The sequence below is a fragment of the Notothenia rossii genome, assembly GCF_949606895.1.
Source record: "Notothenia rossii genome assembly, chromosome: 5".
NCBI classification, from domain to species: domain Eukaryota; kingdom Metazoa; phylum Chordata; class Actinopteri; order Perciformes; family Nototheniidae; genus Notothenia; species Notothenia rossii.
In genome coordinates, this window is record NC_136903.1 from 62933814 (window position 1) to 63065072 (window position 131259).

Sequence of the window (131259 nt, forward strand, 5' to 3'; positions counted from 1 at the left end):
AAGTGCAAATGCAGTGTTTGTATATAATAACCTCACATATTTTTTGCTGTTGGTCGTGAAATTGCTACTGCTGACTTGAGACAACCATTTTTTCCTCCGCTCTGTGTCATTGGGGAAGCCGTACATTCGTACTCCTTTCTCGGAGCGATTTGAGCATCCCCAGGCAGCACAGCAAACCATGGTGGCGACTAGGAGGCAGCACAGCAAACTGAGGTTACCTACTGTAACCCCAGCTTCTATGAGTAAATAGCGCAGCCCTCTAAGGCTATCGCTATTGGGTAATCCCCCTGCGCCCCCGCGCAGCACTGAAACACTTGTAGTCCACGCCCACCCGCAAGGTGGGCCCCACCCTCGGGCCTCCTTCCGGTATAAATAGGAAGGTGGCCCGGCAATCTGCTCCCATACAACATAACTTTTCTTCAGCTATTCGTAGAGCCAGTGGGGCCCCGCACTTAGAGGGCTGCGCCATTTACTCATAGAAGCTGGGGTTACAGTAGGTAACCTCAGTTCTATTTCGTATATGGCTTCGCCCTCTAAGGCTATCGCTATTGGGTTAAGGGCGAAGCATGCAGACATACCTGCTCAATAACACCCCCCTGCCTGATGTGCCATGCGTAATGGCTCATCACCGTACCTGGAACATAGCAAACATGCCTATCTTCCCGACGGGGTGAAGGCTGGGAACAATACATACCGGCCGCTGTGAGAAAGTAGAGACAAAAGTCCCACCTCGTCCTGCGTCATCGTAGTGGGGGAACAGCAGCTCTCTGCGTGCAGACAGGCAGGAGAGCGCACAGCTGGATCCCTGACGTCACTCACTCTGACCAGGCACTCCGTACACAGTGTGTTAGAGGAAAAAGGAACATCCCTCCTATAAGAGGGGAAATGGGCCGCTCTCCGCGTGCCAAAAGGCAGGAGAGAGGCGCACAGCTGGCTCCCTGACGTCACTCACCCCGACAGGACACCCAGTACAGGGTGTGTCAGAGAGGAATGGGAGACATCCCTCAAATAAAAATGAATAAATGAACAGGGGGAAGACCAAGATGCAGCCGTGCAAATATCTTCCACTGACATTCCTCCGTGCAAAGCCGTGGTGGAGGAGGAAATTCCTCTGGTGGAGTGCGCCTTGATGTTCTCCGGGGGCTCCACCCCAGAGGAGACATATGCCTGTGACACAGCCTCACACAGCCAGTGTGACAGCCGTTGTGCAAACAGAGGTTGCCCGATCGAGCTCTCTCTATAGTGCACGAACAGGCGCTGAGAACGGCGCCAGGCCGCCGTGCGCGCCACATAGCAGGACAGCGCGCGCACCGGACAGAGGAGATTTAGAAAAATAGCGGGGGTAAAAACCGCGCAAGACACTGTTCCTGGGATGACAGGAGTGTTTCTTGTATCCCATGGAACTGCTGGGGGGAGAGGCTTCTCTGTGAAGTGCCGTAATGGTCTTCATGGTGACGAGCCACGCCATCACCGCCGCTGCCCGTGAGGCAAAAGGGCTGCGAGGGAGTTTCCACACGCTGCCTTTCACTCCGTCTCTCCTCATGAGGCGCGTACACGCCCAGGGGATGAGAGGTGTGTGCATGCTGTCCACACGAGGCGTTATAACGGTGGTTATTATGACCGTGTGTAGGAGGCATATCTGGGACAGAGGAATGCCGCGAGTTCTGCAGTTTATAAACCAATAGGTTAAAACAGCAGGCTTCTGCAGCGAATGAACCACCTCTGGAGTGTCCCCCTGTTGGAAGAGACTCAGGGGGATCATCACGTGACCAGCTGACGCCAACGCCGAGCAGCTGCGTCATGGAGATGGCTGTGTGGGTTGTGACACGCCGGAGGAGAGCTGTCAGTTCTTCCCCTCATTGCCGCGAGAGTTGCGCTCTCATGCTGGCTGAGTTTAACTCCACTCCCAGATAAACGATTGTCTGAGAGGGAAGAGGACAGCTCTTCTTCCAATTTATTATGAAACCCAGGTTTTGACAGATGCGATACGAGATGTACCGTCTGTAAAGCGACTTCCTCTCTGGAGCGAGCCAGCACATAGCAGGTCGTCCAGAGAAAACCAGACTCTCATCCCTCCTCTGTGTAGTGGCTCCAGCCTTCTCTACACAAATGCGAGGAGCCAGGAAATATCCGAACGGCAGACGATTGTCTGGTCTGATATTCCCTGAATGGAAAACGCAGGAATTTCCTGTGTTTTGGGATGATGGGTACGTGGAAGTATGCATCCTTCAGGTGGAAGTGAACCAGTCGTCCTGGTGAAAACATTCCAGCACCTGTTTGATCGTCAGCATGTGGAATACTGACAGATCCAGGATGTCTCATTCCCCCAGTCTTTTTCGGGATTAGAAAAATAACGGGAGTGAAAACCCCTGATTTTCCTCCCTTTGAGGAACCCTGGAAATATCCTCTTTCAACAGGAGTTCCAGCAGCTCGGATTGGAGCGCAAGACATAGCTTCTGGGAGGACAGGAGTGTTTCCTGTATCCCATTGAACTGTGGGGGTGGGGGAGAGGCGAACTGCAGGACGTATCCTCTGCTGATCAGCCTGCTCATCCATCTGTCCATCAGACACACGCGCTGCCACTCTGAGAAACACTCTAAGAGCGGGCGCACATGCTCGAGATGTTCTGTGGTCGTCATGGGAACGAGCCACGCTAGGGAGTCTCCACACGCTGCGTTTCACTCCGGCTCTCATCATGAGGCGTGTACACGCTCAGGGGATGAATGGAGGTGTGTGCAGTGCTGTCCACACGAGGCGTTATAACAGCGCTCATGGGTTTATTATGACCGTGTGTAGGAGGCGTATCTCGGACAGAGGAATGCCGCGAGCTCTGCAGGTTATTAACCGAGGTTAAAACCGGCAGGCTTCTGCAGCGAGCCCTGCTGTCTACTTAATCAACAGATTAGTGGCAGCCGGCTTAATTAGCGAGCTCTGCAGGTTATTAACCGATAGGTTAAAACCAGCAGGCTTCTTGCAGCGAGACCTGGCGCCGTGGCGCTGCGGGCGCTACCGCTGGGGGCACTCAGCCTGGAATACTGCTCATTCCCCCGTTCTGGCTTCTCTGTGATGCCATTGCCCTCGCCGCCACTGTGAGGCGAAAGGGCTGCGAGGAAGCCTCCACACGCTGCGTTTCACTCCGACTCTCATCATGAGGCGCGTACACGCTCAGGGGATGGATGGAGGTGTGTGCAGTGCTGCCCACATGAGGCGTTATAACGGCGCTCATGGGTTTATTAAGGCCGTGTACGAGGCGTAGCCTATTTCGGACAGAGGAATGCCGCGAGCTCTGCAGGTTATTAACCGAGGTTAAAACGGGCAGGCTTCTGCAGCGAGCCCTGCTGGTAATCAACAGATTAGTGGCAGCCGGCTTAATTAGCGAGCTCTGCAGTTAATTAACCGATAGGTTAAAACCAGCAGGCTTCTGTAGCGAGCCCTGGCGCCGTGGCGCTGCGGGCGCTTCCGCTGGGGGCACTCAGCCTGGAATACTGCTCATTCCCCCGTTCTGGCTTCTCTGTGATGTGCTGTAATTGTCGTCATGGTGACGAGCCACGCCATTGCCCTCGCCACCGCTGCCCGTGAGGCGAAAGGGCTGCGAGGTTGGAGCCAGCTGTACATGCTGGCGAATGCCGTCCACCTGTTCCGCGGCCGTCTTCATGAACTGGGGTCCGAACAGCCCGTCCGGGCTGATTGGAGTGTCCAGTAGCACTTTTCTGTCCGTCTCCGTAACAGACGCCGCCGCGCTGTGGTGACGGAGAGGGGGAAAGCATGTTCGGCCGCCAAGCTGGCACCCTGCTCCGACTCTGTCTACCCCGTCCGGGGGAGAGGAGGGAGGGGAGAACCGAACGGTGAACCGTGGAGGGAGGCAGGGCAGGAGTTGCTTCGGACTCCTGCCCGGCACTCTGCCCCAGGGACACGAGGCCCCGTCCGCGGGCTCGTAAGCCTGGACGGGCCAATCGTCCTCCTCGGCCACAGCAGCAAGAGTGTCCGCTCTCCGCTTCCTGTCGCCCGAGGGGAGACGAGCGCAGTGCATGCTACCTGCTGGTTTAGAGCCGCGTACGCGTGCTCTGACCCCCGGCAGGATTTGCATACTGCTTTTATCTCTGCAGGTCATAACTCATTATGAACCCAGAGCCACATGAGGGACAACCACGGACGCAGTTGTTGCTCATGATGATTCTCAATTGCTGTGCTTCAGTAACTGTGCTGGTTTGCTGAAAAAAAGAGGGAGCAGATTGCCGGGCCACCTTCCTATTTATACCGGAAGGAGGCCCGAGGGTGGGGCCCACCTTGCGGGTGGGTGTGGACTACAAGTGTTTCAGTGCTGCGCGGGGGCGCAGGGGGATTACCCAATAGCGATAGCCTTAGAGGGCGAAGCCATATACGAAATAGAACCAGGACAACACGGAGGAAAAGGCACAGACAAACTGCATGATATGCTATTCAATGTTTATTGAATTCCATGTATTTACAATGGATATTCCTAAAACAACACATTTAACATCATCATCATCATCATCATCATGCTGCTGTTGCTGCTGCTGCTAGTCCTTTGATAGTCACCTGTCGGTCTCCTGTCCTTTCTGAAAGCCATAAAGATGACATTAGTCATTTAGATAACTTGTGTCCTCAATTACCATGGGATTACTGAAACTACCATGAATTTAAGAAAATGGTAGAAATGAATCTAATCTGAATTTTGAAGCATTCCTTTAGATCCCCTCCCTCTAAATATATCAATAAACATTAGAAAGTGATGCTCCTGACTACCATACAAGTTTAATAAGATAATATTGGTTTTAAAGAATTCAAAGCTATAAATAAACCGCAACAGGCTCTTTAACCAAGGCACTGTTAGCCTAACATGTAAACTAGTTCACACTAATCCTAATATTATCAATTAATATTAGCAAATTCTATTTTATTTTTTAAAACATATTGATGTAAATACATACACATATCGATTTGTTGTATAAATATTGTAAATCAAAACCTTTATTCACTAATAATTACCAAAAATCGTAGTTCTATCTCCTGTTATCAATGCATTCACATTGCCCGCCATGAACTTCCGGGGAACGATCCTCGTCTGCATGAACCACGTGACGATAACCGTTTTTGGACTTCCGCTGTCGTAACTCTTCTATCTATATGGCGCTGGGAAGACCTAACAATGAGTCACTTACACGTCACTCTATAGAGAACCGCAGTGACGCGTCATTAAACCCCGGAGTAAACTTCTTCCGGTTCCTTCGTCTAAAACCAATGCAATTTCTCCATAGGATTTGGGAAAATAGCTCGAAATAAGGTCTGTGGTTGGCACACATTTAAGAGAGGGATCACGTTTTGTTCAGCCGGATAATCTCCAGATGTCAACCCTACTTTTATAATTTTTGAATCATAAATCTAGTCGCCAGAAGCAAAATGCTAACGTTATGCTATAGACGAACTACAAGCCAGTACAGCAGCAGGGTCGCACGACTTCAACGTCACGCCAACTTAAGATCGTTTCAGCTGACTTGCACTGAAACTGCACTTTGAACACTTTAAATATATTAACATTTTAAACTGTATACCCCGGTTATCTAGGCCCTTTTTGTTTTGTTTAATGTATACCACGTATGTCTAGGCCCTTTTTGTTTTGTTTTATGCATACATGTCACACTGTGGGAAACGATATTTTGATATTTCTGGATGTGTAACACATGTAGAATTTTTGACAATAAAGCTGACTTTGACTTTCGCGCACTTGCATATTTTAACAAAGCTTTTCATTTTAGCCACACTGAATTTAACTAGAAGTCATGGCTGTGTCAATTACCAGTCTGATATAATTTTACAAAGATGACAAGAAGAGTGTAGATAGGAGAGAACCAATACAAGTCAGGACACGTAACAGTGCAGCCTAGATGAAGGTGTGCTCACCTGTGTTGTCAGGGCTAGCATGAGGGACAAGGTTTATAGTGTCGGTGAGTAGTGATAGCAAGAGTACCGTTAACCTAGAGTTAATTTATTCACATTAATTCCCATCAACAAATCCATTTTATGGGTCACATGAAATCTTTATTAGGCAAGGCAAGTTTATTTATATAGCACTTTTCAACACAAGGCAATTCAAAGTGCTTTACAAAAAATGAAAGACATTAAGAAAATGGCATTTAAAATCAGTCATTAAAAAGAAAAGCTAATAAAATAAACATTAAAAGAAAAAATACATGGTTAAAAGTTACAGTGCAGTCTAAGATATGAATAGTTCAATTAAAAGAAGCGACAAAAAGAAAAGTCTTCAGCCTGGATTTAAAAGTAGTAAGAGTTGCAGCGGACCTGCAGGTTTCTGGGAGTTTGTTCCAGATATTTGGAGCATAATAACTGAACACTGACCAGCTGACCAGTCCCTGAAGACCTGAGAGATCTGGATGGTTCATAATTTAGCAGGAGGTCAGAAAACACAGTATCTAATATAAAGAGTTGCGTGAATTTCATTCAAGGCAAGACAACTTTATTTACTTAACACATACAGAGGGTAAATTCAAAGTAGTACATTCACTGACATGGATATGGTGCCACCTTGTGTCATGTTTACAAAGAAGATTATTGACATTAGGTCTGGCAATACAGTCAATCATTATCCTGGTGATTATTTCGCTTATTTTCCCTTCAAAGAGCAATAATTCCCATCACTAATTGCTGCCCAGGCTTAGGGTCCATGTGGAGAGGGGCATCAGAAGAGTCAAAGAGAACAAACTATTTGACAAAGCCATACCTACGGTGACACCATTTATAGATTTGCCTGTCCCACTGTCTTGGCCAAACTTGACCCACTCTACCATGCTGCACTGCGTTATATATCAAATGCACCCTATAGGACTCATCATTGCACACTGTATAGCCTAACTGGATGGTCCTCACTCACTATGCGTAGGATGCAGCATTGGTTTTTATTAATGTATAAAGCCATTTTAGGAAATCTTCCACTCTACATATGTGCCAGATTTGCTCCAGTTTGTGACTTTTACAACCTCAGATCCAGTGCCTTGATACGGTTCCAGGTTCCTGCTGTGCGGACTGAGGCTGGAAAAAGGAGTCTCTTTTATTATGGTCCTTGGTCTTGGAATGACCTTCAATCACGCCTCAAACTGACGGCACTTGTTTCTATAGCCTGTTTTAAATTGAAGTTGTCAGAAGTCCTTACCACCAGCTGCTCTTGCAGTAATAAGTAGTGCCTTTCTTACTGTCCTAATGTGCACAATGTAGTAAATGCTTTTTTTCGTCTTTTGTTTTCTTAGTTATGTTCTCTGTATTTTATATGTTTGTGTTATGTGTTATGTGTAACGTTGCTGCCTTCTTGGCCAGGTCAGCATTGTAAATGAGATTTTATCTCAATGCTTTTTATCTGGTTAAATAAAGGTTAAATTAAAAAAAATTAAAAAAATAAAAAAATACCACTGTCTGTGTGTGGAAGCATTGAGGAGCTCTTCAATGTGGTTTGCTTCCTAGTCAACTACCAGAACGGACCGCTGGTAAAAGCATGGGCAAGCCTGGCCAGACCTAATGCCAATAGAGAGCCGCAGTGACGCGTCCTTAAACCCGGAAGTAAACTCCTTCCGGTTCCTTCGTCTAAAACGCAATGCAATTTCTCCATAGGATTTTGGAAAATAGCTCGAAATAAGATCTGTGGTTGACACATATTTAAGAGATGGATCACGTTTTGTTCAGCCGGATAATATCCACATGTCAACCCTACTTTTATAATTTTTAAATAATAAATCTAGTCGGCAGAAGCAAAATGCTAACGTTATGCTATAAACTAACTACAAGCCAGTACAGCAGCAGGGTCGCACGACTTCAACGTCACGCCAACTTAAGATCGTTTCAACTGACTTTCGCGCACTTGCATATTTTAACAAAGCTTTTCATTTGAGCCACACTGAATTTCACAAGAAGTCATGGCTGTGTCAATTACCAGTCTGATATCATTTTACAAAGATGACAAGAAGAGTGTAGATAGAGGAGAGAACCACTACAAGTCAGGACACGTACAACAGTGCAGCCTAGATGAAGGTGTGCTTACCGGTGTTGTCAGAGCTAGCATGAGGGACAAGGTTTATAGAGTGTCGGTGAGTAGTGATAGCGAGAGTACCATTAAGCTAGAGTTCATTTATTCACATTAATTCCCATCAACAAATCCATTTTATATGTCACATGAAATCTTTATTACAAATATTACACACCAGAAAACACAGAAATATCCATGAAATAAACATACAGTAGGCTATAAACAATTAAAGGGATAATTGGGAAGGCATTACAAATGTAAATATATTTTAAATAATAAAACAATCCCACCACCACAGGTATCTACAGGAGAAGAGGGAATTCTCTCCACAAAATGTGAATGCCCACATAGAGAATGGAAATGCAGTCATGCGGCTGCATTATCCATCTTTGCCATCCACAATTTCAGCTGCACTGACACCCCCTGTCAGTGGAAGAAACCAAAGGCAGCTAAACGTACACATTCAGTGGAGGAGCTATTTCCTCCAACCAATAACTCATTCAACCCGCTGACAAGAGAGCCCACCTCCGAAGATCGTGACTGGCTGAGGGACAGACTCGGGGGCGGGTTCTCAGGAATTTCTTGGCTTCTCTCCCCCAAGCCAGAAGAGGAACATTACAGCTTGGAAACACTTACTGTTCCTGAAATTCTCAAATCTGTTGGGCATCAGGGACCTGAGGCAATTGTGGCAAGCATGGCATTGTCTGAAGAGCAACAGAGGGCAATTCAGGTGGCTACCACTGGTCAGCGAACCAACCCAAACTGGCATTTGTTCAGGAAAGGAAGGTTGACTGCCAGCAACTTTGGAGCTGTCCTGAGGTCAAAGCGTGTGACTGCTTCCCTTATTGCCAGGGTGCTAGGGCAACAACAGGCCCTTGATGGTGTTTTGTCTGTACAGTGGGAGACTATGAATGAATTTGAGGGCGTCAGGGCATTCACCACTGCAACCCAGATGCAGGTCCATGAGTCAGGATTGTTGGGGGCATATCCAGATGGTTTGGTAGGGTAAAGTGTCCCTACGGAGCCAGGGAAATGACAATTAGTGAAGCATTGCAAATTAAGGAGTTCTGTGTCAGTAAGGAAGGAGAAACATTCAGCCTGCGTGAGGAACATCCTTACTGGCACCAAGTGCAAGGTGTTGAGGCAGAATCTCTGCTTTGCGCGTTCCTTTATGAGTTTGTTTTAAAAGAAGGAAAAGTCAAAGCACCAGGATAAGGGTTAAACAATAATTGGCTTTAATGGTAAAAACATACAATACATCACCCAATCACCTAATCACGAAGCACTCTGCAGAGTACTCCGGGCTCAGGTTCTACCACCGTGTGAGACACGTCTCAGGAACGGCAAGTCAAAAACAAGAGCGCCGATCTTCAAAATGATTACAACATTTATACACAGGTGGGGAGGAGTTTTGTCGCTTGCTCCTTCCTAGCTATTTGTCATTGGCGGGTTCACTTCTGAGCGAGCTAGCCAGTGAGTTGGCCGTGTTCCATTGGTCGGTTTCACTTCTGGGCGGGACCCCAGGTAGTGGGTCAGCAGTTGTTGATTCCATCTGTTTCTTCTGTGCGCGTGTGTGTGTGTGTGTTTGTCCCTATGCCCTTAGGCAGATCCCCCAATCAATGATTTGGAGTCATGACAGAGGACTCTTTGACAGGACACATACTCATTCCCCCTAAACATATTCAACACACACTCTTTAACAGAAGTTAATTGTTCTTGTCGCTTAATGGCTTCTGTGAACTTCCTTTCACCTTGAAGTCAACTTACTAGGAATGAATACATTTTATTGATAAGCTCAAAAGGACGTTTATCTCGTTTACTGCTGGGTGACCCAAGTCTCAAGGCCTGCGGGATGTGCATCATTAACTACAAGACTTGAACTGCCTAATATCTGAAAATGCATCTGGGAATTCCCCTGTTAATTGCAAAAAACCGTGGATGATTAACAGAGACCCTAACACTCTCCTGATATTCTGGAAACTGCAAAGCAGATGTCAAAGGTCATATTATGCCTAACCACAGATAGCCAAAAAAACACCCTTTTGATTACACATAAAAGTGGAAGAAAAGACTATTGCGCTATATTTAAAAGAGGAAAAATGTACTTTGTCCCTTCAAATTTAACACACACGAATATATGAGGTGACATTAAAATGAATATACCAGATTGAACTTTCCTGCCATAATACGTTACTTTAATCCTTCAAATAATTCAAATAATACTTCAAAGGTCAGCTTCACCTCACTGCAAGAAAGAAGAAGAAATAAAATAATTGTGAATCGTTTTTAATTTACATTTACTCGCCTTTACAATGTTGTGGTTGTTAGAGTGTTAGGTTTCCTGTCAGCTCGTCTGTTGAGAAGATATAAAATATTAGTTTCATGGAAGTCACCCCGTCACATATAAGAGCATTAAGACATACAGTACATAGGCTAAAACAAAACATCTAAAGATATAACCTTGCACTTTGATAAGTCTCGTGAACATTTTCACTATTTTGACATTTTTATAGATCAAAATTGAACTAAAGAAATAAATGGTAGATTAATCCATATTGAAAATAGGTGTCAGCTGCTACACTAATTATAATAGTTATATTTCTTAATTAATTAAGATAAGATATTACTGTATTGATCCCAATTTGGGAAATGTTTGTGTTGCAGCAGCATAACAAGAAAAACAAAATATAAGTTATTATATATACAAAAGTATGTGAGGAATGGGATATTAAATTGAATATAAATGTAAAATGTACGTGTGATTTTACGTCCAAGAGAAGCTATGGAGCAGAGAGTTCTCTGCCAGCCAGAGGTGATTTGTTATTAGTTCAATATGTCAAACTGATTTCCCTGACTACAATCTTTAGTTACATGGTGAAACGTTATTCTGCTTGTACTAATTAAACTTTTCATATAAGCCACACAGGATTTATTCATTATCTTTACTTATGTTGCGGTCTTTTCAGCAGTGCCATCTCTAAAACGGCGATACAGTCACTACCCATAATTTACATTTCACCGTGACATGGACAAAATGTAACGTCAGCTTACCTCATGGCACGAATCCAGACTCTCCTTTGGAAAACATTGGCCGGGAAACGATAGAACAAGCACGTTTCATGCGAAGACCTGCGGCTGCAACCCGGAGCAAAGCAACAAACCATTGCGTAGCTAACTAGTAGCGCTAGCTTTAGCTAACGTTAGGTAACGAAACGAACTGCCGAGTAAAATTGGAAAACACTGGTAATTAGTTATTCTATAATTTGTAAAACTACGCTGTTAAAAATGACAATTTCAAAAATACAGATTCTAATGGTCAGATATAGATATACAGATACTAAAGATAGGCATGTACTTGCTTTCAAGCAGAACACAGGGGAAAACAAACTTAGCGGGAGTTTTTACGTCTTAGGCGTAATGACGTACAACGGCCTCAACAATTTCTGTAGTCCTATTCAGCCACTCGGTAACAACCATCGTTATTCAGACACGTAAATTCTTCAAAAATCACCAGTGGGGTCACTGCTGATGTATTTAATGTCGTAGAACAAAACGTGATTTATCTCTTAAATTTGTGTCAACCACAGACCTTATTTCGAGCTATTTTCCAAAACCCTATGGAAAAAATGCATTGCTTTTTGACAAAGGAACCGGAAGTGCTAAAAATGCTAACTTACTTCCGGGTTGTTGGACGCGTCACTGCGGTTCTATATTGCTCTCTCCCCCCTCATTAAAAATATGGGCGTCACCCCTCAGCAGCCAATTGCTGCACACGTTAAATTCCTTAAATGCCTGCTCTTCCCTTCTGTCAGCTGTCATTTCAGGTGACTACATGCAATGGTAGTACTACATACTCCTTTTCGTGAGAAAACTGTAAAGCAATATAGCTCAAGATGTCCAACTCAGACAATTCGGATCACGAGCCTTCTCCGGAAGTCTTCGGTCCCGGTTCGGCTCCCTTCAGAGGCAGACTTCCTCATTCCTTCCTCACTCTCTCTCAGGTCCGAGAGCTCTCGGACCAGGTCTCCGGCATAGCTCCCCAGTCTGGGGCAACAGCCCCAGTCAGCTCCCCGGAGAGATCAGGGTGAGGACGCGGGCGCAGCCGCGGAGGAAAAAGGGGCAGGAAGTCGAGCCCGCCAGGATCCCGTCCGCCTCCAAAATCCACCCCTTCCCAGGCCCGCCAGGCCGGGAGCGTCTCTAACACGCCCCTCATGGAGAGCAGCGTGGCCGGCTCCCTGCAATCCCTGGCGAGCTCCATGAGAGCTATCGATGCTCGCCTCCAGGCCCTGGAAGACTCCGTCACAGGAGCTTCAACTTCCGCTGCACTCAGAGCAGCGCTCTCTGCCTCAGTCCCGCCGGGGTTGCCGGGTCAGGGCGTCCTACGCATTCCAGCAGTAGCTCCCCCCTACTCTCTGGCTTCGGCCCTCCCAGCCCCCCCTTCAGGTAGGCCTTTCATTTCCCAAGCCGCCAACATCTCCTCACGGCTTAGGTCGAAAATTCTTGAAGGGAAGGACGTCAATCTGCTCAGCCTTATTCTGCCCTCCCCGGAGGGCAATAAAGACATCGCCACAGGAGGAAATATCACCGCCGTCTTTAAGGCCGCAGACCCCAGGCGCATCAGAGACATCAGCGTAGGGCAATTCATGATCGCTTTCGGCATCTTCCGTGATGTTCTCTGCTCCGTCTACCCTGATAGAAGAGTAGAATTAGATGCGTACATGGCCATTATTGGCGACATTAACATTAGATAAGGGAAACACGTCTTCTATCAGTACCACAAAAGCTTTTCAAGCAAAGCAGCGCTCCACCTAACACATAGCAATATCCGCCTGGACTGGTCAGTGATGGACATTGAGCTGCTCGTGATGGCCACCGGCGGCCAATCTGCTATCTCATGTAACAGCTGCGGAGCGCAGGGCCACATCGCTCCCCTCTGCCCCTCAGTGCCTTTCTCTGCGCCCAGAGCCTCCCACATGCAGTATGCTGGGAACGATAGACCAAACCGTCAGGTGCAGACTAGACACGAAGATAGGATTTGTTCTAGTTTTAAGGAAAATGTTTGCACTCACCCTTACTGTACATTTCTCCATATCTGCACACCCGAAGTCCGTTTGCCCCAGGCGCAGCCACAGCCTCACAGTAGCTCTGCGCCAGAAACCTTGTGGTGGAAAAACATTCTGAAATATCACCCTTCCACTCCCATTAACATCCCTCAGCTAGCAGCTGCGCTTTCTACTCACCCAGATTCCGTGTTCGTTGACTATCTCCTGTCAGGGCTCTCCCAAGGCTTCAGGGTAAGGGTCCTCTCATCTCCCACAGTGACTTTCGTAGCAAAAAACTTACAGTCAGCCGCTAAAGAACCCAACATAGTTTCCCAGCTCAACGACAAAGAACTTCTCAAAGGATACATAATCGGTCCTTTTAGCTCCTCCCCCTTCTCAGTGTTCCATTCAAATCCCATCGGAATAGCCACACGCAAATACTCTGTATAAAATATCTGTCCGCTCCCCGCTCCGGCCCATTCTGCAGCGTCAATAGTATCATCCCTCCAGATCAGTTCTCCCTTCAATATGCCTCAGTGGATAATGCAATAAAAATGATCAAGTTCACAGGGCACGGAGCTTGGCCTTCCAAAGCGGACATTACCGATGCCTTCAAAATCATCCCCATTCATCCGTCTCAGTGGAATTTGTTCGGTATTAAGTGGGAGTCCAAACTCTATTTTGCCGTTCGCCTGACCTTCGGGTGCAGAAGCAGCCCCTGCATTTTCAATTCCTTCTCGGAAGCGCTCTGCTGGATCCTGCTGAACATCGTCAGAATCCCCTCCGTCCTTCACCTACTGGACGACTTCCTCCTTATAGATCTGCCTCAGGACAGCTCAGGGATCTCACTGGCCAAGCTTAAACATTGCTTTCAGGAGTTAGGCGTCCCTCTCTCCAAGGAGAAAACGTTAGGTCCCGACACACGCTTAGAGTTCTTAGGCATCATCCTCGACTCCATAGACATGAAGGCGTCTCTCCCCTCCGACAAATTGCAGCGCATCCGGGACATCACCTAGTCATACTGTGAGAAACAAGTTATCACAAAACAACAGTTGCTCTCCCTTCTCGGACACCTCAACTTCGCCATGCGCATCATCCCCCAGGGGCGCCCGTTCATCTCCCGCCTCCTGGACGCAGCATCGTCGGTCGACAACCTCCATGACTGCGTCTTCCTAGACGAAGGCTGCCGCTCAGACCTACGTTTCTGGTCCCTCCTGCTCGCCCACTGGAACGGAGTTACTTTCTTCTACGATGACCTCGTGTGTTCCTCTGACTCAATGAGGCTTTTCACGGATGCCGCCCCATCCGTGGGCTTTGGGGGTTTCTTCCAGGGAGAGTGGTTCGCAGGGTCATGGCCCCTGTCATTCCCTAATCATGCTTCATCCTCCGCTCTGCACGAGATCTTTCCGATCGCCGTTGCATGCCACGTATGGGGTCACCTGTGGTTCTGTAAACGCATCTCGGTGCGGTGCGACAACCAATCAGTGGTTGGAATCATCAACAAGGCGCGCTCCCAGTGCAGTGACATTATGCCATTCATGAGAAGCATCACACGGTCCTCCATAATCCACAACTTCTTAATCACAGCTCGCCATATGCCCGGTCACCTCAATGTTGTTGCTGACTCCCTCTCTCGCTTTCATTTCCAGACGTTCCGGAACCTCTGCCCGGAAGCCAGCTCGCAACCAGTAGGAATCCCTCCACTTCATCTCCTCTCTCTGCACTAAACGAGAGTCCCCTAGCCCGGCACCTCGAGTCTGCAAGATTCTTTATGAGGAAGGGCTTAGCCGCTTCCAGCCTCAAATCCTACGATTTTGCATGAAGAACGTTTGCCTTTTTCTTCTGCTCAGTAGGCGTCTCACTCAAACCTGTCCTCATCTCCGCCGTGTGCGCCTTCATGTGCTACTGCACCACTGACCGTCTTTTGTAAATACAGTTGTTCCTCTACTCTCTGTGAGTACAGTGTCTTGTAGACATCTACAAGTTGTTGTTGTGATGTGTCATCACCTATAGATGCAGCATTCTTGATTTATTTTTGCTCATTGTGCTTTTTGAATAAACTAAAATTGCCAGCTGAAAAAGTTGTTCTATAGTTAGTTTTTCCTTACACTTGCCCTTGTTATGATAGAAACTTGAGTTTTATTGAATTAAATAAGAGTTCTCTATAACCATCCACCCATTTGTAAGACGCAGTATTTGTCTAAGCTTAACACACAATCCAATCCATCACTTATAATCGCTTTGCATAGATGTCGCTGGGTTGGTAACTATTAACACATTTGGGTAATTTAGAGTTGCTTGTTAAATTAGACTGCATGTCTTCGAGCTGGGGGAGGAAGACAGAGACCTTTGAGGAAACTCATGAACCTACAGGGAGAACAATACATCTCTTCAAATCAAATTTTCAGCAGGTTCAGACCTAGAACCCTTTCACTGAGTTACAGTGCTAACTATTGCACCATACCGGTACATTTTCAGGTGGTTTCACTCAGATTATTCATGAAACTAGGTCCGTTTTTGCTAAATCAACTGAACTGTATATTTGAAAATAGTATTGGCGGAAAGAACGTTTTTTTAATTAACTGTAAAGTGTGGTTGTTTAATGTAAGAAATGTAAATGAAAACTTTTCTACTTCAGAGACAGAAGACATTGTATCTGATGTGATGCATAATGAGGCACACTTCTATTGTTCCTCCAGTGAAAGGACAGCGTGTGGGAAACCAGAGGAACCTCACTCACAGAGCCCTGTGGGACAAAAGATCTGTGCCCTAGAGACAGAATCAAAACACTCTGGATCCCAGAAGTGCTCAATTCCTAATCTGTTTAATATCATAGATTTATATCAAAATGAAGTTTTTCCTACCACGATAAAAACTGCTTGACAAAGCCTTTTGTACTGTATAAGAGTCTGTTAGTGAGCCTACTTGTAAAACTAGATTGTTTTTGAGAATTTAAAGTACAAAGTATTGGTCTTGTGTCAGGAGGACTACAGTATGTTGTGCTACTTTGCAACCAATTACAAGTCACTGGAAAACAGAACATTGTTTACTTTGATTACCGACAGGTCGCTGTTTTTTAGACAAATGATGACCACAGCCAAGTATCAGATGTTGACCTCAGGGTTTATGTTTTACATGAACTATACAGGACTATTTTATTATGAATGACTGATAGTATTTGATATCCGCCAAGGTTTACAACACCTACACTTTTGACATAATATACGAATGGAAATATTTATGTTTGAATTGTACAAGTAAGGTGAATAAGTGTGAAGATAAGGAATGATCTAATGGTCCAAGTGTAAAATGGACAATCAATACATCGGTGTGGTTTTGTTCAAACAGAATAATTTGTGTTAATAGACAGAGTGTGGGAACTCTCAGGAGATCACAGTTTAGCATGATTATCGACCTAAACCCCACGAGCAGCAGATTATTCTCTAAAGGGATTTGGCACACTTCAGGAAACAGCTGCTTCAACCTCCCACACTCATCTAAAAAGCAGAACTCCAGAACAAGTTGCTAATGATAAAATACAATGTTGAGTTGAAGGTCTAAATGTTTCAATGATTAATACAATTTATCCTTATCATTTTCGAAATAAATGTAGTGGACTCATCATTAAAAAGCCAGCCAATGGTGTGGCTTCCCTCCAGATGGTGGGTGACGTCCGGCTCTGTTTCTACCACCACACACGTCCAGTATCAGTCACAAATGCTCCATTCAAATTCCTTTTGTTGTTCATTGACCACAGCATTCAGAGTTGGTGTGGGAAACTGAAACCAACTTTCTACCCACAAAAGTCAAGAGACTGTTTTACATCTGGAGATAAGCATGTGAGTTGTCCTTAACATTTAAATATAGAATGGAAATGTGAAGATATTTCATCGCATGTAAGACTAACATTTTTAAGATAACATTTTTGATTTATTTTCAAAGTTGTAGAAATATAGGGTAATTATTTTTAATAAGGATTCTATCTGATTTAATTAAGAATACAAACTAAACTAAAAACATAAAAGGCTAATAACGTTTGAAGGAAATATATATTTCTCTGAATAACTTTTGTAGTTAAATGTAAGTTACACAGGACTTTTTATCCAGCAATTCAATGTCGGTATCAAACGTGTGTGATGAGATGATGAGCGTGTGCTCAGTCAAAGTCATTGATCCCAGCATCAGGCAGCAGATCTGCTCTCTACAGGGTCACCACTTTCCCAGATTCACACAGAGCTCTGTGAGTCTCTCTCCATCACCCCCCCAGTCCCCCACCTGTTCCCCTGGGATCTAACCATTGTCCCCATTTCAATAAAACCATCAGGCGTGTGGCATCATTTATTGTGTCACCAAGCTTTGTGATTGGTTGAGACTGTGAGAAAGTGCAGTCAGACCCAGACCCACACATTCATATGGAGATGTGGGACTATAAATAGGAGGGATGAAGCCAGCAGAGATCAGATTCTCTCTACAGAGACCTCCACAGCACAGAGATCCATACATGGCACCTACAATCACTGCAGCAATGACCAACTCTCAGGAGCCTCACACTCTTACCCACAAGGTACATTCAAGATTCAACAAGATTTCAATATTGTCCTTCAATCGTTGTCTTTGTTCATTCTACCACTAAGCTCCAGAATAAGATTATTAACGACTTCCTTTTTCTTTCTGCAGCTCAGAAAGCCTCTGGTGGAGAAGTTACGCAGAGAGCGAATCAACAGCAGCATTGAGCAGATCAAGTCTCTCCTGGGTCCAGAGTTCCTCAAACAGCAGCCAGACTCCAAGCTGGAGAAAGCAGATATCCTGGAGATGACAGTTTGTGTCCTGAGACGACTGCAGCAGCAGAATGAAAAGCAGAGAAGACTGCTGAACCACGTCAACCAGATGCAGTGTTCCTCTGATAAGAACCTGAGGGAGGCTGACTTCTCTCTGCTGAGCTCCCCAGTCCAGACCAGCATCACCAAAGAGAAGAGTCCAGTCAACAGCGCCCCCTGGAGGCCGTGGTAGAGCCCTACAGACTGGAGTTACTACCAGACAAACTGTGATGACCATATTGGACAAAGATTACTGGAAGTGAATTCTTCTGAATTCTGAAAAATTAAGAAATAGCTTGTTTTTTTGTGTTTTATTAATGAAATATGACATTTCCTGAGGAAATGAAAGCAACAACTATATCTTTCAATTTAAGAAAGAGAACATCTTCTCATGTTGCACGAACCAAATCTGATTGCATCTGCAATTATTATCCAACCTCACTGTACTTCATGTGTTGGTAGATTACAGCGCTATGGTAACATTTTTAATCTTCTAATTGTTGTTTATCATTTTGATCAGAAACTTTAACTGTTCTTTTTTTAAACATATGTCAAGTTAAGAAACAGAAGATCTTGTCATGCATGTTGCATGAACAAATCTGAATGCAGCAGACATTTTTGATTGATATACCTTACTGTACTTCAAGTATTGGTCGTATATAGTTTAATGCATTCAGTATCTTTTGATTGTTATTGATAGTGAACAAAGACTTCCTGTCCATTTTTAGGACGTAGTCATAATTGACTTAATTTCTCTGATAACTCAGACCTGATCTGTTAAAAGATTGAATTGTTTATCCTTTTTTTCCAAAAGGTTTTCTTAAATGTAACAATTTTCCTGTGATACTTTTATGTCTCACTACACGTTGTGTGTTGTCCAATATACTAACTACGTGGAGAATCTTTTATTTTATCTCTTTGATTGATCAAAGATATTAATTGTCCTTTTTATGGACATATTTAGACCTTCCCTCACTTTCTGTGATAATTGACAATTGTTCTGTTTTAAGATCAATATGTTATTCTTTCATAATTAATGGTTTGTTAAATGTAACATTGTCACAGTTTTACACTGACAATGTCATTTACGTTTAAAAATCAATTGATTATTGATTATTAAAACAATATGACCAGTTGTGAGGTCAGTTTTTACAACAAATGTTTGTTAACCAACAGTGAATGTTTTACTGTTCCCTCAAAAATTGTGAGTTGTGTGTCTTTTGTAAAGACAGTTGTTCCTCTACTCTGTGTGAGTACAGTGTCTTGTAGAAATCTACACTTGTTGTTGTGATGTATCATCCCCTGTAGAAGGAGCCTTCATGCTTTATGTTGTTCATTGTGCCTTGTTGAATAAACAAACAACTCCAGTTGAACGTTTTGTGTTCTGAGGTTCTTAACTTTAACTTTAAATTAGTTGATAGAAGTCTCCATCATCATTCCTACCTTTTCTAATCATCATACATTTCAGCAAACACAGATATATTTTGATCCATAACCTACCTGTTTAATGTAAAACTAATGTGGTACCATTCAAAACTTTCACCAAGTGTCATCAATGAATATTACTCTACAGACACAGCTAAGTCATTAAACTAAATAACAAACAGTAATTTTCCAAACGATGAGGACACATTTTCTTTGCAACTGTTCTGATGTTTCAGGTGTTTTGATGTGGACGCTTTAACGTTAACCATGTCTCTCTTTAGTACATCATAGATTGTTTCTAAAGTGATATATAATTATATACACTTCTATTGTTTCTCCAGTGAAAGGACAGAGTGTGGGAAACCAGAGGAACCTCACTCACAGAGCCCTGTGGGACAATAGATTTGTGCCCTGAAGGGACAGAGATTAAAAGAGATGCTGGCTGCTAAAATTTAAACTTGTTTTGAGGAACTACTTTGTTGTTACTGCTCTTCTAATCAGCAACATAACTACTTTTTTAAATACTTAAATATTAACTTATGTGAGCAAAAGTTTTAGGATATTAGAGTAAAGGTTTTGTCAATCAAACTATACGAGGAGGACAGAGTTGAGTGTGAATGACTTCCACCAATCCCACCAGCAGCCAAGTAATTCTCCAAAGGGATTTGGTACACTTCAGGAAACAGCTGCCCTTCAGGAAACTTCCTACACTCATGTGTAGAGCCCAATTTTGATCAAATTGATGGTCAGAAGTGAGATACGATTTTTTCCTCAATGTTCAAAATGTATGACAATGATTGGAAACTGAAAATATATGATGTTGAATAGGTTTTTCGTAAATTTAAATATAGATTGTTTGTCAAAAGTTCAAATGTTTAAAACGTACAAGTCTGGTGATGTCACCCTCAGTTTCTTTAACAACCCACAGCCAGCATCTGTCAGAGGAGTCCCTTTGTGGATCATTGACCATACAGGGAGTCAGTGTGGGAACACTTTTAGGACATTCTAATAAAGGTTTTGTTAATCACAATTGTTCGATTTCACTCATGGTTTCTTAAAATTATAACACCATGACACTCTGGTTTTAAACAGTAGATAGTTGATCATAAAATTAACTTACTGCATATACTTCAAATCCTAACAGCCTTGTTCATACAGAATACTGCATTTAGAAGGGTAGGCCATACATTATGTTGATGGCTAACAAACCTAATAAAAATAGAATTACTGAACAACTAAACACTGAACAACTTATTGCAAGACCAACATGCTAAAAAGACACTCCTGGACTGCATAGTCAACACATTGCTGCTGTCTTATAGGGGTATTGAAATTAATCGTTTCTACGATGCATCGTGATGCGGACGTGGACGATTCTGCAACGATGCACAGAACATAATCGATTTTAGCATAGTAACGTTGCTTCCTGATCTTCCGACGTATTTTCTCTTTTTCTGTCACACAAATATCAAATCGGCCGATGACGCAGAGATCAGGGAACAGAAGTGACAGCGGCACAGCGACTCCAAACACGGAGCAGTCTGCTTTATCCACCAACACCAGTCCAGAACCAAAAGCAGAATGACCCACTCTGAATCAGGCTGTGTCGCTGCGGCTCAGAGACACACATCGATTTATGTTTTTGAAAAACACTCGTTGTCGCCATGTCAGGTTTTTGGTGGATTTAATCAAGTCTTGGATCGCAGAGTATGAATGTCCTCTTGCTATTTTCAATTGATAAATACGTGTGTAAAGTTTGTGAAGGCAGGAGGAAAGCTTCCGCGATCACCGTCCCCTCTCTGCTGCTTCAAACCCCGCCCCCCCCTGAAAATAATGAGTGACAGGCTGATGAAACTTTATTATTCACTTAATCACTGATTGAGATATGATGAAGCTAACTTAATCTCCTACAATAATGGGATTAATGGGTACTACTTTACAATAAGACTACCCTTATAAAGGTTTTACGAATAGTTTGTAATTATTTTATTAATCAAGTTGTGAAAACTTTATAAATCATTAATAAGCTTGTATAAGACATGAGATACTGTAAACAGGGCAACTGTGACCGGTTGCTTGCCAAATAGTGACCCCACATTTATCTGTACTGCTAAGCCTTATTAGAAATGGTAGTAACTCATTAATAAATGGGAATGTGTTTAACACTTTACAATAAGGCTCCCTTAGGGCAGTTATCAATGTTAGTAACTCATAAATAAATGGTCATAAAGAGATGCCAAGCAACATCACAATGGATGGGGGGGGGGGGAATCAACTCAGTGAACAACAGATACCAAGGATGTTGGCTGATGAAGAAGACGAAGTAAGCTAGATAGCCAATATAAGGCTTAGTCATCTTGCCAAATAGTGAGCCTGTGTTGATGTATGTTAGAACTGGTTTATAAATGGTACTTAATGATTAATAAAGTGTTTACAACCTAATTATAAACTCTTTATGAATCCTTTATAAGGCTAGTCTTATTGTAAAGTGGTACCGATTAATGTAACAGTAAGACAGAGAATAAGTGTGCACCCACATGCAGTATTTTTTTTTTGATATGCTGTTATAAATACTCCTGTTGTCTGCTGTGTTCAGACTAAAGTCCTGTTTGTGATGCGACATTCAGGACATTCAGTGTCCTTTTTTTAACAGAAGACCGTTGCTAGAAGCTGCAGCTAGACTGCAGAATAATTCGTTTTTAGTTGTTGAGGATGGAACAGCTTCACACACAGATATAGGAAGGCTAGACCTATACAATTGGTTTACTTTGGTTTATAATTTAATGTCAAGACATTTATGTTATTTATTTCTGACGCACTTTCTAAATAATAAAAAGGGAGTTCATATTTATCTTACTGCATGTATTAATTGATGAAAAATAAGCCATGTGCAGTAATATAAAAAATTGAGGATGCAACGCATTGTTATGCATCTGGATATCGAATCGAAGACAGGATAATCCTAATCGAATCGAATAGTGAGACCAGTGAAGATGCACAGCCCTACTGTCTTATAGCTGATCTTAAATGGTAAAACATGTACTTCATATCAGGATATTACATTTTTGAGTGATAGCAACCCAGTAGTGTTGATGATAAACACTGGTGGAGGAAAAGGATCCTCAAAAGGTTCATTTGTAGAGGGGCACATGTCAGTTCTCTGCAAATGGACGGAGTGGGGGAAAGCTTTGGAGGACAGAGTTGAGTGTGAATGACTTCCACCAATCCCACCAGCAGCCAAGTGATTCTCCAAAAGGGATTTGGCACACTTCAGGAAACAGCTGCCCTCCAGGAAACAACCCACACTCACGTGTAGAGAACTAGTTCTGATCAAAATGATGTCAGAAGTGAGATAAGATTGTTTTCTGAATGTTAAAAAAAATTATGAAAACGATTGGAAACTGAAAATATAGCATGATAAATAGTTTTTTTTTTAACTTAAAGATAGATTGTTTGTCAAAGATTCAAATGTTTAAAACTTTCGAGTCAGCCAATGGCGTCCTTTCCCTCCAGATGGCTGGTGATGTCACCCTCAGTTTCTACAACAACACACAGCCATCATCTGTCAGAGGAGTCCCTTTGTGGATCATTGACCATACAAGGAGTCAGTGTGGGAAACTGAGCTCAACGTGCTACTCAGGCTGACTACAAGGCACGTGTCAAAAGACCCCATCTGGACAGATGCATGATTATTGTGTGGAATTTACTGATTTACTTGCCATAAATGATCATCCCAGTACCGTCATTTTTACAAAATATGGCATTTGGGATAAAGCAATATTTAATATATAATAAGAAATATATAATATAAATTTGAAAATGAATATATTTTACGTTTCTGTTGAAGCAAAAAATATATAAAGAGAAATAATATGTGATGAATTATCATTTGTTATCTTAAGAGTGACTTATTAAGTACTATTTCAGATATTATTACCTCACGTGTGATGAGATGATGAGCGTGTGCTCAGTCAAAGTCATTGATCCCAGCATCAGACCTGCTCTCTACAGGGTCACCAATTTCCCAGTTTCACACAGAGCTCTGTGAGTCTCTCTCCATCACCCCCCCAGTCCCCCACCTGTTCCCCTGAAATCCAACCATTGTCCCATGGGGCAATAAGAGCATTAAGTGTGCTGCACCAATTATTGTTCCAACTCGCTCTCTGATTGGTTGAGAGACTGTGAGAAAGTGCAGTCAGACCCAGACCCACACATTCATATGGAGATGTGGGACTATAAATAGGAGGGATGAAGCCAGCAGAGATCAGATTCTCTCTACAGAGACCTCTACAGCACAGAGATCAAGACATGGCACCTACAATCACTGCAGCAATGACCAACTCTCAGGAGCCTCACACTCTGACCCACAAGGTAAATTCAAGATTCAACAAGATTTCAATATTGTCCTTCAGATGTTGTCTTTGTTCATGTCAAACCTAAACTCCAGAATAAGATTATTAATGACTTTCTTTTTCTTTCTGCAGCTCAGAAAGCCTCTGGTGGAGAAGTTACGCAGAGAGCGAATCAACAGCAGCATTGAGCAGATCAAGTCTCTCCTGGGTCCAGAGTTCCTCAAACAGCAGCCAGACTCCAAGCTGGAGAAAGCAGACATCCTGGAGATGACAGTTTGTGTCCTGAGACGACTGCAGCAGCAGAATGAAAAGCAAAGAAGACTGCTGAACCACGTCAACCAGATGCAGTGTTCCTCTGATAAGAACCTGAGAGAGGCTGACTTCTCTCTGCTGAGCTCCACAGTCCAGACCAGCATCACCAAAGAGAAGAGTGCAGTCAACAGCACCCCCTGGAGGCCGTGGTAGACCCCTACTGACTGGAGTTACTACCAGACAAACTGAGATGACCATATTGTTCAAAGATTACTCTAAGTGAATTATTCTGAATTCTGAAATACTAAGAACTTTTGTTTGTACAGAAGGTTGGTTTTGTTTGTTTTCGTTATGCAAGATGACATTTCCTGAGGAAATGACAGCAACTATATCTTTCAATTTAAGAAAGAGAGCATTCTCGTGCATGTTGCATGAATCAAATCTGATTGCATCTGCAATTATTACTATTATGTCTCACTGTACTTCATGTATTGGTGGCATAGATCAATGATGAATTTAGTATCCTTTGTTTTGTTATTGATCATAATGATCAACAAATGTAGTGTGTAGAAGAATAACTAAGAAGTGATCTGTTAAAAGATTCAAATGTTTCTTTTTTTCTAAAAGGTTTGCTTAATGTCACACTTTTCCTGTGATACCTTTATATCTCACTGTTTGTCATGTGTGTTGTAAAACTTAGTACATGGAGATATTTCTGACCCCTTCATTGGTATTGAGGATGTTTGAATTGATCAAATCTATTTATTGTCATTCTTATGGATGAGTTGTCATGATGGAATTTACCTCACTTTCTGTGATTATCGAAAAATGTTCTGTTTCAAGAGCAATATGTTCATCCTTCTACAATTAAAAATGTGGTTAATGTTCCATTTTCACAATTTTTTGTGACAATATCATTTACATTTGATCATTGATTATTAAGAACAATGTGACCAAACAGGGAATGTTTTCCTGTCAAGTATACGTGTGTCTTTTATAAAGACAGTTATTCCTCTACTCTGTATGGTGTATTGTAGAAATGTACAAGTTGTTGTTGTGATGTATCATCACCTCTCGTATGAGCTGTCATGTTTTATGTTGCTCATTGTGCCTTGTTGAATAAACAAACAACTCCAGTTCAATATGTTGCTCTTTAGAGTTATTTTACTTTCACCTGCCCTCACTATGATGAGTAGAATGTTTCTTCTATCCTAGAGGTTGCTGGGGTGCGTTATGTTTGCGTAACGGTAATTTGGAGACGCCTGTTAACCTAACTTGCATGTCTTTAAGATGTGGGAGGAAGTCTTATCACTCACACAGGCAAAAGGAGGATAACCAAACGTGCCACATAAAAGCTCCAGCAGGTTCAAAGCTAGGATCCTCCTATGAGCAACAGTGGTATATACTGCACCATCATGATGCGGCTTCACTTACTGTAGCAGTTTACTGATAATCTATATGCACTACATTTTAAGTTATTTTATTCAGACTTCTCGTGAAATGAGGTCACTTACTGTATTTGCAATAAAGGGATTTATCAAGTAATCTAATTCTAATCTTATTAAAATAAAAAAGACAAAGCACATTCAAAAATATTTTTTAAAGCAAGACAATTTGGCTATAACTCTTAAAAGCTGATGTTTAAAAGTATAAGGTTAACACAAAAACGTACCCACTTTATAGAGATTAGACATTGTATTTAAAGTGATGCATAATGAGGCACACTTCTATTGTTCCTCCAGTGAAAGGACAGAGTGTGGGAAACCAGAGGAACCTCACTCTCAGAGCCCTGTGGGACAAAAGATCTTTGCCCGATAGGAAGAGATTAAAGACACCCTGGCTCCCAGAAATGCTAAATTCCTAATGTGTTTAATTTCATAGATTAATATCTATGTTAACTTTTTACAACATGATAAATACTGCTTGGCAAAGCCTTTGCACTAATACGGTTCTGTTAGTGAGCCTAATGAGTTAAATATCATAGATTAATGTTTTTAAGTTTTTCTACCATGATAAAAAAAAATGGCTGGCAATGCTGTTGTGCACATTAGTTAAGTCAGTTAGTTTAATTGTAAGACTACATAATTATGGGGAATTGCGATATAACTGTGTTTTCTGGGTTACAATAGTCACTGGGAAACAGAACATTTTACATTTTTGAGACGACACAGGTCAGTCTTTGCAGACAACATATGACCACATCCAAGTATCAATTATTACCTCAATATATAATTTATATAAAAAATACAGGATTTAAAAAATGTTGAATGACATACAATGTGAGATATCTGCAAACGCCCTAATAAAGCTTGTTTGACATATTGTGATCATTATTTGAATTGTAAAGTGTAAAAAATTGGAAAAAAATATAGGGAATGATTTAATGATCAAATGTTAAAAGTGGATAATCGAAATGTTGATGTGGATATACAGTACGGCTTAATTTTCTTTTGTAAATAGAGATTGTGTGGGAAAACTCAAGAGATCACAGTTTAGCATGATTATCATCCTTAACCCCACAAGCAGCAGATTATTCTCTAAAGGGATTTGGCACACTTCAGGAAACAGCTGCTTCAACCTCCACATGTGATGAGATGATGAGCGTGTGCTCAGTCAAAGTAATTGATCCCAGCATCAGGCAGCAGATCTGCTCTCTACAGGGTCACCACTTTCCCAGATTCACACAGAGCTCTGTGAGTCCTCCACCTGTTCCCCCGGGATCAACCATTGCCCTCATTTCAATAAAACCATTGGGCGTGTGGCATCATTTATTGTGTCACTGAGCTCTCTGATAGGCTGAGACACTGACAGCTGAACATGTTGTTCTCATCTTCTTAATTTTCATATTACTTTAATTGATAGGTGTATACCCCCCCATCGTTCCTTGATTTGAGAAATCATGATATAATTTAGAACATACAATATTTAGCAATAGAATACCCGTTTAGTGGGGAACTAAGATTGTTTAATTATAACATATGACATTCATTAATGCTATGTCACAACAAATTTAGTAAATACAGTCATCAAACTAAATAAAAGGAAGTATAATCAATGAGATCGTTGCCAACATTATTTTGGCAACATTTTAGTTTAAAGAGCTTACGAAATGATGGACAATACTGTTCTTATTACGATAATATACTGTATACTATTATTAATGGGAAATCATTTGTCATTCATGACAATATGCTTGCTGCATTGATCAATCGTGATTTATTACAACTTTCCATGCTCGCTTCCGATGTTGCACGACCACTCCGAAAAAGTGACGTCACGCCACGCATGCACGTCACGAGAATAATACACTACCTATATGGCTGATGTCGGACTCTGGAGACAAAATCGAGTGACAGTTAATAGACTCGGTGCACTTTCAAGAAGAGGTGGATTTTATTGAAGAGGATGCCGGTGTGGTGGAATCAGATCATGCGGGTGAGTCTAACGTGGTGGAACCATACCAGTTTAAGCCACAGTATTCAAGTAGCGGTAGAGATACAGACGGGAGCGAACATGGGGATGATGATCCTGGATTTGGTGGAGATCCGGTGCGGCAACAGAACACAGACTGGTATATACACATTTGACTATAATTCATAGAGATTCTCAATAAATAGTAGATCAATAATAATACATCGTAATGTAGCAGGCACACTTGGCTCAGGCAACAGAACACAGACTGGTATATACATTTGACTATAATTCATAGAGATTCTCAATAAATAGTAAATAAATAATAATAACTCTGCTGAAAAAAACAGCTTAGATAAATGTAGTAGCTCAGGCTGTTGTAAATTGACCAGCCAGTAGATATTAGGCTGAAATGGTTGGCTGGAGAGGGGTTTTGGACACTTTAGCTGGCCAGGATGGGTGGTTTATCCATCTATCACCAGCTTATGTTTAATAATAGTATTAAATATACCCTGCTGGAAGCTCACCAGGATTCCAGGTGACCAGCATACATTAAATACGGGTATGATTATTTAAAGAGAACATAAATATATTACAAAGATTCATTGTGTCATGTATTCTGGTATCTACCAAAATAAAGACATTGTATAGTGTTCATTACAGTATTTTAATTTAATAAATAGCTAGTTAATATAATAAAATACACAGCAACAATACAATAACAATACAATAATTATACAAATAACAGCCAACCTGCAAATCAACCAATACATCAAAAATAAATATAGTATCAAAATCGTGCATTTGATTTAAAATCAAAGTAATAAATATAATTCAATATTTAAATGGTAACAAAAACCGTAACACTATATATGATAAGAAAAAGGCAACAAAGAAAGTGTTTTTGGTTTTTTCTTGTTCATGTCCATAATGTTTCCCATTGTGTAACGTCCAGCCTTTCCCAATCTGGCCAGCACTTCTGTCTGTGGAAGCCACTTCATCAAGCAAACTGAAAAGAAATGTACAGATATAAGTACACTGTAAAAAGAAAACTTGACATTTACGTTAACATTTGGGTTGCTGTGCATGGTTGCCAGAACTTGATCGTTAAAGTATAATACATTACAAATTACAGTTGGTTGGCATAGACATCAGTGTGCGAAAAAGTACACGTCCCACCGTCCGGGACATGTTATTTACAATATCGGACAAGTAGATCTTTCAATTGACTTGTCCGGCGGACAAGTGACGTTTTTCGCCCTGATTTATTGACAAATTATTGATAAATTCAGTTTACAAAAGGCAGAACTCATTCACAAATTGTACGTGTCCGCCATTGTTCGTTTAGAAATGTTAGTTTCGGTTCTGCTTGTCGATTCCTAAGGAAATGCATCTCGCCGCTTTCTGAACAGTTAGGCGGGGCGGGGAGGGGCGGGAAGTGTAGCACAGTGGCAGAGTTGGGAAGCAAAACTTGGTTCCGAGTAGGAACAAATAACAATTGTCCGGTCCCGGGATTGATAAGAGTTGTGAGGACAGGAGGCGAGGCCGAGCCCCGCGGACCGCAGCTCTCTCTCTCTATGCTCCGTATCAGCTGATCGCTGCACGGTGCAGCTCAGCGTCTCTCTCTCTCTCTCTCTTTCTACACACAGCAGATCCGCTGCCCGTTTAACAGCCTCATCTTTTTCAAACTTTCTTATGTTCTTTCTCTAACACATAATGATGGTTATTAAGCGTTTTAGCTTCTGTGTTTTTAATATTGACCCTCATTTCCTTTATGAAGTGAAGCAGCCTCCCTGTGTCCTCGCGCTGTACTCACTTCCCCGGACCCCCAGACTCGGAGGAGCACAGGGATGTCAGTATTGTTTATGAAGCAGGGTATAGAAAGTACATTAATGAAATGAAAATACTATTTATTTACTTTTACAAACAGTGAGCAGCTGGGCAGCTGCAGCATATGTATTGCAGGATATGTGTAAGCATGCAAGCATCTTTGAGTTGTAGAAAAGCGCTAGGCCTATAGGCTATAAATATAATGTATTATTATTATTATTATTATTATTAGGCCTATGTGTTGGACATGTGTGGTTGGACTCTGTCTCACAGGAAGGTTACAGCATGTGTGTTGCAGGACATGTGTTGGACACACAGACTGTGTGGTTGGACTCTGTCTCACAGGCAGGTTGCAGTGTAACATCAGAGGAGACTGGGCCAATTGTACATTCTCAAACTGCACCACTTAGAACTAACTAAACAATGCAAAGATTATTTTTATATAATTGTATTCAGTAACCGTAAGAAATTAAACAGTATGAAGTGATTCGTAAATAGGAATACAGATTTGACTTAATGTTTTCATAAATATATTTTTCTCCCAGTTTGTCATGGGACTTATTTTTACCCTGTCAAAGAACTGGAATCGATAACCGAAAATGACTAGAATCGAAAAGCAGAACCGGAATCGTTAAAATCCAAACGATACCCAACCCTATGTGTGATGCAGTAAAATCTTACCGCTCACTTACGTTAGCGGTGTCGTAAAAACCGTGGGAAAATGTAAAATACGATGGCGAAGAAGAAGATTCCAGTGGCCCCAATTTGTGTCCATTCTGGACAAGTGAAAAATGTATTCGGACAAGTAAATTGCCTAACTCACTTGTCCATGGACAAGTACTCTCTAAAAACTTTTTCTCACACTGACGTTACAGTCAACAATTGTTTATGGTGAATTGCAATGGCAAAAACAAATAGAGCTAGTGTATACGGTGCAGTTCTATTATCTGGGAAATAGAAGAATCGGATCAGGATTCGGTATTGGCAGACAATCAATATCAAATGAATCGGATCATTATAAGCATCAGCACTTGATCACGTTTGTCGACTTGCAGCCTAAATACAAAGATAACTCCACTCCTCTCCTAACAATGCTTACCTCTAATGAGCCTTGGTAGAACTAGTGTCCGAGTCATATGGTCCAGAACTGACTGAAGACATGTGGAACAGAGGACAGGCATGGTTCCATGTACAGGAAACTGGAACTTTGAACAGGTGTTTTCATCTTTTCTGCCTGAAGATTCACAAGTTCTTGATCAGGTGATTGATGTGGGCTGGCATGATCCTTTCTGCAGCGATAAATAAAGAAAACAAAGAAAACATTTTTAATAATAGTAATGATCGTAACAACAATAATATTAGTATAACTATTTATATAGCACTTACACAATTGCAAAGTGATTCTCACAACAAAAATAAAGAATAAAACAATATCAACAATAAAAAAACTAATTATTATAGGAATGTTAAGAGACAAAGAAATGTTTTTTCCGTCATTACAATGCACTGCTGGAAATTACCTTCAAAAGGCTAAATTCAAACTCAATACCATAAATAACTGGGTACCAAAGTGCTTTGCCTGATAGAACACGTTCCACACGGAGCAGCAACCATCCAGCTGGGCCTTTTGCTGCATATCATCTCCTCCCTCTCTCTCTCGGGTGTTAGGTTCCAGTAGATCTCTACTATCCAATAAAACTGAAATTCTCCGAAAAATCATATTAAAAAAGTTACAAACAATTACTTGCTTTTGGCATTGAAATGGATTAGAATCTCACCTTTTTGCTGGATGTCAGGCAGGCCAGGAAGTAATTCCCTTCAAGTCCGCAACCAGTCATTGGAGTTCAAATGCAAAGCCTTAACAATGACAAGAGCGAGAGACTTACATTTCACATTTATATTTTTAATTCATACCAGAACAGTGTGTACAGATGTAGCACTTCATTTCAGACTCCAGCTTACAGCTTCCTGCCTACGACCTGCCTAAGACCAGTATAGAGGAATGTTAAGCCCTCCCACTATTTTCCAAGAGGGCGTTGCCAGATTTTCAATTTCAGGTTTTAACCAGGAGATGGCGCTTCATTCACAAATACAGAAAGACAAGTTTCATGGACTTTCAGTTGTGTTTTGAAGAGCATTTGAACACATCAATATTTTAGATCAACTAAAGTATATCTAATCTTGTAATTCAATAATATATAGTCTTTATATATTAAATAATCATAATTATAATGTAAATGTTTACATTACACTTCTTTATTTGTTATGCTCATACTTTTACCTTTACAATCGTTTGCTTTAATATGCAGTATATTTTTTGTATATGTTTGTGTTTGCTTCCTCCTGCTCCCTTTCGGACACATACTGTATGATTTATTATTATTATTAATATGAAGATATTATTAAGATAAGATAAGATGTTACTTTATTGATTGAACATTTTAGTTTAGAATGTGCTGTCCCACGGTAATTCAGAAGGCTCACAGGTCACATTCCGACCATTATTTAAAACAATAGGTGCTTTCACACCGTCTACAGTTTGATTTGTATAGAGGGAGCTCTGTCAGTGTTCGAATTACCCATTTGCTTTCGGGGAGCCCTATTTTTCAGAGCACATCCTGCTAGTAAATATGTCACACGCACGCTCTGTTGACTGGCGCAGCAGCGCGGATTGTGAAACGTTATGCTAATTGTACTAATGAGACTTATCATATAAGCCACACAGGTTTGAATAGGATTTATTCATTATCTTTACTTATGTTGCGATCTTTTCAGCAACGCCATCTCTAAAACATACTATGGAGGACGGAACATGACATAAGTATAAATAAATAAATGTGTAAATAAATGTATGAAGAAATACAGGAATAAATACGGAAATAAATAAATAAATACAGGAATAAATAAATGTGGAAATAAATACAAGAATAAATAAATGTGGAAATAAATACATAAATAAATAAATAAAAGAATAAATGCATAAATAAATATGGAAATAAATACTTGAATGTATAAATAAATAAAAGTCGAAAATAAAACAGAACACACGTTATTATATATCTTTAATATATTTTCACATTTAGGGTCACTTACATTTAGTTATTTATGTATTTCTGTGTCCATATGCTAATTAGGTGGGCGGTCCTAACCTCAGTCTGATTGGTTACAGGAGTGTGATCATTTCTGACAGATTGGCTTTAGCAGAAGTGGCATGATTTTGTTCTCAGGAGGAGAATTTGAGAGAGTATTAACTAAAAAGTACACGGTAAAAGTACTTCATTTTATTGTTGGTAGCAGTCAAACTAGGACTGACTCCAACAGTGTCCGTTTTATTAAGAACTGATAGTAACAATTATTTGTATCGCTCTGTAAAAGAAAGCAGAAAAAACATGCATTATTTTACTCTTGTACTATCGTCAGAGCCGCTTCTCAGCGATTGCCGTAAAGGCGTGATAAATCGTGCACTCAAAAATTAAGAGCTGCTGATTTGACCAAGCAAACGCGAGAGACGGCTGAGGTGACCGCAGTAACGAACGTGTGCTTCAATAACATTTGGGGGCAAGTCCTCTATACATCGTTCCACACAAAACTGGACATAGTCTTTTGGTTCTCCATTCTCTAATGGTCCGCTAATGATCTCCAATGATCTCCATTGGCTCTTAAACCGATAACCATAAATAAACCTGAGTAGATTTGAATTGTCAACAATTACAACTGTGGATAAACCATTGATGTATAAAGATAAGGGGTAAACAGTAATGCTCCTCCTGCATTCAAATCAGCGCTGTCAGCCAGGCGTTAGAAGTAGAGCCCAATCTGCCAGAAATGATCACACTCCTGTAACCAATCGTGCTTCAGACTGAGGTTGGGACCGCACACTTCATTGGCATATGAACAAAGAAATACATAAATAAATAAATGTAAGCGATCGTAAATGTAGAAATATATTAAAGATATATAATAACGTGTGTTCTGTTTTATTTTCAACTTTTATTTATTTATTTATACATTCATTATATTTATTTCCATATTTATGTATGCATTTATTATTTTATTTATTTATTTGTGTATTTATTTCCACATTTATTTATTTATTCCTGTATTTCTTCATACATGTATTTACACATTTTTATTTTTATTTTTTTATACTTATGTCATGTTCTGTCCTCCATATAAAACGGCGATACAGTTACTACCCATCATTTACATTTCACCGTGACAAGGACAAAAATGTAACGTCAGCTTACCTCATGGCACGAATCCAGACTCATCTTTGGAAAACATTGGCCGGGAAACGATAGAACGAGCAGGTTTCATGCGAAGACCTGTGGCTGCAACCCGGAGCAAAGCAAAAAACCATTGCGTAGCTAACTAGTAGCGCTAGCTTTAGCTAACGTTAGCTAACGAAACGAACTGCTGAGTTAAATTGGAAAACACTGGTGATTAATTATTCTATAATTTGTAAAACTACGGTTTTAAAAACGACAATTTCAAAAATACAGATTATAATGGTCAGATATAGATATACAGATACTAAAGATACTACTAAAGATAGGCAGGTACTTGCTTTCAAGCAGAACACGGGGGAAAACAAATTTAGCAGGAGTGTTTACGTGTTCGGCAACGACGTACAACGGCCTTAACTATTTCTGTCGTCCTATTCAGCCAGTCGGTAACAACCATCGTTTTTCAGACACGTAAACTCTTCAAAAATCACCAGTGGGGTCACTGCTGATGTATTTAATGTTGTAGAATAAAATGTGATTTATCTCTTAAATTTGTGTCAACCACAGACCTTATTTTGAGCCATTTTCCAAAACCCTATAGAGAAAATGCATTGCTTTTTTACGAAGGAGTGCTAAAAATGCTAACTTACTTCCGGGTTTTACGACGCGTCACTGCGGCTCTCTATGAGCAGATGTCATAGGAATGAATGAGGCCCCGCCTCCCACGCTGTATCCAGTTCTCATAGAGTGGCGAAGTCACGCCCATCTACGTCCGGTCCATGGGACCTTATTTCTGAAAAATGATTCATTGAAGTCAATGGAGAGAGAAAACGTATCTTTCGATCCTGTTTGAACTGTGCCACGAATGAAACATATGATGTTTGCCAATCTTAAAAAATTATTTCCATGTCAAAAAAAAGTCACTGTTTGTCTTAAAACAGTTGAAATATAAGACTATGAAAAATACGCAACTAGAAATACTACAAATCCCAGAGTCGCGTAAGTGATATCATTAACGTTACACATTACCCTCGTGTTACTCACCGAAACCTTTTAAAGCCGGTCCCGCATGCTGGCTCTTACGGAACCGACTAACTCCCCTTTTGTGTATTTACAGTTCTCAACATGGCCAGACTTGTAGTGATTTTCACCTCTTTTAACACTTTTCGCTTCATTCTGAAAGAAAGAGGTGAAATGTGCTAACGTGACGGCCATCTTGTTGTTGGTGACGTATGCAAGACCAGAGATGTAGTTCATTGAGCGCTTCACACAAAAAAATGTGTTACTTCACAGTTTTACGACACATTTTTTTTTTTTTGACTTGCAAAATTATCTTTTAAATTGACAAACATATGTGTAATTTGTTGCACAATTCAAACGGGATCGAAAGATAATCTTTCACTCCCCATTGATTTCAATGCATAATCTTTCCGAAATAAGGTCCAATGCAGCTGCCCCGGAAGGGGAGGGACTTCGCCACTCTATTATACATCCATGAAATGAAGCCGCTGACGTCACTTCTTCTTCTTCTGCTTTGGGTTTACTGGCAGGCCGCAAACAACTTCATTTCTTCTTTTATAGTCTAAATAAATAAATTCCGACTTTAAAAAGGTCAGATATTGCATCTAATGTGATGCATAATGAGGCACACTTCTTTTGTTCCTCCAGTGAAAGGACAGAGTGTGGGAAACCAGAGGAACCTCACTCACAGAGCCCTTTGGGACAAAAGATCCAGACCTTTGCCCTGAAGGCACATATTAAAGACAAGCTGGATTCCAGAAATGCTAAATTCCTAATCATTTTTTAAATCAACGATTACATTTTTTTTTTTTTAAAGTTTCTTACAATTATAACAATTGGCAACTTTCTGCTAGTTAGGTTTGCAAAAATAGATTGTTTTGAGGAATTTAAGACAGTTATTTGTCTTGTCTCAGGATTACAATCTTGTGATACTTTGCGACGGATTAAAAGTCACTAGAAAAAATAACACTGTTAAGTTTTGATACCACAAAAGTATCAAATATTAGCTGTTGACCTCAGTGTATTTTTGTTGTATGTTACCAACACAGGATTTTTCACATTTTAAATGGCATCCAGTATGAGAAGTATTTATATCCAGTATTTACAATTTAGCCATTTTTGAGATCATATATATTTGAACAAATTATTGTATTTGAGTTGTAGAATCTAAAGGAAAATAAATAAAGTTAAAATGGAACAATTTAATAATCAAATGGTTGATCAAAATGTCTATTTAGGCTTACAGCTTAAGTTATTTTAATAGACAGAGTGTGGGAAAACGATAGTTACGTATGTAACTACGGTTCTATGAATCCTGGATGACCGCCAGAGGCGGTGCTTTAGCACTGGACATCTTCTGTCTCGCGCATGCGTTGGTCGAATATTTATATCAACAAAGTCACGTGTGACCTCGTATGACCCCGGAAGGCATAAGTTCCGGTGTTGTCAACGAGTTCAGTCCTCTGGAATCTTCTCGCAGAACACGAGATTCTGAGTGACCCAGAACTCTGGTGCTCATCCAGGATTCATAGAACCGTAGTTACATACGTAACTATCATTGTATTTCACCCTTACTGACCGCCAGAGGCGGTGCTTTAGCACTGGATGACCTATACCAACAGAGTCACGAGGAATTCTGAACACTCACCTTATAAGGATGGCGGACTCTGTAGGAGGACCACACCCAGCGGGTGAGGGGCGGAAACATTCACCCTGTAGTATCTGGTGAATGTGCTCAGGGATGCCCATGTGGCCGCGGCACATATCCTCCAGGGGCACACCTCTCAAGGTCGCCCAAGACGTGGGGACACTCCTGTTAGAGTGGCCCTTTACTCTGGGTGGAAGGGGACGGTCATTCGCCTTGTATGCTTTGGCGATCACATCCACGATCCAGTGGGATAAGCGCTGTTTTGAGAGCGCAAAGCCCCTTCTAGGACCACCGTAACCCGAAAAGAGCTGTTCGGACTGACGTATGCCTACGGTAGTCTGGACATAAGCTCTGAGGGCCCGCACCGGGCACAGGAGTCTTGACCTCTCTTCCCCCTCCCCTGGTGGGGGGTCAAACCGTGCCAGCTGGATGGGTCGATTACAATGAGAGCGTGCCAGCACTTTAGGGAGGAACGCTGTGTTTGGCCATAAGGTGACACCTGAGCCATCTGAGTTCCACCTCAGGCACGAGCTGTTCACGGACAAGGCCTGAAGCTCGCTTACACGCTTTGCTGAGGTGATGGCAAGAAGGAAAGCGGCCTTAGCTGAGAGCCACTTCAGTTCTGCCTGTAAAACGGGTTCAAAAGGCAGTGAGCATAGGGCCTCCAGTACCAAGGGCAGGTCCCATGTAGGAGCCCTTGGAATATTCGGGGGTAAAGTCTCAGAGCTCCCTTTAAGAAAAGGGATACCAGCCTATGGCTCCCCACTGTACTGTTGTCCACCCTTGCGTGCTGAGCTGATATGGCAGCCACGTACACCCTGACGGTAGCGGGACGCCGGCTGTCGTCCAGGAGGGACTGCAGGAACTCAAGGATAGTAGGCACCGAGCAATGTACTGGGTCCTCATTTCGCCCTCGGCACCAGTCGGAAAACAGCTTCCACCTGTTTTCGTACTGCCTACGAGTAGATGGTGCCCTAGCATTGAGAATAGTCCTCCTGACAGGCTCTATGCAGTCGCTCAGTAGTGGGTCGGGCCCTCCAGTGGCCATACCCACAGCTGGAGGCAGCAGGGGTCGGGGTGCCACATCCGACCCTCCAGTTGAGACAAGAGGTCCATCCTGTTGGGGAGACGCCAGGCAAGGAGCTGCCCAGGTCAGGTCTGGGACACCTCTAGTAAACGTGCAGATTTGGTGCCCCCCTGGTGATTTATGTGGTACACCGTTGTAGTGTTGTCCGATCGGACAAGCACATGCCTCCCCCTCAAGTATGGCAGGAAGTGTCTGAGTGCTAGGTGCACAGCTCGCAGCTCTAGCACGTTGATGTGCTCTGTGCAGTCCTGAGCAGACCACTGCTGTCCTGTTTTGCCACACCGCCCCCCATCCGGACAGGCTGGCATCTGTCGTAACGATCTCTCTGCGGAAGGGGACTTAGCCCATGGTCACGCCCCTCGACATATATAATCTCTCTCTCCATGGGGATAGAGCGGAGAGGCACTGTTGTGACACCCTGATTCTCCTGTGCCTGTGCCACCTGGGGTCTAGGTGGAGGCCGTTCAGCCATCTCTGCAGGGGGCGCAGTGACAATAAGCCCAAAGGAACGGCAAGCTGAGGCAGCTGTCAGCTTGCCCAAGAGGCGAAGAAACAGGATATATGCCAGAGACCTGCCCCCTTTGAATAGGGGAAGAAGCTGGAGGATGTCGTCCAGGCGCTGAGCAGATGGACAGGCCCGCATAGTGACTGTGTCCAGAGCCACCCCAATGAAAGTTAGGCTCTGAGAGGGGTTCAGGCAACTCTTCTCCATGTTTACCCTGAGGCCTAGTCTGGCGACATGAGAGAGAAGGAGAGCCGTGTCCTGGGTCGACTGCAACCGCGATGGTGCGCCGATTAACCAATCGTCTAAGTATGGCAGAATCTTCATACCCTGCGACTGCAGGGGCGAAAGGGCTGCCGCGACACACCTGGTGAACACCCTCGGGGAGAGGGAGAGTCCGAATGGGAGCACCTTGAACTGGAATTGGCGGCCTCTGAAGGCAAAGCGAACAAACTGCCTGTGATGAGGTACAATAGGCAAATGAAAATAGGCGTCCTTCAAGTCGATGTACGTGAACCATTCCCCCCTGGCAATGGTACGAAGAACGTCCGCTGTGCTCAGCATATGGAACGGCAAGACCTTTAGGAATTTGTTGAGTCCCCTTAAATCGAAGATTGGGCGGAGTCCACCGCCCTTCTTCCTTATCAGGAAGTAGGTCGAGTAGAAGCCCCCGGGTTGTGAGATGGGGTCCACAAGCTGGATTGCACCTTTGGCAAGGAGGACTGACAGCTCTTGGTTTAGGGCGACTTCTTTTGCCGGGTCGTTCATGGTGGTCATTTTGACCCGGCTGAAGGCTGGGGGACGGCGTCGGAACTGAAGCTTGTACCCTTGGGTTAAGGTGGAAACCACCCAGGGGTCTGAAGCTTGAGCTACCCAGCAGTTGAGCTGTTGCTGGGAGAAATAACCGACAGCCGGCCCCGGACCCTCAGTATCTTGCCCCCCGGCCCCTAGCTCTGGGGGGGCGACGGTTAGGCACCGGGTACCGAGACTGCCTTGGGGGCGAGTTAACAAGACCGTAGCGGGCCGGCCCCCTCGTGGGACGCTGGGGTCCCTGGCGGGCATCGGGGTGAGCCGGTGGCTGGGAGCGGTCTCGGGAGGCAGGCGCGGAACCTCTAGGCCTACCCCCCCGGGGCATGTCTCTGCGAAGAGCTGAGAACTGTCGCCTGGTCTGACTAGCTTGGACAGTCCGTTCGAGCACCTGTACGGCAGCTGAACCGAACAACTCCCCCGGTTCCACTGGGACAGCCCGGAGAGTCCTCCTACATGCCTCTGATAGGGGTGACTGTGACAGCCAAACCTGGCAACGAGTCTGGACGAGAGTGGACATCAGGCGCCCAAGCTCTCTAGACATCAGAGCAAACGCCTGTACTGAGGCTGGTAGTGGGAGCGCTGTGAGTCTCCTGCTGCAGGGAAGCCGAGAGGGCGAGCATGAGGTGAGAGAGGGAATTGCCTATACGGCCCATGCGCGCCGCAGCATCGTAAGCCTTAGTGAGCAGGTCATCAGTGACCTGGGGTCCTACTGGGGTCGCGGGCACCTGGCCTCCGACCTCAGAGCTTCGTCAGGGGAAACTATGAGGGAAGCAATGGTCGGCTCAACAGCCGGCATGTGGTCAAGGCCAGCACTTGCCGCACCCTGCATAGCTGCCAGGGCTCGGCCGTCGCTCGTAAGACGGTGAAGAGCCTTAGTGTCCCTCCAGCATGCATGTAACTCCCACAGATATTCATCAGAGGGAGGAACGGTAAAGGTGGCGGGTGTCAGAGTGCGCCTGAAGAACGCATTGGCAGGCGGCGCTACTGGCTGCTGTACATCCAGCTGCTGGCGGGCCAGTGCCATACGAATGACGGTACCCAAGGAACCCTCATCTGCCCCCACCAAAGATCTCTGAACTGAGCTACCGGAGCAAGGCCCAATAGTCTGGGATGTGCCCCTGTCATAGTCATTAAATTGAGTGGCTGAAGCTGCCATCAAGAACACATCGTCCTCTGGGACCGGCTCAGCCCTGGGTGGGTCGGGTGCAGCCGTATGCTCTGTATGGGCACTAGAATGGAGAGTCAAGAGGAGTGACTTCATCTGGGCTAGCTCAGTAGTGAGTAGGTCCACCCTGGAGGAAAGCTTATCAGGCTTAGTCCTCTTCTTGGGCGGGGCACCCGCGGCCTCTGTAGCCCAACGCCTAGGATGGGTAGGTTGGGCTAGGTCCAACTGTGCAGGTGGAAAGCCACCTTTAGTTAGTAGTTCAACCTCGGCTAGTCTCGCAGCTCTTACCGTCCGAGGTAAGATGGTGCAATTCATGCACGGGTCCTCCGAAAGGCCCTCCCTCAGATGCTCAAGGCCAAGACAAGAGGGGCAAAGGTCGTGGCCATCCTCTGGTTAAAGAGGAGCCATACAGGTGTTACAACTGTTAAACATAGCGTGAGCGTGAGCAGTCTGCTAACTGGGGTGAACAAAGTGAAGTCAGTAAACCAACTGTATGTAGTGAGAGGGGAGCGGAAGCACTCTCTTCACTAGCGCTGTAGCAAGTTAACCTTTGAGCGAGAGCACTCAGTTAACTGGAAGATGGAACAGTAACCAACTGTATGCCAGGAGAGTGGAGGGAAAACACTCTCTTCACTAGCGCTGTAGCAAGCTAACTTTTGAGCGAGAGCACTCAGTTAGCTGGGGATTGAACAGTAACCAACTGTATGCCAGGAGAGGGGAGCAGAAACACTCTCTTCACTAGCGCTGTAGCAAGCTAGCTTTTGAGCGAGAGCACTCAGTTAGCTGGGGATTGAACAGTATCCAACTGTGTGCCAGGAGAGGGGAGCGGAAACACTCTCTTCACTAGCACTGTAGCAAGCTAACTTCTGAGCGAGAGCACTCAGTTAGCCGAGGGATTGAACAGTAACCGACTGTGTGTCAGGAGAGGGGAGCGGAAAAACTCTCTTCACTGGCGCTGTAGTAAGCTAACTTCTGAGCGAAAGCACTCAGTTAACTGGGGGTTTAAACAGGTAAGAACACAATTATGTAAAGTGAGAGGGGAGCGGAGACGCTCTCTTCACTGGTACAGCACGCAATTTAGCTTGAGCGAGGACGCTCGGCTAACTTGCAAAATTAGCACAAAATGATAGCGATCTCACCGGATGACGTGCAGGAGCGTCCGCTTTTAGCCGATCCGGCTCCTGAGGTCCGAGCGGTGAACACCGCGGTCCCCTCCTTAGGGAGGCGACAGCCCGTCGCAGCCTTTGGAGGGATAGCGTCTTTCAGCCCGCAGCTCCGATCGAGGCGATCGCAAGGCTACCGGTAGCGATGAGTTAAGTCAAACTTCCCAAAAGCTTCGTTTTGGGTTCTACTCAAAAAGTAGTTACCGACGCAGCGAGAAGATGAAAAAGGACTGAACTCGTTGACAACACCGTAACTTATGCCTTCCGGGGTCATACAAGGTCACACGTGACTTTGTTGATATAAATATTCGACCAACGCATGCGCGAGACAGAAGATATCCAGTGCTAAAGCACCGCCTCTGGCGGTCAGTAAGGATGAAATAGAACACTGGAGAGCAGAGTGCAGCATGATTATCATCCTAAACCTCGCGAGCAGCAGATTATTCTCTTGAGAGGTTTGGCACACTTGAGGAAACAGCTGATTTAACCTTCTACCCTCGTCTACAGAGCTGACATTTTGATCCGGCTTCTCATGATGAAAAAAAAGTTTGTGGAAAATGTTATAAAAAAAAGAAACAGAAAAAGAAGGTTGTCAAAATAATTTGGTAAAGCCATCCAATGGTGTGGCTTACCTCCAGATGGTGGGTGATGTCCGGTTCTGTTTCTACCACCACACACGTCCAGTATCAGTGACAAAGGCTCCGTTCAAAGTCCTTTTGTTGTTCACTGACCACAGCATTCAGAGTTAGTGTGGGAAACTGAGACCAACTTTCTACCCACACAAGTCAAGAGAGTGTGCTACATCTGGAGATAAGCATGTCACTGTGTCCTTAACATTTGAATATAGAATGGAAATGTGAATATTTTTCATCACATGTAAGAATAACATTTATAAGATACAATTTTTTATTTATTTTTCAAGTTGGAGAAAAACAGGGACATTTTTTTTAATGATGATTATATCTGATTTGAATAAGAGTAAAAAAGGTAATATGTAAAAACATAAAAAGGTTTTGAAGGACATTTTTTCTGAATACTTATTGTAGTTAAATGGAAGTTACACAGTACTTTAAATCCAGCAATTCAATGTCGGTATCAAACGTGTGTGATGAAATGATGAGCGTGTGTTCAGTCAAAGTAATTGATCCCAGCATCAGGCAGCAGATCTGCTCTCTACAGGGTCACCACTTTCCCAGATTCACACAGAGCTCTGTCCCCCACCTGTTCCCCTGGGATCTAACCATTGTCCCTTGGGGCAATAAGAGCATTAAGTGCATTAAGTGTGCTGCATTCATTATTGTCCCAACTTGCTCTCTGATTGGCTGAGACTGTGAGAAAGTGCAGTGAGACCCAGACCCACACATTCATATGGAGATGTGGGACTATAAATAGGAGGGATGAAGCCAGCAGAGATCAGATTCTCTCTATAGAGACCTCTACAGCACAGAGATCCAGACATGGCACCTACAATAACTGCAGCAATGACCAACTCTCAGGAGCCTGACACTCTGACCCACAAGGTACATTCAAGATTCAACAAGATTTCAATATTGTCCTTCAGATGTTTTCTTTGTTCATGTCAAATCTAAACTCCAGAATAAGATAATTAATGACTTTCTTTTTCTTTCTGCAGCTCAGAAAGCCTCTGGTGGAGAAGTTACGCAGAGAGCGAATCAACAGCAGCATTGAGCAGATCAAGTCTCTCCTGGGTCCAGAGTTCCTCAAACAGCAGCCAGACTCCAAGCTGGAGAAAGCAGACGTCCTGGAGATGACAGTTTGTGTCCTGAGACAATTGCAGCAGCAGAATCAAGCTGTGGACTCAGCAGCTGTCAACCAGGGCTACTCCAGGTGTGTCCAAGAGGTGACACACTTCATGTCCAAAGAGCAGGGTAAGACTCAGTACCAGAGAAGACTGCTGAACCACGTCAACAAGATGCAGTGTTCCTCTGATAAGAACCTGAGAGAGGCTGACTTCTCTCTGCTGAGCCCCACAGTCCAGACCAGCATCACCAAAGAGAAGAGTCCAGTCAACAGCTCCCCCTGGAGGCCGTGGTAGACCCCTACAGACTGGAATTACTTCCAGACAAATTGAGATGACCATAGTGGTCAAAGATTACTGGAAGTGAATTATTCTAAATTCTGAAATACTAAGAACTTGTTCTTGTGTTTGTAGAGACGGTTGGTTTGGTTGGTTTTCCTTATTAAGATTACATTTCCTGATGAAATCAGAGCAACTATGTCTTTCATTTTAAGAAAGAGAACATGTTCTCGTGCATGTTGCATGAACTAAATCTGATTGCATCTGCAATTATTATTATGCATCACTGTACTTAATGTATCGGCCAAATACAGTACTATTGATAAGTCTGTTTATTTTATTTGAAATATTTACTGATCATTTTGATCAAAAGCCTTTCCTTAAAGATATGTTTAATATCCTAGTTTTCCTATTGCAAGTTTTGGTATACACTATATTAGGCAATGGTGATATTTTTTACCTTTGAATTCTTATTGATAATTTGATCACAAATCTAATTTGTCCTATTTATGGACATTCCCTCACTTTCTGTGATTGTTTAATAATGATCTGTTTTAAGATCAATATGTTCCTCCTTTGAATTACCCTTTTTTTTTTTAAAGGCTTTATTAATGTCACACTGCTTCAGTTTTCCAGTGTCTATGTTATTCTTATTAATTGTAATAATGAATTGACTTTTTGGTTATTAATAATGATGGGACCTGTTGTAAGGTTTCTTTTAGCTATTTTTAAGTGTAAATGTTATTAATTCATTTGGAAAAAGTATCTTGAAAGGAAAGTGAGCACTGTGTGCTCAAACACTCTTCATCTTTGGTCTTTTGTAAAGACGGTTCTTCCTCTACTCTGTGTGAGTACAGTGTCTTGTAGAAATCTACAAGTTGTTGTTGAAGCTGTCATTCTTTATGTTGCTCATTGTGCATTGTTGAATAAACAAACACTGCCAGTTAAAAGTTTTGCGTTGTTTCATGTTCTTAACTTACATTGTGCAATAATTAATAGAGGTCCCTCTCCATCATCACTTCTACCTTTAATCGACAAATTTAGCACAAACAGTTAATTGTTTGTCCATTACAAACCTGTTAAAAAGGTGACTACAACGAGTCATCAATGTTTTATTAATCTATATGGAATCAGTTAAACCATCAAACTAATTAACAAAAAGTTCATTTCAAAAACACTGTTGATGATGCTACATTCTTTTGACAACTAATATCCGTTTAGGTGTTTCAATGTGAAAACTTTAAAGTAAACAATTGTTCTCTTTTGAGGTCAGATATTATATCTTAAAGGTGGGGTAGGTAAGTTTTGAGAAACCGGCTCGAGATACACTTTTTGTTATATTCCATGGAATGCTCTTAACATCCCGATAGCAATGAATATCTTAAGTGCTTTGACAAAAAATCCATACAAAAATGTAATCTCTGGAAGCCGTAGTAATGTAAAAAGTGCGACCAATCATTTTAGACGGCCCGGCTAAAATAACTGGATGGCATACCTGCCTGTCAGCCTTCCATCTGTGCACAAACTTATCTCGTGCCCTCATTGGTCATGTGTGCGTTCGTGTGTGTTGGAGGAGGGGCTCTGTAAGGAAGTGGGAGATTTTTCCCGGCTGTTTATTTTCAAATGATAGCGCACTCGAGATGGTTTCTCCAAAATTACCTACCCCACATTTAAGGGATGGATAAGACACGCTTATTTTGTTTCTCAATTAAAAGGACAGAGTGTGGGAAAACAGAGGAAACTCACTCACAGAGCCCTGTGGGACAATAGATCTAGACCTTTGCCCTGAAGGCACAGAGACTAAAAGACATACTGACTCTTACAATTAAAACCTTGTTTTGTATTACGCATTTGGTTGTAACTGCCCATCTGATAGTAGAAATCAGCAGCATTACTCAGGGGTAGTCATTAAGGGTAAAATGCCACTGGCACTCCGGGCCGGTGGAATTGTATTATTACTGGCCCCACCATTGTAACCACTGGCCCGGAGCATTCGTCCAAAAAAAATCGACTAATAATGAAGAAAATGAATACATTTGTTGCAATAGTAATGAATGCACTAACTACATTACTACTTGTACTACAACATTTGAATAATCAGTTCTTCCTCATTTTCCTCAATTGTTCATATTTGGTTTATTCAAATAATGATATTGTGGTCATTGTTAAAAAATGTCTGCTATTATTATGAGTATTATTATTTGTATAATTCGCTTTCTGCCTTCCTGTCATTAGGAGTTAGAAATGTAATGGCTATGTAGTAGGTCAGATTAGAACCTTCATTATCCTAAACTGCTGGGACATTTCCCTATAGCCAATACCTTTATATTTTCTACTCTTCACTTACTTGTCAGCATAGGCCGGCATTGATGTACAGAGCCGACAGAAGACCTTGTTTATATTGGCATCATATTGAGAGGTGCAGTGACGCGTCCTAAAACCAGGAAGTAAGCTGCTGGTTCCCTCGACAAAAAAGCAATGGGATTTCTCCACAGGGTTTCGGCAAATAGCTAGAAATAAGGTCTGTGGAAAACAAACCTGTTTGATAAATGCACGTTTTGTTCAGCCGGATAATCTCCACATGTCTACCCTACTTTTATAATTTTCGAATAATAAATCTAATCGATATATTATAAAAGGGTTTTAGGACGCGTCACTGCACTACTTCTTCTCATATTCCCTGTCACTCTCCTTGAACTCCTCCGGTGACTTTCTTTTATTTGAAGATTGTTTTGTTGCCCGGCGGTTGGCCGGTTACCGCTGGTATTAAAAACATTTTGGCGAATGGTTAGGTGGCGCGATAGTCTGTAGTGAAGGAGCGCGCTCCCGCTCACGGGAGCCTGCTCGCGCTGCGCACCGCAGCAAACAGCTTTTTGCTTTTCACCCAACAACAACAACCGACTCACGAAACGCTATGGTGTAGCGTTAATAAACGAAACAATTTAACAAAATTGCTTGTCAAAATACCAATACCACAGGACCATTTTTTTTTTTTAAAGCAATATTTTTTGTGGCCCGAGCGGGCAAGTGGAAAGTACGTTATGCTGGCCCGGGGGCGTCTATTGTTATTCCAACCCAGTTTAGATTTAACCACGCCCACTTCCGCATTACGCAAGGATCGATGTAGCTCTACGCAATATAATAGTGCATCTTTGTCAATATGACTGACGAACACACTTATGCAGTGCTGAGGTAAGGTTAATTCATCATTTAATATTAATTCCTGATGGATATATGAGGTATACATTAGCAAACATCACCCCCATCCCTCTGTTTAGAGGCAGGACACTCAGTGCCCCTCTACACGCTCTGACTCCTCTTCACCCCCATCCCTCTGTTTTATCCCATGTAACCTCCCTGTTAATACAAATCCATTACCCTACATCACAGTATTAAATGACTAAAGGTCCACTGCCCTCTGCAGTCATGAAATCTTTCCAGAGGCTGGTGTTGATCCAACCTAAAGGACATCAGATGACCCCTACTTGACCTCCTGCAGTTGATGCAAACAGGTAAGTGGATCATGCAGTCAACTTGGGATTGTATCCTGGGACTTCAGCATTCAGCAGTCCCCTGTTCCTACCTCACCCCTCCCACTGTCCTAGCCTTCACCTGGTGAGACCTATTTTACACCAATTAAAAGGCATGATTATTACACAGTCTCTTATTCAGAGTGCCTAATTAATGTATATATTTTTTTACAGTGCAGATTTTGGCTTTTTTGGGACCATCGCACATGTGTGTAAGTAACAAGTAGGGATGCACCGAATATTCGGCCGCCGAAAATTATCGGCCGAAAATGGTTAAAAAGGCCGTTTCGGCTTTCGGCCGAAAGGGTTCTAGCACCGAAAAAATATCACCGAATGTCAGAGAACAGGGTTACGTTGGTAAGCTAACGTGTTGTTGTGATGACGTAATCAAAACGCGGCGACAAGCACGGCGCGCGACCATGCTCGCGGCTGGCTCACAGCCAACATGTCTGCCGCTTGGAGATATTTAAAGATATCAGAGAAAGAGGCGCAGATTGCGATTTGTAAAACGTGTTCAGCTGACATTTCTCGAGGGGGTGTAACTGCAAAGACTTTCACCACTTCGGGATTACTCCACCACTTGAAATCAAAACACCCGGACAAATATGCGGAGTAAGATCAAATCACAAGCACTGACAGCGAGAGACTGTTCAGCGCTGCCTCTCATGTGCTTGATGAGAAGAGGAACAGACTTATGGCTCATAAAGCAGAGAAGCTACTGTTCATTAAAAAGAACCTCCCACTTTTCCTTAATAAGTAGACAAGGCTGGCTTATCATAAGCTTATCTAGTTCTACATGTCTACTCTATACCCACTTTCCTGAACAATTTTCATTGTGAGTTATAATTCACCATCTCAGGTTATCATTAGGGGGAAATGACAGCAGCACAGTGTTCAATATATTGTACTTTCGGTATCTAAATGATACAATGTTGTTTACATTGCTCATGAGGACAGACCACCTTATTTAGGGATTCTTTCAATTGTAATTTAATTTGTAATTGATTGTGGATTTTGTATCCAGTTTTCACTTTATGTATCTTTATACAATGTTTACTACTTTTCTTATGAGGACAGACAGCCTTATTTACAGATTCTTGAAATTCAATTGTAATTTCATTTGTAAATAGTTACATTCATGTGGATTTATCCAGTTTGCACATTTGTATGCATGCACTTATAGGTGCATCTGTTGTTGTTGAAGGCCTGGCTGTTACAGTCTTTATTTACACTAGTTTGTTGTAGGCCTACTGGCCTAGATGTTTATGCAGTTTTAAAGCACCTTGGCTTTGTTCTGAATGCACTTTGTTGTAGTTATCCTACAGAGAAAAATAAAATACACTTGACTTGGAATTAATGTACTGTATGCATTCAAAAGTGCTGAATAAATGTTTTATGGACCCATAATAGTGATTATTATTTAAGTTAAGTTTTGCCATAATCATGTATTTTTCCATAATCAGGCAGCTGAACAACATTGGTAAAAAATGTATACATTATATATATATATATATATATTAGAGATGTTAAGATTCACCGATTCGCATCGGTGCACCGGCATAAACGTTCAAGATGCGAGTGCACCGGTTGAAAGAGTGCACATCGGCTACAGTTTGGGTTGAACTCGCGATGCATCGATTGCGTAGCGTCTTTGCATCGGTAAAAAACCGATTCATTCATATAAAATCCCCTTATCTTGTCAACGTTCAGCAGAGACGATCTTTGATATTTGCTTCGCCACTACGGAGAACGAGAGTCTCAGTTATCAACACACACGGAAGTTGAGGAGAAAGAGAAACACAGCGCAGCGAAAAATACCTACAAATCAAACGTTTGGCAACACTTCGGATTGTTCAAGAAAGACGGTGTAATAGTCCTTTATGCTATATAGTTGACCGCAGGTCATGGAGAGTAATAAGGTATCCGTAGACCTTTGTATGAGGTATCTTTATTACTTAACAGGTCTACAGCCATGATACATAGATCCGTCCTAGATGCGGACTTGCATACACACAGTATCACTCCGCAGCCGCACCCCATCAGTAACGTCCTGATGGTATATGTGCGCGGCACTATTACTACAGACGGTCAACTTGAAAAATCACTCGCAAATTGTTAACGATGCCGAGCCGCTTTAAAGTACACAAGTAGTACGAGGAACTTAGCGACGCACATAAAGAGGCGACATGGGGTCTGCGGCTGAAAAGAGAGACCTGAAAGTGAGACATATGAGTTAAATCACTCAGGGAGGTGTTCTGTCAGAGAGAGATGTTTAGCTTACAGCAGCCTGTGACGGCCAATAATAATTTAAATGTCTTCCTTACTGTAAGCAGTTATGAAATACCTGTTTGTGAAAGGTTATTTGTTTTCTTTATTGTTCAGATAGAAACCAATGCTTTCTGCTCACTGGTGAGTTAGCCTCTGAGTGTTCAGCACATCAGGCTGGCAGCTGTATGGGCATTGCTCTATGGTAGCTGTTATTTGCACATTGTTAATCATGAGCAATGCATCCTTACATTGTTTAACTGTGAGGTGTTATACAATTGTACTCTGGAGAGCTTTTAAAGGTAAAAAAATAAACGGTATGATGGGATGTGCAGTACCAAATATGTAAAGCACTTTTTTGTTAATGTATGATTTGCTGCATATCAGGAATAAAACAAAAATCCTCTGTCGTACCATATTGAATTATCATTATTTTTGCATCGTGTTGAATCGCATCGTATCGCCCCGAATCGCATAATGTTGAATCAAATCGTATCGAACTGTATCGCAACAGGGGTGAATCGTATCGTATCGCATCGCCTGGTGTTTCAAAGGTATCGTTAATGTATCGTATCGTGGTAACGTATCGAGATGCGCATCGCATCGGCCTCAGTGATGGAGATGCACATCCCTAATATATATATATTTCTATTAATCATTTTCGGCCTTTCGGCATTCGGTTTTCGGCCAACTGTTTCCTATTTTCGGTATCGGTTTCGGCCAAGAATTTCCCATTCGGTGCACCCCTAGTAACAAGTATGTATAATCTGCAACAACTGTCAGGTGGTGTTATTGATTATCTTTGCAAAAGAGCCCCCACCAATATTGATTTTGAAAAATATATTTTAATTGAAATATGGGAGCAAAAACAAAAGGGTAGAATTGATCATACCATATTATGTTATTATTGCAACTGTTTTTATTATATTGTGTTGTTTTGTTTATATATATATATATATATATATATGTATGTGTGTGTGTACAAATGAATTAATATAAAGTGTATATATGTGAGTGTGGGTGTATAAATGAATGAATAGATCTGTGTGTATACATTAATAAATACATGTGTGAGTACTTATAAGTGTGTGTTCATATATATATGTTTATAAATGAATAAATGTGTGTATATATATATATATATATATATAAAAAATAGTGTGTGTTTATATATATATGTTTATAAATGAATAAATGTGTATATATATATATATATATATATAAAATAGTGTGTGTTTATATATATATATGTTTATAAATGAATAAATGCGTGTATATATATATATATATATCAAATAGTGTGTGTTTATATATATATATGTTTATAAATGAATAAATGTGGGTGTATATATATATATATATATATATATAAAACAGTATCATTAAATAATGCTGTGTGTATATATTATAAATGAATGAATATATATGTGTGTATACATTAATAAATACATGTGTGAGTACATATAAGTGTGTGTTTATATATATATATATATATATGTTTATAAATGAATAAATGTGTGTATATATATATATATATATATATAAAATAGTGTGTGTTTATATATATATATATATGTTTATAAATGAATAAATGTGTGTATATATATATATATATATATATAGAAGATAGTGTGTGTTTATATATATTTTTTTATAAACTGAATAAATGTGTGTGTATATATATATATATATATATATATATATATATATATATATATATATATATATATATATAAAACAGTATCATTAAATAATGCTGTGTGTATATAAATGAATGAATACATCTCTGTGTATAAATGAATAAATACATGTGTGAGTACATATAAGTGTGTGTTTATATATATATGTTTATAAATGAATAAATGTGTGTGTATATATATATATATATATATATAAAATAGTATCATAAAATAATTCTGTCAGATAAATGAAGTACACAGTAATAGTCAAGGTTATATTCAATATTCTGCACTTACACAAGCTGAGATGATAAAACACCAGTAATACAATCTCAGGACTCTTCGATATGGCTTTCAGCGTTCGTCAGTCATATTGACAAAGAAGCACTATTATATTGTATATTATGCAGCGTTTATAAGGACGGTATTTTGCTTGTCAGATTCAGGTTTCGCGCGCTTCTATGACGCTATCGCGTAGAGCTACGTCGATCCTTGCGTAAGACGGAAGTGGGCGTGGTTAAATCTCCGGGGTGTCTAAATAGTGCTTCCAGGCCAGCGGGCCATTTATAATGTCGAGCCCTGTTACTACGTTTGTAAACCATTTCAATCTTGGGAGTGTTTCGTTTTTTGAAAAAGTTTCTAAGAAATATATTATGTTGGTTTACCTAAAAAGTTGATTCATTTTACTCAACACTATATCTTTTTTATAATTGGAGCCCTAAGATAGTTAACAGTAGATGACTGAACTGCACACAGTTAATTAATATGCTAAGTAACAGGCTGTTTAAGACAGAACAATCTGGATCAGCGGGGCTTAGATTAAATGTATAGCCAACCAAGAATACAGATAGTGTTACTGAATAACTATTTTATGATTAACAATTAAATAAGTTACCAACATACCTCAGAAAACAAATCCCTTTTCGCCTGTATTTGCAAGAGATATCTTTCTTAAGTACATTTACTATATTACTGCACACAATTCAATGCACTTTTAGTCGACATACCTTTCCATTTGATATAGCTTTACACTCCTCTCCACTATATCTTTTTTATAATTGGAGCCCTAAGATAGTTAACAGTAGACGACTGAACTGCACACAGTTAATTAATATGCTAAGTAACAGGCTGTTTAAGACAGAACAATCTGGATCCGCGGGGCTTAGATTAAATGTATAGCCAACCAAGAATACAGATAGTGTTACTGAATAACTATTTTATGATTAACAATTAAATAAGTTACCAACATACCTCAGAAAACAAATCCCTCTTCGCCTGTATTTGCAAGAGATATCTTTCTTAAGTACATTTACTATATTACTGCACACAATTCAATGCACTTTTAGTCGACATACCTTTCCATTTGATATAGCTTTACACTCCTCTCCACTACATCCTAGAGGCAAATATTGTATTTTGTATTACACAACATCCTTCTGATAGCTTTAGTTACTGTTCAGTTTGCAGTTTGTCACACCCTCACTTTCCTAAAAGATCTGAATAATGTTTCCACCACTACTTAATAGTTTGGTCATTAATCCAAACCATGGATAGCAACATTTTGAAAGAGCTGCAAAACAGTTGAGGGCAATGTAAAAATAAATATAAATATATTATAAATAATATAATGTAAAAGCCCAGGACAATTTTGTGGTAAAAGAAAATGGAAAAAAGCCATTTACAGTTACTCACCAGTGAGAAAGGGACGAACTTCGCATAATATCCTTCAGCCACGGCTGCACCTGTTGGCTCGGTTCACTTCAAAGGTCACTGCGTCATGCCGGTTTGGTTCATGAAGTTCAGTGAAGATGTTCTTAAATCCTTTAACGGTAGGTGCTCTTATTCTCCCTTTTATATCCGACAGAGTAAAGTTTTAGAGACACTTTATGTGTTAGTCCAAAAACATCTGTATGGTGGTAGTAGGAGACCAGACAGTCCCGACATACAGCAGCAAATTCAGTCTTCCGGTTATGGATGAGCCGTGCTAACCATAGGGCTAACAGTACCGTTACGAATGATGTTAGTCCGGTTAGCCGGTGATGGGTAGTTACGTACGGTTCTTTGCTTAACTACTTGGCCACCTTTACGTGCTTTCTCCTCTTACATTTAACTTCCTGTCCTGCCAACTGCTGATAACAAGTTTGTGTCACAGAAGTAATAAAGACCATCTTATTTATTGTGGTCGTTTTTGACCAGTTAGCCATCTTGATATTTTCCTCAAATCCATTCACGTTAAGCTAACGGTTTTAAAATGCTGTTCAATTTCTTATTTTCGTTAAACTTAAATACATAAGCTATAGTTTAAGATACACTTGCTGTTATTGGTTAGTCAATAAACTACCGTAATGGTGCTGGGAGTCCCAACCGGTCCCAACAGAGGGCGGAGGAGGCGGGATGGACTAGCCAGGCTCCCCGTTACACCTGAGCAATGTTAGCCATTAACAGATGATTACATTTACATTACATTGCATTTAGCTGACGCTTTTATTCAAAGCGACTTACAATAAGTACATTCGACCAGGAAGATACAAACTTGAAGAAAACAGAATCATATAAGTACATCAGGTTTCATAGAGCCAAACAGATTATATGTTAGCTTCTCCTTCGCAGTGGCTTAATTAACATTTTACATCTGACTCTACCTCTTATATTTCCTCGTGTGCTGTACTATAGCCTCCCTTGTACTTTTCGTTAAAAAAAACTCGTTTCCAACACTACTTCTTCTAATATTAATTGTTCACCCATTTTTAGCCTTTCCTAATGTTGGCGCGTCGGACATGCAGCGTCATCAACCGGTGTCCACTTCCTGTCACATTCATAATGCCCTGAATAAACAAAGTGACAAATAAAACGTGTTGCTTTGATGTTCACCAGATAAAGTAACTCCAAAATAGGAAGCTTTTAACAATTGTATTAAATAAATGATATGTGTGAAATGTAAATACAATCATTTCGATTTTAATATTGCTTTTTACCCACTTCAACAATATGGGTAATTATTTTAGCGGGGTCCCACCTTTTTCCATTGGTGGTGCACTGTTTGGGGACAGGATCCTCAAAAGGTCCATTTGTAAAGGGACACTATTTTATGCTATAATAGACGGAGTGTGGGAAAAGCTCTGGAGGGCAGAGTTAGGTGTTAATGACATCCATCCATCCCACCAGCAGCCAAGTAATTCTCAAAAGGGATTTGGCACACTTCAGGAAACAGCTGCCACCCCCCCCCCCCCCACCCCCAGGAAACATCCTACACTCTACTAAATTGACGGTATCAAAATTATGTTTTGGTACATGAAATACCTACATTACACGATAAATTGTATTTCTCTATCTTGTGTGGGATGAGATGATGAGCGTGTGCTAGGTCAAAGTCATTGATCCCAGCATCAGGCAGCAGATCTGCTCTCTACAGGGTCACCACTTTCCCAGATTCACACAGAGCTCAGTGACTCTCTCTCCATCACCCCCCCAGTCCTCCACCTGTTCCCCTGAGATCTAACCATTGTCCCCCTCGCATGCAATAACTGCATGTTGCAGCTCGTCTGCTCCACATCTCTTTGTCTCTCTGAGCTTTCTGATTGGCTGAGACTGTGAGAAAGTGCAATGAGACCCAGACCCACACATTCATATGGAGATGTGGGACTATAAATAGGAGGGATGAAGCCAGCAGAGATCAGATTCTCTCGACAGAGACCTCTACAGCACAGAGATCCAGACATGGCGCCTACAATCACTGCAGCAATGACCAACTCTCAGGAGCCTCACACTCTGAACCACAAGGTACATTCAAGATTCAACAAGATATAAATATTGGCATTGAGATGTTCATGTCAAACCTAAACTCCAGAATAAGATTATTAATGACTTTTTTCTTCTTTCTGCAGCTCAGAAAGCCTCTGGTGGAGAAGTTACGCAGAGAGCGAATCAACAGCAGCATTGAGCAGATCAAGTCTCTCCTGGGTCCAGAGTTCCTCAAACAGCAGCCAGACTCCAAGCTGGAGAAAGCAGACATCCTGGAGATGACAGTTTGTGTCCTGAGACGACTGCAGCAGCAGAATGAAAAGCAGAGAAAACTGCTGAACCACATCAACCAGATGCAGTGTTCCTCTGATGAGAACCTGAGAGAGGCTGACTTCTCTCTGCTGAGCTCCACAGTCCAGACCAGCATCACCAAAGAGAAGAGTCCAGTCAACAGCGCCCCCTGGAGGCCGTGGTAGACCGCTACTGACAGGAGTTACTACCAGACAAACTGAGATGACCATATTGGTCAAAGGTTACTGGAATTGAATTCTTCTGAAATCTGAAAAATTAAGAAATTGTTATTCTGTTTATACAGAAGGTTGTTTTTGTGTTTTATTAATGAAAGATAGCAACTATATCTTTCAATTTAAGAAAGAGAAGATATCCTCATGCATGTTTCATGAACCAAATCTGATTGCATCTGCAATTATTATTCAACCTCACTGTACTTCATGTGTTGGTAGATTACAGTGCTATGGTTACATATGTAATCTTTTGATTGTTATTGATAATTTTTATCAAAAATGGTAATTGTTCTTTTCATGGATATATTGTCGTGTTGGACTTCTGATTTCTAAGAACTGATCTTTTGTTAGATCAAATTGTTTATACCTTTTTTCTTAAAGGTTTGCTTAATATCACACTGTTGCCATTTTCCAGTGACTATCATGTTGTCTTTTTTGAACATTCATGTCTTTAGCAGTTAACATTCATCACACTGTGATATTGACATTCTGATCTGTTCTAATGTACATCCTACTGTTTTGCTTTTATTTATTAAGAGCAAAGAGTTTTTGTTTTAAAATAACAGTTTCTAATGTCTTCAAGTGTGTTTGTCTTTTATAAAAACAGTTGTTCCTCTACTCTGCGTGAGTACAGTGTCTTGTAGAGATCTACAAGTTGTGGTTGTGATGTATCATCACCTCTATTTTGAGCTTTCATGCTTGTTGTAGCTCCTTTTGCTTTTTGAATAAACATTACTGTTAATTTCAAATAGTGTCTTCTCACGTTGTTTCATCTTATTGCTCTTTGATAATCTTAGAATAATTTGTTTCATGTTTTCTATGCATCCATTCAAATGTATTTTAATAATTCAGATTAAGGAAGTCACTCTTCACTTGACACTTGTGCTGCAATTACATATTGTCCACATTACAATACATTACCTTATATAAGACCCCCAAACCCATCCCCTTCTTTTACAACATCTGCAAGAGAGATACATAAAACTAAGAGACACATAAAACTGTTTTTGACGTCCTTTAACGTTTTTTGACTCACTTAAACAAACATATAGCACATAGCCTATGAATAACACTTTAATAATACTAATATTTATATTATTTTTATTGAGTTATTTAGATAAGATATTGCTTACATGAAAAATGAACTTCATTTTTGCATTTGTAATTCCAATTAACCATCTCAATAACAATGAGAATGAGTATGAACCAGTTTATCAGTGTCAACAACCATCAAACCAAAGCAAATTGAGTATTAAACACCCCCCCCACACACACACACCACACACACACTGGGTGTATCATGGGGTGGTGTGTTGGGTGTTGTTTGACTAATTGATCTCTGCAGCTTACAGCCTTCCTACTAAATACACCCACTGGACCACATGTGATATGTCAGTTATGTGTAGAGTTGATGGTACATTTAGATGCTACCTGTCATCAATTGAGATTTTACTTCTTTAAAAGTTAATTTTGATTATCCGACAAATATTGATAAAAGACAAAAAGTGATTCACACAAAATGTGAGTCCCCTTTCTGTTGATGAGTGGATTAGGGGACAGTTATATCTGGGTATTTCCTAAGAATTTTTGTAAATAAAACATTTTTATAATATCACAACACAAATCACACTTCACAAACAACTAAATTCAAAATACAAACAAGCAAAATGTGTGTAAATTGACGCTTTATTTTTATGTATGCTACACCTGATAGGTGCAATCATCCTAACGTACTGTATATAGCTATGGCTGTATGTTATGCTCTGTTATTTCCATTTTTGTCTTGTTTTTTCTGTACTGTTACATTTCTATTTTCCCCTTAAAAACACATTTTCCTTTTCTTTTTTTACTCATGAACTGCTGGAACAATTGATTTATCAGGCTATAACGTTTTTATCTTGTCTTATCTTTTGGTGATAATACAGATTGGGTTTTTAAACAGGTATAAATGGAGGGGGGAAATCTATTTGTCAATGGCCAACCATTCCACAGTTAAGGGCCGCAAACTGAGAGGGTTATGTGTTTTTTTTCTTTCCTGAAATAAAGCTTTATTAAATGCTGTTTGTGTTCATTATTCTAGCTCACTAAAACAACTGCAAGATGTAATTATTTGTAGGTGGGTTTACCTTCCTTCTTATCTCCTCCATCTGTCTGTGTGTCGGTCTGCTGTCAGGTTCCCCCACCCCCACCCCCAACCCCCCTCCTCTGAGTGGCCTGCACAGGGTTGGACGTGCCCCGGTCACACGCCCTCCTCTCGCTCTGGAGCTTGGAGCCGCAGCGACACACGGCTTCCCACACTTCTGAATGCAGGCTGCTCAGCTGCACACACAATGGAAGTGTGTCTGCTCCACAAAGCCTGGGGACGGTTCTCAGGCAGAAAGTCACTTCACACACAAACCATCTGCTTTAGCTCTAACTCACTGTGGAGACACACACAGTCAGAAAATATACATTTCAAAGATTATTACAGATTTGAGATTTATTTTTAAAGACTGATTTAGTTATATGGTATTCTAGTTTATTTTATTTACAGAGGTTAATAGACGTTTTTCTTCAAGTAAAATCCACTTCACAGATCAGCCATCTGCTTTATATGTAACTCAAAGAGATTTGGAAAATATAATTGTATAACATTTTTGCAGCTATTAGGTTATTTTTAAAGAATGTGTTTAATTATATGGCACCGTGGTTATTTAACGTTTTATTTGCTGATGTAATTAGACACGTTTGTTCAGTAACATTTATTTTAACAGTACATTTTTAATGATCTTTCTATGAAAGAGGAGGAATTCATGCTTCATATATCTTTTTTCATCGCCTTATAGTATTTGCTGATGCAATTGAGACATTATTGTTTAGTATAACTGAAAAAGTGTACATCCTGAAAAAAATTACTTCCCAGACTAGATTGGTCTTGGCCATTTCAAATTATAATCAGTTTCAAAATTCAAAATTGTTGCCGTGTATACCTCAGGAAAAACATTTTCCCACTGACCTCTCTGATGTATGGCATGAAGATAAAGCATCCCACCTGTTCTGTGTGACAAGCATTAAATTCACTCTATTGTCATGAACCCTGAGCCTCCTGATTGGCTGAAAGAGCCCAAAGGGCGCAGGATGAACAGTATAAATGCAGAGCAGCAGACGCAGATGTCATCAGAAACTTCCTCCGAACCTTCTCAAGCAACAACAGATCTTCTCAACACACGAAGCAAAACCTGGAAATGGCTCTCTACGCAGACCTCGCTTTTCAAGACAGCGTAAAGGAACAGCTCTTTAGGTAAGCCAAAGCTCCAATACATCAAACTCTCAATAACAAATATGCTGTTTCATTTCTGTATATGTTTTTATTTCAATAAGTTCATTTGACTAAACTCCATGATTTTGTCTCTCTCAGGTGTAAACTCAACATTCTGGAGAGGAAATGCAGCACTGGGGTGGAGAAGCTGAAGGCTCTGATTGCAGAGCACCTGCAGAACGGCATCCCTGTCGCAGACATCCTGGAGAAGACCAAGTCCCTGCTCACACTGAGGAAAGCCCTGCTCACACACAACGGCTACTCCAAATATTCAAGGGATATTTTACGTCTGTTTCCTGAAGAAGAGGATGACCTGACTCCACTGTGCTTTTAAAGACAATGAGAAATGGACTTGAGAAAAATCACCAAAGCTGCCTTTAAATAATGGCAGTTTGTTGATTTGTGAACACCAGCTGCATCTGATCATTTTAGAGAAATGCCTTATGTGCTTTATGATGAGCAGAACAGAGTATACTATAATTTTATTGTTGCTTTAACAGAAGCCAGAGGAAGAAAGAAAGACAATTGGATTCAGAGGTGAAGAGGTCACTGAGGGAGAAGAAGAGTCCGTAGCTAACTTGTTAAAACATGTTTTGCTGCTATTGTGGAATTTATTATTCTCGTGGTTGTAGTTGTTTTTTAAAATAATAATAATGACCACGCATTATGATTCCAGTCTTTAACTAAGAATGATTTTTGTTAAGACCAACATGTTTTAAAGGATTGAACTTAATCTTCAGATATATTGTTTAACTGCAGTAAAATCTGCTTAACATTTTAAGCCCAACTGAGCGATATTAACCTATTCTTCCTGTGAAAATGAAATACAGGCTAATATTGTGTTATTGCAGTTTGCTTACAGTGTCTTACTGCCTTGTTTCAAGGTATATTATATCGAACACCAGCCTTTCTTCTGAAAAGGGATTTGTTATTGCTTTGTGTATGCCATGTATGCATGTTTGGTTTCATTAATTATTATTTGTATTCATCCAAAGTGGATTGAAATGTGTTTTGTTGCTTTTGCAGACTTCAGAATAATAAATATGTAAGAAATTCAATAATTTTCTTATCATCTTGTTTCAATGCATTTGGGAATACATCGTTTACGCTGTTCATGGTCAGAGCTTAAACAGAATAGTCATATTTTTTCATTTTATCTTTCATAATTCAATCTCTTAAGTGGATTGCGCGCTTTGTAACACAAGAAGCATTGAGTGCTTCATGAAAGGCCATCTGTTAACTGTCACCCCACTAGTGGTGAAATGATTCTAAGTACACAAATACTTTACTCTAGTGCAATCTTTAGGTACTTGCAATTAAATTCCCTATTATCATTTTCTGCTTCCCTGCCGTTACATTTCTGAGTAAACATTTGACTTTTCCCGAACAGAATTATTTTTGCAAATCCAGATTTATTACAAACTATATAATCAATAAATAAATCATGAAGTACTAAGTTTAGTGAAGTTACCTGCAATATATTGTAGTAGTACCAGAAGTGGAAGAAGTACACAGACTATTTTCTTAAGTAGGAGTATACTACAGTGTAAAAATACACAGATACAAGTACAAGTCCTGCATTCAAAATGATACCTAAGTAAACAAGTTATAAAAGTATTAGCAACCAAAACAAGTTTAAACACCAAAAGTAAAAGTACTCGTTATGCAAAACAGCCCATTTAAGCACCATATATTTTAAATAATAATATTATAATGATTGATGCATTCATGGTTTGTCGCTTCAATATTGCACCATGCATTACTCTTATCTGGAATCGGATGTACCAGAATATATCAATGGTACTATGACTACTTTACATCAGGCATAAGCAAACAATCGAAGTAATTCTTCATCAAACAACCACCACACAAGTACAGGCAGGTTTTAGGTTAAAGGACCTGGACAAAAGAGCTCAGATGTTTGCATAAAGAATAATGACAGTTCACAAAATCATGAGTGTGAATAAAATGTATATAATAATCATATACTATGAGCTTTGTATTCACCACATCCCATTCCGGTGTATAATCAAAGGCAGCCTTATGTGTTAGACAGTTTCCCACTGATATCCTTTAACAGGGAGGTGTTCATCCCACCAGTGAAGTTACATAGACATGGTGAACATATACTGAAACTGTTTGTAAAGTTACAACAGCTCACTGAGACACATTATGTTGATCTGAGACCTAACAGCTGATATAATGATTAAGCAGCTCTCACTGTCTACATTATCAGGCACATTTTTAAGATGTGGATTAGAGTTTAAGAAAGACAAACCTACCTCTGATCGGGTGAGGAGTGCTTCAAGATGTGACTGAGACATGATGTGTTGTTCATCTGTCAGCTTTCTATACAAGCCCTTTTTCAAAATACATTATACATAGTGGTTTAAGATCTGGTACTATTTTTTCAGTAATCGACATGTGTGGTGATAAAAATGAGAGAAACAGTTTTTTTATTGTTTTAGTGATTGTTTTATTGCGCATCACTTGGTTTAAAGAGATACATTCAGACATTCCAAACATGCCCTTCATAGAAGGTATGTGTGCTGTAATTCACAGAGTTATAAAGCAGCACATTTTATTAATGAACACACAAAATTGATCTGATAAAAATGCAGACAATTAAAATGTTAACATATTTTAGAAAGGTAATTTCAATACTCAGAGTATGTGAATATCACATATAAGTCAGAAACATGTGCAACATGATTAACTGTCTCCTTGATGGAGAAAAAGTACAGACATACGTCAGTGTAACTGACAATTAGAAGCATTCCCTTTAGGAACAATCATTTTTACTTCACAGAGTAATACCTGAAATAAGAGACTACCTTCAAAATAGAAAATAGTAGCTGTCCTGCAAATATCACAGAAACAGAATGTGACCTTTGCAAAAGGTAATAATAAATTGCAGAAACACGCAAAAACTCTTCAAAAGTAGAGTACCTGAAGACAGAGGCGAAGTAGAAAGTCCTAGAGTACAAATGTATTTGCTCAGTTCAATCATAAGCGTCACTTTTGTACAAGTTCTTAGGGGTCTACCACGGCCTCCAGACAGAGAAGTCTCTGGCTGGACTCTTCTTTTTTATGCAGCTGGAGCTCAGCAGAGAGAAGTCAGCCTCTCTCAGGTTCTTATCAGAGGAACACTGCATCTTGTTGACGTGGTTCAGCAGTCTTCTCTGGGACTGAGTCTTCCCCTGCTCTTTGGACATGAAGTGTGTCACCTCTTGGACACACCTGGAGTAGCCCTGGTTGACAGCTGCTGAGTCCAAAGCTTGATTCTGCTGCTGCAATCGTCTCAGGACACAAACTGTCATCTCCAGGATGTCTGCTTTCTCCAGCTTGGAGTCTGGCTGCTGTTTGAGGAACTCTGGACCCAGGAGAGACTTGATCTGCTCAATGCTGCTGTTGATTCGCTCTCTGCGTAACTTCTCCACCAGAGGCTTTCTGAGCTGCAGAAAGAAAAATAAAATCATTAATAATCTTATTCTGGAGTTTAGATTTGACATGAACAACGACAACATCTGAGTGACAATATTGAAATCTTGTTGAATCTTGAATTTACCTTGTGGGTAAGAGTGTGAGGCTCCTGAGAGTTGGTCATTGCTGCAGTGATTGTAGGTGCCATGTCTGGATCTCTGTGCTGTAGAGGTCTCTGTCGAGAGAATCTGATCTCTGCTGGCTTCATCCCTCCTACTTATAGTCCCACATCTCCATATGAATGTGTGGGTCTGGGTCTCACTGCACTTTCTCACAGTCTCAGCCAATCAGAGAGCTCAGAGAGACAATGAGAGATGCTGCACGCTGAATGGTTTTATTGCCCGGGGGACAAAGGTTAGATCTCAGGGGAACAGGTGGAGGACTGGGGGGGGAGTGATGGAGAGAGACTCACAGAGCTCTGTGTGAATCTGGGAAAGTGGTGACCCTGTAGAGAGCAGATCTGCTGCTTGATGCTGGGATCAATGACTTTGACTGAGCACACGCTCATCATTAAGATAATGAAATCATGTTACATTCTTGTGAAACTGAACATGCATACATTTGAGTAAGTACAAATGTATCTAATGGAACATTATCCAATGCAAAAGCACTTGCTTACTTGATTTCTTCTCCATCAGGCCGGTCTGTTTATGTTGCCTAATCTGCAAATGCAGTCATAAACATTAATAAATTAATACTATCCTGGATGCAATGGAACTTTTTAAATAGTTCAAATCAAGCCAATTTTTGTATTCCTGTCGAGATAAAAAACATGATCATATTTGATATACAATTTGGTTGCAGGATTTCACAAACAAGTTTAACTTCAAATTCCTAACCAGCACTTGATCAATTCAGGAATAGACCCCCTACTTATCCCCCCGTCATAATAAACAGCCTGGAATGCAGAGGAAAAAATTGAATCCAAAAGAGAGGGGGAAAATAGCTTTTGAATGTTCATTAATCCTTAGTATGTCTGCATTCCAGATAGACATTTTACAAAAGCCTGGTAATGACGAGTCTTGATGACAGGAATTTCCATTCAGAAGCACTGAGACGCTGCTCGTAAACTGACTCCATAATTAATGTGATGTGCAACCAGACACACTTCCTTTGTTCTTCAAAGCCGTGAATGGACGGAGTGTGGGAAAGCAGGGAAAACTCACTCACAGAGCCCCAGAGGGACAAAAGAGGCAGATCAGAAAAAAGACGTCTGCGAGGGGGGGCAGGCATTCTTTACTGAACCTTATTTACTCACTAAACCTTAGTATTTCATGTTTTATATGTATCTGTTTGTAACATTTGAAATGAGCCACTGTGAGAATTAAATCTAAAATGTTTGTTAAAAAGAAATCTAGAGAAAATGGGTTCAAATATGTGTAATTGTCCTACAGTATTTTTGGTATCCATCTTTGAAATCTATTTAACATTTTCAAAACATGTTTTATGGGGCATAGATAAAATATACATTAAATAAATGAGAGAAATAACAGATATAATTCCTCATATACATTCCTTTTATCGATATGTCATATGTGTTCAATGCTACCTCTTTTAAAATGGCATAGCTCTTTCATTTGAATTCTGGAATAATGCACACATTTATTTGTTGTTGTAATTTGTCATATTTTTGTTGTACTTACTTTTTTGAATATGTTTTGTATAATTACATTTCTTATAAAATAATTGTTTTCTTTTTTTATTTAAAAACATTTTGAAAATATATTTTTTAAATAGCTCTATATTTTCTCCTTTTCTACAACTTAGTTCCTCTTACTGTGTTTTACAACAAAGCTAATTCCTTGTTTGTGTTAAACTACTTGCCATTGAACCCTATTCAGATTTTTAAATCTCAATATAGTTTTGTAAAATCTGTCTTTAAATGAGAAATTGTAACTGTTGACAAATATTGTACATTGGTAAAAACATGAAAAACTGTTTTTTGTCAGCTTACAATTACATTACAGTCTATGGATAAAAACCTCTTGTTCAATGTTTGTGTACTGCTTCTTAAAAGAAACTCTATTTACCATGATATTTGCACCTCAACACTTAGTTAACTGCTTGTTAGATTACATTCCCAGTCAAAATGTTTGTTTGTATTTCTCGTGCTCTCGTCTCCTAATTGAAGAGTGTCTAAACAACAAACGTTACCCTCAGGGGAGCCGGGAGCTGCTTGTGTGGGGATGAATTAACATTTAACAAGGCACATGTCTATTGTTGAGTGGGAGCGCTGTCAATGGACAGAGTGTGGGAAAGCCTTGAGAGCAGAGTCACAGTTCAGTGTGATTAGCATCCTGGACCCCACCAGCACCTGACTGTTCTCCGAGGGGAGTTGGCACACTTTTTCCCGCCTTATTCCCTTCTGTATTTCTTTCACAGTCGGTCTCTTTTCTGTTCTAAACTCTATAACTTTGCCAACTTCGTTTCCCCTCTGATTATCAGGTCATTATATCAATGTGAACCTATGTATTTATTACATTTACACATGCCAAACTATCAGCAATGTCACCTTTACAAGAGATATAAAGACTTCATTTTTAAACACTATATAACTTTCTCTAAATTCAATGGGGTTTAAGAAACTTAAAGTAAGTTGACTAATTTTAACAAACAACGGACTTTGTTATAAAACAATTAAAAAGATGAATGGCCATTTCTTCAGTCAATTACCTGAAACCAACATTCCATTCAAATCCCCATTCACGTTTCGAGACGTTTAAGCTCAACCGCTGTCTTTGTGTTCCTCCAGATGGTTTTTGCCGCCAAATTCTGCCTTTTGCAGCAACAAAGGGCCACTAGCCGCCAGTGAGGCATTCAAGCTGCTTTTGTACTGTAGTTATCACAGTCTGTGGGAAACCCGGCCTGACTCCTCACTCACTGGAGCAACTTGTCACAAGACAGAAGGCACATCTGTTTCATCTGGACCACTTTCAGCTGAATTACTTTACTGCTTTACTGAGTGAACAACACAACATATGAACTAGTACCAATCAGGATTTCTTGCAAGATGGTCTTTAACATTTGTGGGACCTGTTATATCTTATCTTAGATATCTTAACTTTAACAGGAAAGACCATTTTCAAGATCATGTTTTCAGGACTTTTTTTTATTTATTTGCATCATCAATTTATCAGGGTCTGGTTCTTGAATTAAAAGCGAAAATGAGACAATATTTAAAAGTCTCAAGTTGTTTTTCAATGTTCAGGACAATCTCTGAGTCAGTCTTCCACACGTGTGACATGATGATGAGCGTGTTTAGTGTGACCACAACTGCAAGATGAATTATTTTATGCAATGGACAGTGTTCAAAACATCTGCTTAAAAAAAAACACAAATATATGCATGCTCAGTTTTAGAAACATAATAAGATGATTTCATTATCTTCAACGTGTGTGATTAAATGATGATGAGTGTGTGTTCAGTCAAAGTCATTGATCCCAGCATCAGGCAGCAGATCTGCTCTCTATAGGGTCACCACTTTCCCAGATTCACACAGAGCTCTGTCCCCCACCTGTTCCCCTGGGATCTAACCTTTGTCCCCCGGGCAATAACAGCATTAAGTGTGCTGCATCTCTCATTGTCTCTCTGAGCTCTCTGATTGGCTGAGACTGTGAGAAAGTGCAGTCAGACCCAGACCCACACATTCATATGGAGATGTGGGACTATAAATAGGAGGGATGAAGCCAGCAGAGATCAGATTCTCTCTACAGAGACCTCTACCGCACAGAGATCCAGACATGGCACCTACAATCACTGCAGCAATGACCAACTCTCAGGAGCCTCACACTCTGACCCACAAGGTAAATTCAAGATTCAACAAGATTTCAATATTGTCATTTAGATGTTGTCGTTGTTTATGCCAAATCTAAACTCCAGAATAAGATTATTAATGATTTTATTTTTCTATCTGCAGCTCAGAAAGCCTCTGGTGGAGAAGTTACGCAGAGAGCGAATCAACAGCAGCATTGAGCAGATCAAGTCTCTCCTGGGTCCAGAGTTCCTCAAACAGCAGCCAGACTCCAAGCTGGAGAAAGCAGACATCCTGGAGATGACAGTTTGTGTCCTGAGACGACTGCAGCAGCAGAATCAAGCTGTGGACTCAGCAGCTGTCAACCAGGGCTATTCCAGATGTGTCCAAGAGGTGACACACTTCCTGTCCAAAGAGCAGGGGAAGACTCAGTCCCAGAGAAGACTGCTGAACCACGTCAACAAGATGCAGTGTTCCTCTGATAAGAACCTGAGAGAGGCTGACTTCTCTCTGCTGAGCTCCACAGTCCAGACCAGCATCACCAAAGAGAAGAGTCCAGTCAACAGCGCCCCCTGGAGGCCGTGGTAGACCCCTACAGACTGGAGTTACTACCAGACAAACCGAGATGACCATATTGGTCAAAGGTTATTAACATACATATTATTCTGAAAAGTAAAAAAGATGCTTGTGACATTTTTTTTGTTTTGCTTACTTGTAGGAAAAAAGGCCGTATTGTGTAGCACAACTTTTTATTCTATGAATACTATAAATTCACTTTTATTTTATAAATGTGATCAAATATTTTGTGAGAATTATCACACCTGCCTTTATGTCCTCTGTCTTTTGGATCAAGATTGATTCAGTGACATGACTAGGCAAATATCTGCTACTTTCTGGTAGCCTTCTTTTTGATGTGCTTGATTTACTCTTTACTCTGTAAAAGATGATTGACTCATGTTGGGTCTTGAAGTGTTTCTGTTCTGCCATCATCATGCTCTGTTGTGTCAACAGTAATAATCTGAAAGTTATTTTCTCTCTTTGTAAGAGAGTTGATCTGCTCTGTTTAGCTTGTACTAAACCATTCCCTCTGTTACTACTGAGGCTGTTAACTCTACTCTATTTGAGTACATTGTCTTGAATTACAAGTTTTCATTGTGATGCATCATCACCACCAGTGCCTCTATGATGTTACTCGTTCATTTTTGTGTGAATAAAAAACATCAACTGAATCCTGATCTGTCCTTTCATCCTTTAAACTGACAAAATGAACAGTGAATAACCTTATCTTAATTCAACAACAATGCAGGGATGATAATATTTATTCAGCTTACCGTACTGGATTACATGAGTTTGTATTGATTGATAGTCAGAGGTGGGAAGTAACTAAGTAGATTGACTCAGGCACTGCACTTACTGTAATTACAATGTTGAGGTACTTGCCCTTTACTTGGGTATTTCCATTTTATGCTACTTTCTACTTCTATTCTACTACAATTCAGAGGCAAATTGTGTACTTTTACTTTTTACTACATTTATTTAATACCTTTAATTACTTTACAGATTTTGATTAATGATGTGTAATATAATCAGACTTTAGTTCCACCTGGAATAAATTCACAAGCTGCCCTGCAGTATACAAAGTCATTAAAACTAGCTGCACCTTCACCAGCTTTGAGAACACTTTAATGCATCAATATTTATATTTCGAACATAATATATACTATTCTGAAATGGACCAATTTGGATAATGTGTACTTTTACTTTTGATACTTAAAGTATATTTTGATGCTAATACTGTTGTACTTTTACTTACAACATTTTGAATGCAGGACTTTTACTTGTAACAGATGTTCCTACACTCTGGTACTTCTACTTTTACTCATGTACAAGATCTGAGTACTTCTCCCACCTCTGTTGATAGTGTGAAGCAGAGAAAAATGTGTTTTTCTATTATGGCAGGGTACTACCCTCTAGTGGTAAAATGATATACGTGCACTTGAACACATGGATAGCTACATTATTTAATTTAGCTGCAAAATACAATGAATACATTTACATAGTCCCATGTAAGAGCTTTAAGGTTAGTAACAAATCTTATTCCATCTCCCTGTATCCAATATCAAACATCTGATCCCTGACTTTTGGCCTGACATATTCATTATTTCTGTGAACCTTGGAAACTCCAGTGGAATTTAAAAATGAGGTTCTGTATGTTAAAACAAAGTGTGACTGTACAGTTTGAAATTGTAATGCTTAACCCTCCTGTTGTCTTCGGGTCAAACCTGACCGATTTACTACTTTCATCAATCATGACTTTTTTGTTTTAGATTCGATTGCATTAAGGCTTTATGATATCCTTCACAGTAGACCAAAAAGCTGCTGTTTGTTAAAGGGTTAAGGTTTTACTAGTCAAAACCACTCAACTATAGAAATATTCCTGTAGTTGAGTACAGTTAGCCCTGTTTCAGAAGACAAAACCTAAATATATATGTGTTGTGTTCTCTATATATACTATTGTGGTTTCAAGTCAGCCCACTGAGTCGCTGACTCCTCCTGCATCATTTGCATGCATCAAAAGTTATATGGGTCACCACCAACTAACTAACATAATGTAAAATGTCCAATATTACAAACTATTTTTTAAATATCCTGCACTAATTCCATTACCCACATTACTGCAGTTTTCTACTAATTTTAACAGGTTTGCATGGAACTATTAATAGTACTATTTTCCTCAGATAAAAGGAGTGAAAATACATGATAAAAACATCTGTATAAACTATTCTGCACTGTTTCTATTATATTCTGTTTCTTTTATATTCTATTGTATTTTTGTTTACTTGTACTATTTTATCTGTGTTATTGTGTTGCACTGTTGGAGGAGCCTGTGACCTAATTTTTTTTTGTTGATAAATTGTTTACTGTGCATGGTGGTCGAGAAATATTTACACAACTCACAAGCCGCACAATGAACGTGGATGCTGATTGGATAACGGGGTACGCGCACGTTTACACACCGCGCACGTAGCGTCAAATCATTGCCCACCATGGCGGAATTTGTACGAGTTGACAGCAGCACAAGTAGCCATACAATGGATAAAAGCATAATTCTTCCTCCAGACGAAATATTCCGTAATTTGGAGAACGCAAAGCGATTCGCGATAGACATAGGTAGGTGGAAATATAAGAGTTTTCTCTATTTCTTCCGCCCCTTTTGTGCAAATGTGGCTAATTTACAGCTATGCAGCAGCCTGATTCTATGACAACACATGACTTTAACTGAAAGTAAATAAGCTAACGTTAGCCACTTAAATTCCTTAATAATTTCACCTAGTGACAGCAAGTATGTTAGCTTTGATGATGGAAGTCTCATGAGGCTTAAAGATGGTTTTATCTGATAAACGGACGTGTGCAAAAGACACCAGACTAACTTTTTAAGTACAACAGAAATAATGTTAGCTGCTAGCTAACTTGTCTGAGGGTTGTTGTCCTCTATGTCTAGCTGTTGTCTCTTGTCTACCTTCTACTGTATCATGTATTTCTTATCGGACTTTATTCATGCATTTCTGTTGAACAGGTGGGTCTCTCACAAAGCTTGCCTACTACTCCACTGTGCAACACAAGGTAGCCAAAGTACGATCTTTCGACCACACGTCAAAGGTTAGTTTCCTTCATCTAACAAAACTGCATGGTGGCTTACATTTTTCATGTCAAAATACGTCCTCCAACAGATAACATATGCTCTCTAAAAAAACTAAATAGCAGTTACAATAACAGGACATCTCCAAGTATTCACCCTTCCTCCTTTTGTTTCTGCATCATCTGTGTCCACAGGAGGCCACCAATGACAATCTGTATGAAATATCCGTGCAGGAAGAGGTCACTGCACGCCTGCACTTCATCAAGTTTGAAAATGCCTACATTGAAACATGTTTGGACTTCATCAAAGACCACCTGGTCAACACGGACACCAAAGTTATCAAAGCCACAGGTGGAGGCGCACACAAGTTTAAAGAACTCATTGAGAGGAAACTTGGACTCAAGTGAGTATACAGATACAACAGAAACAGTTGTTGCTCAACTGTATCAAATCAAATCAGGTTTTATTTATATAGCACATTTTAAAAACGTTTTTTGGTTGAGCCAAAGTGCTGTACATGCAAATAAAAAACACATTACTGCGATTGCAAACCGAAGACAATAAATTACAACAGCAAATATAAAAATCCAACACAGGGAAATGTCATGAGTCGTGCTCCGCTCTGACTAGAAGGCCAGGGAGAAGAAGTGTGTTTTAAGTGTAGATTTAAAAACCCCTAGGGTCTGGGCCGACCTCGCATGGAGGCGCAGAGTGTTCCAGAGCCTAGGGCCCGCTGTGAAGGCTCGGTGCCCTCGGGTTTTGACCCTGGTCTTGGGCACTACCAGCAGCAGCTGGTCAGCCGACCTTAAAGCTCGGGCTGGGGTGTAGCGATGGAGGAGTTCTGCTATATGAGCCGGAGCCAGCCCATTTAGGGCTTTGAAAACAAATAAAAGGAGTTTCAAATCAATTCGGAACCGAATTGGAAGCCAGTGCAATGAGGCCAGAATTGGGGTGATGTGGTCACGCTTTTTGTGGCCAGTGAGAAGACTTGCAGCTGCGTTCTGCACTAGCTGCAGGCGTCTAAGTGACGCCTCGTCCATACCCACGTATAGAAAGTTGCAATAATCCAGCCTTGTGGTTACAAAGGCGTTATTAACCCTTTATGGGTCTTTAAAAGATAAAAACAACTTGGTCTTGGCCAATAGTCGTATTTAAAAAAATAAATAAAAGCAGGTCTTGACTACTGTGCTGACCTGCTTGTCAAATTTAAAAGCGCTATTGAAGGTCACTCCAAGGTTCATGACAGAGGGGAGGATTTTTTTATTGAGGGAGCCCAGAATATCAACCGGAGAGGCTGGAGCTTGGGGTCCAAAAAAGATGACCTCGGTCTTGCTCTCGTTGAGGTTGAGGACATTTTGTCTCAGCCAGGGTTTGACCTCTATCAAGCAATCCATCAATAGCTGTAATGACTTGACATTAGAATTGAGAGGCAGATAGATCTGTACATCATCGGCGTAGCAGTGGAAGGGGATGTTGTGTTTTGTGAGAATTGAACCTAGGGGCAGTATGTACAGTAGAAAAAGGATTGGGTCCAGAATAGAGCCTTGGGGAACCCCCACAGGTAAGACTGTAGACATATCATGTACAAAGAAAAACAGAAAGGGAGGCAACTATCCGGCACATTTCAGTGAATGACATTGGAATGAACTCTGCCCTTGCTGTAACTGATTCACACACAAAGCAATACCCTGTCCTCTGCCTGTGACACTATATTGTTCAGAAGACCTTATGAATACTTTTCTAGAGAATGTATTTTCTTTACTGACACTTAGGCTAGGGCAGCCAGTTTGTTTGCTAACCATCATTGTGTGATGTCAACAGAACATTCACATGATAGTTGACTTGCATTGTTTACATATCTAGGTCATAATATGCAAAACATAACCATATGTGCAAAGAAAAAACATCTGATGTTTGTATATAGCACTTAAAAAGACTGGAGATACCACCAGACTTCATGGTTGATCGCATGTATTACATTTAAGTTGCTTTTGATGAAACCCTAAACTAAATTACATTTAATGTAAAAAAAAAATATGTTTTCGACTTTCCAGTTCAATGTTACTCAAGTAAATCACCTCAGAGAAAAGGGAATCAATCTATCGAATTAGATCTACAAATGTGCTTATGAAGCCACATCACACATGGCTGCAGATATAATGGACTCTTTATGTGCTGTGTTGATGCAGAGTGGACAAAGAGGACGAGATGACGTGCCTCATCAAGGGCTGTAACTTCGTGCTGAGGAACATTCCTCATGAGGCGTTTGTGTTCGCCAAGCACACAGAGTCAGAGTACCGCTTTCAGACAACCCAACCTGACATCTTCCCCTACCTGCTCGTAAACATCGGCTCGGGGGTCTCCATAGTCAAGGTAACAAACGACGGATCAAAGTTTTGTCAGTGGGTTAGACAAGTATACCTTCTCGTTAAACACATGCTTAATCCAACAATTGGATCATTATCTGGTTTCAACTTCTTACATTTGATAGATTGTTGCTGTTTTAAATCATAATAATCTGCATATTTTCAGATTTCGGACTGATGTTGAATCAGTCTGAAATCTGAAAATATGCAGACATTTAAATAATTTGTTTTATATCTTCTGACACAAAAAATGGCAGAATCAATCATGAAAACAGATATGAGTTGCAGCCTCAATCCCAATCTTCTTTTCTTTGTTGATTTATGAAGCCTACTGGTATGTTTTTTTGATCATTTGAACATTTAATATCTTTTTTCTTTTCTACTGTAAATAGAAACATAAATAAATATCAGCACATTTAAACTAAAAACATTTTAAAATAACTAATTTGGCTAGAATTGCACTTACATTGGCATCATCGAAAAGAAGGGTTCTCCCCCAAGGTTTTGCATTTTAAAAAGGAAGCAACACACACTCAATGCAAGTAGTGTTTTATATGTACAAATTACGAACCTTGTCATCTTATGTTTATTTTGTACATTTCTTTCCACATGACTACCATTTATATTGAACTCTGTATTTCTGCCACTCCTATTCTCTCCCTCTCCGACAGGTTGAATCAGAGGACAAATTTGAGCGAATAGGAGGAAGCTCTATAGGTGGAGGCACATTCTGGGGGCTTGGAGCCTTGCTGACCAAAACAAAGGTACCTTTAAAACCTTAGTGTGGTTTAACTCACAGATTGTAATCTCTGGGACTCCACTGAAGATCGACTTGTTATTTCCATATTTGGTTCCCTTCAGCCTTGTTGACTTTACTCCTTTCTCTCCTGTAGGGATTCGATGAGTTGCTACAGTTGGCCTCCAAAGGGCAGCACACGAGCGTAGATATGCTCGTCAAAGATATCTACGGAGGATCTTATGGGTCTTTGGGTTTGACTGGAGATCTAATCGCGAGCAGTTTTGGAAAGTCTGCTACTGCTGACAAAGGTGACACACTAAATGCCTGGGTTAGTGTGGCAATAAACTGTATACACACAACGTATGCATTTGTATGTGCAATTCAGTGGACAGGACTAAATCAACTATCTTTTGAATATCAAGCATTTAACCTTTTATAGACTCAGTTTCACATTGAAAGTATCAAAAATGTAATTGAAATTCAAACCGGCAAAAAACACAGCTTTATGCGCATAATTCATTCTGTAGTTTTCGAATGCCGAAATACACTTCATCCATTTCAGTCCTCACACTGACCTACTATTGGATCCCATTGTAACCTGATTGAGCCAATGCAGGCTACAAACCTGAACATAAAATGTTAAGGTTAGTTTATTTGAATAGCACATATATCAGGCACAAAGAAAGTCATGGTGTTTTACATATGCATCAACAAACAATAATACAATAAATAAAACTCAATAAGACAATTCATAAAAGAGAAAAGTTAGTAAGTAGTTAAAAATGGACATTGTAAATCTGGATGATGAAGCAAGAATTGCAGAAGCGTAAAAATTTGTTCCAGATCTGCGCAACATAAATACTAAAAGATGCTTCTGCATGTTTTGTTCTGGACTTGGGGACGATGACTCAACCTGCCCCGATGATGTGAAAGCTCAGGTTGGATCGTAACAGAGCAGCCTGTCAGACATGTACTGTGGTCCCAAACCATTTAAAGCTTTATAAGTTAATAATAACATGTTCAAGTCTATTTGTTGAGTTATTGGAAGGCTGTTGCAGAGCTCTGAACTGAACTGGGAAAACAAAGGCATGAACAAGTTCCTCTAGTTCGTGTTGAGACATGAGTGTTTTCAGTCTGGTAGTCGTTGGTAGTATACTGATTATTGTACTTTTGTTGATGTGGGATTTGAAATGTAGGTCAGAGTCCAGAACTACACAAAGGTTTCTGACATGGTGTGATGTCTTAAACAGTAAGGCTTCAACCAACATCGGCCAGGATATCAAAGGATTGAGTTATGTTTGAAGTGAATATAAAATAAGAAGGATGTCATAGTTGCCAAAGCATATATCTGCTGTGTTTATGATGTCATCTTGGCAAGGCACTAACTATTTCCCTTAGTTGTATGGAAAAATCTGGGTTGGGAGTGAGCTGATGACCTCTCACCTAGTTCTGATACAGCTGCTATCTCTGTCTACTCTGTGTTAACTGGAGAGCAGCGTAGTCGTTGATTTATTTTTACAGCCTCAGGTGGACATTTTGACCAGGTTTTGAGTATTGATAATATCCAGTCAGAGCAGATTAGGCTATGGTTTATGACATAGGGTGCTGCAACACAAGCAATATGATAACAATTCAACTTTGATCATTAAAGCCTGTAAACATGTCACAGTAGACAAAATATAAATATGAACCTGAAAATGAGCATAAAATGTCCCCTTTAAACTGATGTGGATATTTTGCCTGTTGCACATTTTTCTATAACTCTGTTCTGATTGTAGAGTTCTCTAAAGAAGATATGGCCAAGAGCTTACTCCATATGATAAGCAACGACATCGGGCAGCTGGCCTGTCTGTATGCAAAGATGCACAACCTGTCGCGAGTGTACTTCGGAGGCTTCTTCATCAGAGGACACCCAGTCACCATGCACACAATCACCTACAGCATCAACTTCTTCACCAAGGCAAGTCCTCTCCCTCTGCTGACCTAACCCCAGACTAACCCCTAACACAGAGCACCAAGTGTCTGTTTGTCACATTGTTACCCATGTGTTATCAGCTTTCCCCTACAACTCAGATTGTTATGTCATGTTTTTTGTATGTAGGGTGAAGTTCAGGCCTTGTTCCTCAGACATGAAGGCTATCTCGGAGCCATTGGAGCTTTTCTTAAAGGAGCAGAGGAGGACAGTAAGGAAAAAGACACAAATGCATATATAAACCTACATTGGGTTTCAAAAGGGGTTGCTGTATACATGTCCCATCAGAGGCACAAAATACAAATATGAACCTGAATCACAAATGATAATAAAATGCACATGATGTCATACCAGAAGTATAAAGGCATCTTGCACCCCTCCAGATCCAAACCAGTACAGTTGGGGAGAGAATTATGCGGGGAGCTCGGGCCTGATGAGTGTCTCTCCAGATATGAATCCCATGCAGCGTGCACGCAGTGGAACGGTGAGTCTGCAGAGGAGCCAGAGTGATCCCTATGAAGCTGGGTCATATACCATGAGGAATTCCTTAAACCTATTTCCATTCCGCCTCTGGTCCATTGGCCCTTATTTCACCCAACTTCTCAATCCATTTTCGAATTGAACTTTATTTCAATGATCTCTTGTATGGTATCATCATCTCCTCCATTCTAACTATCTATAAACATCATACAACAACATTTATTCATCTTTTTTGATTTTCTTTCTTTTCATTTCCTCTCCATACACTCCTCTGTCTACCTAACCTTCTCCTTCAGTTTCCCGTAAGTACCTCGTCCGCTTCACTCGTGTTCTGGTTTGATGACGTGTGGCTCCTGCTCACAGTGCCTTGTTTTCTTTCTTTAGACACTTTGGATTGTCACTTTGTTGACTGCAGTTATTTTACAGCTTATATTTAGGTTTTGCACAAGATATTGCCACTTTTTGGTCTGTTGCTAATACCTTTTGGGTTCAAATGAGAACATAACAGCGTTTTACACCCACTTTTTGAATCCTTGGTGTAATACTGGTGCATGGTGTGCCTCCGTAGAGCATTAGGAGCTACTAACCTCTTTTAACGTTACACGCCCTGGAATGAACTCTTTTCCCTGCTTATTTCACTGGATTTCAGTAGTGTGATCCAGGGCTGCAAATGAATGATCACCTCTTCTCTTGTGAATTACCACTTGCGAAACCTTCTATTGATGTAGTTTGTTCTTTAATGGACTATTGATTGTGTCCCACAATTAATGAATCTGCTGGCTTCCACTAGCTATTAGGAATACATCTTGCTAGAACATTCCCTCCTTATTTCCCCTTACTGCATCTTCCTCTCTGCTTAGTGGTTGTCTTGATAGTGAAAAACTACTCACCAAATGAAAGCTCCTCAAATAACAAGAGTGATAGCTGAAATTGGCTCTGATGTTTGAAGAAGAATTTAGAGTTTACGAAAAAGACACACAGCATGTTTTCTCTCTGTCTCTTTGCTGCTTCTAGTTTGACATGTTGGAGATGGACCGCCTGGAGAGGAAGCTGGTGAATCTGCCGCTGCTGCAGGACGCTTCGTCTTACATCCCAGACACGGTGGACCTCATAGAGGACGCTCCGGCCCGCGAGTACTGGCTCTTCTGCTTCGAGGAGGCCCTGGACGGGGTAGGATGCAGGTTCATGTTTCGGAAATAAAGTATCATTGTCTGAAAGGAAGAAAATGTTAAGCTATTACAAAATAAGGAAGAAAGAGAAAAGAAATATCTATTTATAAAAGGAAAAATATTAACACAATGAAGAAAAAAAATGTCATTTGTTTTAAAAATGTGAATCTGAAATCAGAAACAGGTTTACTGCCAAGTAAGCTTACACCTACAAGGATGTATGCATGGTGCATACATCATAGAGAAAGTGAGAGAACAATAATTGTAAGAAAATGGCCAAAACTAAAATAAATACTATACATCATATTTTAACATTAAAAATAAAACATAAATATAAATAGGCAAAAAAGCTACTAATAGTAAATTATGACAAAATATATTTTTTAAAAAAGGTGTAGAATGTAAAGTGGAGAGCTGTGCAGATTTACTAAGAACTCGAACAGAAAAGTGCACAGAGGGATGTTCAGGATGTCAAGTATTAAAACGCACACGATTTGTTTACATGATGTGCTTTTATGTAATGCATAGTGTCTTTGTCCATCACTCTATTCATCTGCAATGCAATTCTGGTGTGTGTAGAAACTTACATTTCTGCCCCCCCCCCTTCTATGGATTTGTGTCTGTCCGTATTGTAAAATAGATTTAAAAAAGGATCTCTTAGAGGTAGGTTTCTCCATAAAATGTTGCATTTCCAATCGACCGCTTACAATAATCATTTGAATGTCACACTGCTCATCTGTGTTTAGCCACTTAATCCATGACGATAGTAAAACCAAATGAGCCCAGAAATGGACGATACATTCAGTTTTTACACCTCGTCCATGGACATTTGTAATAAAGAGCTCGTGAACATGGCTGATTGCTCTGGTTTTCTTTCGAGCAGGTGGTGAAGAGAGCTGTAGCGAGCCAGCCCGACATGCCGGAGGCAGCGGAGCGAGCAGAGAAGTTCCGTCAGAAATACAGACACAAGCTGCAGACGCTCCGCCACCAGCCTTTGTGAGGACTGCTTCTGCTTTGCATGCAAACCCTGTCTGTTACACCAGAGCTTTTAGTATTTTAAGTATTTTCCTCAGTTTCTGCATTAGTTTCATACCTGCTTTAAATGCCTGTGTAGATGAAAGAGAGAAATCTGTTTCCTATTTGGGTGCAGTACATGAGTATGAGTCATATTCATTCTGCCGTTTCATTTTTAGAATGAACTGCAATGATATCAGTAGGGATGTGACAGTATGACACTTTCAACTGCTGTCTCAGAAAATATCATGGTATGCAGTGTTTCAAAAATATGTTTGTTTTATTATTATCAACTTAGTTTCAATGGTCCTTAAAGAAATTAAAACAGCATTCTGATAATATAAATAAATAAATAAAAACCCATGTAAAAAAAATATATAATTGAATAGTGTTGCATGTTAGCAGCACTTTAGCATCTTAATTACATTTCTGCATGAAAAATAATAATCCTATGACCTTTAACATATATGGTAGTTTTTTGTATCAATACCATTGAAAAACAACTGTACCCGGCATTATAACTTTCATTTTTCACAACGTGGTATAACGCGATATTGGAAAACCATTACAGCCCTAGATATCAGAAAAATTAATGTGCGTTTTCAATTAAACTGGACAACAATATAAATAGAAAGTTTGACATGTTTTTAAGCAAGAACATGAAAATGTTGTTTTTAAATGTACCATGCGTCCTCCCCCCCCCCCCAGTTTGTGTGTTTGTTTTTCTCTCTGGCTAACGTAGAGTGCTTCTCTTTTCACCTAGTGCTTACGGATCCCTCACTGTCAGAAGTCTGTTAGACACGAGGGAACACTGTTTAAATGAGTTCAACTTTCCTGATCCCTACTGCAAGGTCTGACTGAAATCTATCAACCTTTCTCTGTGTCTTTTCTTGTGCTACACAGCTGCTTTAGCGGCCCCTCAGTGATCTGAGCGTATTCTATCCAGTCTCATGCTGTCACACATTAAGCCGATTGAAAGCAATGCATTAGTCTTCAACACTTTCTCAGATCACATTTTTTCATGTCGCTGAATGCATCAAATGACTAATCTTGTATTCTGTTCAAACTAGCGTCATCTTATCTCTGTGCTCCTGTAGATCAAACAGCAGGAGAACGACATGGCTCTGAAGTACTACCAGAAGGCGGTGAAGGCTCTCGATGGGCTGAGCTGGGAGCAGAGGCAGTTCGCTCTGGTGAGGGGCGTCCTGGCCGGGAACGTGTTCGACTGGGGAGCCAAGGCCGTGTCAGAGTGAGTGGAGCTTATGGATCTTCTATCCTGAAAGTGGGAGTAGCCCCTCTGCGAATGTTTCATATTCTAAAGACCCAAAGCATTGATACTCAACCCTTTTTCTGAAATCATCCAACAATATGGTGATTTCATCTTGGAAGAGATTTCAGCTCTGATAATTAAGCTATACAATTTTACAAATGTAACCAAAGCAAGTATAACTAACATGCATATGTAGCTGTAATTAAGTTAAATTAGAAACAAAGACCTGTACATGTATCTTTAGTGATAAATGTTATCAATGTGTGTTTATTAGCTGGCCCCTGGCCTCCTGTCGTTTTGCACAAGTGTCCCCTGGGCAAAGCAGTTTGTCACTGCTGTGGTTTCAGACTGAAACAGTCTGCAACATGAATTTGAAAGTAAACAAAAATCCTTTCAAATACCTCCGGGCTGCTTACGATCCATCTCAACACAGAAAGCAACCGGCTGCATCCCGATGATTCTGAAACATGTTTTTATGTTGATCTTCTGAGCCAGATATCCACAGTAATCTTGCCTTACACTGACACAATATCACCTCTGGCCTGCTTAGTTCAAACATAGTTCCAATTTCAATGTTTAAAAAGTTGTTCTTTATGCTGTGATCCAAATTCCTGTCTTACTTTTCCATATTTTGTTTCCATGTCATGCAGCGTCCTCGAATCTGATCCAGAGTTTGGGTTTGAACAGGCTAAACGGCAGTTGGAAGGTTTCCAAGTATTTCTCTTCTCTTTCTCTTCTTTATTTATGTTGTTAAAAATGGTGGGACTTTGAGGTATTCCATCAAACTAATAATTTTTGTTTTCACCCTCAGAGCGGCCATGGCTTGTTGATTCCTACGACCAGTGGTTTGAGAGACTTAAGGTGATAGTCTTTTTCTCATTTTAAAGCCAAATGAATTATTCTTACATTACTGGTGGGGATTTAGAGGTTTTTATCAAAGCACTGTGTGACCCACAGAAACAAAAACACTGAGAACAGCTTTCAGTGCTTTGTGATGTCCTATATGTTTCTGTGTTGTGTGCTCTTGATGATTTGTCCTTGAATACAATCCATCCTGGTTTTCTCTTGCAGGGTCCTCCTCATAAGTGTGCCTTGTTTTTCGTAGATAATAGTGGCGTAGACATCATTCTAGGTGTGATGCCTTTTGTCAGAGAGCTTCTCTCTCGAGGAACAGAGGTAAGGAACTATAGCAACATCACTTCAAATAACATAGTTGATAAAAATGCTAATCCAGCTCTTCTCTCCGTCTGCCCTCAGGTTGTTTTGGCCAGCAACTCTGGTCCAGCGTTAAATGACGTAACGAACGGTGAACTGCAGATATTGACCGAAAGCATCGCTGCCATGGATACAGTCATTCAGTGAGTGTTAACCTTTTTAAAAGTTCAAAAATGTACAAAAATATAGACCACTGCTTATCTGTTATCACAGAAGGCATAATATCTTAATCTGACAAACATATCATTTTATTTTCATTCATGAGTATTCTATCATTTTCTCTCTGCTCTCATAATTCAACACCCAAAAAGCTTTTTAGTGACCTGTGCTGTGTTTGCTGTGTAGGTCCAGTCTGGAGGAGGACAGGTTGATCTTGGTGCAGAGCGGCTCCAGCTCCCCCTGCCTGGATCTGAGGTCGGTTTTTAGCATTTTGTTTACATTTGACATTTTTAGAAGGAGTATAATTTCGCCTGGAAATGACCTAGAATTACACTTCCTGTTTTTGCTGGAAGGAATTATCATACTCATATCACATTGTTGTCCCTCATACAGCCTTTGCTGCAGCACCTGTTTTCACCCTCTGTCTGAAACCAGAGCCCAGCTCCGATTGGTTAGCTGGCCGGCTCTCTTGTGATTGGTTAACAGCTTTGAGATGTACAATTCATGTACAATGTCTTCCAGCGCTAGCCAATAGAAGTGTTACTCACGCCTTTTCAGGATTTACCATCTGTATGTCCTGACACAAACATCCACATGTATGCAGATGACACTGTTATGGAAGCAATATGACACAAGTGGCTAATGAACTGACAAACACCATGGTTCATGTAACAACTTGGTTTGAACAATGCTGTTTGCAACTAAATATTTGTAAAACAGTATGCATCTTCTTCAGCTAAACAAAGTCCTGTTGTGTTGAGCCAGATGTTTTTTGTATCAGGGGAGAGGCTACAGGTGGTGTCACAATACAAGTACCTCGGAGTCATGATTGATTCAACACTCAATTTCAAGGCTCAGGTTAAGAAAGTATGTAATAGAGTCAAATTCAGTCTGTCAAATGTTAGGTTCACCAGAGATTACATGTCAATTGAGGCATCTCTGATGTACACACACTCTATGGTTCTCACACACATCACCTACTGTTTAATGACCTGGTCACATGTCAGTCCAACAACAGTAAAACCACTGGAGTCATTGTACAAACAAACACTCAAAATACTGGACAAAATTATCTGTTTATTCGCATCACTGCGATAGTATTCTATTTATAATTATTCTTATTATGTAGACTCCTGCACTGCTATTTTGCACTTCTGGTCAGATGCCTAACTTACATTTCGTCACTAGTGAATCACTGCCCAATACTCAAGAAATACAACTTGTTGAGCTGGAAAAACCTCATTAATTAAACATGCAAATGCTTCCCCAACTCAAAACCTGTTAGTGAGGAATCAGCTCTGCCAACACTGACACAATCCTCCTTACAACCCACTGCCTGTTTTAACATGTTCTTTTGTTTTGTTTATTTGTTTTGTTCTTTTGTTCTGTCTTTTTCTTAATTTTATTTAAGTATTCCAGTAATGTATGTTGCATGTTTTAATTTGATTGTGTTAACTTGTTTAAATGAAATGTGTTTTAGGTTGACTTATAATATCTGTCCAGGGACAACAGATGAAAAATAGCCTCTTGGCTAACTCTGGCACATGTACAGGAATGAAATAAAACAGTGATGTCACTGTGTTACAGAAGTAAACAAAGGAGTCCAATGGAGGTGTTTCAGGCAGTGGGGGAGTGTGTGGGAGAGAAACTCCCTCTGGAGGGAACTTTGGGATTTTAGATTTACATGCAGAAAAACCTATACAACACACTACTGGGAAGGGAAAACCCTAAAAATAGGGCCTCTTTTACACCTGGTTAAGAGTTTGTTAGACAGACTTTAATATGGTAATTTATTGAAGCTAAAATGTGTTTTTTTTTCTCCCCTAGCCGTCTGGACAAAGTGCTGGCGATGGTGGTGCGGGAGCGGAACATCGACCTGGTCATCATCGAAGGAATGGGCCGAGCCATTCACACCAACTACTATGCCATGCTCAGCTGCGAGAGCCTCAAGATGGCCGTCATCAAGAACTCGTGGCTCGCCGACCGCCTGGGAGGGAAGCTGTTCAGCGTTGTGTTCAAGTACGAGGTACCGATAACAGACCACCTCTCTGCGGCGCTCACCCCCTAATGCAAGCAGAGGTCGAGCAACCAGCTCCGAATGTAAAGGTGATTGTCGTAAACTTCCACTAAGTGAATGACTGATTGGAAGACTAATTGTAAAATAGAGGCGAGTTTTAAAGGTGATCATTAACTGGGACGTTTTACATTTCATTGTTGTTGATTAAAGTGCTGGTGTCAACATGCTTGCATTGTTGCACTGTCCAATATCCTGTGATTCACTTAGTTTGCTCCCATCACTGCTGCCTATCGATCCAGTTCAGCATCTGGAGTGTGTTCATGTGAAATCATCTCGGACCGTGTTCCGTAGCAGACTGTTATGACAGATAAAGATCTCCAGCTCGTGGAAAAAAATCAATGACAACATGCGTTTAATTTTGCATCTGCCATTGACATGCTGCCAACACACTTCACTGTGTGCAGACTTATGGGATTCTCCGGGCGCTGTGTGTTCGAGGAGGGAGCCGCAGGAGTAATCACAGCTCTCAGCGTTAACACTTCTCACATAAAGTGTATTTAATGTGCCTTGAGGCTGGTGTGTTAAAATAATAATTTACTCGCATTGCTTTTAATTCCTGTTGGAGGTCAAATATAGCAGAAATATCTCATACACGTCGTCATAGACTTGGAAGAATATGTTGGGTTTTTTATTATTTGTATTACTGCCAGTGAATTAATTGAGATTAAATGACGTGAAAGAAGCAACACGTTGTCACATAGACATTGAATCGTGTTCCTCCACAAGGTGTCAGTATTCTACTGTGACATATTTTATTTTTTTATGATTTCTCAAATCTTTAGCAAGGTGATCGGTGTGAAAATGAACACTACATATTTCAGGGTTACTGTAACCGTCTCTGATTAAAGCCTCGCATGATGTCACAGATTTGACCATGGGTTGACTGTAGTTAACAAATTTGCTGTAATCCATCCCTGAAATCAAAATTGAATTGTTTTAAGGCATTCCACAGCACCTTGTTGCAAAAAAAAGTGTAATTGTGATGCGGCTCACTGTATAGTCTCTTTAATACCAGAAATGAAGGCGGCATCAGATTTTATTTCTTCAAGTAACAGCTGCTTGACATGTGGACTCACATTGCAATACTGTATTTGTGATATACAAGTGATTGTGTATATACATAAATGAATTTGCATCATTTCTGTTGAGCTCACCAAGCACACTTCTGTGTTCTCTCCTGACAATCTGTTTTAATTAAACGGTGAAAACCTGTATTTTACTTGATGTATCTGTTCATTTCTCTGCGTGTGTCGGGGGAGGTAGTAGAGGAACAGGGAGAGCTGAAAGTTGTCCCATATTTGAAAAAAAAAAAAAACAACCTGCCTCCGGCTGTATAAAAGCCCGGCACCCTGGTATGTGCTGGTTGATTCCTGCTGAGGAGCTGTGGGTTGATAATGCATGAGGAGGCCTGGCGGGGGGTCCTCCTGCTCTTCCTCTTGCTCATCACTCTGACTGCCAAACGTGTACACACACACACACACACACACACACACACACACACACACACACACACACACACACACACACACACACACACACACACACACACACACACAATCCTGGATTTAACGACATCTATGTATAACAGATGTACGCTTTGCCCTGGTTGTGTTTCAGTATGTTTCTCCTCACTAAACAAAGGGACAGGAATGTTTTCTTTCAGCACTTATGGACACATTATGAGACGAAGGACCCCTGAAGAGATGCAAAACGATCACAAAGGATGTGTCACTCGCATGTCTCTCAGGTGCTGCACATAACTGTCAGTAATCAGTTCACATCCACGCTGACACTCTGCATAAAAACTTCCTTTTTAAATGCATGTGATACAACATTTCAATAAACGTGTCTCTGCAGCTGCAGTGGGACAAACCATTTATCGCATGGCTTTTTGCTCTGTAACTTTCAAATTAAAGGCGTAACACTCTGATACCACAGGCCCTGAGAAAACAGTGCAGCATTGACTGCAACTGTTTGCATAACACTAATTACTTTAGTTACAGTAAACAGTGATTTCAAAAGAAGTTTTTTTTTCTCGAGCTTTGAATTCAACACTGTAGCTGAAGCTTTTGTGGTTTTTCAGTAACAATAACATCAATTTGACTGGTCATGTGTCCTGAAAGATACAATACGGTGCTTTGTGTATCCGCACTTTAAATACAGCATGTTAATCTTGTGTCTCCCGGGTCATTTGTAGTGACAGTTTCCTTACAAAGGTTCTTCGCAAGTGAATTACTTAATGTGTTTATAAAGGACTTAGTGTACTGAGACATTCAAATAATGTCAGTTTAAATGCTTTTATGTCCACAGGACACATTCTTCTGGATCCTTATTTAATATCTATTGTAGTGGTTCCCAGCCTTTTGTGTGTAATATACCTTTTATAGTAGGGGTAGGGTAGGACAAGTTGCTGCATGTTCCATTTATATATCCATCACTTTAAGCTTCTACATCTCGGTGGATTTTATGTACTCTCAATTCTTTCAGGTTGGTGTGTCCTGTGCAAAAAGTCGCAATTTGTAAACCTGTTGGTGTGTTTATTCTCCTAACTATTTTAATCTAAAGAGGTCTTATGCTCATTTTCAGGTTCACATTTGTATGTTGTGCTTCTACTGGGACATGTCTCCATGCTTTAATGTTCAAAAAGCTCTTTATTGTTCTCATACTGCCTGTGCTGCAGCACCTCTTTTCACCCTCTGTCTTTAACACAATAGGCAAGGGAAAACCCCAAAAAGCATAAAAGGGCCCCATTGTTTTTTTTCACGAGGTACAAATTCGATTTTCTTTTTATTACTTGAGACACTCAACATTTTTTCCACGTAAGACCTGGGTTGCAATCACTGATCTTTTGCGATAAACGCCACCCATCTGCATTGGAAGTTGAGAATAACTTGCAACTACTGCTCATACCTGGCGGTGTTGCAGATTCCAGACCTGTGAAGATGCGTTTCTTTTTTATATCGCGTGTGTGTCACTGACACCGACTCCCATCATGATCTCGGGAAGAAAAAGGCTTTTTCACTTCACAGGAGCTGCAGGGGTCCCATTCAAGTGCCACCGCGTACTTTACAGAGCTGTTGATATCTTCCTCATGCAGACTCTTACTATGCGGTAATCTCAAATTGAAATGGAAGCAGAAAAAAAATATTATTTTTATATATATATATATATATATATATATATATATTTGATATATTTATAAATTTATATATATATATTTATATATATATATATATATTTTATATTTTTATATATATATATATTTTTATATATATATATATTTATATTTTATATATATATATATATATATATATATATATTTATATTTTATATATATATATATATATATATATATATATATATATTTTTATATATATATATTTATATATATATATATATATAATTTTTATATATATATATTTATATATATATATATTTTTATATATATATATTTATATATATATATATATATTTATATATATATATTTATATATATATATATATATTTATATATATATATATATACACATATATATTTTATATATATATATATATATATATATATATATATATATTTTATATATATATAGTGTGAATGTTTCATACTCACAACATGAATCCCTGTATTATAACAAAATATAATAAGTTTGGGCACACAATTCACATTTCGAAAGGCATTTTAAACGTTGTGTTATCTCCCTTCAGCAGACTCTCAGTCGTGCCTGTGTGACTCTCACACTTCACTAAGTGGCTTGTAAACATTGTTTGAAAAACCAAATGAGCATAAAGCCTGTTTTCTTTCGTTCAATAAGGCTTACACCCTATTTTTAAAGCGGCCGACTCACAAAACTAAATAATAGAATACAATTTTAAATGTCAACCAATTCCCTCAAGTGATCTATGCACACTCATTCTCTGGATATAAAAGCGTTACATCTGTGGACACGCAACAGCCTCATAGAGGGGATTTAGCATTAGTCCTGCTGGAGCTCTGCAGCTGGCTCACTTTGTAAGATCAAGACAGAACAGGCCATGAAAAATGCAGCAACAGGGTTTCACTGCAGAGGACATGCACCAAGCCAAACTCACTTCTCATGTTGTTCAAGCTTTCTTTGGGTGTTTTCACTTGCATTGAAGACTACACCAACACCAGGTCAAATATGTGTTCTCTCAAATGATGAAGGATTGATGTAGTGTTTAGAAAATAAACTATTCTAGTTGAGTTCTGACACCCAATAATTACACCCATATTTTAGAACAAGCATAACTTTGTAATAGCCTAATGCCCACATATTTGTGTGTGTGTGTGGTAGAAATATGTTATAGAAATAAAGATTCAAGAGATTGTTTCATCTAAGTGGTTGACCAATCAGCACAGATCTGGCCAGTTAACCAATCAGAGCAGACGAGAGGTGCTGCAGCACAGGCACCATGAGAATTATAAAGACCTTTTTTAACATTAAAGCATGGAGACATGTCACAGTAGAGGAACAACATACAAATATGAACCTGAAATGAGCAGAACAGGGCGCCTTTTAATAAGGTTTTCGACACAAGAAAGGATTCAAACAGTACAGAGTCACATGTTCACGGCACGGGTCTGCAAAGTCTGAATGAAGAGTGCTGGTGTTGTATCTGGGTTACATGGAGCCGCTGAAACACCTGCGTCCTTGAGACGGCCCACCCAGTGTAAAAACTAGGGCTGCAACTAACGATTATTTTGGTAGTCGACTAATCGGTCGATTATTTTTTCGATTAGTCGACTAATCTAACGATTATTTCTGTCACACCCTCCATCTCTGCTTCCTGTGGGCACGGCTCCTTTTCCGGGCTCCAGTGCATGTTTTACCTCAAGTCTGCACACCTGTGAATGTCACCCTGTTGTCCAGTCCCAGGATCAATTCAATCGCATTTTATTCTTGTCATTTCGCAGACCCTTGTTAATTATTATTTTAAGTTTGGAATTAATTACAGCGTCCATAAAGCTCTAGTGTGCTCTACTACGCTGTAAGCTTGGCGCTGTTTAGCAGCTCGTTGGTGGACACGCAGCCTCAACATAACTGAAATGTTAGCCGGAACCTTGCTTAGCAAGCATTAACCATGAGACGTTCTGTTTTCCAACATGTAAGCTAACGTAAACATGACTATGGCTAACTTGCTCAAACTTACCCATGATCCAAAGTAGCAGTCCTCACAGTTCCAGGGTGCTTGCGTTTTAAATGCTCGTGCATCACTGTAGTGCTGCCGTGGAATGCCAATTCCCCTTTACAAATTCTGCATTTCACTGACTTCTTTGGCTTGTCGTCTGTGAAATACTCCCACACTTTCGAAACTCTCGGTCTCGCTTTTTTGAGCTCTTCATCACCCTCATTCTCTCTCCTTTCCGCCATCGTTCGTATTCTTTCTTCTTTGTTGTTAGTACAGAATGCAGTCATGGCAGACAATGGAGAGTATACTGCCCCCAGCACTTCCTGTAGTGCATTGCAGTTACAAATGAACATTTGCGCAGTTTTGAATTAACGTTACCGGCTCTCTGATTGTTTTTATACGACGCGTCGACACTAAAATTCCGCGTCGACGAATTTTTATGATCGACGTCGTCGATTATGTCGACTAATCGTTGCAGCCCTAGTAAAAACAACTCGCTATCTCGTAAAACAGCTACAGCGCAAGTTGTATATTAAAACATAGTAATGTGTTATGTGGGAAAGAAGGACTGAATACTTTCCCACTCATGTATTAGACACTTGATCAAGAAAAACACATCTAAATAGACATTTATATTACAGTAAAACACAACTCATTTAAAATGTCTTACATGTGTTGTTTAGGTCTCATTTTAATGGTTTGAGCTATAACGTTATATTACATTTTCTTTAGCTGCCATTTGTATCTAAAGCTATAAAAGTGCAATAAACCATTAAGATAGATTTTCAAAACGGCAAGAAACATGCAGGTAGATTCACTTTAAATAAGCCAAACCATTGTTACAGCTGGTGCATTAGTTTGAAAGAGCTTAACCCCTATTCTATTAATTGTTAAATGGTTAAGGTGCAGGCGTAGATGTGTACATTCTAGGAAAGAAAGAGTACAATTGAGCAGTGACGTTAATAAATAAATCCGATCAATCCAGCTCATTTCAATGTTAACCTATTGGCTACTGCTGCACACGTCCTCCACTCCTCTGGGAATTATTTTCCCCAGCAGATTTAGGGACTTGGCTGTATGGATTTTGCCCCGGATTCAACAACAAGACCTCCCCCGTCTTGACTGAAAGACATCTCCAGATCACACTGCTCCTCGGAGCCAGCAGCAGTCTGAAGGAAGACACTCACCCCCATCACCATCCCTTCTCTGTGCTGCCATCTGGAAGGCCTCTCACTAACAGCTTCTACCCCTGAGCCATAATTGAACTGAACTCCACAAAACGATGTCCCCCCCCCCACCACCGCCCTCCACTAATGTCATCACAAAAATACACCACAGGACTAAAATTGTAATGGTAGGCTATTTAAATGAGGGAATGTGCAATAACATCTCTATAGAGCAAAATCAAATATGAATCTATATATACAGTCTATGTACAATATGTGCAATGACAAAAAGCCACTATATCATATTCTTCTTTTAAGAGCATTAGTGAGGTCCATTACTGTCTGGCATCCCAACCCTAATCCTAACATTTCTTCATAGATGTCACTGCACTAACACAAGTCGAGTTGTGTTGTGGGTAATGGCACCAGGTTCTGATGAGAAAGAAAACTAGTGGAATACAAAAAATCGAATATATATCTGTTGGAAAGCATTGATTTCTTTATATATTGTTGTAAAACAATGTCATAACGTGCAATGCCACATACATGGCATACATTTTGAAAAGTAAATATTGAAGCCAAAACCATGAAACAGAGACTCACTACAGACGATATGGACTTTTGGCCATTCTGAGCAGATATTTCCAGAGTGAATTCAATTCAAATACAATTCATAAACTTTATTTATTCAGGTGAAAACCCATTGAGATCATTGACCTCTTTTTCAATGGTGACCTGCTGCAAGTAGGTTCCAACATGAATACAAACATGACAGAAAAACAAATGGCATATTTACATTGACTACAGTTTGTATAGCTAGTAGCATTTACAGATACCAACAGTTTCCGATTGGATAGCATCTAACCTTGCTTTAAAAACATGTAATGGAACCAAACTGCTCAACTTCCATTCCTTTTGCAGACTGTTCCAAATTAGCGGAGCTGCGCATCTAAAAGCTGTATGCCCTAAGACAGTCCTAGCAGTTGGCACATTTAATAAAACCACAGCATTCGATCTCAGGCAGTAGCCATTTACAATACGCCGTGAGATCAGGGAGCAGATTTAGGATGGAAGTTTCCCTAACATTGCTTTGTAAATAAAAGATACCAGTGATTGAACCGCCGTACAGTTAGTGAAAGCAAACTTGCCCTTGCTAACAGGGTACAATGATGGGTTAATGCTTTACAGTTTGTCACAAATCTCAGTGCACTGTGATAGGCGGCATCTAACTTGATCAGGTAATTGGCCGGTGCATTCATATAAAACAGATCACCATAGTCCAGCACAGGTAAAAAGGTCACAGTGACTAGCCTTTTCCTGGCCTCAAGTGAGAAACAAGACTTGTTTCTGTAAAAGAAACCTAGCCTAACCCCCAGTTTTTTAAGCAGGTTATTGACATGCAGTTTAAAAGAGAGACAGTCATCAAGCCAGATACCAAGGTATTTGTAACAGGTTACCACTTCAAGTTTTTTCCCTTGCGTAGTTACAATATCTAAAACAGGCTCTGGTGTCTTTTTAGCTTTTGAAAAGAGCATTATCTTGGTTTTATCCACATTTAAAAGAAGCTTAAGTTCAGAGAGCTGAGTCTGAACAGTGTTAAAAACAGCCTGTAATTTAACAACCGCCTCCTGAATGGAGGGACCTGCACAATACATCACGGTATCATCCGCATACAAATGTAAAGTAGCTTCATCCACATTATCACCTAAGCTGTTGATATATATGGAGAATAAAAGTGGACCTAAAACAGAACCTTGAGGAACATCATTAGAAATGTTTAACCACTCAGAAGACAGCCCATCAAAATGAACACATTGGGACCTTTCAGAGAGGTAGTTCACAAACCACCCCCACTGCATGGCTGGAAATGCCAATACTGAGTAGCCTCTGCTTTAAGATGCGATGATCAACGGTGTCAAACGCTTTGGAAAGGTCAATAAACAGAGCTGCACAACTCTGTTTATTATCTAAAATACTCGTAATGTCATTTACCACTTTCATTGTCGCAGCGATGGTGCTATGTTGCTTCCTGAAGCCTGACTGATGTTTAGAAAGGATATCATTTTTACATAAAAACTCCTTTACTTGCTCACTCACTAGTCGTTCGAGTACTTTAGCCAGAACTGACAATTTAGAGATTGGCCTATAGTTATTTAAAATAGTTGCCTCCCCTCCTTTCAGTAAAGGCAAGACATAAGCAGCCTTCCATACTTTTGGAAATGTATTTGTGCTGAGGGAGAGGTTAAATAGAGAAGTAAGAGATGGAGCAATAAAATCTGCAGCTATCTTTAAAAAGAAAGGTTTTATGTTGTCCGGGCCAGCCGGTTTCCTAGGATCTAACTTGGATAATGCTTCATGAACAACACCAACAGTAAAAGGAGTAAAACTGAAAGGGTTTTCCAGACCACATTGTTCAGAGTCAGGGATTGGAGTGTTCACAGAAGCAGAAGCACAGTCAGTGACAGAATCAAACAGAGAGCCACAAGACACAAAATGCTTATTAAAGCAATTTAGCATAGTAGCCCTGTCTGATATAATGCCAGATACTGTGGTGAGACACGGAGGATTTATTCTGTCAGACCCTGTTGAGGTCATTTTGGGCATTCAGATGCTGAGGATGTCAGATGTGACAGGTTTGACAGGTTTGACAGGCTGAGGAAAGTTATGATGGATCACTCCCTCCATAAAAAAAAAAAGGTCTAATCTCTCTCAGACTGTTTTGTCTGTCTTGGTGTATCCCTGCAGCAAATGAGTCCGCCTGATACTACCATACCATACTAATATACTGGTCTCACTGACTGGACTGGCCTCGGAGAGAGATATCCAAGCAGCCCTGAGCGGTACGCGCACTCGGGAACGCGCCTCGGAGCAGGTGGTGCTCTCCTCCTCTTAAGGAGCAGCAGCCGGTCCGGATGCTCGGCACATCCCGGGCTGCAGGAGCGGAGAGCGGACTACAGAGAGCTGCTGCTGCCGTGTTGAGGTCCGCTGTCAGCCTGCAGCCATTGGACTGCTAAAAGCCTAACGAACAACAAAGGAAAGCAACAAGACAGACATACGCGGGTAAGGAAATATATGTATTGCTTTTTCCTTGTGTATTGCAAAGGTTTGGCTATTAGCTTTTTACGCACAAAAAAGCGTTTTACGTAGGCTACGAACAAATACTAGTTTCGGATCCTTACTGTTCCTAAACAGGTTTGTGTTGAGGTAATGCTTACATTAGTTAAGAGTGACTTATTTAAATGTATATCACATAATACTTTATTATGGGTTACCCATACAATATATTGTCGCTTTTTCGCAGTCCTGCTGCTATATTTGATGAGAGTCCTCCTTAAAATCACAAGTTTCTTACAATTGTCACGCACAATATACTGTACCGGTTGACATGATTTCCATCTACGCGTAAAAACGCTTCAATCTCGCATCCTGATAATGTCACAAAAGTTAACATCTGAATAGATGCAAAAGGCGTGTTGGTCGCAGAGAGGGTGTCGATCAACTCACATGATTAAGAGCAAGAGTGACTGTTCGCGAGCAGGAAATTTGGTGTGGTTTGACACTGGAAAAATTGAGTTAACCCGACAATCAATTCCACTTTTGTTTGTTGTTTCCCGCTGCTGTCATGCTTTAGCATCAAATCAACATCACCAAGGAATTTACTGGATGAATGGTTCGGGAGAATCAGAAATGATTGCAGCCATTATCTCCTCTTGACAGCTCATTGTTGCTAACCAAAGACAGTGTGTGTGTGTGTGTGTGTGTGTGTGTGTGTGTGTGTGTGTGTGTGTGTGTGTGTGTGTGTGTGTGTGTGTGTGTGTGTGTGTGTGTGTGTGTGTGTGTGTGTGTGTGTGTGTGTGTGTGTGTGTGTGTGTGTGTGTGTGTGTGTGTGTGTAGAAAGATGAAGGAAGGGGAGTGAGGGGGAGATTAAAGTTGGGAGTCTCAGTGTGACACCATGCAATTAAAATTAAAACATGGCAATATTTGTGGACTCACATTAAGGAGTTAGTGTTAATTAATAGCAAGTCAATCAGCGGGGAGCATTACAGTGATCAGACTTGAGTGAGGGACCCCACAGTGAGTTGACCCCGGGCCAAAACAAAGCCTCAGATTCACTCATGAGTGAATTATTATCATTAAAAGATAACCTAAGGACATCATTTGATGTTCAAATGGAAATTAATTTAGAGCAGTGGGGCAATGTAACTAAGTTCATTTACTACTTTAAGTACTTTAAATATATAAAAACAAAAGGTCCTTGATTATTTCACATTATGCTATATTTTATACTTATACTCCACTAACATTTGTAAGCAGAAGTTGTACTTTTTACTTCACTACTTTTATTTACAGATTTAACATTTTGCTGATTTAGGTTATTAATACAAAATATAAATCAACACACACCATATTATATTTGTATAGGTTAAGCTACCCATTAATGTATAACGTAATACAAATAAACCCCGCCTTTGCCAAGTGCAACATTGAAGTGATGAACTAATGAATGATAATTTGTAATACATTTAATACAATTATTTAAAAGTATTTGGTGCTTAAAATGGCTATTTTGCATAACACATATTTTAACTTTTGGTTGGTTTATGCTAATACATTTTTACTTTTACTTTAGTACAATTTTGAATACAGGACCTTTACTTGCTGAGTAATTTAACACTGCAGTAATGCTACTTAATCTGAGTACTTCTTCCACCTCTGGTGTCAGAAATATACATAATTCATTTACAATGGCACCTCCATTCCAATAGTCAAATAAGGACTCATTTAAAGAATCAAAGTTGGTTCTCATTTTCAGATAGTTCCACCAAGTATACATCCATGTCTTTTATCCTGAGTTTTTCGCCAAAAGGCTACATTGCTCCACATCCATCCAGCCTCCTCCAGTGTGAAACTGGCCTTGAACGTCACTGCCAAGCGTGGCACTGTTTGATCAGGAATCTTTCAACATTGGCAACCAGTCAACGCCTCTCGCTTCCACTAAAGGGAGTTCGGGAGAGGGGGGGGAGATAAACTTTGGGTTCATATAATGCGTTTACATGCTTCACTTGATCATCTGTAAACAGCAGTGTTTCCCCCCCGCTGACCGGTCAAACTGTTCCCATGCCGAGCGGCCAGACCACAGACCCCATGTCCACATTTCCCCGGGGTCAGAAATAGAACAAAGTTTGTTGTTGGTTTGTGAAGCCAAAGCGTTGTTGTTTGATCGTTGTGTGTTTCAGCTGGTGTCCTCGAAAATGAAAGATGCCACCAACACTTTGTTCCAATTAAGACCAGAATAAATCCCCCCTCTGTCTCTCTATCCCCCCTTCTCGCTCTCATTCCTCTAATTTCCCCCCACTCTCTCTTCACATTACATCTTATTTTCTCTTTTCCTCTCCATTCAATTCCTCCCCCTCTCCCCTTTTGTCTCTCTCATTCTCTCCCCTCTCTGTGGGATGCCTCTTGCTGTTTGTGTCTCGCAGCATTTTTTGGAACACGCCTCGATGTGAGTGTCTGGAGGAGGTTTCCCCGCTGTGAGTGTGCATTTGTGTGCATGCCTTGATTGCCTGTGTGTGTGTGTGTGTGTGTGTGTGTGTGTGTGTGTGTGTGTGTGTGTGTGTGTGTGTGTGTGTGTGTGTGTGTGTGTGTGTGTGTGTGTGTGTGTGTGTGTGTGTGTGTGTGTGTGTGTGTGTGTGTGTGTGTGTGTGTGTGTGTGTGTGTGTGTGTGTGTGTGTGTGTGTGTGTGTGTGTGTGTGTGTGTGTGTGGCCTCAGTGCACTCCAACAGGAGATAAGGGGCCACATCTCAGGATGTCGCTGGTGTTACCATGCATCAGTGACAATGTGTGGGTCTCGCACCACATCTGTTGTACCTGCGACCAAATTACCAGCGAATCATTTGGTGTCCCCCGCTCCCCTGCTCCGACTCACTTACTGACAGATGGACCTTCCTTATGGCTTTTGTTTTTTTATCACCCAGTGTTGCTTCCAGGGTTCTTCTGCCATCCAATACACATTTAAAAACACACAAAAAACCTCCCAGTCGATGTGTGAATATTGTTTGCAGTGGATTTTAGGAGCCCTGTTATGTTGCTGAAGTTGAATCGGCCCTTGAGGAAATGAAGTTTTATGGTGTTAACTGCAGCCTGGCAGAGGTGTTTATTATGAGCTGTAATTTGGGGCGCTTGTTATTGAGATTATATTTATGATAATTCTGTGGCACAATCAACCTATTTTACCCGAGAGGAGAGACATAAAAGTGAGTGTTTATGCATTAAATATTCAGCATCATTACTTTAAGACAGAGGGATGTTTCTGTTTAGAGCAAAGCTGCATTGTATTGGTGTCACAGCAGATAATACGTTTATTTTTCTTTGGGACTATTTTATCGAATTCTGCATCATGTTTGTTTAAAACAGATGTATAAGCTGCTGCTCAGCTGAAAGGAGAAATCTAGCTTGTTCCTGTTCAGCAGCCTCACACTACCACATTGACATGCATGCTGGACTACTTTATTACAAGAAGCGATAACTACCTGTCAGAGATAGGTTGAACAAAAAAATCTGTTTTAAAAGTTGGATTTTGTACGTACACAACAAGATACAACTTGTTAAACGTCCCATGTCATGGCCATTTCTACTGATCATAATGCCATTGTTGACGTCTACTAGAATAGATTTACATTGTTCAATGTTCCAAAATGACATTGGTTTCTCATACAGCATCTCTGTATAGTATGTGTATTCACTCTCTGTCCTAAACGGCTTGTTGCAGCTCCTGCCCCCCCCTCCCTGTGAGCCCACTGTGCTCTGATTGGTCAGCTCGCCCACTCTGTTCTGATGAGTCCACCACCGTTACAGCGGAACATCAGTGATTATGTGTTACAATGGTGTTAGCAACCAGAAAATGACACCAGTAATGACAGACAGATGAGAATGCTGAGTGGGGTCTGGGTGCCGTGTTGCCGTGCTGCTGCGAGGAGCGGACAGTGTGAGCTGGTTCCTGCTTGCTGCGTGGGACCAGCGAGACAGCGATGGATGTTCGGGGGTGCTGAGGGGGCTGCAGCACCCCAATCTGTGAGGCTCCACTAGCACCCCCCCCCCCCCCAAGGATGTGTCATTCCCTTTAATGCAAGTTTCCCCACTACTCTCCTTGCTGAAAGCTAACATTAGCTTATTAAAAACGAGCTAGTATCAAGTTTCACTTTCTGTGGAAAGTTATAATTTTTATTCTGTAAAACAAATGTTTAGCAACAAGTTATAGTATCATTTACAGAAGATTATAAGTGAGATAATTTACCTGTGCTCTTTATTGAACTCGGCCTACTGTTGTTAGCTCACTTAGCTAATGAAGGCAAATTCAAACAGCATTTATGTAACATAAGCTAATGTATGGTGGCCCTTAACACCAAAACAACGGCTAATTTCAAGAGGAAAATTATCCATCCATCCCTCTTCTCCCGCTTATCCGTGGTCGGGTCGCTTGGGTAGCAGTTCCAGCAGAGAGCCCCAAACTTTCTTTTCCCTGGCCACATCAACCAGCTCTGACTGGGGGATCCCAAGGCGCTCCCAGGCCAGCGAAGAGATATAATCCCTCCACCTGGTCCTAGGTCTACCCCTTGGTCTTTTCCCAGCTGGAGGTGCCTGGAACACCCAACCCCCCCCCCCCCAGCGCGTCACAGTTTCGCCGCTGTGTGTGTGTGTGTGTGTGTGTGTGTGAGGAGCTCCACGGATTGGACCAATGGGTCCATTTGGGTATGGTCACGTCACTGTACCCAGGAAGAAAAAGAGAAATCTCCAACGAGGCGTTCTGGGGAAGCATAGACATGTGTTCGAGTTTTACTCGCTACAGGGTGTACTTCGAGGGTTTGTGACTTTGCAGACCGTTTACATGCAGAAAAAGCTACATACTGTAACACACAAGGGGATGGGTAATAACCAAAAGCATGACATGGGACCTTTGATGAATGGTTATAGGGGCTAGTAGGTTGACTTTCTTTATTCTTTAGTCAGGGCATGTATATAAACACTAAATCATTTAAAAAGTAAGACAAAGACAAAACACCGTAGGAACCAAGGCAAACTGAGTAATACATCAAGGGTTGCAGAGTTATATGTGTTTCTTTTGAGTATTTGTCGGTTGGTCTTGTGGATAATCGGAATATTGGTTGTGTCAGAGGTAAAGACTGGGCTATGGGGTGATAAAAGACTTAAATATATGTATCTTCTTTACAGCTATAAGATACATTTATTTTTTGGGGAGCAAGACAGTTAGTCGATTTTTGTCATCTAGACTAGCAGGCTAGCTGTTTTACACCTGGTTCTTCATGCTAAGCTTCTGTTTCTTCCGTTACAAATTACTTGAAAAAATGAAATCAGGAGCCTAATCTAATCATCCCAATAGTAATGTAACCTGATCACTTTCCTTTTGGAGTGCCTCAATATCAAATGCACTGCAAACTGATACAAAAGATAATACATCTCAATAAGATGGCTTTTACTTAAGTGTTTTATGTAAAAATGAAATTCTTAAGACATCGCATGTCCATACTTCAATATTTTCCACAGCGTGAAATGATTGTGGTGACAACATACTTTAAATAAGCCTACAGTGGGCGTCAAGGCTAATGTCAGGCATGCATGTGTATATATATTCTACATTGCTGCAGTGACAGATTCAGTGACTGAATGAACATACTGTAGAGGGGATATTTCAGTGAAATTGAACTGGAGGTCGAGATGATTTACTGGAAGATTAGTTATGGTTTCACATTTGACTTGTTTATTTTTTTTGGACTTGTGAAATGTTGCATTGTGTGCGCATCTGCTTTACTTGTCTTGTAGCATTGTAATTCTGCTAGGAATACCCTTTTTGTTAAATGTACAAGGGATCTGATTACTTTTAAGTAACTAAGGGAATACAGTTACCTTTTTCTTTAGTATTCTGAACAGATGTTCGTGGTAAATGTCATCTATTACTCTCCAAGCCTGTCCAAAAGAAAGAGAATAAGGGTATTTCCCAGAATTTGGAGGTTGTTCTTTAAACCTCTAATCTCAGTTTGTAGCCTGTTTCTGGACTCTTTGTCTGCTGGATCCTTATGGCCATGCTGGTTACTACGAGAGATAAAACAACAGGAGCAGATGGCTCCTGGACGTTTGGTGTCACAGCAGGTGAACCTAAAAGAGACACACGCACATATAAACCACACACACACACACACACACACACACACACACACACACACACACACACGCACATATAAACACACACACACACACACACACACACACACACACACACACACACACACACACACACACACACACACACACACACACACACACACACACACACACACACACAACAGCTCCATACGGGGTGGCCTCTCTCACCTTCCTCAGATGTGGTCCCTCTCACTGTTAAGTATATTTTTGTAACTACTATGTGTCACAGGGGGCCAGGCCCGCTGATCACAGACTGGAGAGAGGTCTCTGATCTCATCATATCTTAATCATCCAGCCCCCTTTACAATTTCTTGCAAGATTACCTATCACTTTATACCTATATCACACTCTGCTCTGATTCATGTCTCCCTGGTGACCATCTCACACTGTATACGCCGTGCTTATAAAAGCTTCTGGCACACACATATATATTGTGTTTCCAATGAAATTTAAACCACCATAACCTGATTGTTCCTCCCCTGCTCTGGCTTCCTGAACAAATCTGAATTGAGTGTTAAGATTTCATTTCATTTTATATGGGGCTTCATATTTTCTCTCCATACATTGCTGAGCTTAGACTTCCATAAACTCAACATCTGAAAAAGATCCTGACTGAGCGCGAAGTGAGATATGAAGAAGTCCAAGAACTTTAAAAAAAATTTTTTTATTTATTTGTTTGCTCTGATTCAACCTCTTCTACACTGTACATTTCCCCGGACATCCCAAGTATCCTCTCCACTTCATAGAGAAATTGTCCTGATTCTAGAAGCGCCTTAATAACTCACTGTGAACTCCAGTGGGTGTCGATCAACACACACATGCATTGTTTTTGCTGTATTGACCACATCATTACTAACACTTTCATTATTGGCTGTAAGGACATGCAATCGTCTATAGATCACAACTGGTCCTGCTATAATGGGGATACATGTGATCATTTTGCATCTTGATTTATATTTTCCATTTCATTAATGGTTGATCAAGCAATTCAATGTTCAATAAACTATGTCAATTTAGGAATGTTTAAAGAAATTCAGATGAGTTGCAGTTCATTATTTATTTTAAGTACTATCAGCAAGTGTGGCTATAATCCCTTTGAGCGTATCACATGTTCCAGTCTTTAGCCTTAAGAAAATCATAATAAATCCATTTAAAGTCAACATTTAAATGTGAAATGTGAATGTCTAAACGTTGCTTTAGTAAACATCTAATTAAAGAATAATTTAATTATTCAAAAGTTAGACTTAAAATGTTGATTATTTTTTCAAAACAATAAATATTCACCAGGAACCAAAACAAATTAAAGATCAAGTTTGGACAAACATCCTTAGGTGTATTTACTTGGCCTTTAACAGGTTTTTATTCTTTAAACCCAGAACTATCTTAACCCCCTTGAAGCCAAGAAAGTCCAGTTTGTTTTCATACATTTAACGTCACTGTTTCACTGCTTAAACGGTAGATTTCTCACTTGACACTTGTCAGTTACTCGTTGGCCTTCAATCTCCTCAGCAGCAGATGCTCACCCTGCTGTGCCATTACCACAAAACACTACCGTGGATAATACACACTCTGGCAGGAGGCGGTGTTGTTCTCGGAGGTTGTTTATCACACACAAGAGACTGTGCTTAAAAACCCCAAATGCCACCCAGAGTGCTCCATTATCGTCCCCATCCCGTCTCCTCAAAGGGCCACCTGTTAGCGGCACATGAAAGTCTGAGAGAGGAAAACAGGGCACTGCTGTGCTGAGATACTGGCTCCCCCCCATTACCGCCTGCCTTCACTTTCACATGTCTATTCAGCCCTTTAGATTCGATCAAATGATGCATGCTGCCTACTGTTTCTACGGAGGCGTAGCATCTTTCTTTCATGTTTGGGAATTTTTAGGGTTGTGTTGATTGTCTTTTACTATTATTTCCACCTCTGTGGATCCGATTAATGCGTACAGACAAGAAATAGATGGATCTATTTGTTCTGCTTTTGATTCCCTAGATTAAAGAAAAATCTCCAGAATTTTACAAAAAGTTTACATCAAAGTATTGTTCACCATAAATCTATCAATTCAACAAGTAGATGTCTTTATTTCGAGGAATAGTTTAAGCTCTTTGGTATTCTCAAAAGTTAGATGAGAAGAACAATACTGCTCTCATATATGTACAGCTCAGTTTAGCTTAGTTTAGCTTACCATAAAGCCTGGAAACAGGCCGGAACAAATAGACTTGCTCTTTCCGAATTCAAATATAAATCCATGTTGGAAAGCCAAAATGCTTTTAATTTACTGACGGACATAGGAAAGACTGGTTGCTGGTGATTTAGTTTGGAAGGAATTAGGCTATCATTTGTAGCCTACCCTGATTCCAACTATGCTAAGCTAAGCTAACCAGCTGCTGGATCTTTAGATTACAGATTGTCATATTTCACATACTTGAGAGTTGAATCAATCTTTTAACTCTGTGCAGGCAAACAATCAAATGAATTTCCTGATGAATGAACTAGTCCTTTGATAGCTATATATTCAAATGTGCTGGTAGCCTATATGATCCCTTAGACCAGTGATTCTCAAATGCGGTACGTGGACCCCTAGGGGTACGTTGGGGTACTGCAGGGGGTACGTGAGATAAAACATTTTTTAAATACCATGCATGATTATTTCTTAGTACAATAAGTGAGATAGAAAACACAATTGTATATAAAATATTTCTAGAACCACCAAGGGGGTCTTCATATAAACACAAGTCAAATTTGTGTATTGTATTTTATAGTTTTTCATAATATATCATTTTGTTCATTGGTTTGTTAAACATATACTGTATATTACTTCAATTGAAAAACTCCTTGGAAAGATTTTTATGTATGTGTTCCTTTTTTTCATGCACAAAGATGACAAAATCCTTTTGTTGTAATTCATGCATGAAGGAGTTAATAAATCACACGCTGATGGAACATCACTATATTGTAATTATGTATATAGGCTTTTTCTATCAAAAATGTTCGGGGTCGGTCAAGGGGTACTCGGCTGAGAAAATGTTTCAAAGGGGGTACATTACTGGAAACAGTTTGAGAAGCACTGCCTAAGACAATCCTCATCTTCTTCCACTCACTTAAGTTTGGATGTTTTCTTTGTTTTCATAAATGAAATGACCCTTTTGCCCTTACAGAGTCCAGAAGCACCACCTTAGCCAGAGCTTAATCCTGGCTAAAGACTTTTGTGCGTGACACGTCCGACCGCCCCTCATCCCCCGACACTTTTAAGGCCTGTTTGGAGATAAAGGTCTCACCTCAGTACCCTCACACTCCTGTTTGCAAACTGCACAGCTGGTCGCACTCCCAGAGGCCAGCCGACGCAGTCTGCCTCTAAATCCCTCAGGCCTGTACTCGCACTGCAAATTTCCCCGGACATTAGTATACACACACAAACACACACAAACACACACATACATACGCAAAACCTGCCGCCCTTGGTCCTGTTTTTTTAGAAACAACTAAATAACGGACAGTAAACCCAAAGGATATGTGGTTTCATCTTGGTGTTGGTCAGTGTGATAAAAGAGCAAATACCTAATCCATCCCCCTGCAACACACACACACACATTCACACACACCGCTCATGACCAGCAGCTCAATACTTCTCCCTCATTGATTTTCTGTATTCCCTGCACTGCCGTTTGTCTTTTAACACAAAAGAGTTGCCTACGAAGCACCATAACAGTATTGTGTGCTTCTGTGTCGATGGATTATCTCAGCATATTAAAGTGGAGGACAAAACAAAGCAAATCATATTTAGTCTAATTTTATCCGACATGACAGAGTTTGTCATCAAGAAGAACTGGTGTTCCCTTCTCTAGTGTGTAGTGTTGGCAAGAATTCCAAAAGATTTAGATGTTCACAGTGTAGGCTTTTGTAATTCCGCCAAAATTAAAACGTGACACAATTGTTCTGCAATTCAATATGCTTTATTATCTTACCCTTATGATTATTCACAGAGTCTGTGGTTAGTTTAGCTTTTCTTAAATATACAGTCTATTAGACATTCACGTAACTTATAGATCACCATATATAATGCATAAGAATATTATCATCTTTAAAAACTATAAAAAAAAGTACCATCAAACATCTTAATAGCATATTCCTCTTGTAAAGCCCTCGACATAAACTCGGTTTTGCAGATATTATAATAATTGTTGTGTGTAGTTCCTATAGCCTTTTTAGGTTGAATTACCAATTAATCGACTTTATATAGAAAGTCGGACTGTGCCATATATATTTTAAGTTTGATAATTGAATATCAAAAATGAAGTTTAAGTGTATAATATCGTATCTGTATAGTTGGCATGGTATCATTCATAAATGAACTCATGAACAATGTTAAAAAATGTATTTCAAGCAAATTTAAGTTGCATACGTTCACTGCATTAAACAGCATTTTGAGGGTTTTATTTTACATGTTTACGTTTGGTGATATTCAATAAATAAATGTACCGTAATTGCTCAAAATACATGTACAACTGCATGTCAATATGAATGCAATTAACCCTTAGTTATGTAAAATCAACATTTAAATTGAACCCTGACTGTAAAGTAGCTGGCGACCTATAGATAGGAATACAAAATATAATTTCTTCATCTCGACACCATCCTTTGTTCACGTTTGTACAACATGCTGAGGCCATTAATACCCACAGAACCTCACATTTCACTTCAGTCACACCTGGAAGAAATGTTGAATTTTGTAATGAAAGCTACGGTTGGAGGCCTCTCGAGACTGAACAGGCAGCGATGAAGCAGGAGCGCAGTGCATTATTCATACTGAGGAAGGCATAAGGCGAACGTGAAAGCAGGGAAATCATTCTAAAAAGAGGCACAAGTGTCTGTCCACCTCTTTCTGGCCTACTCAAACCCACCTGGTCCAGATAAATGGGTCCACTTGTGAGTGTGAATGTGTAGGAAGCTTGTAGGGAATAATGAATGCAGTGAACACAAAACCTGAGGAGGTCTGTGATTTAAGATAGGGGCTCCACCACTGAGGGTGGGAGTTGACGGAAGATACTTTTCAGAGGGATTCAACAATTGTATGTGGCTTATATTTGCACAGAAGAAAAGCCCTGCATGCATTTGTTTGCACAGGATAATGAAAGACGACAGTCTTCTGCTAATCATTTTTTTAATATCTCCCTTTAAAATTCGAAAGATGCAGTTGAAAAGCAACTGAACTGAACATATAGTCTGTACATACAATGTTAACAGCCATGCTAGCAGCTCTGAAAGTTTATACCTAGAAGATTTACGCTAATTGCTCATTTTAATATGCAACATCCTCACTAAGTCTTTGGGATTTGTATTTATGTCTCCACTGTTGTTTGATTATTTTCTTAGAAACACTCTTCTTGGGAAAGAAACTCCCTATGGAGGGAACTTTGGGATTTTAGCTTTTGCAGACCGATAACATGCACACAAACCTATATTACACACCACAGGAAAGGGAAACTCCCAAAAAGCATTATAGGGCTTCAATATTTTAGTGGCAGTTATTTTAAACTAATTAAAGCAGAGCAAGTGTGATATTGAGATGTTTCCTCCGACCTGCAGGTGGCGCAGTGCTGGACAGACCATGTTTCTCTCCCGGAGTCTCCTGCTGGCGTTCCTGTTCTCCGCCCTCACGTTGTCGCACGGTGCTGAGCCCGGAGCTCCTCACGGTAAGAGGAGACAGAGTTCAGCGGGCGGCAGCAACGCCCTGCAGCACCCCCTGCAGGGTCCCCAGGGCCGACACTACAGCAGGGAGCGCGGCGGGCACAGGGGCCAGGGGGCCCGCGCCGGCAAAGGTGGAGCTGGTCTGCTGTCCCACAGACCGCTGCACCCCCTGGCCCGGCCCGAGGATGACGGGACAGGCCTGGAGAGTTTGGGCCCGGTGAGGCTGGAGATGGGCCCCAGCAGGGACAGAGCCAGGATGAGTGGGAAGAGTCAGGCGCAGAGCCGGGACAACCAGCTGCTGGGGACACGCAAAGGAAGGGGACATGGACATGGCAATGGTCACGGACACCACTTGGAGCACAGGAGACAAGGGAGTCGGCGGGACAAAGAGCGGCATGGCAAAGGTGACCTGACTTATCCAGTCCATTTGTTAACTAAAACAATGACTCAAGATGTTCGTCAACAACCTCTACTTTCAGGACCACCTAGTGAAAACACTGACTGTGATGAAAAAGAGGAGACTAAATCTAGTTTAAATCAAAGTTAATCCCAATTTTCTAGAATGTTTTTTATGCAAAACTGTTTCCTGAGCTGCACTCGCCATATCACAGCAGAACACAATCAGCACAGTCTTAAACTTGTAAACGTACTAGCTGAAGTTAAAGATGACAACAGGGCTCAGGAGAAGAAACATGGTGATATTTTGTCTAGAGTAATGTCGATTTGCATCCGGGTGAATATAGCTACATTGTCTATGGCAACCCAGGTGCAAATAGCATTGCCTTCTAAGTTCACTCTGGTACAAATAGCATCGTTAGCTATGGACATCCAAGTATAAACAGCATCGTTAGCTTTGGAAACCCGGGTACAAATAGCATTATAAGCTACAGACACCCTAACCCTAACCCTATACAACCAGGATGAAGTCTGATAAAGCCTAATATTGACCTTTGACACAAGACGAAGACAACAACAAAATAGCTGACTAAATGATATACAGATTAGGCTATTATCCACCTTCGCAGTACCGTCCAGCATTAGAATAGCAACATGGAGCTAAGGGCCTTATTAAGTCATGTAAAACATTTGGCTGTACATTTCAGTTATACTGATATGATGGTAGTTACATCATTAGTCAAATTATATCCAAAAACGTTGTGGATGTGTGGATTATTCAGAGACCAAGACTTTGTTTCTGGAAAAGGATGTTGTTACATGTTTTTAAATGTGAGTTTTCAATGGTCTGAGCAACACAAATCCAGCTAGCCACCTCCAGTGTACTGAAGTGTTAGAAGACATTTCCCAAAATATGGACACAACAATCATGGTCGTATGTGTTTTTGATCGTTACACACAATCTTCCTCAACACATTTGCCATAAAATCTTCCCACTTTATTAAATCCATATAAAGGTTTGTTAAATCTCGTCTTTCAAAATTCCACTAGTGTAAATGAGTCTTGAGGTTTGCTGTCAGCATGTATGTTAAAGCTGTAGTTCGAGCTACTGATTCTTCTATTGATAACACACTAAATACATACCCTGCACAAACATTCTTTAGCCATGTTTTTTTTGTAGGTTTGGTGAACATTTAGGAATGACAGCTCTTAAAATGTCCAATCTTTAAAATTAGACCATATCTTCCCACTTCATTAAGTCTTTATAAAGGTTTGTTTACAATAGTAAGTCATGATTGTAAGATAATGTTGAATGTTGTATTGATGGTTTAATATTCTCTCTATCTTTCCCTCCAGGATTTCTCCCGGAGCCTGAGCTGAGCTCTGCGTTTAAGGACAGGGATCTGTTGGAGGGCCCTCCCTCCTTCTCCTCAGTTGCCTCCCCCTCCCTCAGCATGACCCCGCCTGATGAAACCCCCTCCCCCATCGCCGCTGTCTTTGGCTCTGGCTCTTCCATGGTTACCACGGTGATGAACGAGCATCCCCCAACGCTGCCCCCAGCCTCCACCAAACCCCAGGTAACCCAAACGAAACCCAAGTGCTTCTTAAAGGCTGCGTCTGTTGGCCCAGCGTGGCTCCAGTGTGCGAGGGAATCAGAGCACAAAACGGGCCCCATTCCCACCGTTACGCTACCTCATAGCTCATCTTGGAAATGACACAACCTGAAAGTGTAGCACGTGAAAAATATACCGCGGCATTCCCAACTCACTGGCTCTTGGTGATAGATAGTGCTGTGTTCTATATAATAAAAGTACACCTCTGGGATCGAGATCCAAAGACCAGCAACACTTTTCCTTCTGTTTTCCTTATTAGAGCCATGGCAGGACACAATGTATGTGAGCACGGAAAGCATTTGTTGTGTACAGTACGACTGTGGGCACTAGGGCTGCACAGTTAATCAAAATGTAATCAACTATCACTATGGACTTATGCAATATTTGGTAAAGGCTAAATATTTCAAAATACACCATCCGATCAAGTATTGTGGATCTGCAGAGATACAAATAATAATGTACAGACTTATCAAAACATATTTGTTTGGTACAAATTATCTTAATAAACGAATTAACACCTTATTGATAAGGAAAATAATGATTAGAAAATGATCGATCCCTCCAAAATAGTGAATCATTGCTATTGCTATATCCGTCACAATCATCGCAATCCGTATTTTTTTTCAAAATGGTGCAGCCCAACTGGGCACATGCACAGAAAATCAGCAGGATAGCGTGGGGCGCCACCCACCACCTGTCACACTCACCCAGCATGATGCTGCATAAACAGCATTTATAATCTAAAATAACAACTGTTTCCTCACTCCTCCTGCAATCATGGAGCCGTTACAAATGACACTCTTTAAGACAAGATGTCCCCTGATGTCAATAGTTTTGATCCGCTGCCCACTGCGTGAAAAGCTTGGGCATTTTGTCACAGCAGCTGCTAACAAACACACACCAGCTTGAAGGGCGTCCATGGGAAATACCCGCCTTAGTGACAGGATCCACAATGCTGTTTGATGGACAGTTGTTTTGTTGAGGAGTGCTGCTCAAGACAACACAGTAAAGATGTGCACTGACGTGTTTAATTAGTGGGAAACAACAAGATGTAGCCATATTTTTGCCGCAAGGAACCTAATCACTAACAATTTAGAGCTTTTAGTTTGAGATATTTTAGTATTTAGTATATAGTATTTAGAAATTATTATAGTATTTTTATAATCATGTACTGGTAACTGGCTCTCTTTGTTGACGAGTCTGTGTATGATGTCAAACTTCACCTGTGGTGGGCTTAAAATAGACAAAGGAAATGTTTTCGATAATATCATTTCAGATTTTCATCTCATTTCAGATTTTCATCTCATTTCAGATTTTCAACGTACCATGGCAATAAATAGCAGATATTATTTCTGGAGAGTGAGCCAGACTTTGCTGTTTGATAAATAATTTTTCATTTATACTAAACAACATACCCGTGCATGCTCGTTGGAAATATGTGTCAGATACTTTTGAAAAGAGGGTGGCTCAGAAGAGTATAAACATATATACTTAGACTGGAGTTTTGAATCAAGATGTTCTTCTGAAAGGATCTTACGGTTATCATTTTGAACCCCCTTATAAACTCTACCACAGGGCTATTCAACTACACATTCAGTTGGGCCAGATTTTATAACTACAAAATTCAGCTGGGCCAGACATTCAGCGGCCTGTAAAAAGCGGGTAGTGACACATTTTAAACCAACACATATTACTGCGATGAAAAACATGCAATTTTTATTCATTGTTCATCTAACAAAGGTACGTAAAAAAGTGCAGAAAAACACAACAAATTTGCATTAATTGAACAGAATCTGAAAAAAAGTGCACAGTTGGAGCATTACATTTGTTTGCTTTAGAAGTCAAATATTCAGGTTATGTTTGTTTAACCAGGCACATCACAAAGTGCATTTACTGAATACAATAATAGCAGTCTTAATAAATGTCCTCACATACAAAAAAAACAGCTAAAGAGCTCCAATGTAACGCAAAGAGGTATAGCAATACTATTTTTTCACTTTTCAAGTAATAACAAAAAAATCATAAGTTTTGGTCACATTTGTCCCAGACACATTACAAAGTGCACTTAAATGAATACAGAAAGAACTGTCAAACCTTCAGTCCCCAAACCCATAACAAGGGATACGGGTAACTATATGAATGAATACTACACTACACGTCTACTATAGTAAACTAGGTGGTTACTATCACCTCATTTGTGATTTGTCATCGCTGACTTTCTCAATGGGAGAAGGAACATTTTTTGTTTTGAACAAGAGCAGTGATTTTTGGCTCATAGGATGTCAATCCTAAGACATTGGTGAAGAGAGAGAGTCAGGGAGCAGTGATTGCTACTTTTGATTGAGTTCATGTGTGAAAAGCTTGATTCACATGTGTATGTTGATCCAAACATACTGAGCACACAGATCGCTACTTTCTGAACGTTAGGGAACTGCTGTTTGTTGACATCACTCCAAAGCTTCGCTGGCCCGTTAGTGCGCTGCATGTCAATAAGTTCCAGTGTATATTTCCCCTTGTCGATGCAGGGGACCACTTCCTTTGCTCTGGTTGATACGTCCCCCTCTATTGCAACAGTGAAGGGGTCTCTGGCAAAGCCCATCACCTCTGTGGGCAGAGCAAGTCCATCCAATCGACCGGCAAAGTTCTCTTTCAACCTCGCAATGAAATCTGTCATCACATCCGTGATTTGTGCCGGAGATGTGATGTGTTTGGGGAGCGTCGGAAAATGCAGCATCCGACCCGTGCTCAAGTCGGTCGCGAAAAGGTCCAGCTTGACTTGGATCTGCTCCACAAGATAAATGACCGTTTTGTCTCTGTTTACGCTTCAGAGTTGAGAGAGACATGTTTTAGAGTTGCTATCATAGGACCACCGTTACTAGCACCACTAGATGCACTTTCAAAAAACGTGCTGCGTTGTGGTTTGGTGGTTTCTATGCAACGCAGAGTGTTGCGTTCAAGGTCTGTACTAGTGTAGGAATTTGGCTACGTGGGGCTGGGCCACTCGGGAGTTGGTTCTGGGCCGCATCTGGCCCGCGGGCCGCCAGTTGAATAGGCCTGCTCTACCAGGTGGATGTACTAAAACCAATGCTAGTTTAATAACAGTTAAAGCACCATATAGAAAAGACTGAGAGCCTGAATCTGTGTGTGTCTTCACCATTAGAACACTATTAGAGTGAAATATTATTTCACCTCAGAAGAAAAGAGAGCCTTGAACTTGGCGTGAGCACGCAGCGTGTTTCTTAATGAATGTTCGATCTTCTGCTGATGGTTTAATGAGCAGCTGAGCACCAGGACACAGCCCCCTGCAATTCATCTAATTGATATTTCCATATACGCTTATTTCCTGAGGGTGGAAGGAAACAAGTATGGATCTGTTTCCATGAGGAGGTTGATTCTTATTTTTTGATGGATGTCTTTCATCGGCCGAGTATTCCTCAAGAGACGTCTCTAAGTCCTGCTGGCTTAATTATACTTTATATTTAGCTTCATATGTGTCAGGAAAGTGACAGCGGTAATGTTTTTTATGGCTTCTATTACAGAGGATTATGAATACGAAAATATGAGTTTTGTTTTATAGCAATATTCTGAATGACTATATTTTACTGTGGGAGAAATATTAATTTAGGGTTCAAAGGTACCCAACCTTTGACTTTAACTATCCTGGAGGCAAGCACAGATTTAGAATGCTCATTATCTTTTATTTTTTATTTTGTTACTGAATATTACGCACAAAAAAACGTGATAAAAAACAAAATGATATAAAATACATGAACATTATACAAATGTACCCTACAAAATTTGCACCAGCATTTAACTGTTTGGCTTTTTTTAATGTACTCGCTGGATTCTTGCTATTCTGAATTTATTATCCTCATAGTTAATAATAAAGCTTTATTTGTATTGCACTTTTCCTGCACCAGAGGCCTGTACGACGAAGCCGGTTCAACATAACCTTGATATGTTTGAGTTAAACGGTTTACCTATCAACTTGTTAACTCAAGCCAGCCGTGTCCTATTTAGTTAGGTGCGCGTTCACATGAAAGGGGTGGTATTTGGAGCATTCGACGAATCACAAACATGTACAAGCGTACTGACAGCGCAGCGCGTCATACTTTCTGAATGAAAAGTGAACTATAACTAGACAAATATGAAGACGTTAAACTTTAAACATCCATGACTTAAACACTTTATCCAGGATAAAAGCCACATAGTGTTACGATTGGGTGAAGCAGGTAGGACTCAAATGCAGAATTTAACGAAAAGCGAGCTTTATTAAATAATAAAAGCTGTAGCAAAAAAAAGGCAGTATCCAAAATATCCAAAACAAACGAGCAGCACAAGGAACACACACCGTGGAATAACATGGAGGGGAAACAATGAACCGACATGGAACACAGGGGAAGACTAGACTAAATACACAGAAGGGTAATCACAGGACAAGACACAGCTGGGCAGGGGAGGGAGAAACACAAGGGCAACAGGTGAACACAATGAGACAATCAGACACAGCAGGGAAACTAACGACAGGGAGGAGGACCAGACAAAACACATAACTAGGGCCAAGAAAGGGTGGGTGGAGGAGGTCTGGAGGACGGGTCTTGGGCGGACGGCCCGGGGGCAAGGCAGAGACCAAGGAGGGGGTCTCGGGCGGAAGGCCCGGGGGCAATGCAGAGAGCAAGGAGGGGGTCTTGGGCGGTCGGCCCGGGGGCAAGGCAGAGTCCATGGTGGGGGTCTCGGGCGAACGGCCCGGGGGCAAGGCAGAGTCCATGGAGGGGCGAAGACCACAACGGACGAACTCAGGGGGCCGAGCATGAGGGCGAAGTTAGCGGCAGGAAGAGTCAGGGGGCCGGGCCCGAGGACGAAGACCGCGGCACTCAGGGGGCCAGGCTCGAGGGCCAAGACCGCGGCTCTCAGGGGGCCGGGCTCTCAGGGGGCCGGGCTCGAGGCCGAAGACCGCGGCTCTCAGGTGGCCGGGCTCGAGGGTGAAGACCAGACAGCTCCGGAGGCCGGGCAGGACCCGGTGTCGGCCGAACAGGAACCGGAGTCAGTGGGACAGGCTTCGGCAGGATCCCCCACGGAAGAGGACCAGGAGTTGGCAGGACCCCCGGCGAGACAAGTGGTTGCGGGGCCTCCAACGGAACAGGACAAGGGGTTGGCAGGACCCCCGGCAGAAGAGTTGTTGACGGGACCCCCAGAGGAACAGGACATAGGATTGGCAGGACCCCCGGCAGGAAAGTAGTCGGCGCGACCCCCAGAGGAACAGGACATAGGATTGGCAGGACCCCCGGCAGGAGAGTAGTCGGCGGGACCTCCAACGGGACTGGAAATGGAGCTGGCAGGACCCCCAGCGGAACCTCCAACGGCACAGGACATAGCGTTGGCAGGACCCCCGGCAGAAGAGTACTCGGCGGGACCCCCAACGGGACAGGACATGGAGTTGGCAGGACCCCCGGCAGGAGAGCAGTCGGCGGGACCTCTAACGGCACAGGACACAGGGTTGGCAGGACCCCCGGCAGGAGAGTAGTCGGCGGGACCTCCAACGGGACAGGACACGGAGTTCGCAGGCCTCCCGGCAGGAGAGCAGTCGGTGGGACCTCCAACGGCACAGGACACAGGGTTGGCAGGACCCCTGGCAGGAGAGTCGTCGGCGGGGCCTCCAATGGCACAGGACATAGGGTTGGCAGGACCCCCGGCAGAAGAGTAGTCGGCGGGACCCCCAACGGGACAGGACATAGGGTTGGCAGGACCCCCGGCAGGAGAGTAGTCGGCGGGAACTCCAACGGCACAGGACATAGGGTTGGCAGGACCCCCGGCAGAAGAGTACTCGGCGGGACCCCCAACGGGACAGGACATGGAGTTGGCAGGACCCCCGGCAGGAGAGCAGTCGGCGGGACCTCCAACGGCACAGGACACAGGGTTGGCAGGACCCCTGGCAGGAGAGTCGTCGGCGGGGCCTCCAATGGCACAGGACATAGGGTTGGCAGGACCCCCGGCAGAAGAGTAGTCGGCGGGACCCCCAACGGGACAGGACATGGAGTTGGCAGGACCCCCAGCGGAACCTCCAACGACACTTGAGTGGGGACTCGAGTAGGGACAAGAGAAGGGACTCGAGCAGGGACTGGAGAGGTGACTTGAGAGGTGACTTGAGCAGTGGCGTTTTCTCCTGGAGGTCAAGGGAAGCCAGGCTTCCCCTGTTTTTTCGGATTGTAGTTATAATTTTAATAAATAGATAAAAACACTTTATTTAGTTTCGGAAATTCTTTGTTGTGAGTTGCTGCCGGCCCGTCTCTCCCCCATTCTCATTGAGTATTTTACAAAGAGTGAAACAGCGCCCCTCTAGATGTTATGGTAAAACAGTAGATTGCACTCTCTGTTGCGAGAGGAGGCCAGCCGAAATGTGCTTCCCTTGGTGAAAAAGAATGGAGAGATTGACCAATCAGCTGAGGCTCACGTCATGCCCCTGCCAACCTATGATTGGTCGGGGCCATGCCAAGGGAAGCCAGAGACGGCTGGCTTCCCTTGCCTCACAATCCAATCAAATCGCATCAATTTAGTGGTGCAGTGACGCGTCCCAAAAAGCGGAAGTAAGCTGCGCTCGGTTTCCCTCGACAAAATAGCAATGGGATTTCTCCATAGGATTTTGGAAAATAGCTCGAAAAAAGGTCAGTGGAAAACGAACCGGTAAATGCACCTTTTGTTCAGTCGGATAATATCCACATGTCTAATTACTTTTATAATTTTCGAATCATAAATCTAATCGATAGAAGATAGATAGCGTCACTGCACCACTCTCACCGCCGTTAGAAAGTAGCAAGCAACTGAAGCAAGTGCAATTATGGAGGGTGGAGATTTGGAGGATTTAATCAAAAATAATTGTACTAAACTTTTGCTGCAGCAGCAACAACAAATACAATCTGATGACAGGCCAATGCCCAAACTCTAGCTGTGTACAGCGAGGAACAAAGGAGCGAACCGGACGTAAAACGTTAAAGGTCTCCTGATTTAGTTTGTGAATTAATGCTTATTAGAGTTTCGGCTAGAGAGTGCGTGCGGACCTGTCGGTCAGATAACAGGCATGTGTAAGTCCTGCATCTGTATGATACAAATGTGTGTAAAATGATACCGGGCGCTGTAATCACTCATCTGGTTACGTTATTACATTGACCACCACACCCCAAAAGAAAGGACGTATTATTGGCTTCCCCTAATGTTTTCCCCACGCCACGCAACTGGACTTGAGAGGTTACTCGAGAGGGAACTCGAGAGGTGACTTGAAAGGGCCCTCGAGAGGGAACTCGAAGGGGAAACTGAGAGGTGGCTTGAGAGGGAACTCGAGAGGAGTCTTGAGAGGGGACTTGATAGGTGACTTGAGAGGGAACTCGAGAAGTGTCTTGAAAGGGGACTCGAGAGGGAACTCGAGAGGGGACTTGAGAAGTGTCTTGAAAGGGGACTCGAGAGGGAACTGGAGAGGGGACTTGAGAAGTGTCTTGAAAGGGGACTCGAGAGGGAACTGGAGGGGTGACTTGAGAGGGGACTCGACAGGGAACTCGAGAGGAGACTGGAGAGGTGACTTGAGACGGTCGGTACGCCGACAGGACACGAGGTGCTGGAGTCGGCCGGTACGCCGATTGGACACAGGGAGGTGGCGTCGGCCGGAGAGCCAGCACTGGAGCCGAAGCTGAAGTCGGGACCATGGCTGCTGGGGCCGGAACCATAGCTGCTGGGACCGGCACTGGAGCCGGAGCCGCTGGAGTTTTTTTTTTTTTTAGGATGCAAAAAAGGTCTTTATATCCAAGGTTCGGTACACGGGAGATCAGTCAATAAGGCTAACAAAACAGACGAGGAGTAGACAGAACACAGACCGTGGAATAACATGGAGGGGAAACAATGAACCGACATAGAACACAGGGGAAGACTAGACTAAATACATAGAAGGGTAATCACAGGACAAGACACAGCTGGGCAGGGGAGGGAGAAACACAAGGGCAACAGGTGAACACAATGAGACAATCAAAAACACCAGGGAAACTAATGACAGGGAGGAGGACCAGACAAAACACAAGAGAGGTTTCTCAATACTCAAATTTCCCCTCTTCGACTCCTATCCTTGACTCCTCTCCTCGACTCCTCTCCTCGAGACGTGGTACCGCCCACAGGAGATGCGAGCGGAGGACTGAGGAGGGGAACCGAGGAGAGAGGAGTGCAAGCAGCAGGCGGTTAGAGAAATGAGAACTCCTCTCCTCTGAGCAGTCATTTTAAAGAGATGTCCATTAATGATGACAGGAGGCACAGCAGCCCTCTGATGGACATGTGTTCATGACGACTTGTATATATTTACTTTTAATTCATTGACAGTGCGGTATAATGAGACAATAACAGGCTACAGATGCGGACATATACACACACACATATATTTATATAAATAATATATACAATTTCAGAATCAAACAAGTATGAGACCACTCTCATAATAACGTGACACAATCAGAGACTGGATATATCCCCCCCCCCCCCTCTCTCTGGTCGCTGAAATGGGGAATTTAAATTACGGGCCAAAAGTTGAACAAGTATTAAAAGTAAGCATAGGACACCAAACCAACTGAGACCCGTCTGTCCGCCGCATCTACGCACTGTACAACACACACACACCTACACACTGTACCACACACACCTACAGCTCCTAAAGCATAATCAGGCTACAGCCGTTGTGTATTTTATTATGTGAAGCACTAAATGGTCTTAGAAAAATATGGACTCTTTGTTTTTAGATATCTACTAAACTACAGCATACAAATACAGAAAGTAATGTAGGCCTGTTATACTGAGTGATATATATTTTACACACTGCTCTGCTTTTTGCACGGACCTCACAGCTGTTCTCACTGTAAACATCGCGTTGCGAGGAAAGCAGTTACTAAAATAATATCCAAGGAATGCATGCAGAGCTGTCATTGGCTGAGATAAGTCCGGCCTTGCGTCACGCCTCCACCGTTCCCGTAAATGCATCCGTGGAGGAGCCGTGGAGGATGCATGCATCAGTGTCTCCTCGGTTATAGCTCCTCCAGAGAGCCTCCTCGATGCTCGATGCTCGGTCCTCGAAGTGCATTTAGAGAAATGAGATGTCCTTCAAAATGGCACGCTGAAATTCATTTCCGGGTCACTACCGGAGGACCGAGGAGTTGAGGAGGGGAAATTTGAGTATTGAGAAACCTCTAAGGAGGAAGACAAAAAACCGAATGAACAGACTTACAAAACCCATAACCAGACAGACAACACTAAAACCGTGACATAAACCTAGGAGTGTGACACATAGTTGCAAGGTGAATACAGCTGGTAAAAGAAAAAGTTTTTGAATTAACAGCGTACATTAACAGGTTTATGATATCACTGCCCCGTCTAAGACACGAGTGCATCTGACTTTAATTACATTTGACTCAAGTGTTTCGTCAACTTAATGTGTTGCTTAAAATAATACTTCTGCATAGGCTACAGTATGTGACACTGTAAGTGTTGCACGGCCAGATACGGCTCAGCTGACTCAGATAAGGAAATATATGATACATTATGATGTGATATGCGTCGGACTGTGCTTAATGTTACTCTGATCCCGTTACTTATGTTGGGGCAGATATTTAAGTAAGCTTTCTTAACGCTAATGTTATAATAGTCAGAAAAAGAAAAAAAGTCTAAATATGATATCTGGCCTCAAATCATCTGAGGCCTGGCGCCCCCCCTGCGATCTTTGGCGCCCCCCAGGTTGGGAACCACTGGTATAGCCCTGTACACACTGAGCCGTTTGACCCCCCAGAGTGTTCCGTTTGCAGATCTATCCACCTTGGGACCATGCCTGGGACCCATTATCGTTTGCGGGGTCCGTTTACGCGTTTACGTGTCCGCCTCGTGTGAATGAACGGGCTATACACGAGAGAAAAGTAGCAGATACAACCCGTTTTTTCCTCGTGTAAACGGCACCTAACACTGCTGGAAATGAGAGTTAGCCAAGAGGCTTTTTTTCATGTTGTTGATGATGGGATATCCAATGTGCTGACATTTTGGACGGTGGTTTGGTGAGAGGAAGGTCAATTGAGTTTTCTCTAGGGACAAAAAACGTCTTCATTAGATTTAGATGTCTTAGAATAACCTTTTGTTTTGTTCACATTGTTCGTGGCTCTAGACAAAGGTACGGAGAGGCTTCAACATCACAGACAGCAGTTTGTTTCTTTCAGATGTGATCCTGACTCTTTAATCTATCTCAATCAATAACTTTGATTTGCCTTAAACTTTAACCAAATAAGTAGACGTTTAGAAAAATGAGCTTTCTGGGATATTTGGAAGGAAAATAGATATTTTAGGACGTGTTGGTTTGATAAGTCATAACCGGTAAAGAGTACTGCTTGGCTGAAATAAATGTAAAAATACTCTCAGAAACTTTAACTTGAACTACTTTCTTTCAATGGTAATTACTAAAGTCATGATATTTTTCTCAAACACATTCCCCCCCGTCCTGAAACTCCTCCATTGGACTCCTGTGTTTACCTCTGTAACATAATGACATCACTTTGTAACACTCATGCTTCTATTAGCTAGCGCTCCAACACATTGTACGCTAAGGGGCGGGACATCTCTAATCAGTTGACCAAACACAACACAGCTAGCCAGCTAACCAATCAGAGCAGACTGGGCTCTGGTTTCAGACAGAGGGTGAAAAGAGGTGCAGCAGCACAGGCAGTATGAGAACAATAAAGAGCTTTTTGAACATTAAAGCATGGAAACATGTCACAGTAGAGGCACATATGTCCTCTTTAATTCCAATAATAACAATCTTCAGTTATATTAGTGTAATTAAAGACTTAAAACTATATTTTATAGAGTACCTTATCCTTACAACGTAAGGAAATCATAGTCTACGCATTGTTAAGGGCTTTAACATTTCATTAATAAAGTCAATTCAGTTGCCTGCTGCCCTCACAGGAGAGAAATAAACACTGATGTTGTGTGTAATGAACCGTACGCTTCAATCTGTTTATTGTATAAGTATTAACAATATAAATGATGCGATATATATTTGTATTAAGGTTGTGGGCAGTCCTCTGTAACCGATCAATCATTTTTTTAAGCTCCTCTTTGCTGACTCTGTGGGGGCGTTTTATGAATCAATGAGGCATTACTGTAGCTTGCCTCAACACATCAAATGTGTTTCATTAAAAACACACTGCAGTGATGGAAAACACACAACAAATCAAACCACACCTCTGCTGCTACTGCACAATCATCTGAGGAGACACAATTGATCTCATTCAATCTCTTCTAAAGTATGGTGAAAAGCATCACATTTGGCATTCGTGTTTTTAATACATATTTTCATATTCTGATCACATTTGTCTTTGAATATGTAAATAAATATATGACATAAGATGTATTTGTTACAATGGAGGCAGAGTTTACACAGCATGCTGGAACTAATGGAAGGTGGGATTAGGTGTTTACAGATCTGCATCAGCATGTTTGGATACAGATTGTGAGTTAGCTCGGTATGCAAATGTTCTCACTGAAATACGAAGTAGATAATCAATTATAAAATCCCCTAGGGTTGTCAAATATCACATTTCATTACGCAACATTGCGGCCAAAATAATTCAGGGAGATGTTGTCTTAAGACAATGTAAAATGTAAAATATAATATTAATGCAATCTGTCAAATTTGTCTTTAAAGATGACATATTATTCTCATCTTTTGTTCACACTTGTATTGCGGGTTATTTTTAGATAACATGCTGTGATTTACAAAGTATCATGGATTCTTCTCATAATGTCTTTCTTCAAAAAAGCCCAATCAGCTGTGATTGACTTGAGAAAAGAAAAAGGCTAATTAGGTTCTCAAGACGTGGGTGGTTGAACTAAGTTGTGGGGAGTTTAGTTTAGTTTATTTTTTATTTTATTTATTTTTTTCGAGCGTGTAAAACCAAAGAAAATACAAATGAAACAAAAGACGATACAGACATGATACAGTAATATACAAATGAATGCAATAAAAAAACGAAATATTTAATTAATAATTGAATAATCTGTAGTATCATTGTCTGATATCAATAAACAATAACGTTTTTGCTAATTACACGTCCGAAAAGGGAGGTTTATTCGAATGAGCTCAAATGTGACACAGGAAGAGGAGCCACATCGGAATTGCTTGTTGAATCACATGACTAAGGCAGCCAATTGAAAGTTGTGAGTTTTTTGCCATATGTCCTTGTTTCCAATTTTTTGTGGCAACTAGCGAACATCAAGTTTAGAGAGATGGTTGGTGGAGGAAGGAGAAGCGCAATAATTATATAAACAATTTATCACATACATTACCTAAAAAACCTAAAAATGCCAAAATGCCATGGTTAATTTCGTGACACCCCTAGAAGTGTGACTTAAAGTTCTCTTTCCTTTTTCAGCGGTCTGGAAAGGGTAAAGGAGAGGGAGATGTGATGCCAACGCTGGACATGTCGCTCTTTGATTGGACAGACTATGAGGACATGAAGCCTGTGGACACCTGGCCCGCCTCCAGGAAGAAAGGTTGGCTTTATTTAATTAAAAAGCTCTGATTTGAAAACAGGTTTTGTGAAAAATGTCCATATTAAATCCTTATTATATCAGTTGCTACTTTGAAGAGTACATATTATGCTAATTTTCAGGTTGTTATTTGTGTTTTGTGCCACTACTGTGACATGTCTACATGCTTTAATGTTCAAAAAGTGCCTTATTTTTCTTAATGAAACGCCCCATAACATAATGATATCACTAAATAATAATTGCGCTTCTATTGGCTAGCGCTCCAACACATTGTACGTGATAGGCTAAGGGCGGGACATATCTAAGGTTTCAGACAGAGGGTGAAAAGAGGCGCTGCAGCACAGGCAGTATAATCTGTTTGTTTGTTTGGGGCTGTGTATTGATCAGACCTCCAGCATTCACGATGAAACTTTAATACATTTATTTTTCTGCTTCAGACAAGAGGCGGAGTAAGAACCTCAGCAGTGGGAATGTGACTGTGGACGCTGACACCATCGAGCCGTGTGATCATCATCTGGACTGTCTGCCAGGTCAGTGCCTACATCACAGCCAGAGGAGGCAACACAACACAACATTCAAAGTCTCCGCATGAACACAATAACATCCTGCAAAGAATCAGCACAATACATCAAATTCTACACATCATTTACTAAACTATAACCAGGGGTGCACATAACTTTCTCAGTGATGTACTCAGATGAGTACCTGGAGTCAGTGTTTGGTACTCCAACTTCTGGCTCCACTCAAAGTTATTTGATGAAGCCCTCTGTATCGTGAACGTCAACGGGGGGGGGGTCGCTAGTGGAGTACTCTTTGACCACAGCGCGTGACCATTGTGATCAGCTGTTTTAGCGCAGTTCTCCAGTGAACGGGGGGAGTCTCCCTCCGCAGCCGGTTGGTGTAGTTTTGGCACAATTCCGTTGTACAGACCGACGTTAACGGCAGCCCTGTCTGTGCACACGGAGACCGACTCCGTCGTCCGGTGTTCTAACCGCGCTTTGTGACGCAAGAGACGGTACGCATTTCGGATTGTTGCCGCGCATGCGTACCTGCGTACCAGTTATGTGCACCCCTGACTATAACTTTACTTGCAAAATTCGACGTACAGAAATGCTTTATAGAGACATCACTAAATGTTTCTTCATACCGATGTAAAACAATATAACATCACACCTTAAATCAAACATGGCTAAATCCTGATTGGTCAAAAAATGCAATCAAACTCCACCCTTTTCAAATAATTGAGAAAAAAACACAAAAAAAAGGAACATTTTAAAAGTGAAATAACCAAAACATTTCTTATTATTCTATTATTTACTTTTCATGCAGGACATCGTCTCTGATAGTAAGAATCTGATGTCTAGGATTTGATAAAGTGGTTGAAGAAGAAAATGCAATTTCTTGAAGTGGCTATTACCCATAAAACTAACTCTCTCTTTTTCTATATTGTATTTGAATCATGTTCTTGGCAGTGTGTCCAAGTTTGATTGTTGATTATATAATGTGTTTGTTTCTTTAAAGGTTCGTGTTGTGACTTGAGACAACATGAGTGCCAACCTCACAACAGAGGCCTCAACAACAAATGCTACGATGACTGCATGTGTGAGGATGGTGAGTGAGGAACAAGGTCAAAAAGTTATTAATCAGTCAAAGTGCTTTTCTGGTTATTAACCGTCCCCTTGTGTGTTATGAAGGTTTTCCTGCATGTAAACGGTCTGCAGAGTCACAAACCCTCAGAGTACACCCTGTAGCGAGTAAAATTCTAACACAGAAAATACCTGTCTATGCTACCCCAGAACGCCTCGTTGGAGATTTCAATTTTTCTTGCTGGGTACAGTGACGTGACCATACCCAAATGGACCAATCCGTGGAGCTCCTCACACACACTCTCTCAGTGGCAAAACTGTGATGCGCTGGGGGTGGGTTCTAGTGGAGCCTCGCAGCGGCGAAACTGTGGCGCGCTTACACTGTAGGTACGGCGCGTTTGGGGGTGCAGGGGGGATGCTGGTGCTAGTGGAGCCTCGCAGATGGGGGGTGTTGCAGCCCCCTCAGCACCCCGCCTTCCCGCGTCTATCAGGCTGAGTTTTGCGATGTCTCGCTGTCTCGCAGACCCCACGCAGCAACCAGGAAACAACACCAGTAATAGAGCTCACACTGTCCCCTAATCACAGCAGCGAGCCGCGCAACGTCCCGCCAACACGGCACCCAGACCCCACGCAGCATTCTCATCTGTTTGTCCTTACTGGTGTCATTTTCTGGTTGCTAACACCATTGTAACACATAATCACTGATGTTCTGCTGTAACGGTGGTGGACTCATCAGAACAGAGTGGGCGAGCTGACCAATCAGAGCACAGTGGGCTCACAGATGTGATTTTGGAACATTGAACAATGTAAATCTATTCTAGTAGTCTTCCAAACAATGGAATTATGAAATGGCCATGACATGGGACCTTTAAGAATATGTTTGTCAAAAAGCAAAACCTGACATGGTAAAATGGTTCTACTGGACTACAGACCCTTTTCACAGCGCTTTCACAGTAGGGAAAAAAGCAGATGGGCAATTAGTTTTTAAGGCATGTCATGTTAAATTGGTCGAAACATTCTTAGCAACCCAACAGCAATTATTAAATCAAATGCCTTAAGAGGCTCTGTTGTGCCTTTCCTGTACTGTGTTATATAGGTTTTTGTGCACGTAAAAGCTAAAATCCCAAAGTTTCCTCAAGAGGGAGTTTCTCTCCCACACCCCCTGCCTGAAACGCCTCCATTAGACTCCTTTGTTTACTTCCGGAACATGGTGACATCACAACGTAACTCAGGCTTCTATTGGCTAACACTACAAACTGTTGTATGTGATCGGCTAAGGGGCGGGGCAGTTCTTACTAAGAAGTTGACCAATCACAACAGAGACGGACAGCAAACCAATCAGAGCAGACTGGGCTCTGGTGTCAGACAGAGGGTGAAAAGCGGTGCTGCAGCATGAGTATGAGAACAATAAAGAGCTTTTTGAACATTAAACCATGTAAACAGGTCACAGTCTAAGCAAAAAATTAAAAAATCTAACTGAAAATGTGCAGATTAGGGCCCCTTTAATTTCTGTATTTTACCACGTCCACATTTATCTGTTTAAGATATTTAGCCAACAGATTATTCATCATCTTTCAGGGTTTCGCTGTTATGCTAAATTCCACCGGAAGCGGCGTGTGACTCGAAGAAAGGGGCGCTGCGTGGTGCCGGAGTCCGTAAGCAGCGACCAGGGTGGCTTCATCACCATCTGAGGTGGAGGAGGAGGAGGAGGAGGAGGAGGAGGAGGAGGAGGAGGAGGAGGAGGAGGAGGAGGAGGAGGAGGACGACGACGACGAGATGGAGGGAATTGAGGGAGGAAGATCCAGATTTTTGTTTCCCATAAACACTCTGACGCAGGAGCTAAGACAAGTGCTGAAAGGTGATGGGTCGCTGTTTTTTAAAATTGATTCCACAGCAGAAATTACAACACTTGGTCATTTTATACAAAAAAACAAGGGACTTAACTGGAAAAATATTGCATTTTGGTTGGGCCACATCTTTTATCCAGCAATCCCCCACCTTTAAGCATTTTTTAAGTTTCAGTGTTAGTTATTCTTAGGGCTGTGCAGTATAAATATTGATATTGTCCTACATTTACAAAACAATTATTCATATTGCCCAGCCCTTACTCAAAAATCACTACTTTCTTTTCAAAGATTTGTTTTTCACGATGATACATTTTTGTATTTGTTCAAATCTAGTGGAAAAGTTCAACTCTGCTGGAAACACACCACTGAGTGAAATCTGTCAACATCTCATAGTGTATGCGTGGATATTCACCTCACATATTTGATGAGTTCTTCTCCTGCGGCTGCTTGTCTCTGTCCTTCTGATCTGAGTCAAACAATGTTTACAAATCCTTTTTTATTACTACATTTCTGTGCTCGGAGTCCTAAACAGATGGCTTTTATTACTTCAGGATGATTCAAATTCAGTCAAGTAAGCTGTCACTCAAACAAATTATGCTTGAATCACCGTTTGGGTTCCTGTGTGAACTCTCTGCTACATTTGGTTTCTTTCTTGTCACACATGCTGAAAATGATTTGCAAACGCTATTTGAACCCAGTCTGCTGTCCTGTTTTGTAAATAAGAAAGTGTTTGAACAACTTTCTTTGTTAACTTGATACCACTTCTCTTCAAATGTACGTAACGGTAGAACGATAAACAAAGACCCTGGTTTGAACTTCCTTTTACATGTCTTAATATATGTTTTATTTATACTGTACTTAAACACATGTTTGTCCAGATGTTGTGTTTGTCCGTCTTTTTTGGTTTTCATGATTAAACAATTACTAGGATAAACATTTTGTGGTGTAAACTTTGTTTTATTTGCACCATTGACTTTCATCTTTATCAGGCACTCACATGTATTGCTAATGTCTTTGGCTTTGTGCTAAAAGCTATTTTAGGTTTTAAAAATTGTTACTTTCCGAGCTTTGTGTCAGAAGACTCAAAATGAAATATTAATAGTTTTAACAAAACAAATGGCACGTATAAACAAATGTCACTATTGAAATACACACATATAGTCATATTCACTTACACTTACGCTTTACTTAATGCATGTTTTTAGATTCTCTATTACCGTTTAAGTCGAGATCTTGCACTTAAAAGTATGTGAAATTACAAATCAATCAATGTGAAATACACAATTAACAGCGGAAGTCCAGCATTTGAAAATTAAAGTATCGTAGCACAATAAACAAAATGTCCTTTACATTCTAATTTGTATATACTGTAGGTAAAAGTGTTCTGCAGAAAAATGTCTGTTCCTGATATTTTTTATAAAACGTTGTGCAATTATTAATAATGATGCTTCATGTGGAGAAGCATTTCACTGCTGCAGCAGCTCAAGAGAAACTGGTTTGAACTACTTGAAATAATCAAGTGGTTCCAAACCGCGGGTCAGGACTCTCTAAAGGTCACAGGATGAATCAGGGAGGTCCTGAGTTTAATAATGAGGAAGGAAAAAACAAATACATGTTCTGCTATTTTTCTGACTTTTATCTAATCTTAGCTTCAGTTGTGAAATATTTGATCATGTTACCATTTAGGCTTGAAACTATTTTTCAAATTAAAAGGAGGAGTTTTCATAAAATCTTTATCTGAAAAGTAACAATATCTGTCAAATACTGTAGTATAAGGTTTAATATTATCCTCTGAAAGTGAGGATTAATTAAGATTTCAACCTTCCTTTGTAATCGTACATACATCAGATACTTAGGGACAACAAAATGCAGTCGAGCATGTAACCAGAAGTTAAGTTAAGTGCAATAAATATAAATAATAAATAATAAGACATAACATATGCTAAAATATGAATATTATATATATATATAGTCCAGAACTATTATTATAAATATGAATAAACTAAAAGTAAGATAAATATGTTTAAGACATTATAGTTTGAATACATATGGGCTGAAATTCTAAATGCTCATGTTAAGTGAAATTATCTCAACATGTACTTAAGTACAGCACTGGAATGTAATCAGTTACTCTTAATCGGAAGGTTATAGCCATCAGGATTTTTGTAAATGTATCATTTCCTTTGAGAAAAAGAAAAAATGTTCTTTGAAATACTTCAGATCAATATATATCAGGATAAATGTGTCAAATAACCCACACACATATTTTCTTGAAAATGAGGATTTTCCAGTCACTTCTGAGGCGCCTTCAGTCTCCATGTGATAAAGTGAATGCAGCAATCTTTGAAGCTCATTATCTCCACACTTCTCTGTGTCAAAACCTTTTAACGGGAAGCTTACGACACATTAGAGCAAGTGCAAGCAATAACACTCAGCGTGATCCCAACTCACAAGCTCTGTGAGAATCTATCAATATTTGATTATACGGAGAAAGTAACACTCGTATTTCTTTTCTAACCACCAGCTCTGTCGGGCTGTGATTGTGCCATCCTGATTTACAGCTACAGAATAAAAGCAGTGCTGATGTATTTTTAATAGTTACCTCCGACAGAGCCAAGAGCCAGACAAGTGATGAATTACACACAGCCACATCCTGAAAGAGCTGCAGCACTCTGACCTGAGGAGCTCTTGGAGTGATTAGTTATTTTAACTTTCTATACCAGAAGATCACAGGAACAAGAATAACAACATTATTGTTCCACATTGAAACAAGACAAAACAGCAACAAAAAAAGCCACAACAATGCTCAAAATAAATAATTATATGCAAAAGATAACTGACATGATAACTGTGTCTCTACAATAAAGGCACTGGTTGGCCCAAATAATAATAGGCTACACATAAATGTAAATATAACAAATGATTTACATTTATAAAAAAGATACATACAAAATACTTAAAGTAAAAGAAATAAAACGTTTTTTAAAGAAGTAATAATATATATATAAAAGGATATACAAATAATGAATAATACAAATAATGGTTACTTTCCATGTGCAATGCTCAAGGCATGCTCCCAAATTAATCATAATTAAAGGTAAAAAAAGTAAAAAAAGATGTTCCTTTTTTACAGAGACAATAAAAAAGACTATAAACCGTTTGATGAGCTGTAATGAAAATAGATGCAAATGTATTTTGAAAAAGAATACTCACAGCAGGTTAGGATGTAAAATGGATCAATAATTCTCAATTGAATCCAATAATTGCATTTTCCCTAATGATAAAAGACATTCCACCTGAAAATGAAATAATAAGTCCCACATTTGTCACTCTGCAATCTCATTTCCACACACAAATGCATGCAAACAGCATGTTGGGACTGCTGAATCTGTCTCTGAAGTGTTTGAAAGCACAACAACTTTAATCAGAGGGATGGACGGGTCAGAGGTCATCAGGAGGTCAGGGTTCACGCTGGTAAATGAGAGCACAGGGGCCATCTGCTGAGCCAGGAACAATGAATCATCTCCTCTAAGGTAGGAGATGGGCGAAAGGAGTGAGTCAGACTTCAAAAATAATCAGCACACATTAGCATTTTAAAGATTTGGTTGCTGCCCTTGGTCATCTTGAGTTTAAGGGTCAAATGAAAATCCAGAGACCGATGACATTTCAGACGAGGAGGTCAGAGGGAAAGTTCTGTGGCAGAACCCAGAAGAGAGAAATATTTTAGATTTGGAAAAGTGAAAGATGAAGAGACAAAAGTAAGGAGAATGTTTATCGTATTATCTTTTATTCATGGGTGCATAAACAATAGCGTGCAACTTTATTCTTGACCTTGGAGATAACTCAAGGTCCACTTTTTCCAGTTCAATCAGGAGAGACTTCATTTTGTTTAAATAACAGTTATTGGCACATGCCATATGATAAATATTAAGTCTTTGGCGATTAGACCCTGATCCTGAAATCGTATATCTAAAGGGGGAAATGCAGCCGTGAGCATATAGGGAACCCCCCGGGGTCTAGACACTGGTGATGATGATGCTGAAGATCTGGATTTGATGAGGAGATGGGATGAAGAGGAGGTGTGATGAGGTCTTTGGATTAACTCTCCTGGAACTGGATGTGATGAAAGGATGTGGATGGGGAGGAGGCGGACGGCAGGAGAGAGGAGAACCATTTTAAAGTTTGTCTGCAGCACGGTGATTGGCTACTGGAGAATGAGGTGAAATAAAGAGAACGCCCGTTATGAGCTGATTATATGCAGCTGCAGAGTGAATGTATATATATATATATATATACCCAGTCTTCCTGAAAGAACTTGTGCTGAGCTTCATTGCATTTAAACAGATCGCAAGTGGATGGATTTGCTTGCTATTATCTTACATAATGCTGGAACTTTAGTTGATTAATAACAGTTGGGAACAGATAAGAGACTATGAGTTAGAGTTGAGGAGAAGATGTAGGAATATTATATTTCTAAAGCACTAAATTAGTTTTGATATTAAGTATTTTCTTTCTGTATAAATGCGATTTGAAAGGAGACGGAACAATGCAATAAGTGAAGGGATTATCCTATATGGCACCATACAACTGCTCTGTTTTTTAAGGGTATGTGATTACTACAATTTTGGTGTTTTTTTGCTTTCTTTTGATATGTTGGTAATAATATGTCAGTATGTATATATTTGTTTTGCCTATTATTGGGACATTGCTGTATATCCATCCTTTAGCATTTTCGGCAATGCGTGAAATGTAATCCTAATCAATTGAACTTACGCCTTATTATTTCATTTGCATCTAATCACATTTTATCTTCCTTCTTCTGCAGTTGTAAGTGAAAGCAAGAAACTGACTGTTATTTTTTTTAGTTGACTGATATGGAACAAGGCACCAAATCAGAGGTCAATCAAAATCAATAGAGGATATCCTCTGGGGATAATGAATCCATACTAAATTTCACGGTAAATTGAACAGTAGATACAGAAACTTTTCATGGAACAAAGCGTTTGAAGGGTGAATGGGTAAAAATCAAATAACTTTTCTAAATGTCACTAGCTGCTAGGACTGCCATCTGGAAATGGCTTCCTCAACATTTATTTGATCGATTGTATGTGTTATCAACATCTTTACTAGCCCTGACCTAAACAAACCTTATTTTTCTGTAGACTTGACCGCTGGTTTTAAAAAAAAAAACATTTCTGGTTCGTTTATTTTTTCCTGGTTACAGTTTCATTAATCTTTCATTTCACATTTGTTTTAATTACAACTTTACCAGTATCACCTGATATTGCAGGTAATTTTAGGATAAGGGTTATATTTGTTGAGACATTTTTATATCTGCTTAATTAACGTGTGATGGAACAGAACACCAAAGTAAAACAAATAAACTGCTGGATGGATTGTCATGACATTTTGTCATGTTCCCCAGAGGAGGAATCTTTTTGACTTTAGTGATCCATTGAAAGAGAAGTTATGACATTTGAAGAAGAATTGTTGATATTTAAAATAAACGCACAAACAAATACCCCATGCAGGATTTACCTTACCTTTGGCTCCAATTGCCTTTTCTCTTTTTACATATTGTCCACCATTAACAGAGCCAGGGCTATGTATAAACACTGGATTTCTATCAGTGTGAACACAGAACGGAGACCGTGAGGAGATTTTCACTGAATTTGAAGTGCCTTGGATTAGAATTGCAGACTTCTCCTTTAAGTTATAATGTTAGTATCATGTCTAATACACAACTTTATGTCCATACCTGACAAATAACTGAGAGTTTTGTTAGCATGAACTGTGTCTATTATTAAATTAGCAACTGTTAGCCATGCACTACAATAATACCTCACAGGGCTGCCAACACTCACGCATTGAGCGTGAGAGTCACGCAATTAACCCATATCTCACGCACTCACGCCACACTTGCCTTTCCTCACGCTAAATTTTCGTCCAAAATAAATGTATATAAATATAAAAATAACGTGAAGGAACAGCAAACCGAGCGGTCTACGAAATGAGTCTTCTGGCTTAGTTCAGTAAAGTTGGAACGATATTGGGAGATTCTGATTTTACGGATCAATAACTCATGAACAAAAGGTTATTCATACACAAATGACGTCTCCTAAGTACCTTGGTAAGGTTGACAACGAACTAGTCACATTTTGATTTTTAAAAAAGCCAATACGCGCCGTCCTCCGAGCTGGACACATTACATTGGTCTATATCTGCAGCCGGAGAAGAAACGAGTGCTCAGCGACCGTCTGCAAAGTGCAACTCCCAAAAAAGAGAATACAATAATATTCAATCACTATTATACAGCTTATTACTACCAAACTCACCACACACATCAATATATCTCCTGGTGGTCGTACTACAGCAGAGAGTTTGGAAGAATATGCGTTTGAATAATTTTGGGGAATATTTATAATTTAAAATCTTCAATACATATGGCATCATCTTAAATAACTTTGCTATTATACAGTATATTTCTACCAAACTCACTATTTGCATTGTTTTTGTTAACATCTGGTTAGCTTAACGGATATAAGCTGTTTCTAAAACAAGGAAAGGGAGAGCTCTGTCCTGTCAGACTGAGACATAAATACAGCTCAGTGATGTAAGGGACTCTGAGTGTTTAGATAGTTAAGTTTAGTCTAGTTATCTCAGTGGGTCTCAAACGTTTTGGTCACCATTTATGAGAATACATGAAAAAGAGTTATGAAATAATATTACAGTAAAACAAGAATACAGTTTAAAAGGTGAGTGATTTGTAAAATATCCATAAAGAAAAAGAAAATCTGTTTACAGTGCTGTTTCATATGGGTGTTGAGAGATGCATCCATAACTTCATTTTGCTCTCAAAATGCACCAGGTTGATGCATTTAACTTCAATATTTAAAAAAAAAAATCCCCCCCCCCCACTTGTAAAATAGCACTTTACCTCTGCTTACACCTATATGCCATTTGATATGCTGTGAGCTGATTATCGAGCCTTCATTGTAAGAGTCGCGGGTACACTGTGTATGTGCGCATTCCACTGTAGTGCCCGGTACATTAATGGGAAACCCTAGTTTGTAAATGTTCAATACATTTGTAACACTGTACACTTCAACGCTTATTTTTTCGGTTCACCAAAAAAAATCTCAGTCCTAGCTGAACTCAAATGTTGGCAGCCCTGACCTCTTGTGGAATGTGGTAAACATTACACTTTCTAAACATTAGCATGTTAGCATTGCATTGTTAGAATTCTGCTAGCATGGCTGTGAATTCTTGTCAACACTGTTGAAGGGCTAAACATAGGTGAATAATATTTTCATTTACTAAGTTAATATTTCTTTAATTGAGCCGTTCACCAATTTCTAAAATTGACGGAGAGCTGCGTAATTAGACTCATGCTTTAAAGATTTAAGCAACATGCTAAAATAAAATTGTATTGATGGACATGGATTTAAAGGCATTGACAAATAATTAGGGCTGTCAAGCATTTACAAAAATGAATCTAATTAATTACATGCTTTGTGATTAATTAATCTAAATGAGTCGCATATTGCAATATTTGCTGTGAGAAGCATTTCAAAATACTCAAATTGAGTTTGGAAGATGGGTGAATAAATGAGTAGGCATTATAAACTTAAAGGTCACCATGTCTGTAATTTGAATACCATTTGTTTAATATCTTGTATGCTACAATCATCTCAGATCCTAAATATGTTGAATTTTGGACACAATTGTACACCTCGACGTCGGCTTAAAGGTTGTCATTTTACACTATCTGTAAGGCCTCCGTTAACCCCCGCTCCTCTAACACCGAAATTGGCCTGCAGTCCCTAGCTTTCCATTTTGCGATTGAGTTGGTTAATCTGTCACAGGTAGACTTACTCATTTTGCATCTGAATGCCTGATTGAGAGCGACTTGACGATACTGGCCACTAGCTAGCTAGCTCCCAGCTAGCTGCTAAGTGCTTTGCTTTGAGGAGATATTTCAGGCTCGAAGTACTCCGATCAGGCCCGCCCCTCCCTACACTCAGATCACGCAGAGTGCGTGGGGCCTCATGTCGCGGAGGGGGCCTCATCTTCCTGAGGCCGCCTCATCTCGCAGAGGGTGCCTCATCTTGCGGAGGGAGCCTCATCTGAAGCGCAAATGCGGCGCAATTTTATGCACTTATGCGGCGCAAGCGGCGCGCGCCCATCCCTGTCGATGCTCGCGACACAGAGGACCTCATCACATAACTTTGCGTTGGGCCACAAATTGGCAAGGGCGCGCGCCACAATTTCGCCACTGCGAGGCTCCGGCTGCCCATCCCTGTCGATGCTCGCGACACAGAGGGCCTCATCACATAACTTTGCATTGGGCCACAAATTGGCAAGGGGCGGCCCTTACTCCGATGGTACAAAAGATTTTGCTGCAGGAATTGGACAACATTTCCTTTCAACGGTTCCATTTCAAGCATATTTTTCCATTTACTGGGCCAAGTAACTTTTTGTCCTCCGCGTCCATCATGTTGACAAGCTACTGTGGCCGGGCTGTCTCGGTAATTTTTTCTGTGATTGATTAACCTAAATCAATCACACACTAATTAGACAGCCCTAATAATTAGACAGCCCTAATAATAATAATACAATGAAATGACTATGCTTGCATCAAAAGACTCTAGTCACAGAGGGTGTGATGTCACTTTATTTCCCTATTTCTTTATAACCACAGCAAAGTTTTGGCATTGAAATATTTGGTCATAAAAAAAGTACAATAGTGTAAGATAACATTGGAAGATACATATAATCCTTTACAATTTTAAATATACGTTTGTTATCTTTTATAGAGACCTAGACGTTTTTGTTGTTGTTTTTTAAACATTTTAAAGTTTAAACAGACATGGTTAATTCCTTATCATGCATAGTAAACCTCTACTGGGACGTTGCTGGTGCCCATGTGGTTTCTTTATAGCGAGAGAGTGAGGTGATGCAGGGGGGAAGAGGGAGGGGGGAGTCACATGGGAGGCAGTCAGGCTGCTGTCACATGGTTTGTGTTTGCAGGCTGATCTGAAGGGAGGAGGAGCTTTGGAGAGAAGTTTGTGGAGGAAACAATCTTCCGCAGTTTTTCATGTAGCACAATCAACAAGTGGCAGCGGTGAAGCGGTACAGGAAGAGCTGATGTGATGGAAATCCCTGCCATTAATCTAAAGGTGAGGCTGGAGGTGTGTGTGTTGCTGGAGGAGTGCAGTGTTTAACGAGGACTGGTGTTAACTTGCGTGATGATGTCAACTGTGTTTCTCAATACTCATTGGTAATTCCTCAGTGTGGCAACTACCTGCCTGAGACACACCACAGTAAACTACTGACATGTGCTTTTGTTGGTGCTTTATTGTTGTTTTTTAATAGGAGTAGAAGAGTTTAGTAGTTAATCAGGAAATACCCTACCCAGGAGATCAGTTGTTTTTATGCAGTTCTGTTTACATTGATGGGCACTGGGCAGCAGGCCTGTTGAAAGACCATATTATAAATGGCATTGGATGTTAGAAACAAATCAGTGAATATGCTCAGTGTTGAGATCTGAATGATTTACAAATATTTATCTCAAACTAAATATTACCTTGTCAATTATTTCTAAGCTGTCTATGTGTTCTGTTTTAACACTGTTCTATAATATGTAACCTGATGCCTGGATAATATGTCCCTGTCCCTCCTTAAAAGGGAGAAACATTCAATTGAATTATGCCTGTATTGTATTTTTGTAAAGGTTAAACAGTTCAAAAGTAGTCAGAAATGTGGACTTAAACATGTGATGTGAAAACTCAGAAAAGAAGATTTGAAAATGTAAGTAAAGGAGCACTTGTGCTTTGAATACTTAATGATCACATGCTTTATGTTTAGTTCTATATTTTCTGACTTTATGTTAGTGAGCTCAATTAGACTGAATTAGGGCTACATCCTATGTTGATGTTCCTCTTTCATTTCCTTAATAATTCCTAAGGTCTTAAATTGTAAGAAGATAGTGAAATAAATTCCAAAGTTGAACCTATTTCCAAAACCCAAGGAGTGTGGTTAACAATGACTTCAGAGAAAAACTCACAGTAGAGAAGTTGGAGAAACTAAATGTTTTGAGTTTTAGAAGATCAAACGACTGTTGAAACTTTTGAATCACAACCCTTTTTAGTCTTTCTAACACTTCTTTCTTGTTCTCTGCTGCAGGCCATAGTACTGGTGCACTGGCTGCTTACAGTATGGTGAGTGTGAGCACAGGATTTCTTTCACAAACCTGAGGAATTTCTCTCCTCTTTGGGCACACACAAACACACACGTTCACACAGAGAATGATGACTGACTCAGGGCTTCTATTTCACCTCCACGGCCTTTCCTTATGTATTTCTGTTACTTTTATGTTGCACGTAACTCCATCTTCATCTCACCACTCACATGTGTTTAGAAATCACTGTTCATCTTTACATGTGTTTATTCCACATTATTATATATCATCACAGTTTTGCACCATTGTATCAGTTGTAGTATTTTTATTGCATCATTTACTTCCTTATTTCTGTATTTAGTTTTGTCTAAAGTGTATTGCATGTTGCACTGATGGCAGAGCTTGGGATTTAAGATTTTTAAATGAAACTAAAACTTTTCAATCTGTTTATGTATGGGCTCTGAGCTGCTTAAAATGTTTTCTTCTTGATTTTTTCTTTTCTTTTACATTTGAATCTGTAAATAGTTTAACCTGGACAGCACTCTATGTTTAAGTTGGAAAAATGCTCTAAACAAATATATTCTTGCTGTTATTGTTGTTATGTGACTGTAGAATGTGTGTGTTTTCTGCAGGGGATGCATGGCGTGG

At 40.8% G+C, this 131259-nt stretch overlaps 9 protein-coding genes and 1 long non-coding RNA gene across 12 annotated transcripts in view; 8 read left to right on the forward strand and 2 right to left on the reverse strand.

Annotated features, from left to right (window-relative positions):
- Nucleotides 1-17532: 17532 nt before the first annotated feature.
- LOC307039995 (transcription factor HES-1-like) lies at nt 17533-18105 on the forward strand (the record flags this gene model as incomplete). Its single annotated transcript, XM_079682491.1, has 2 exons — nt 17533-17659; nt 17773-18105. Exons 1-2 carry the CDS (start codon nt 17537-17539, stop codon nt 18103-18105), a joined length of 456 nt encoding a protein of 151 aa, XP_079538617.1. The 5' UTR covers nt 17533-17536.
- Nucleotides 18106-23585: 5480 nt separating this feature from the next.
- LOC307039994 (transcription factor HES-5-like) lies at nt 23586-42859 on the forward strand (the record flags this gene model as incomplete). Its single annotated transcript, XM_079682490.1, has 3 exons — nt 23586-23708; nt 23822-24022; nt 42602-42859. The coding sequence occupies 3 exons, from the start codon at nt 23586-23588 to the stop codon at nt 42857-42859; spliced, it is 582 nt and encodes a 193-aa protein (XP_079538616.1).
- Nucleotides 28134-52086, reverse strand: LOC307039996. Of its 2 annotated transcripts, XR_013808392.1 has the most exons (5): nt 52008-52086; nt 30961-31039; nt 30749-30880; nt 30282-30471; nt 28134-28361 (listed from the first exon to the last, which is right to left on the reverse strand). It is a non-coding gene; the product is annotated as an uncharacterized lncRNA (long non-coding RNA). The 2 variants fall into 2 exon arrangements; XR_013808393.1 differs by having other exon boundaries at nt 30749-31039.
- Nucleotides 52087-52101: 15 nt separating this feature from the next.
- Nucleotides 52102-55329, forward strand: LOC307039998 (uncharacterized protein). The gene is made up of 3 exons (XM_079682493.1): nt 52102-52144; nt 53968-54095; nt 54200-55329. The coding sequence occupies exons 1-3, from the start codon at nt 52108-52110 to the stop codon at nt 54530-54532; spliced, it is 498 nt and encodes a 165-aa protein (XP_079538619.1). The 5' UTR covers nt 52102-52107; the 3' UTR covers nt 54533-55329.
- A 1442-nt stretch (nt 55330-56771) lies between these two features.
- Nucleotides 56772-58884, forward strand: LOC307041634 (uncharacterized protein). The gene is made up of 2 exons (XM_079685088.1): nt 56772-57860; nt 57978-58884. Exons 1-2 carry the CDS (start codon nt 57805-57807, stop codon nt 58210-58212), a joined length of 291 nt encoding a protein of 96 aa, XP_079541214.1. The 5' UTR covers nt 56772-57804; the 3' UTR covers nt 58213-58884.
- Nucleotides 58885-60919: 2035 nt separating this feature from the next.
- On the reverse strand, nt 60920-61569 carry LOC307038857 (transcription factor HES-5-like; the record flags this gene model as incomplete). Its single annotated transcript, XM_079680532.1, has 2 exons — nt 60920-61333; nt 61447-61569. 2 exons carry the CDS (start codon nt 61567-61569, stop codon nt 60920-60922), a joined length of 537 nt encoding a protein of 178 aa, XP_079536658.1.
- A 3472-nt stretch (nt 61570-65041) lies between these two features.
- Nucleotides 65042-65700, forward strand: LOC307039997 (transcription factor HES-5-like; the record flags this gene model as incomplete). Its single annotated transcript, XM_079682492.1, has 2 exons — nt 65042-65164; nt 65278-65700. 2 exons carry the CDS (start codon nt 65042-65044, stop codon nt 65698-65700), a joined length of 546 nt encoding a protein of 181 aa, XP_079538618.1.
- Nucleotides 65701-68117: 2417 nt separating this feature from the next.
- On the forward strand, nt 68118-81379 carry pank4 (pantothenate kinase 4 (inactive)). Its single transcript, XM_079683708.1, has 19 exons — nt 68118-68283; nt 68690-68772; nt 68947-69155; nt 70942-71125; nt 71790-71882; nt 72012-72165; nt 73636-73817; nt 73959-74040; nt 74213-74313; nt 75324-75479; nt 76362-76474; nt 77256-77343; nt 77590-77741; nt 78413-78468; nt 78574-78623; nt 78834-78938; nt 79020-79120; nt 79323-79391; nt 80964-81379. Exons 1-19 carry the CDS (start codon nt 68160-68162, stop codon nt 81202-81204), a joined length of 2343 nt encoding a protein of 780 aa, XP_079539834.1. The 5' UTR covers nt 68118-68159; the 3' UTR covers nt 81205-81379.
- A 9038-nt stretch (nt 81380-90417) lies between these two features.
- On the forward strand, nt 90418-120296 carry draxina (dorsal inhibitory axon guidance protein a). 2 transcript variants are annotated; one of them, XM_079680932.1, is made up of 8 exons: nt 90418-90587; nt 99902-100110; nt 102330-102835; nt 104184-104404; nt 116881-117001; nt 117436-117528; nt 118520-118609; nt 120163-120296. In XM_079680932.1, the coding sequence occupies exons 3-8, from the start codon at nt 102352-102354 to the stop codon at nt 120273-120275; spliced, it is 1122 nt and encodes a 373-aa protein (XP_079537058.1). In that variant the 5' UTR covers nt 90418-90587; nt 99902-100110; nt 102330-102351; the 3' UTR covers nt 120276-120296. The 2 variants fall into 2 exon arrangements, with proteins under 2 accessions (XP_079537058.1, XP_079537057.1); XM_079680931.1 differs by lacking the exon at nt 99902-100110 and having other exon boundaries at nt 90421-90587.
- An 8133-nt stretch (nt 120297-128429) lies between these two features.
- agtrap (angiotensin II receptor-associated protein) overlaps nt 128430-131259 on the forward strand; it is a 9502-nt gene continuing 6672 nt past the window's right edge. The window contains exons 1-4 of the mRNA XM_079680533.1: nt 128430-128959; nt 129462-129610; nt 130617-130651; nt 131244-131255. Of these exons, the coding sequence (XP_079536659.1) occupies nt 129584-129610; nt 130617-130651; nt 131244-131255 (74 nt within the window). The 5' untranslated portion in view covers nt 128430-128959; nt 129462-129583. The remainder of the gene's footprint in view (nt 128960-129461; nt 129611-130616; nt 130652-131243; nt 131256-131259) is intronic.

Bases quoted from the DNA above. Each gene is read 5' to 3' on its own strand.
- LOC307039998 (XM_079682493.1), top strand. From the start codon at position 52,108: ATGAAGTTCAGTGAAGATGTTCTTAAATCCTTTAACG. The intron at 52,145-53,967 runs GTAGGTGCTCTT...GACTATAAATAG, and splicing joins TGTTCTTAAATCCTTTAACG to GAGGGATGAAGCCAGCAGAG. The intron at 54,096-54,199 runs GTACATTCAAGA...TTCTTTCTGCAG, and splicing joins CTCACACTCTGAACCACAAG to CTCAGAAAGCCTCTGGTGGA.
- LOC307041634 (XM_079685088.1), top strand. From the start codon at position 57,805: ATGGCTCTCTACGCAGACCTCGCTTTTCAAGACAGCGTAAAGGAACAG. The intron at 57,861-57,977 runs GTAAGCCAAAGC...TGTCTCTCTCAG, and splicing joins GTAAAGGAACAGCTCTTTAG to GTGTAAACTCAACATTCTGG.
- pank4 (XM_079683708.1), top strand. From the start codon at position 68,160: ATGGCGGAATTTGTACGAGTTGACAGCAGCACAAGTAGCCATACAATG. The intron at 69,156-70,941 runs GTGAGTATACAG...GTGTTGATGCAG, and splicing joins GAGAGGAAACTTGGACTCAA to AGTGGACAAAGAGGACGAGA. The intron at 71,883-72,011 runs GTACCTTTAAAA...TCTCTCCTGTAG, and splicing joins CCTTGCTGACCAAAACAAAG to GGATTCGATGAGTTGCTACA.
- draxina (XM_079680932.1), top strand. From the start codon at position 102,352: ATGTTTCTCTCCCGGAGTCTCCTGCTGGCGTTCCTGTTCTCCGCCCTC. The intron at 117,529-118,519 runs GTCAGTGCCTAC...GTTTCTTTAAAG, and splicing joins TCATCTGGACTGTCTGCCAG to GTTCGTGTTGTGACTTGAGA. The intron at 118,610-120,162 runs GTGAGTGAGGAA...ATCATCTTTCAG, and splicing joins TGACTGCATGTGTGAGGATG to GGTTTCGCTGTTATGCTAAA.